Raw genomic sequence first — 144,179 nt, forward strand, 5'->3', positions numbered from 1 at the left:
TTTGTCCACTAAGTGATGGAGGCTGGTGGGGAAAGTGAGACTATATATACTGTGGGGCTCATTGAAAAACTGATGGGTGGCCTGCCAGCTCTCTGGTGTGGCAGAGGGCCTCTCCTCTGGCTCTCAGTGAAGAACCACTGTCAGTAATTACAGATGCCCACCATGACTGCAGAACGTTTCGGCGATAGTGCTGCTCTCTGTATGGCAGGATGATTTCCTCAATTAGCATTGTCCTTCAGCTGACAAGTTGTAGTGGGGACCCTCTGTTTTGGCAGGGCCCCTGAACCAGAAAACCTACCTAACCTTTAGTGCCTATTATTTTCTTTGCATTTTTCGACTGTTGTGATTGTGCCCACCTTTTAGATTTATCGTAGGCGTATTACATTATCACTGTTTGTGTTTTCTTTATTTAGTTGACCTTGTTATACTCATCTTTTTTCCTAGTGAAACAATAAACGTTTAGGTACAAAAAATTATATAAAAGCCCGGGTTAACGATCTCTTTTCAATTATTTTGTTTGTAAAGTGTTCAGAAAAGCCTCCAAATTCAGAACTGTTAGCTTTCTCTTACGAACAATTCTCCACCGAAACCTCTGAATTCTATGCACGCTTTGACATTTTGCAGATAAAAGTACTGCAGCATAGAAGATATTATTTCAAGTGCAAATGTGAAACTGACTAGATGGACGAACCCAACTTTCATTCTCCCTCATTTTCATTTGAGGTGCATTCTGCTGACTTTGGATCGGACGCTGCCTGGCAGAGGGGACCAATTCATAATTGCTTCATATCTGTCTTTTTTAAGCTTGTGACTGTCATGAAGGACACTGTTGTAAGTCTAGATGGCAGCAATATCAGGCCCCTAGCAAGGGCATTTTAAAAGGTTTAAAAATAAGTTATACTCAAAATTGAATTTTAATCCAAACTACATTCCAAGTCCATTTCGTTAGCTGAAATGCGGAGGACACATGTCTGAGACGTTCCACTTTCTGCAGGTAAAAAAGTGCTACATATTTTTTTATTTTACAGAGCCCGAACTTGACCCGAATCGGGTATCAGAGCGCTTTGCATAGCACCAGTTGCATTACATGAGGACACATTCATTTTTGTTAGGCACGGGTAGATTAAGGGGCATATGTATCAACCGAATTTTTAATTGCAAACGCTGCGATTCGCAAAAAACAGCGTTTGCGATTAAAAATTCGCAAAACGGGATGTATGAGGCAAATTCTCATCGCAAATTTAAGGAATCGCTAATTTAGCGATTTCTTAATTTTGCGTAAGCATTTAAGAAATCGCAAATTGCGATTTCTTAAATGATATGTAACACGCACCAAAGCATTGCAAATTATCCTTAAGAAATCGCAAATTACCACCAACTTCTAGTTGGTGGTAATTTGCGATTTCTGTTAAAAATGCACTTTTTGTAATTTTACAAAGTGCCACGTGGCGCACATACATGCCCTTAGGGCATGTATGTGCGCCATATGCACACACATGCTCATTTCAGGGGTGCATCAGGGTGTCATCATGACACCCTTGCACCTTTGAAATTATTCTCAAATTGGGATTAGCAAATTGCGAATCGCAATTTCAGAATTACTTCCCATTCATTCCTATGGGTCTCCTGCCCCATTGAAATGAATGGGAAGGTATTCCTTAATTGCGATTTCGCAATTTGCTAATCGCAATTAAGGAATTTTAAGAAATCGCAAAAGTTTTGCGATTTTTTAAATACATCCCGTTTTCAATTCTCAAATAGCGATTCTTTAAAAATCGCTATTTGAGAATCGCAAATGGAGATGTTGATACATATGCCCCTAAGTGATTTGTTCAGAATTACAGGATGTTCAGCGTCATTGCCGAGACTCGAACCCAGTTCCCCAGATTTGAGGTCGACCGCCAAAGCCGTTACGCCAATTCCTCTCCCGGCATAATTCAGACTACTAGCACTTTTCCAAAAATAATAATAATGTCTTACAAATAATTATGCGTTGGTGCCCTAACAGTGCAAATAGAAGTTTCTACCAATTGTGTTTGAAAAATTCTTCGGGAAACCTCAAGAAATTATTCCTATTTACGGTTCCCATAAAGTAAACTCTTATAAGATGTACTTGTGAAGACTGATGTTTAGGTTGGCACTAGACACTGCTGAACACATAGATGTGTGCAATATTCTCACCCAGTAGTACTTTTTCAGTGTATATTAATTGCGAAAAAAAGTTGAAAAAACATTTCATTAATGTATATGAATGTACACATTAGCCCTCATATTGAGTGACTTCTTAATGCTGATTTAGGTGGAACAGAACTTTCAACCTTAAAAATTATTTAAAGTAATGTTGCAATTTCACAAGAAATGAAGAATTACCACATGTAAGAATATCACAGGAGTGTCCGTGGGTTGAATTTCATAAGTTAGACCTGGAAGGGATGCGTGGTAAAGGCATAAGCGTGGTAAAGGCATGCATGATAAAGGAACTGCTTAATTTGAGCAGGTGGTTCCTGCTACATGGCACAGGCTCTTAATTATCAATCGCGGCCTTTATCCTCATGACTGACTGCCACATGGTGGTTGTGTTTGTCTAGTTCAGAGATAATGCGACAACAGTTGTTTATTAATTCAATGTACATGAGAAATGTAAGCCCCTCTTATATTTTGGGGGGACTGGAATGGTCTGAAATGTCACACGTGTAGGAGTGCGATGGTTAGTAGTTGTGTGGGTACTGTGATTGGCAGTGCTGGCAGGGGTAATTTGTGGCCCAAGCTGCAATGGTCTCCTGATGAGAGCCTTATAAATTAAGCACTGTGTAAAGGCCTATGTGTGGTAAAAGATATGTGGCAAAAACATGCATGGTAAACTCAAGCATTTTTACTCTGCCTTGCAGAGTTCCTCAAGGGCTGTCTCTCAGCCCTATGCTATTTCATATCTATGTGGCCCCTTTTGCCAAAATCATGCACTGTTTTGACTTTGCCACCATTGCGTATGCTGACAACACCCAGAAAGTGGTGTCAATCCCAAGTAATGTTGATGAAGTTGAAGATAGGTTCAATAACTATATGCATGCCATTGTAAATTGGAGGAGAAGTAAGTGTTTAAAATTAAACACTCAAAAAACAGAGATGCTCCTTTTTGCGAGAGATGTCCCTTTTTGGAATAATTCTTGGTGGCCAAAGCAACCTCGATCCCCCTGCTCTGTCAGTTTCTAAAGTAAGAAATCTAGGCATGCTATTTGATGCTGAGCTATCATTTGTGGAACAAGTTAACACATTTACATCTTCATCCTTCTTTATTATAACAACTTTAAGGAAGGTGCTAACCTTTATTACCCATGATCTGCAAAGTAAGTGGTCATCTCCCTAGTTTTATCTAGGCTCGATTACTGAAATGCCCTCTAAAGAGACCTCTGAACAAGCTTCAGATGCTGCAGAATACAGCTTGCCTTCTGCTCAAGACGATCCCCACATTTTAGTCCATGACATCTGCAATGGTGAAGCTTCATAGGCTCCCTGTAAGGAAAAGGATCACTTTTAGGGAGCTATGCCAGGCATTTAAAGTGTTTCACCGAGTCGTACCCCAGTATTTTAAAAGTAGATTGTGATCGTACTCTCCATAAAAGAACACTGCGATCAGCCATCGCTAGATCTGTGACTGTCTCAAGATTTAAGAAAGTGACATGGGGTGGTTGTAGATTCGGGCACTCTACTTTCAATTTCTTTAATGCTCTGCCCTTTTCTCTTAAAAGTCAGGACAATTTTCTTTGCTTATATAAGTGTTGGGTGTTCTGATCGGGTTCCTTGCACGGAACCTGGAATGTAGGTTCCGTGCAGGGAACGCGGAACGGACTGGGATGACAGTTGCTGCCGGGAGGTCTGCGCTACTGGACGTGAATAAAGGAGTCTTACCAGATTGAAGTGTCGTCCTCCTTTTCACTGGCGACGGGCTGGTCCAGTGGTCAGCCTCCCTTCCTGCGTGTTCCGTGGCTTCGCTGATTTCCTGCTTCCAGCGATGTCCTTGACTTCGGTGATTCTTCGCTTCAAGCGCTCCTCTTGGTGATGTGGGCGGAGTGAGCCTCACCGTATTTGACTGTCGAGGGATTTGGAGCTCCTCCTGTTGCCCGTTCTCTCCAGCGATCCTCGTATGGTGAGATTTTTGTTTCCCTTCTGGGATTTAGCTTGTTTTCTTCGGCGCGTGTATCGACGCGCGGCGTCAACGCGAGCGCAGCGTCAGCGCGAGCGTCTCTGCGAGGACATCTCCGTTGCTATTGTTTACCGTTGCCCTAGCAACCTTTGCCTGTTTCAACGCGCATGCCTCAATTGAAGATCACACCAAGACCGTGTTTGAGATGCAACAACAGTGATATTTAGAATGGTTTTTCTGCATTTTTAAGCGCAGCAACAAGATATAATTAAGTGAATTGGGGTATTGTGAAGTGACACCTGTTACAGTGGTCATTTTAAATAGTGGTTATTTTAAAGTGGCAGCAACACACCCACGCAAAGTAACCAATGGATAACGTTGTGGCTCCACCTCCGTTCTTAAAGTCACCTGGTCCTCCTTCCATGCTATGGCTACCATGGAAAGACACTTTTGAAGCATATTTAGAGGCAATTTATGGTGATACTTTTTCTTCTAAAAAGAAAAAAGCTTTATTGATGTACAATATAGGTGCTGAGGCCAGGACGATCTTGAAAACTTTACCTCTGGAATCAGTTTGGATGTGTACCAGTGCAGGTGATGATGGCGATTCTCTAGTCGTTGATGACTATGCCTCATTAATAAAAACTCTTGATAAAAGATTTAATCCCAAGCGCAATGTAGTTCTTGAGCGGCATACATTTTTGCAGCGTGCGCAGATGCCTGGTGAATCCATTGATGACTTTGTTGCTGCTCTCAGAATTTTGGCCGTCAAGTGCAACTATAGGGAATTTCGCGATGAAATAATTCGTGATCAGTTGATTGAATGTACATGTGATAAGAAAATTCAACAGAAATTGCTATCCTCTGATGATCCTGATTTAGAGACTGCTCTCATTTTAGCGAAGAGTGTTGAACATTCTCAACTCTGTATGAAGGAGTTAAACACTTCTACTGTCACTTCCAATACCACATCTCTGTCTGAAGTCAAACTAGTCACTACGAAAGCTTCTACCAAACCAACGAAGGGCATCAACACCAACGATTCCCGCGCGCCATCGGTATCTATTGGCCCGAAAACGAAAGCTGAAGGTCAACATCCTCTATGTTATCGTTGTGGCAGTGCCTCTCATCTGGGAAATTTCAAGTTTTGTTATGCTATAAATCAGACTTGTTTCAAATGTGGAAAGAAGGGACATTTAGCACGCATGTGCAAAGCAACTCTGCCTCACAAGGTACCTCCTCATACTGTAAGGGCCATAGAAGAGGACTGTGAAGATGATGGAAACTATGAATTACTAATGCTATCTTCGTCATCTATAGAAGAGGGGGTGGTGGAAATAGCTTCTATTGGAGAGGGTCAAAGAAGGAAAAACCCTGTGTGCATCATAAGTGTGAATGGGAAGGGCATTGAATTTCTTGCCGATTCTGGTTCCCCTTTTACCCTTATTAATGTCAAGGATTTTAAAAGTTTGGGTGACATCCCTGTAGCTCACTCCTGCATAAAGATTTTTGCATATGGTGGCAAACGCGTGGAAGTGTTGGGCAAATTCAAGGGGAACTTAAATTTCAAGGGGGATGGCATTTTAGGTACAATATTCATTGTGGAAGAAGGTGCCAATTTACTAGGATGGCATGAACAAGGTGAGTTAGGAATCATCCTCGATCCCAATCATGCTGACATGGTTTTATCCAAACGGGAAGCTAAACAATACTATGCCAGTCTCCCTGATTTTGACGTTACTCCTGTGCGCACGATTACGACTGATGTGCATGTTGAGAATGATTGGATCAAAAACTACCCTGAAGTTTTTAATGGGAAGTTAGGCAAACTTAAAGGATTTCAGCACCGTATTATTCTTAAAGAAGGTGCTAAGGCAGTAACGCACAAAGTGCGCAAGGTACCGCTTAGCATGCGTGGTGAGTTGAGACAAGAGTTGGAACGGTTATGTGCTACAGGGGTGATTGAACCCATAGAAGGGTCTGAGTGGTTGTCACCTATTGTTTTAGCACGCAAAGCTGATAAATCCCTTAGGATGTGTGTGGACTTGCGCGATTTGAATGCTTGCATATGGGTGGATCGTCAACCTTTACCGAACATAAATGAGATGTTGTCAACTTTAGAAGGTGCCAAGCATTTTTCTTCTCTAGACATATCTTCTGCATACCATCAAATTGAACTGTGCAAAGACTCGAGACATCTCACGTCTTTCGTAACTCCTGATGGTGCATTTTGCTATTTGCGTATGCTGTTTGGTCTGGCATCAGCTTCCGCAGTGTTCCAACTCCTCATGGGTAATCTGTTCAAGAACACTGCGGGAGTTGTGTTCTTTCAAGATGACATTCTTGTTCACGGAAAGACTATACAGGAGCACAATGCTAAAGTCAAGCACGTTCTAGAAATTATTAGGTCTAGTGGGTTAACATTAAGGAAAGACAAATGCAAGTTTCTTCAAGAAGGGGTAGATTATCTTGGTCACCACATTTCGGTTAGAGGCGTTGAACCTAAGATGAAACTACTAGATGCCATTCAGAAAGCACCCGAACCCAAAAACAGGGATCAACTACGTTCCTTTCTGGGGCTAGTCGAATATTACGCAAAATTTGTTGCTAACTTTTCCGATAGAACTGTATGTCTGCGTAATCTTCTTAAGAAAAACGTGAAGTATGTATGGTCTGACCAATGTGCATCTGACTTCATTGTGTTGAAAGAAGCAATTGTACAAGCACAGCCACTTAAACTTTTCAACATCAACGATCAATGCATTGTCGCCACCGATGCCAGTAATGTGGGACTTGGGGCTGTTTTGATGCAGAAAAGATTAGACAATAGAGAAGAAATTATTGCCTTTGCTTCTAGGACACTCCGTGGTGCCGAAGAGACCTATTCCACCATTGAGAAGGAAGCTTTGGCGCTATGGTGGGGTGTGCAATATTTTCGAAATTTCTTGTGGGGCAATGATTTTGTTCTTAGGTCTGACCACAAACCTTTGGTGGATCTTTTTACCACCAAAGGCGGGGGTAGAGCAACGCCTCGTATTGCTAAATGGCAGTACAGACTCAACGAATTCAATTATCATCTAGAATATGTTGCTGGTGTAAAGAATTGCGTGGCTGATTGTTTGTCCAGATTGCCTCTTTCTGAAAATGTGGTTGAACCTATAAACGATCATTTAGAAATGGTGTGTGCGGTCAGCGCCATAGCTAACACGGGTGCAGCTCTATCTGAGGTCGATTGGAAATTGGCCATGTCTGAGGACGCAGAGCTCTGTATGGTGATAGATTTTGTAACGCTGGGTTGGCCCAACAGTACTGCCATTCCTTCGGAATTAATTCCTTATTTGAGAGTTAGTGATGAGTTGTCTCTGATTGATGGAATTTTGCGCAGGGGTGGGTTACTAGTTGTTCCTCTATCATTACGGAACAAAGTTCTGGACTTAGCTCATGAAGGCCATTTAGGTATTCGGGCAATGAAGCGGAGAGTGAGGGAGGATTTTTGGTGGCCGGGTGTTGACAAGTCCATCGAACATTGTGTTAGAGATTGTGGTGCATGTGTATTGAGTGATAAAACTCAGGTGACCTGTCCGTCTCCTGTCAGTCCTATTCCTGTCAAAGAATCACCTTGGTATAAATTAGCCTTTGATGTGGCTGGTCCATTCGGTGGCTTAGGTAGTTCTCCAAAGTATGTGTTAGTTCTTATTGATTACATGTCCAAATGGCCAGAGATAAGGTTTGTGGACGGTATCAATTCTAGCATTATTATCAAATTTCTTACAGAGATTTTCCTTCGTGAGGGGTTTCCGGAGGAATTGGTAACTGACAACGGTACCCAGTTGGTGTCTGCTGAAATGCAAGATTTTCTGAAAAAACACGGCATTAAACATGTACTCACCTCTCTTTACCACCCACGTAGTAATGGGTTGGTTGAGCGTTTTAATCGGGTTATCAAAGAGCAGTTACAGTTGTCCTTCATAAATGGTCTTGATTGGAAGTTAGTGATTTCGGACATGCTATGGGCAATTAGAACCACCCCACACTACAGTACTGGAATGCCTCCCTTTTCCTTGTTGAGAGGTAGAGTCGCTGGTTCCAAACTTAATAAAGATTGGATGTCAAGGAAGGTGGTGGATCCACAAAGATTAGGGAGGGTGGTTGATGTCAGAGCTGCTACCCAAGCCAGATACGGGTCTGTTTGTCTCAAACGGTCTTCAGTGTGTCAAGGAGACTGGGTAAGAATTAAGAAACCAGTGTTTGTGCGTAAGGGTTTTTCCCGGTTTTCTCCTCCTGTCAAGGTTAGTAAGGTGATGGATCATGTAGTGGTTTTGGAATTTGGTAAGGTGTGGAATAAGTCTGCTGTATCGATTGTGCCTAAGCCAAAGGTAGAGTTTGTGAAAGACAAATTTGGGGTCAACACTGATAGTACAATTCTAGCTCCTAGGATCAATACGTCTAGGGATTGTGCATCTGGGAACAATCTTGCTTCTCAACAAGGTCTCTTGAAGTCTAGATTTCTCCCTGCCAGAGTCAGGTCATCCCCCGTCAAATTACAGGACTATGTCAGATTTTGATTTTCTGTATTTTGTGTTTAATGCAGTTTCATGAGGTTGTGATTGTTTCCGTGTAATGAGGAGATTTGTTTTTTGTGAAGGGAGGGGGGTGTGTTGGGTGTTCTGATCAGGTTCCTTGCACGGAACCTGGAATGTAGGTTCCGTGCAGGGAACGCGGAACGGACTGGGATGACAGTTGCTGCCGGGAGGTCTGCGCTACTGGACGTGAATAAAGGAGTCTTACCAGATTGAAGTGTCGTCCTCCTTTTCAATAAGCAACTAAAAACCTGGCTGTTTTCAACTCCCCTATAGCTATTACTATCCTTGTGGAATAAATAGTCTGGTTTGGGGTGAAGGAGTTAGAACTAAGGTAGTAACAAGACACCAGTGGGCAATCGCATGCTTTAGAAGAAATACATCAATTCAAGTCAAATGCATTGTAAAGTAATACATCTAACCTGGAGGAATTAGTTCCTAGAAAATGTCCCAGATTTTGGAAACAACATGCAGAATTTGGAGGGTAACTATTCAACATTGAATATGGGAGCCATAGGGGATTATTCATAATCCTGTTTTAATTGCACATACCAGAGATAAAGATACTTTTGTGTAGATAATTCAAGGTGTCAAATTAAATTATAGGAATTAGTTATAGGAATTACAGAAGCAGGTGTAATTGAGCCCTTATTTGACAATGTATGTGCAGAAGTATGTGCAAATGATCTATGCTTCATTTGCGTATATGATGATTAGATTATAAATAGGAAAAAAACATTCATTTTTTTCGGGATTTGAAACTGGTATTGGTGCAAATGCCTACAGCAGTTTATGTGGTGTATGGCAAATTGGATCCCCAGATACTCTGATCAGGATTTGCAATATTTCAAACAGTACTGTGGGACATTTCTTTGTTTGGTCTGCCGGGCACCACCATCCTGCCTGAAAACCTTTCTGCGGTCACTCTTGCATCCTGCATCTTCCGATGCCTAGAGTTTTTGGAGTGATTTCCCGGCAAAAGATTTTTTGTTCAAGAGACATCCTTCGACAGAATGCTGTTACTACTGGCAACCAGGAGAGTTATTCTTTGCTTTGGGCAATGACGGGGACCACCACCTGAACGCTGCTAAGGTGTGGTTCTCTTACTTTGCATATGACTTTGCAAGTAGAGTTCATCAATTCGTCCGCCTCTCTCCAAAATCACAACACCTGGTATTCTATCAACTAGGAAGTGATCTGAAGTTCCAGGGTTTACAATCTCAAAGTTTTCTCCAAATATACTGCTGTCATAATGGTCCATGCATACTGATTACTAATTTCAGTTACAAGGTGATATTCAAAGTGGTGTGTGGCTGCTTGGTGAGTATCTTGCCATTTCATAATTAGTGAACAGCTCAGCTGATCTCACCTGCATGACTTGGTACGATATGTTTATGACTATAAAAATTACATGCGAAAGTAAACTGCTGACAAATATAAAAATCCCTTTTGTTATTCTGGATTGTGTCTTTGCCACAATTTGACTGGCCCTTGTGGACATCATTCTTGTGGGCTTTATCTCTTTCCTCCATCTTCTGTGATTCCAGTTTTCGGTCAATCTTCTTGGCCCTGTTGGGCCTGTACCTTGCAGGTTTTCCACTTGCTCTCCTGACCGAGAACTCCTTCTGACTATTTTCCCTTTAGGTCAGTGCCATCTGGAGATTGACTGCTTGGATACGCTGACCACAGGGCTGTCAATATAGTGGTGTGTTTGTGAATGTGTATGCTTGTGTGTGTATGTTTGTGGGCTAGTGTGTGTGTGTTTGTGTGCGTGGTGTGTGTATGTGGGTGTTAGAAATGAGATTTCTGGTTGGCTAAGGCTTGCGCCAAAGCCAGGCAGCAACCCCCACTCTAGTCAGAGCAAGGGAGTTACACGCTGAAGATAACCCCTGCTCACCCCCTTGGTAGCTTGGCACGAGCAGTCAGGCTTATCCCGGAGGCAATGTGTAAAGCGTTTGCGCAACACGCACACAGCCACAACATACCAGGCACACTACAAAAGGAACTCCACACAAGGTTATCTAAAAAATAGCCTTTGTATTCTCATAACACATTAGAATAGTAATCACATAATGTACATTGTGCCACCCGGCACTAGGTAATATCTATAAACGATTATATACAGGACCAGGCCAATCGGGCCATGGTCAGCACCATCTGAATGCAGGTAAGTAAATGCAAAACACAACCAGTAACTACTGGTACAATATTGACCTCAGCATTATTACATTAGCATTAGACACCATCCTAAAACATCATAGCATGACATTAGGCATAAACACATGAGGCCCAAACCTCATATGCATAGATACATTACGCAATTACCTCCTAAGCATAAACACCATTAGAGGCATAAACCAGGGTGCATACATCACATCTGGCACACATTATACTTCTCAGGCAGGAACTCAGCAGAGCTCCGCAGTAACACCACTACCAGGTGCATACATCACCTGAGAGCCTTGCACCCTTTCACCATCCTACCTATGACTCCAGGCCAACTGGCCTTCTTGCAGGGCTCAAATGCCCTATGTCCAGAATGTCCAGGTGCTAAGCTGCCACTTGCAGCTGGAGTAAAAAGTGTGCAATGCATGGGCACCAATGTGCCTCCTGGGCCCCCTCCTAAAACGTGCCCTGGCCTAAACGTAGCTGCTGCCCACTAATTGCTGGGCAGCCGTGATCATCACTAGCACTCACTGTGCCTTCTGGGCCCACACTGGGGCTCTCTCAAACCAAATAGCCAAATGTTTCAGCTGCCTGCACTCTCACAGGGCAGCTGGGCAAATAACATCAGCACTGGCAATTACTGTGCCTCCCTAAATCAACTTTGCCCCCTGTTGCAGTTGGGGTCCCCACTGAGGCCTGCAGAACATACTATGCCCCTTGGTGCAGTTGCCTGCTACGGCGGCACAACTGAGGGACAAACGGGGCCCACGCCCTCTGGGGCCCCGCTCTGGGGCTTTGAAAATGAAGTGGCCCCACCACGTTGGAGCGGCCTGCAATGGCGGGACCGATCAGGCACTAACACTGCGCCCTGAAGTGCACCATCTCACTAGGGCCCTCGGGGCCTATACTAATTAACATTGCCCCGTCGTGGGAGCGGCCTGCTGCCAGGCGGGGCCACTTAGTAGACGCCAATGCTCACCGGGTGCCCTGTGGCACCAACAACAAGACCAGCCTCAGCCCCCCTCACCGGGCTATGCGGGGGAGGCACTCCTCCCGCTGGACTCCTCCGGGCTCTTCTCCTTGCATGCGGGGCTCCCTCAGCTCAAGGGAGCCCCGCCGACGATCCAGGACCGGCTCTCTTCAATGCGGCGGGGGCAGGCACCGACAGTGTGCCTCGTGCCCCCGGCATCGCAATCTCCATACCGTGGGGCTCCCCCTTTGTCATGGGAGCCCCATGCTGCCATCGGCGGCCTCAGCCGCCCCGCCTCCCTTCACCCGGGCCCTCTCCTGGGAACCGGGACTTCAATGGGGAAACCGCTAACCATTGCAGCACTCCTCCGCTTCCCCTTTGTACACGCGGGGCTTCCCTCAGCTTCCGGAAGCCCTGCTTGGAATTGGATGCCTTCCGGCCGGCTCAGCAGGCCCCGCCCACCTACAGGCAAGGCTGCCCGGCTGCCGCGTCACGTCTGCAGCGCTTCTTCTCCCCGGGTCGCGGCAGTGGTTCCTTTCTGGATCTTGGCAATGCGTGGTGGGCTCGCGCCAGGAGCACAATTGCGGGGTGGACACCCGCTTGCTCAAAACCACCCCAAAAAGGCTGCAACAACGCGGAGTGGGCACCCGCTCTTCAACATAAGCACAAATCAGCGGGGTGGGCTGCCGCTCGATCACGAAGCACAGGGGAATCCCTACACTGGGAATTCCCTCTCACTGAAGGGCAGCTCAGGACTGCGGAGCCCCCGTGCTCCTTCTCATTGGGGTAATTTGAAATAAAGCGCTCACAAGGCGCTAGAAGCCCAAGCAAAAAGTTTGATCTAGAGATCAAGGGACAATGCAGGGCCCAGGGAGGCAAGCCCTTATGGCAGCCCCCCCTGGGCCCCCAGCAGCAGCACGCCCCAGCAGGATCAGCACACCAGAACTGAGCTTTTTCATGGGGTTGAGGGATAAAAAAGTAGATTTCCCGTATATAAGGAGTATCGGACCTATATTATGTTAGCATGATGCATCTATACGTATACTCCCTATTTGATATATATGCTTTTGCTTGGAGGAAATTCGTTTATTTCCTCCCTGTATATCTATTGCTAAAAGAGTAGGCCAAGAACCATACAGACACCATCTTCTGAACATATGCTCGAGCACGGGCCGTGATCACGTGTTGATCACGTGCAGTTGTCAGGCCCCAGTTCATCTGAGTTACTGGTAGCAGCTGAAGGTAGGCTGTTTTACTCAAATGTTCTAAGACTCAAGGTCATATCTGGCTTTGGGGGCGAAAAGCGCATTCCTGGAGGCGCCATGTCTACACTCCCAGGCACCAAGACGAAAGGGTGTCAACCCTCCTGACCTCCTCAGTAGTAGATAGTCAAGCCTTTGTACTGGTCTGATGTGTGCCATATATGGTCCTTCCCTGGAGCTCGAGGGCCAACTGGTATTTTTCCTTTTACAGTGATTGTATGTGTTGAACCGAAAAGTATATACCCTCATGATTGAATACAAGCCAACAGTCTTCTCGGCGCACCTGATGCTCAAGGACGAGGCAGTGAGAGAGGTGGTAGAGGGTTCGTCCCGAGGGGGGTGGGAACTGGAAAAGGCAGAAGGCCGGCTGTCGTTTTGGGAATAAACCAGTGTGCTTATTGTAAGGAGGAAGGGCATTGGCGATTTCAGTGTCCGTTGTTGCTGGCCCAGAACGGGGCTATGAGAAGTAGAGGAAGAGGTCGGGGAAGTGTAGATTGCAGTGATATGCGACGAGAAGAGTCGATGGAAGTTGGACAAGAAAATAATTATTTTGATAATCCAAGAGGTAGGCAGTATTATAATGAGGAGCGTGAAATGGACGTGACCGAAGGGTATGCTTATACATAGGATAGCCATGGACAGAGTGAGGGCCAGGTGTCAGTGCCCGTTGATCAGCAAGGACCTTATGTAGAGGCGCGTTTGATGGGGACATCTGAAACGTTTTTAGTTGATGCGGGTGCAATGAATAGTTCTATTTCTCGTTCCCTGGTCCCAGGGGCTGCTCTGTCCAGGCACAATAAAGTTTTGGTAGGATTCTCGGGAATTCCAGTGGTGAGCCCCATCTCCAAACCTATTCCTTTTACAATTGGACTTTTAGTTAGCATGTATCCCTTTGCTCGTTTTGTTCCTGAAGATGAACGTCCTTTTGTACCACGCTATTTTCCTACATATATGCCTGTTTTTTCTAGTTGGACCAATCGTGTCAAAATTGCATTTATAGCTACTATAGCAATGTTGCTAATTATATTATTGGGAGTATTCATATATTTAAAATTTCGCCACCCTATGCATACTGTTTTAGGAACAACTACCCCACCACCGGAACATGTGTTTCATACTTTAGCCCCTCATAAGGAAAGGCATCGTCAGACCTATGTGAAAAATGCATTCATTGAAATACTTCATCAAGCACAACGTGCCACCAATACTACAAATTGCTGGGTTTGTGGTCTTTTACCATCTGTTATGCACAAGCACGACTTATTTATATCCCTACCTTTGTCTCATCTGGGAAGTTGCGAGGATGGGTTCAAATTGCTTTCTATGATGTATATGCGTTACACTGTGGACGCTCAAATGTTTTCAAAGAGGGATTATGAAATGATTTTAGCATACATTGAGGTTCATCAAGGATTCAACCCCGAAGGGAACAATAGAGAGGGAACTTTACATCCGAATGCTTGCATGAATATGTATATAACATATGAAAATACCACTTGGTTGAAAAATGAAATTTTAGACTTTGTTGAATTCAATTTCACTCAATATTATCGACACTTTCAGGACCGTAATGTTACTGAAGATAGGGCTATTCCAGTGCCTGTATTAAATAGTACCTCTACGTTTTGTGTTCAAGGAGTAGGGTACATATCAGTAGGAGAAAGCCGATGTAATTACACTTATCGATTGCGTACCTTTAGCAGCCCTCCGTTGTTAACCCCTCCTAATGTATATTTTGTCTGTGGAGAAAGTGCCTATACTTGGCTTCCGCGAGGTTGGACTGGACGCTGCTACCTGTCCTTCCTGTAGCCTCCAGTCTATATTGCCCCTTCTAATTATCACAAGGATCACCGACTAGATAAACGTAGTGTGTTTAGCAGGAGAAATAAAAGGGAGATAGATACCACCGATATAGATCAGACCGATACTCCACTGCAGCATTTGACCGACATTATGAAAGGAGTGTTACCCTTTTGGGGGCCTATGCTTACTAGCCGAGAAGTGCGACGTTTGTCTAGAGTAGTTGAAGGGGTAATTAACACTACTGCAGGAATACTGACCAATATACCAGTAGAGCTACAGGCTACCAGACTCGTTTTGCTTCAAAACCGTATGGTTTTGGACCTTATCTTGGCAGATCGAGGAGGAGCATGCCATGTGATCGGCAGCTCTTGCTGTGTTTATATTCCTGATTCCGCCCCCTCCGTTCATTTGGCTATACAGAAGCTACATCGTTTAGCTTCCGATATACATGTAGAAACTGGTACGTGGTCTCTTTCTGGTTGGTTCTGGGGTTTGCTGTCTACTTGGGGATGGAAAATTTTGATGGTGCTGGCATGTATAGCCGGTATCATATTCAAGTGTTGTGTTTGTGTACAATGTGGACCTGCATGTTGCTCTTATTGCGCGACAAAACTCACTTCTTCTGTGTCTGGTCCATCCCCAACAGCGGTAAAAGCTCAGCTAGTTCAACAGGAGCTCAAAGACTTAATGCAGATTGATGAGGTAGTATTTAAAGATTGAACGGTTTTTGTTAGCTACATCATGCTAAAAGGGCCATTCTGAGGGATAAAGAAGTAGATTTCCCGTATATAAGGAGTATCGGACCTATATTATGTTAGCATGATGCATCTATACATATACTCCCTGTTTGATATATATGCTTTTGCTTGGAGGAAATTCGTTTATTTCCTCCCTGCATATCTATTGCTAAAAGAGTAGGCCAAGAACCATACAGACGCCATCTTCTGAACATATGCTCGAGCATGGGCCGTGATCACGTGTTGATCACATGCAGTTGTCAGGCCCCAGTTCATCTGAGTTACTGGTAGCAGCTGAAGGTAGGCTGTTTTACTCGACTGTTCTAAGACTCAAGGTCACATCTGGCTTTGGGGGCAATAAGCGCATTCCTGGAGGCGCCGTGTCTGCACTCCCAGGCACCAAGATGAAAGGGAGTCAGCCCTCCCCAGTAGTAGATAGTTAAGCCTTTGTACTGGTCTGATGTGTGCCATATATGGTCCTTCCCTGGAGCTCGAGGGCAAACTGGTATTTTTCCTTTTTCAGTGATTGTATGTGTTGAACCAAAAAGTATATAACCTCATGATTGAATACGAGCCAACAGTCTTCTCGGCGCACCTCATGGGTGAGGTTCGGAGAGGCTCCTCTATTGAGTATTTTGTTAAATAAACGATTGAACCTTCTTCACTGCCAACTGACTGATTATTTGGCAATGGTACTGGGACTATTGGTAGGTATAGTCCTATAGTTTATTTTTATGGTACATCAGGGTCATAGCCCCTGTATTTATATTAACATTTCCTTTGTCTAAAGTGCAGGGCATGGGGGAACCAGATGCAACTGGTTCAGGGGGGATTTGGAGCACTTTGTTTGTCAAGCTCCTCTTACCCTTTGTCAGGTGGGGGCTAGGTGATCAGACACACCACAGGGGGTGGAGCCAGCATTGTGCAGGCTGGGCATAGGCCTATTCAGGGTTAGGGGATTACTCCTCCCACTACTCCCAGTCCAGGTGTCCCATTCAGCCTAGCGCTGACTCACCCTGCCACTCCTGGAGCCACACACACCTCCCAGCCCCTGTCACTCACAAGCCAGACATGCAATTCACATCAGGCAGGCAGACATATCGTACACAGAAATGCCAACTTCTAAAAGTGTCATTTCTCCCATAGTCATAATAAATCTGCGCACACCATTGCGCAGCATTTATTATCACCATTTCATACATACTAAACTTGACCACTCTGCTCCTCCCATACCACGAATTACCACTGACACACACTGATCAGGGAATCCCCAATGCATTCCTATGGGAGGGCAGGCCAATCTCACCACACGTGCACAGAGAGCGCACACACTTTACACTGGACCACAGTGCTAAAGTGCTCAGAGGCCTAAAATCACCAACACCAGGTTACAGAAAAAGGCGGGGAGAATGCAAAAAGCTTTGGGGTGAACCTGCCCAAAGGGCCAAGTCCAACAGTGGGTGTGGGCTTATATGTGTGTGCGCACTTTAGTGTTGTGTGTGTGTGCAGGCAAGTGTATTCATTTGGCTGAGCGTGCAACAGAACAGTGCACAGGAACTATGTTACCTAGAGGCTAAATTGAATTTTTGAAGCAGTTGTTTACCTTTCTTCAATGGTTTGTCACTGAAAAGTCAGAGTTTGGACCAAGCAGAACGTTTTAGGGCCTAGCATAGTCATGATTATCAGGATAATAAATAATAAAATGTTGATCAAGGCATACAGCATCTCTGTCACAGTCAAAGCAATGAGCGGTCAGTGTATGTCTGTGGTACATAAGTGACAGAAACAGTTTAAAAGGCTTGAGAAATCTCCAGAGGTCTCAAACATGTCAGCTATTCAAATGCCCAGATTTAAATGCAAATTGAAATATACTAATCTAATAATCAAGCGTATCGATCATACTTCATGACTGGGCATAAGTTTGTGGCTGGTTAAAGAATCAATTAACTATGAATGTAGCACTTTGACTGAAAGCTGCTTTGTTTAGCAAGGCATTGCTTGAATTGCATATAAATGTGTGCATTGTGGGTATTTAAAAAGCAGTTAGAAAAGTTGTTTTTTGTGATTATAGTTTGTGAATTATGATTCGAAACAGCAAAAAACAATATTAATATGTGAAAGTTTTTGACATGTGTAGTGAGAATATTGGGTCTAAATGAGTAATAGAAAAATTAGAAAAATAAAGAAATTTGAAATTCCAACATTGAAGTTCAAGTGTAAACTGTGCAATTGCAAAGCATTGTGGGTCATCATACTGAGCAATATGGTAGGGGGATATTGGTACATAGTAAATGGCACACAGAACCGCCTGTGACCTTCATTAGCAATAGATCACACAACCAAGAAAGGGATTATCATGAGTGTTTAAAGTTGTGTTTATCAGACTCAAGCAACTAGTTGTTTTTTAAAATTTTAAAACACCGCTAACTGCAAACCATGAAAAGCTCAAACAAAAGACGACTTTGCTAGCCATTCCTGGCACTGCAAACTTCCTGTCACTCTTCATATGTCCTTGGATAGAGACCACACAACCATCACATTGGATACTCGGAGCCTGAGTTCTCCTCTTAAACCATTCCCTCCCACTAGACCCCACCATTTCTCTGATCTCCCCCAAGGTTTCATGTGCCAAGCTCAAAGCCTCCATGCAGTCCACTGGGCTTCTCAAATACCACCCAGAGGCTATGTAACCAATCACAGACTCATCTTTTTCTCCACATTCAGGTGCTTTATCCCCCAGTCGATCTACATAGTCACTCAAAGACCCACTTTCAAGCAACAGTGTTGAGGCTGCTCTCACTAATCCTACATTAGATCTGAGCTTAGAGACAATACTCTGAATAATAACTCATAAACAGTGAGAAAGAGAGAGAGAGAGAAAGGAGAGAGAGTGAGAGATAGAATAAAACGAGCAATACATTCAGAAAATATTTCTGAGTATTACAGCAAAATTCAAGCAAATACACAAAGATACGTTCAAGCATGCATCTCCCACACACACGTAGTATATAATAGCATGGCATCGCCCATGATGAGAAAGAGCATGATGTGCATGCATACATGACCCATAGACAACATATATGTAGGCATACAATCACCTACTCAAACTACTGAAGGCACACATGCACAAGAACGACATACATTCCGACTCATGCTCACCAAGAACATGCATATACGATATGTTTATAGATGTCCATGCACATAGAGACCACTACCCGGGTATGCTTACACGATGGAGGGTAAGCAAGCAGAGCATCAGAGAGAGAAGAGTCAAGGCCAGAAAGGGAGGCTTTATATTAAAGTTTTCTATAACAGGGGCAAATGAGTGGTTGTGGAGGGGCTTTAATACTCCATTCACAGAGAGAGGGGTGATACGTGTAAGAATACATCAATGCCCCCAAAAATGGGCGCCTATCTGGGGCCCCTGGAATAGTTATCGGGGAGAAATCTGTACACCACCTGACTGTTCTGAATCAAATGTCCCCCTTACCCCGTGATGTTCTCCTCTTATGTTGGAATGCAATCTTTATCCTCCGTATGTCGCTATTAGTTCTTTATTCTCCGTGACTTCTGAATTGTTTATTTGAACCAATGTTTGTTTCAATAAAAAGAATTATAAAAACATTTTTTTAAAATAAAAAGAATACATAAATGAGTGGAAATGATATATAGATGAAGGAAAGCATAAAAGGAGGAATACATGTTATGTTATGTTATGTTAGGAACATTTGTAGTGCGCACAGCTGCCCTAGCTAAGGGGCGTCCTGGCGCATGACAAGGTAAAACACAACTAACACTGAGCATGGAAACAGAGAAAAGGGCGCAGCTAGTAAGAGGGAAAAAATTAAAACAGGAAGGTTTTTATGACTTTACGGAACAAAAGAAGGTCTTCCATCGAGCGAATCTCAATCGGAAGAGAGTTCCAAAGCACTGCTGCTTTTACCCGGAAGGACCGGCCACCAGCTCGGCTGAGCTTAAACCTCGGGACCACAGCGAGCGCTTGGCCCAGTGATCTCAAAGAGCGGGTCGGAACATAGCAAGACAAGAGATTCGAGAGGATCTGGGGGGCTGATCCCTTCAAGATCTTAAAAGCCAGACATAAAACTGTAAAATGAATTCTTGTCTTAACCGGCAGCCAATGCAAAGATCGAAGGGTACTAGAGACAGAGCAGGACCTGGGAAAGCCAACTATGGCTCTAGCTGCGGTGTTTTGGACACGTTGAAGGCGGGTGATTTCTGCCTGGTTTGCCCCTACCAGGAGAGAGCTGGCATAATCCAGACGAGATATTACTGTTGCCTGAACCACCAGCTGCCTGGTAGGGGGGTCAAAAAACTTCAGGACAGGTCTTAAGCCCCGAAGGACCCCAAAACAGCAGGCCGCGGTTTTCTTAGTGTGCCCGACGAAGCTAAGAGTGGGATCCAACCACACTCCCAAATTTCTCAACTCCGTTACCGGAATTTGAGACGGCCCAAGCTCCGGAGGCCACCATCTGTCCCCCCAGAGTTCCTTCCCCTTCCCGACAACCATGACGTCGGTCTTCTTGGCGTTGAGCTGGAGACAGTTGGCATTCATCCAGCTCGCCACCGCCCTCAGTCCGCTCTGGAACCTAGGGGCATCCTGCTCAGCATCCCCGCTGATAGTAACCGCTAGCTGAGTGTCGTCAGCATAAGAGACCATAGGCATGCCCCACTGCTTGACGACATCAGCCAGCGGTCTCACGTAAAGGTTGAATAACGTGGGACTCAGCGAGGATCCCTGCGGCACCCCCAGGCCCAGAGGATGGAATTTGGACTGGTACGGTAGGTAATGAAATGCTGTGTAAAAAAGGAGCCCACAAATAAAACATTCTTTCAGTGATTAAATAAATAAATAAATCACTGATTATAGGATTAATGGACTATGGACAGTTAATCTTTTTTGGCAAGGCCTGATCTATGGCTACCAGGGTTAACTAACATCTTAAGCTGTGTCACAATCTCAGTCCCGTTAAAATCCTGGTTGAGTGTAACAATGGTTTCCATTTTCAAAAAAGGATATAGATCAAACCCTAAATGTTATTGCCCTATCTCACTGATTGACTCCACAATTAAGCTAACGGGTAGAATTTTACTTGATCGTTTAGAAACATTTTCAGACATCCAATATGGTTTTAGGAGGGGTTTGGGTACCGTCGAGCAATGCCACAATCTCCATTTGGAGATAAGTAAATATATGCTGGCAAAAAACAGCAAACTTTATCTAGGATTTATGGACCTGTCATTGGCATTTGATTGGGTGTTGAGAGAAAAACGCTGGGAAAAGATGTTGGGAATTGGCATAGATGATGGGTACTCGCAAACATTTCCCCAAGGGCCACAAAGTACTGTCTGTGGCTTCCCGAGGGCCACACTGATTCAGCAGGGAGGGGGCCGGGGTATTGAAAGGTGGGCGTAGGGGGATGCAAAGAAGATGCATGCTAAATGTAAGTTCTCTAGGAAACATTGTTTGCTTGTTTGGCTTTAGTTTAGTTAATGTACGAATAAAGTATGCCCATTTCACATCTTTCGGAATGTTCCTGCTCTGTCAAGTAAACAGCAGCCCAGAGCTGCTGTTCACCAGGGTGCCATAATTAAAGGTCAGAAGGGCCGCTTGCGGTCCTCGGGCCGTACTTTGAGTATCCCTGGCATAGATGCACTGATGGTTAACTTTTTAGCTCGGACACATCAGGAAGTGACAGACAGAATTAGATATGGTTCAAAAGGTGAACTGTCGGCTCCGATTAAAATGAACTGTGGGGTCAGACAAGGGTGTGTGTTAGCCCCATTTTTGTTTTGTCTATATATTAATGACCTGGAGAGTTATGTAATGAGGGGGTGGCTGATGTGCCAAGGGTGGGTCACAGAAATCCTCCTGCACTACTAAATGCAGAATATTGTGTATTGATTTCAAGAACTGGTGTGGGCTTACAAATCCTTCTTGACAGCTTCAATGAATTTATGAGTAACCTTGGTCTAAAGACCAATACAGCTAAGTCATACGTCATGGTGGTGGGGAAAGCACATTTGAAATTAAGATCTTGTCTTATTTATAAGGATAAGCTACTCCAGTTATCAAACTGTTCTTACCTGGGTGTCGCTTTTGACCATAAAGGCTCTTAGCTATATCTTATTGAGGTTAGGAAGAGGAGCTTCGATAAACCTCTTGAGGCTCTATTCAGGTTCGCAAGTAAATTGGGCTCCAAATCCATCGATGCAATAATTAAAATCTATACTAAATGGTGTTGTGCTGTCATCTTGTATGGGTATGGGGTCTGGGGATTCTGCAATGTTTCTACCTTGCAAACAAGGGAAAATATTTTTCTTAGAAGACTAATGTCAGTTCCTTCCAGCATCCCGAGCATCTTATGTCACATGGAACTAGGCCTGACTTCCTTAACACATCATATTCAAACTGCCCCTATTATGTTAGGGCGCTCGATCTGGACAAATGAAGACTCAGCCCTTAATTGTGCAATAATACAGGATTGTTTGAGTTTGGATCATGCTCACAAAATAACCTGGCTCAGTTACATTAAGAGGTAGATGGAACTTATAGAGAGGGAAGATTGCTTTACTAACCCACAACTTATTACTACTGGCATGAAATCTCAGCTAAATCAGGAAATTGTACCTGTTTTAATGGAGAATTGGGAACGTATGGAACTTAGCAAGAAGTGTGTAGCAGATTATCTTCCTCTGGTCAGCACCAAAATAATACAGTCATATCTTTTGTTCCCATGTATTCACTTCAAAAGATATTATCTTATTAGATTTAGATTTAGTATCGCTCACTTTCTGGTTTCTTACCCCAGCAAACTATATCGCAACGCTCATGGACCCCTGCCCATGCGACTCAAAATCAACCCAGAATATGCTGCACTTCCTTTTTTCCTGCCAACTATACTCTAAACCACGAAGAGAATTTATCATCCCACAATTGAGGGTGCTGAATAGTAAGAAATGTAGGCCAGCATTATTCTACGTTCAGCTCCTTCAAACAGAATGCATATGTCAAATGATTTATAAATTAATCTCTGCCGCAGTGCGATTAAGGAGTTTAGTAGGGAAATTATTAATTTTAACACCTAGCACTGCAATTGATGTTAACAAATTGCTCACATAGACTACACTTTTTTAACAGACATCAATTCTTGCACTTTTAGGTGGCACTTTGCACTTTAAATGTCTTTTAATGGATATATATGTCAGTAGATCCGTAAATGACACCCTTGTCACTGTGTAAGTAAAACTATTAATAATTGCAATTTTTTTCAATGACTGAGCATTAGATCTCACAAATCTGGAAATTTGAACACCTATTTTTATTGTATCCAATTGAGGGCTTTTAGTTTTAGATGTTTTGACATGGTTAGTGCATAACTTTTTTTTCCTCTTTTTTTTGAGTTTCATATAGCGCGAATTAGACTCGAGGATATCAGAGCGCTTTACATGAGCACCAGTTTCATTACAGATGGACACATTAATTTTTGATAGGCGAGGGGAGATCAAGTGATTTGCCCAGAATCACAGGATGTTGAGCGTTGCTGCCAAGACTCTAACCCAGTTCCCCAGCTTCAAGGTCGACCGCTCTAACCGTAAGGCTACATCCTCTCCCCAATAACTTGTGTAATGTTTAATGATTGTTGATTATGTAGATGTCTTTTATGTACTTTACATATTTTTTATGTTACTTTTATGGTGGTCAAACCAAATAAAGTTGGTTGACTGACTGGACTATGGGTTACTGGGTCAACAGAGTAATAAACATCTGCTATACATCCTCAATTGTGAATCACCCATTAGCCCATTGCAATAATCCAGGAAACCCCAAGATTTTTCAAGTTGTACAAACTAAGAGACTGATTATGATACTGCATGGCCCAATTACGATATGACCACTTTGATGGGGTCGTAAAAGTGCCCCTTTACATTGCGGCCAAGGAAAAGGGTCACAGCAGAAGCCCCCGTGTTAAGGAGCACTTAGTGCACATCCATGCGCTGTGTGCCATGCACCACGTGCTGCATGGTACATGGTACATGGATGTGAGTGGGAGCACTACATGTGCCCCCAGGATCACTTTACAATAGCCCACGAGGGGCAGGGGCCCTGTCTGTGGCCCCCATATCCCCTTTCCAAATGTCAGAATGGGACATCATAATCCCGACAGCAGTGCCTACCTCGGCACTGCCGCCATTCAAGGAATACGATTTTGACGGCCACCCCAAGAGGATCGCAGATCCTGTCAGAGGCAGCAGTGTTCCACACCGATGCAGCGGGTGGACTGAAGGGATGTCTGTGGGTGGGACCGCCATCAACGGCCTTCCAGTGGTGGTCCCACCAACATCATAATGAGGCCTCAAGGGTTTGTGAGATAAGTGATGGAGGCTGGTGGGGACGATGCAGACTGTGGAGCTCGTTGAAAAACTGATGGGCGGCCTACCAGCTCTGGAGAACATTTTGGCGAGAGTGCTTCTCTCTGTATGACAGGAGGATTTTCCTCAATCGGTTTTGTCCTTCAGCTGACACATCATGGTGAGGAGCCTCGGCTTTGGCAGGGTCACTGTACCACCTAACCTTCAATGCTTATTATTTTCTATGCATTTTTTGACTGTTGTGATTGTGGTCACCTTTTAGATTTATTGTAGGCGTATTTAATTACCTGTGTTTGTATTTTCTTTATTTATATGCACTTTTTATAGTTATCTTTTTTCCTGAAACAATACATTTCTACATACAAAACATTAGATAAAAGCCTGGATTAGCTGTCTCTCTTCACTTATTTCGTTAGTAAAATTCTCAGACATGTCTTTAAGTTCAGAACTGTTAGCTATCTCTTACAAACAATTCTCCACCGAAAACTCTGAATTCTATGCACACTTTGACATTTTGCAGATTAAAGTACTGCAGCATAGAAGATATTATTTCAAGTAGACATGTGCAACTGAATGGATGGATGAACCCCACTTTCTTCTCCCTGGTTTTATTTTGTTTTATTTTTTATATTTTTTATTAGTGCATGATTGACAATCATATATGCCATACTTATATTTTCATTAACAGTTAATAATTAAACGGAAAAGCATTCGAAAATACCAGAAAGAAAAAGGAAGGTAAGAAGATCATGCTCTATGCTATTGTTTATTCCCCCCCAATCCCACCCCAAAAATGAGTCCACCCACCCTCTAATCCCACCCACCAGGAGTTGGACACGCTCAATTATCTTTAGTTTTTAGATAAAAAGTTAGAAATGAGATGGTCAATTGGAGTTTACCCATACTTCTTGAGCCATCTAGTCAACGGTGCCCAGATTTCACGACCTTTAGATTGAGACCGCGATCCTCTTTTTTCATAGATGGCTTTTTCGAAATTATAATTTGCCAATAGACGAGAAATCCATTGATCAAATCCAGAGGGGGTTGGATCCAGCCAAGGCGAAGACAGACATCAACTAAATATTGCCATGCCTATAAACACTAGTTTTTCTCCTGGCTTCCCTTGCAGTTCCTGGTCCACCCCAAGTCCGATCAAGGATGGAGAAAGAAGATATTCAACCCCTAACACCTCCTTAATTTTTGTGTTGAAATCTCTTGTTTTAGACTGCTTAGAGCACCACAGGAGGCAAACATGTGATTTAGATCCGCCTGGTATAATGCGCACCGAGGACATAAAGTTCCTCTTCCTGTCCCCCATTTAGCAATCTTTTTTTGGGGTGTAATAGAGTGAAAAACAAGATTTATAATTCTGAGCCTGAAGCCAAGTGGGAATTAAAAAATGTTGTGCTAACTCAACTGAGTAAAAAAATAAACTTTCCGGAATTCTTATCTCTTCTTTCCATTTTAAGGCTTGTGCCTCCAAATCATCCGGCATTAATGGGTTAAAGAAATTATACACAGCTCCAATAGATAGCTGTCTGTTCTTTCTCAGATTATCTATAATATGGTTATTGATAAAGCCAGATGGGCCACCGACTTTCTTACTAAGAAAATCCCAAATTTCAAGATACTTGTAAAAATCCCTCCGATCTAATTCATACCGCTCCTTGAGATTTTCAAAACAGACTATGTCAATTAAGGAATAAAAATCGCCAAGCTTGGACAGACCCGTATCTTGCCATTTTGTAATAATAGAATCTTTAAAAATGTTTGGGAGGTTAGGATTATTGCATAATGGTTTATAATAATTCAGGCGGCCCAATCCTAACAATTTGCGAACTGATCTCATAATTCTTTGCCCTCCAATTAAAGTTTTAAAATGAACCTTTTTATAGTGACTATAATACAGGAATCTCTAGGCCCATCCTCATGCGTCTTTGCCAAATATAAGTTCTATCGATGTAGGTATTCCTTCTAAAGAATTATCTATTGGCTTATCTCGAATAAAAGTTAGATTAAATAATAAAGTGGTAGCCCAGTAATATAATCTTAAATTTGGTAAAGCCAGTCCATCCCTTTCTCTTGGTAAAGATAAATATTTATATGCTCTTCTGGGCTTTTCATATTCCCAGATAAAACGAGAAAATAAATCTTCGATTCTCTTCAGATAATTGGTGGTGAATTCTAACAGGATTGCCCTTAAAAATACAAAAACTTAGGAAAAAAACGCATTTTAATTATATTACATCTGCCAATTATCAACAGGTGTAAATTATGCAATCTTACTAATTAAATTTTAGTTTTAGCGATCAAAGGATCTATATTACCATCAATAATGTTTTCTATGTTAGCCATAATATCTACTCCAAGATATGTAGCCTTTTCCACCTGTCTAGTGTTATTACCCATACTAGTGTTATTGCAAATAATTTGAGTTTTAGTACTATTGAGGGAATAACCCGACAGCTGCCCAAATCTCGCCGCCTCTGCCTCAATCTCAGCTATAGCTGTTTCAGGATTAGGGGTTTGTAGAGCAATATCGTCAGCATATGCCAACACTTTAGTTTCCCAGCCATAAGATACGATAGTGCTGATATTCATATTAGCGTCCAATTGTCGCAAAAAGGGGTCTATATATAGTGCAAACAAAAGCGGCGACCTCGGGCAACCCTGTCGGGTGCCTCTGGTTATTTTAAATGCAACTGTAAGTACTCCATTTAAATACAATCTTGCAGTAGGCCGGAAATACAGCATCTTAAATGCCTGTATGAATCCCTTGCCTATTCCGGCCCTTGCCAGGGTCTGCCATAAGAAAAACCAGGATACCCTGTCAAAGGCCTTTTCAGCATCCAGCAATATAAGTGCTATTGGATCCCTAGAAATGTTGGCGGCATCAAAGAGTGAGATGACTCTTCTAATATGATCTGTTATGCCGCGTCCTGGTATAAATCCATGTTGTCTAGGTGAGACTACTTTGTGAATTACTAAAGCTAAGTGAGTGGCTAAAATTTTAGAATAGATCATGCTATCGGCGTTTATCAAAGTTATAGAGCAATAGGAGCCTGGTTCCAATGCTGTGTTATGTTTTTTCAGAAAAACTACAATTTTTGCTTGTGTCCAGGATTCAGGTAGTCTCCCCCCCTTAATTACATGCAGAAATAATTCTTGCTTGCCATCTTTCAACTGGGTCGAACATTTTCTATAGATTTCTAGGGTATACTATCTAGGCCAGTAGCTTTCCCACTTGGGAGACTATTAATACATAGTAAAATATCCACCCATTGGGGGAGTTCCTCAAGTTGTTGCTGATCCACTTGAGAAAATTGTTCGATTGGAATCTGATTAAGATATGTCGTAATATCTCCAAAATGGCCAGATATGACCTCATGGTATAGGTATTGATAATATAAATAAAACACCTTACAAATTCCCTCTGGATCTGTGATTTTTCCTCGTATAGGGTCTGTTGGACTTGGCCCTTTTGGCAGGGTTATCCCTGAACTTTTTGCCTTCCTCCTATATTTTTTCTGACCTGTTGTTGGCCGTTTTATGACTCTGGGCACTTTACCACTGCTGATCAGTGCTAAAGTGCATATTTATTTTTATTATTTATTTGAACTTATAACGCGCAACAGCTACCCGCAATGGGTATCCCGGCGCAAGGGATAGACTCAAGAAGAAAAACAAACCTTTAAGACAGCACCATGAATCAACTAAAGCTGCAAGAAGATCATTGGAAAAGTAAAGTTTTCAGTTTTTTCCTAAAAATAAGAAAATGAGTTTCTGTTTTTAAAATAGTGGGTAACGCGTTCCAATGTTTGGGGCCTAGATGGGAAAAGGTCCGTCCCCCCATCCTTACAAGCTTGAATCGAGGTACAACAAAGTCGCAATTGGCAGAGGATCTAAGTGTGCGACTAGGCTTGTAGGGTTGGACCAGGCTTTGCAAGTATTTTGGGGCCGAGCCCTGCTTGATTTTAAAGAGATAGCATATAGCTTTGAAAAGGATGCGGCCGGGAATCCTGAGCCAATGTAGATTGCGCAGAGCCTGTGTGGCCGATGATCTCCTCGGGATATTACAGAGAAGTCGGGCTGCCGAGTTCTGAACAACCTGGAGTTTGTTTACGGTGGCCACATCGGCGCCGAGATAGAGGACATTTCCGTAGTCCAGGCGAGATGTTACTAACGCCTGGACAACGGTTCTCCTGGTGGCAAGAGGCAGATCCAAAGAATTTTCTGGAGCCATCGCAGGATGGCAAAGCATATGGCGGCCACCTGAGTGGCCTGCTGTCTCATGGAGAGTTTGTCGTCTATAAGAAAACCGAGGTTGCGGACTACAGAAGATGGCTGAGGAAGGGGTCCCATCTCATTAGGCCAATGTTGAGGGCCCCATAAATCTTTATGCTTCCCTAAGATAAGAATTTCGGTTTGCCACCGTTTAGTTTGAGGAGATGCCTTTGCATCCACTCAGCTATACGTGACAATCCAATTTTCAGAACCGATATATTGTTGCTCTCGCTGCTGGAAAGGGAGAAAACAATTTGAGTGTCATCGGCGTATGAAAAAATAGTCAGCCCAGCATCCTCCGCTATGGAGGCCAGGGGTCTCACATAGATGTTAAACAACAAAGGGCTGAGTATGGACCCCTGAGGAACACCATAAGCCGATAGACAAGTGGAAGATGTGGCTTTCGCAGAGAAGACTTGGAAAGTGCGCTCACTTAAAAAGGAGGCAATCCAGGCCAAAGCCGGACCGTCCACTCCCAGGGATCGAAGAGAGTTCAAAAGAATGGAATGGGACACGGTATCGAACGCTGCTCTCAAATCCAGAAGGATGAGCGCAGATGTTTCCCCGCGGTCGATACCGTGTCTTAGACTCTCCGTCACCCCGAGAAGGGCGGTCTCTGTGGAATAGTGAGCACGAAAGCCAGACTGGGATGGATGTAAGAATCCCGAAGATTCCACTAGATGGTATAGTTGAGTGTTAACATGCCTTTCCAGCACTTTGGAAAGTACAGGCAGCAAGGATATCGGTCTGAAATTGGCGAGATTAGACACATCGGCTCCAGCTTTTTTTAGGAGAGGAACGACCATTGCGTGCTTCCAATCCTGTAGCACATGGGACTCACGTAATGAGGCATTTAAGAGTCTCATGAGAACCCGTCGAAGTTCAAGATCCAGCAGTTTAAGGATTTTGGCAGGTATAGGATCACGAGGTGAGCCAGATCTTATACTGCTTAAGCAGGAGAAGAACGAGATGTCATCAAACAATTGCCAGTGAGTTACCTTCACCGTAGGAGGAGGCTGTTCGGTCCCTGCAACCTGTCCCGACTGAAGTTCCTTTGCGTTCAAGGGAGTGCTCATAGAGTCGTATATGCGCTCAACCTTGGCAATGAAGAATTTCGCAATGGAGTTACACTGGGCCTCCTCTAAAACTGGAGGTGTCGGGATAGTGTCCGCTCCTGCCAATTTTTTGACGACGGAGAAAAGAGTGCGAGGACAGTTCTGAGCTTGTGTTACTGTATCTACAGTATAGGCAGCTCTCGCGATTTTACATTTTGAGTGGTACTCCTTTAGGGCCTCTTTATAAATAGTCTTCCGTGAGACTGAGTAAGAGTGCCTCCATTTCCGTTCTAGGGCCTTGCATTTGGTCCGCAGGGCCTTCAGGTCGGTGGAAAACCATGGTGCCGGAAGGCGGTGTGACCTGAAATGTTTTGAAGAGAGCGGAAGAAGGGTAGTTACAGCGTTAGTAAGCCAGTGGGAAACAGCGGTGTTCAACTCCACGACTGAAGCCTCGCATTCCTCAGGACGGGTATTCAAGAGGTGCTGGTTCAACTTATTAATATCAAGTTTACCCCAGCGATAAGTTGGTGCACCCTTGTCGAGGCCACTATTCTCCTGGTTCTTGATATAGAGTAAGGAGAAGTGGACTGCGAAATGATCTGACCACTCCAAAGGGCGAGCACTCTGAGAGCAATCAAAAGAGAGAGTAGAGACAATGGGGTCCAATTGGTGTCCAGCAGAGTGAGTGGGGCCGACATTGAGCAGGGAAAGGTTAAGAGCCTCCAGATCAGATATAAAACGTTTGCTGATGGTACACTGTGGGTCTTCAAGATGCAGGTTAAGATCGCCAAAAATGGTAAAATTGCCTGCCCTGAGGAGTAGGGGAGCTATAATATCAGCTAGTGAAGATACCCAAGGAAGAGCATTGCCAGGAGGGCGGTGGATCAGGAGGCCCGATAAAGTGAATTGGGGATTGATGACTAATTTAAAAAGTGCGGTCTCACTTCCAGACATGGGAAGGGCTTCAAGCTTACATGTGTAAGTAGACTTGAAGATTATGGCAATTCCCCCCCTTTTCCGGAGTTTCTGTCCAGTCTCACCATTACATATTTGTTAGGGACAGCAACGGCGATGTCGGGACCAGAGCAATCCTGAAGCCAAATTTCAGTAAGAAACAATGCGTCAGGCTGCTCTTCGACAATGAAGTCGTAAATATGATGTTTGTGTTTCGGGAGGGATCGGCAATTAATACTCCAAAATTGGAGTGTAAAGCTGTTAAAATGTGTATGCAATCTCCTCCGTCTACCACGAATGTGAGAACGACGTATTGCTTTACAATTAGACATTCTGCCAGTGAGAAAACTACAGCCAGCACATTCAAAATTATGAGTCGGGAGAGAGCAAACGGTACAGTTTGTATGAGGAGTGGGACGTAGGGATTCTAAAACATCACCTGAATAGAAGATACTACCACAGGAGCTAGTAGAAAGAGTCATGGCCCCTGGGCCCGGTCTGGCACGGACGAGCACAGACAGGCAAGACTCTGGCACGACTCAGGCGCAGGGAAGGCGCTCCCGCTGCGCGTCACCGCTGCGCGCTGAAAGGGCTGGCTTAAGTAGGGTAGGCAGCGTCTAGAAAGCGCCGCTACGACGCTAAAGATGGCGGCCAATATCATCCCCCACAGCTCCCAATCCAAAATGGCCACCGAGATCACAACGACCCGACCCCAGGAACAGGGCCTGCTCTAACAGCGGTGGAAAACCAATTTATGATGCAGGTAGGAGGGCAGCCCCAGCATTAAAACCAGGGAAGAATAAATTAAACCAAACGAAGATGCAAAACAGGGTATTTTAAAATGAGGCACACGAAGCGCGCTTACAATAGAACTAAATGCGCGAGTCAGCAGTCCCGCTAGTGTCCAGTATAGGTTGTCAAGACTGACCCCCTGTAAGTACCGCCTTAAGTAGGGTAGGCAGCGTCTAGAAAGCGCCGCTACGACGCTAAAGATGGCGTCCAATATCGTCCCCCACAGCTCCCAATCCAAAATGGCCACCGAGATCACAACGACCCGACCCCAGGAACAGGGCCCGCTCTAACAGCGGTGGAAAACCAATTTATGATGCAGGTAAGAGGGCAGCCCCAGCATTAAAACCAGGGAAGAATAAATTAAACCAAACGAAGATGCAAAACAGGGTATTTTAAAATGAGGCACACGAAGCGCGCATACAATAGAACTAAATGCGCGAGTCAGCTGTCCCGCTAGTGTCCAGTATAGGTTGTCATATGCTCTCCTTATTGTAAATTGATGTATGAATTAGTTATTCCATGATTGGCTGGTTTGGTTTACCTGTCAGACCCTAGTACAGTGCACCAGGAGTGCCCAGGGCTTGTAAACCAAATTCTGTTGGTGGGCTTGCAGCAGTGGTTGAGCCACCCACAGAAGCAGCCTGTAAAAGTGTGTCTAAGGTCTGCAATTGCAGAGCCTGCATGCAGTGTGGTACTGTCATGCTGACTGGGCAAGTGCACCCACTTACCAATCCCTAACCCTTCCCTTTTCTTCATATAAGACACCCTATGGTAGGCCCAAGGGCAGGGTGCATTGTAAGCATAAGGTAGGACAAGCCCTGGTGTGTGTGGCATGTTCTAATAGTGAATTACAGCCATTTTCATTTTTCACTATTGCAAGGCTACCTGTTCTCCATAGGCCAGAATGGACAGTTTGATTATTACATATTACCTATAATCCTAACTGACTCAGGGAACATGGTAGAAATTTGAATTTAGTGTGCCTGAACTCAGAATGATAAAATACATCTTTTAGTGAAGTTGGTTTTAACATTCTGTGTTTTGAAAATACCACTTTTAGAAAATAGGTATTTTCTTGTCTAACCATTCAAACCTGCCTCTGCTAGGCTGTGTATTCCTTGTCTGGAGTTTCAGTGACAGGGCTGGGGAATTCCAGGAGACAGGGTGAGGCAGCCCAGTGGTGAATAGAGAGATCTGCATCTAGATGGGAGGGAGGAGTTGCACCTGGGACCTGTATAGGGCTGTGCCTTCCCTCCACAATGCTGGCTCCACCTCCTGTGGTGCGTCTGATGTCTCTGCCCTGCACTCTGAAAGGAAAGAAGAAGTCATGTAAACAAAGTGCTCCAGGACTGACCAGAACTGGTTTGGACTAGGCAAAGGCCCCTCTGCCCTCAGAGGACAAAGGATTTTGGGGTATAAGTATTGGGACCCTGATCTCAACAATTTAGATCACTTTGGGAAACAAGAAGAAATCTCTGCTGAGGAGAGGACCCAAGAAGAAACTGAGGAGAGACTATCCCTGAACCTGTGGGATTGGCCTGCAGGGGTTGCCTACTGCCAAAGAGAGGAGAAAGGAACTTTGTGTGTACTTTTGCTCAACTTGTGAAGGATCTCCAAAGGCTTGGAAAAGGGCTTGCCTCCTACTGAAGTCTCAGGGCCAACAGACTTCAACCCCCAGCTCCCCAGAGTTCTTTGGAAGTGCCTGCTGCTGTTTTGGGATTTCTGAGGGACTGCGTGTCGCAAGGAGCTGGAAGCGCGACTCACGGAGAAGAAGCATCTTGGATGACGCCGCTGTAGCTGTCGCATTGCACCGCATCAAGAAAAGCGCCATCGCATCTCTGAACGAGGGTGTCGCCGCTGTAACTGTTGCATCGAGCGGAAGCGTTTCGAATCGCTGGAGAAGAGTGTCGCCGCCAAAGCCGCTGTCGTCGCATCACTAGACAAGGATGTCGCCACTGCAGCTGACGCATCGAGCAGAGATCTCTCGCAACATCGGAAAAGCGAGCCGCATCAGGTAAATCTTCACGTCTTTATTTCTTTGCACCAAACTTTCATCGCATCAACATCGTTGCAACACTTTCGTTGCCCTGCGTGTCGCATCTAAAGGTACATTGACTTAAAGTGTTGCATTTAAGAACTAAAGAGAACTAAGCTAAAACTACTATTTAAAGTAACAGTATTGTGGATTTTTGTCGTTTATGGTCTTGTGGCAAATCTATATAAAGAATACTTATTTTTGATATAAAACTTGTGTGGTGTCCATCTGTAGTGTTGTCACTTGATTACTGTATGTGTTCACAAATGCTTTACACACTGCCTCTGAGATAAGCCTGTCTGCTCGTGCCTAGCTACCAAGGGGGTGATCAGGGGTTATTTTAGGAGTGTACCCCCTTACTCTGACTAGAGGCGAGGCTCCCTATTTGTCACAAGTGCATACCTGTGACAACTAGAGACCCCCAAGTCTAACAGGGTCATTGATTTCTGCTATTATATTCCGTGTAGCTTTTTGTCTAGCTCTAGTTGCAAGATGATGCCCGACCTGCTTGCTACACTCATACGCTTCCTCCCTCCAAGCTGATAGTCTAGCTGCAGCCCTTTTGGCTATTGTCTCCATAATTGACGACTTGGCTACCATCACTTTTGCAAGTGCATCTGCAGAGTCACCCCCATTCTGGAGTACTGTAATCAGACCTTCGTCACCAGCAGCCAATCTACACTGCATATCATTTATCAGTCAACGTTTTTCCTTATTCAGGGATAGCGAAAAGCTAAGAGTCTCTCCCCGTATTCCTGCTTTCAGCGCGTCCCATACTGCCTCTACCCCTACACTCCCTATATTGAGGGATCCACTTCCTCATGTGTTTACAGTATTCTTTATTAAAAAGTAAAGACCGTTCAAAGCTCCAATTGGTGATTTCCATATTTTTGGACACTACTCCTTTAAGTTCTACTACTAAGGGGTTTTGATCGGCTACTATACGTGGAGCCTTCTCTATTGAGCAGGCGTGAAGAATAGTATGGGGTGCAAATATGAAAACTAATCTGGCAGGCTTATTGTGTGGCAAGGAGTAAAATGTAAAACCAGGATCCAAGGGGTTCTACCAATTCCAAATATCAGTAAGTGCCTGTTCACGACAAAGTGACCTCAAAGCTCTAAACACCTTTGGTTTCCGACCACTATAAATCCAGTGATTATCAAGAGTTATATTTCGATTGGCAGATATATTTCTCCACAGATGATTAAGGTAGTGGCCAAACGGCCAGTTCATTATTCATATGATCAAATACTGCTGGATCGTCTAGGGTGCTTCCATAGATAGTTTTCATTTGAGTGAATTCTGCTGACTAAGTATCGGACAATGGCAGAGGGAACCAATTCATAATTGCTTCCCATCTGTCTTTTTTAAGCATGTGACTGTCACCAAGGACACAGCTGTAAGTCGAGATGGCAGTGATAGCAGGCCGCTAGCAAGGGCATTTTAAATGGTTTAAAAATATGTTATAACCCAAATTGCATTTTTATGCAAACTACATTCCAAGTCCATTTTGTTAGCTGAAATGCAAACGACAAATGTCTGAGACGCACCAGTTTCTGCAGGTAAAAACTGCTCCATAATTCAGAATACTAGCACTTTTTTGAAAAAAATAATAATTTCTTACAAATAATTTATACATTGTTGCCTTAACGGTACAAAGAGTAGTTTCTACCAATTGCATTTTAAAATATTCTTCAGAAAAACCTCAAGAAATGATTCCTATTTACAGTTCTCTTTAAGTATACTCTTACAAGATATCATTGTGATGACTGATGTTTAGGTTGTCACTGGTCACTGCTGAACACATAGATGTGTGCAATATTCTCCCGAGTAGTACGTTTTCAGTGGATATTATTTGTGAAAATAATTGAAAGCATATAATTCATGTATATGAATGCATACACTAGCCCTCACATTGAATGACTTATTAATGCTGATTCAGGTAGATCAGAAGTTTCAGCCCTAATCATTGGTTAAAGTAATTTCGCAATTTTGCATGAAATGAAGTATTACCACAAGTAAAATTTCTACAGGAGTTGCCGTGGGTTAAATTTGTTAAGTTAGACCTGGAAGGGATGCGTGGTAAAGGCATAAGCATGGCAAAAGCAGTGCTTAATTTCATCCTGTGGTTTCTGCTACACAGTACCAGCAATTAATTTTCATCATCAGCCCTTATGACTGACTGCCACATGGTGGTACTGTTTGTCTAATAGAGAGATTACACAACAACAGTGGTTTATTAATTCAATATCCATGAGAAATGCCTAATATATGTAACCCAAACTGCTCTTATAACTTTGGGGGCCTGGAATGGTCTGAACTGTCACACTTGTACAGGCTGCAATGCTCTCCTGAAGAGGTTCCTGGGGCTCATGTTTTTCTGCAAATTAAGCACTGAGTAAAGGCCTCTGTGTTGTAAAGACATGTGTGGTAAAAGATATGTGGCAAATTTATGCGTGGTAATCCTGTCTTAATTGCACATCCCAGAGCAATAGATACCTCGGTGTATATTTTTAGAAATGTGGGTCTTTAGTTGGCAGAGGAATGTACCTTTGTCCAAGGTGGATCCCTTCCGTCCAGTCAGGATAAGGGAGTTACACACTTTAGATAACCCCTGCTCACCCCCTTGGTAGCTTGGCATGAGTAGACAGGATTATCCCAATGGCAATGTGTAAAGTATTTGCACCCAGACACACAGTAACACAGTCAAAACACTACAAATGGACAAACACGACATACACAATTTAAAATATGACTTTTAAAAGGTTTCAAGCAATTCTGTACATGGAAAACTATTGACACAAAACTTTCACACAAAGTACCTCAAATGAATCAAATTCCACAAGGCAAAAAAGCAGCGGTGAAGTGAAGCATTGGAAAAAACAGTGATGCGTCAGTTCCTGAATCCTTGGGGAGCCAATACGCAGAAGTGATGTGTCAAATCCAGACTGTAGGGGGAAGTGATGTGTCGATTTCAAGATGGTTTTGGTCTATGGATGATGGTTTGGAAAACTTAATGCACAGAGGTGATGCGTGGAAATATGGGCACGCTGGCGTTTGATAGGGCGGTGGCAAACAGGCGCGCCATCGATTTCTTCAGCCATGGTCCCATGATTCATCGATTCTTTAGGCCACACAGCAGGGCCTGCGTCGGAGCCACAGCGGGGATCACGGACTTCAGAGATTGGTGCACATGACCCGGCATACAGCGGTTCTTTAGGCCGCTGGCAGGTGCTGCTTCGGTTTGTTTGGCCGCATGACGGCGGTGCACAGAAATTCTTCCTGCTCAGTGGTGTGGTGTAAGAAAAACAGTCGCTAAAAGGGCGTTGTGTCAATTTTCTTGGTTTCTTCTAGCTTGTCCAACTCCCGGCAACAGGGACAACCTTCAGAGGCCCAGAACTGGAACAGGCACATTCTCGCAGATCAGAACTCTCAGCAGTGGAGTTTAGGGAAGCTGGTGGTGAAGTTTTTGTGTGCCTGAGACTTCAGAACAGGAAGCAAGCACACATAAGCCCTTGGAGATTCTTCACAAGCAGGTTCACAGCAAAGTTCCAGTCTTTTTCCTCTCCGTGGCAGAAGCAGCACCTGCAGGTCAACCCAGCAAAGCAACACACAGCAAAGGGGCAGTCTCCTCCTCACAGCTCTTCTTCCTTAGCAGAGGCTCCTCTTGATTCCAGAAGTAATTTAAAGTTCTGGGGTTTTAGGTCCAATAATTATACCCCATTTTCTCTTACAAGAGACTAAGAGCTTAGTAAAAAAACAGTTCTGTCCTCCCTGGTCCAGATTCACTACAGGAGGTGGAGACAACATTGTGCAGAACAGACACAGCCGATTCAGTTGCTAGTGATAACTCCTACCATCATTCTAAATGCAGAAAGGTCTATTTAGCCTGGCTATGAGTCACCCAGGAATAGGCAGGACACACCTCAACCTACCTGGTGACTGTCTAGAGTGAATGCACATCCCGAGCTCCTGTCATTCTAAAACCAGACAGTGAATACACAAACAGGCAGAAGCACACAGGATGCTCATTTTCTAAAAGTAGCATTTTCAAACATACAATTTAAAAACCACCTTTACTAAAAGGTGTGCTATTAGATTCTGAGTTTAGAGAGCCTAAACTTCCAATGTCTATTTTGTCCCAATGGAAAGTTACTCTTGTAAGATGTTATAAGGCAGCTCCCATGTTAACTTATGGAACAGACAGCTTTTCAATTGTGAAAAACAAAATGCACAGTATTTCACTATCAGGAAATGCCAAACACACCAGCACATGTCCTGCCTTTCACATGCATTACACCCTGCCCATGGGGGTACCTTGGGCCTACCTGAGGGGTGCCTCACATGTAAGAAAAGGGAAGGTAAGGCCTGGCAAGGAGGTGCACTTTACTAGAATAGCCAGGAACTACTGATATCCTGGTGTCAGTCCGCACTGCTAAAAAGGAATTTATGGTTCATTTTAATTCACTGTCAAAGCACTTGTTAGATGCATGACATTCATTTAACTATGCATGGTTGTGTGTTTTTTGACCTTGTAAATAAAAACTAATAATGCACAGCTCCTACTCTAATACAGAGACGGAACCTGTTGCTTCTTTTATAACTTCAATTACATAACTTGTTTTTTTCACATAATACACATAACACAACACTGAAAGCTTGTGGTAATTTCCAGTTAAATGGCAATCAGCCTTGCCTAATGCATTTTGGAATGTTTTCCCTTCTTTAGGGGCTTATCAATACAAAAAAAGGAATAATAATGCTGCAAGTTGGATAAATTCGCAACAATACTTCATTCATGTGTATATTCATATGACTTTAATGCATTAATCATGAGTGAAATTTCATTATGCTACTGAAAGTTAGATTTTCGAGAGTGAAATCCTCATGTGTTGATATTGTCTTGTTTAACAGAATGGGGCAGAAAGGCATGAGTCAGAAAAAGAAGCAGAGAAACCAAAAAATACATATGAGAAACAAGATCTAGTAACCATGTGTAATACCCAAATGAAAATTCTAAGTGCGACAATATAAAACCAAAACCTTAGTGCCCTGTTGTCAGATCACCACGTATATTTTAACCCAACAACTTACTATATCATGTGTCAGCTTAGTATTTGTATCATTAATCAGGATAGCATCTGATGAGAAAACTGGAATATGCCATAAATAAACAGATTAGAAAGCAATATTTTAATTAAAACAGTACTCAATGTGCATGGAACACATACTCATGCTCTCTTGTGGAAGAGTAATGTGCATGGAACATGTGCATCGTGGTAGAGTAAATTGTACCTGTAATCTCAATACACCACCAGAGATACTGATTCCAAAAACATGATAAGCCTCACTGCAATGGAAAAACAAACAAACTGGTACTATCTTATCTGAGTGTAAATCTCATCAGCCAGTTTATAAAGCGATTCAGCCTCACTGTCGTATACCTTTGTCTTATTCCTGCATTTTCCACATGAATCCTCAGTTTTTGTTACCATCTACTCTCATATACGACAATCCTTTATGCTGGCCTTGTGGCAACCAGCAACTTTCCTATTGGAAATAGAAATAGGACTGCCTGTGCAGTTCCCAAAATACGAAAGGATACACTTTTCTCTTACTTGCGGAATCGTCATGCACAAACTTTCCCAAAGATCCACTTCACTTATGTCATTTGTATACTTCAAATTAAACTGTACGGAGAAAACAATTAACTCAGCCTTTTCAAAATTGTACGACTTTAATAAAAAAATAACCAAATGATGAAGGCTTGTTTTTGAAGTTATTAAGAAGCAACAGGTTTGGTCTCTGTATTAGAGTAGGAACTGTGCATTATTATTTTTTATTTCCAAGGTCAAAAAAACATAATCATGCATAGTTAAATGAATGTCATGCATCTGACAAGTGTGTTGACAGGGAATTAAATTGAACCAGAAATTTGTTTAGCACTGCTGACTGAGTCCAGGACACCAGTAGTTCTTGGCTACTCTAATAATTTTAAAACAAGTATGACAGGCAGCATACGTTTTAATGAGGACGCAACTGATAAGAAGAATTATTTCTTAATAAAATTGCTAAGATTAGTGTGCATGATACAACCATATATTTTTGAATCACAGGTTTTCTGTCCTCAGTATTGCAGCACCTATTATAAAATTGTAATTTGAGTCAATTTCACGTATTAGTGATAAAAGAGCAAACACAAAAGTCCATACAGCAGAACAAGCTCTGGAAAAATATTCACTTATACAAAAACAAAGCAGTTTAATGCACAATGAGGATCACTGTAACAGCCACTAAAACAACTACAATACTTAACTAGACTTGAACTAAATCAATGACTACATGCATCAAGATTAATACAGTACCACAAGGTAAAAGGGAAACCCCGAGGACTATAACTACTGATAAAACCTATGATACTCAGATTCCAGTACAATAAATAGTTACTGGAGAAATGGCATGCAATTTTAAATAGATGCTCTTTGGATTTAATTATATTGCTTATTGAGGAACTATCACATCTGGTCCCAGACCAAGAAGAAGAGATCTACAGCATCAAGACTGGACAAGAGTGCAGAAGGGAGGATGAAGTGTGAAAAAACTCTTTAGAAGGACTGAACAAAAAATTGGAAAACTACGGAGAAGAGCTACAGGAAAGTAAACAAAGCAAATTTAAGAGTGACACTATAGAGTACAAATTAAATTAAACATACACATGGGCTGAAGTATACACCCAGAGGAGAAATATCAAGAAAACTAACACATCTTCAGAAGAGAGGATTGTCTCTGAAGAAGAAACAAACCTAGCAAGGGCACCAATAGGAGGAACTTCACCAGTACAAAAAAGCATCAACAAGCACAGAAATAACAGAACAAATCAAGTAGTGACCACACAGACTTTTTTGTCCACAGGTCACAACTCAGGGCAACCACCGAATCAAAAAACCACAAAACAATCAACAAAAAAAGGAAAACCCGCAGATGAAAATGATAAATTAAGACAGAAATTGTAGCGCCTAGATGGAGTTTAATACTCAACATCTCATCAGGCATACTCACTGCTTAACAATTGGCAGTGTTATCAAAGGGCCATCATGTGTAACTACATACAATAAAAAATGCTCTGGAATGCAAGGTTTTCTTTTTTAAACTTATTAGAACTTTCAAATTGCAAATTCGTTTTACTAACATATAGCCCTCACAAAGACAACACAGCAGAACCAGAGTGCTTGTAGTTCAAACCCAGAAGTACTTTTCTAGCTCCCACATTGCACAAAATGCTAGACCTGTTTAAAATATTGGTTAAAAAGGATTTGGCAGAGTTACAATTCAGATCAAACAGACGTATGAAATTGTTAGCCGGAAACAAAGGACTTGTACTTGCAGATAAAGGGGGTTCATTGATGATGATGGATGAGGCCTTTTACTCATCCAAAGTAGAAGAACATGACAATGACCAGTCCACATACATGACAATGGAACAAGATCCTACCCTTGTCTTAATGGAGACTTTATCCAGAATATTAGACAAAGCGGAAGAACTCAGATGGATCGGTTTATCTACCAAATCATTTTTAACAACTTCACATCCAAGAAGACTGGAACTTTATATGTTACCAAAAATTCACAAGAACAGCACAGATCCTCCATTTCGTCCAGTAGTTTCAGGATGTAATTTACTATTTGAACCATTGGGCAAGTATTTGGACACATTCATGCAACCTTTTGTACAAGCCTGGAGTATGTATATACAAGACACCACAGAATTTCTTGTACAATTATAAAATCTCTCCAAAGATGACAGAAACAACTGGATACTATGCACAATTGATGTGATATCTCTAAACACAGATACCCCACCAGGAGGGTTTAGAAGCAACAGAGTGGGATTTATTGAGACAACCATAATTAAAGGCACATAAAGTGTTCTTATTAGAACTACTACACTTGTGTTTATGCCACAGCTACTTTCAATGGAAGGAGAAGTTTTTTCCACAATTACAAGGGTCTTCCATGGGTTTCGCAGGGGTGCTTGCATATGCCAACACTTTTACGGCACTATTTGGATTTTGAAAATATTCTGGAAGATAAATCCTTGAATGAAGGTTTTCTGAAGTATTGTTGTTTTATTGACAATATTTTTTGATTTGGAAGGATACTCCAGAGCAATATTCAGAAAATAAATTTGAATGATTCAAGGATTCAATTCACCAGAACCAGCAGTATAAGAAATTGCCATTTCTGGATGTATGTGTTGAATTAACAGACATAGATTGAAACACCAGTGTATACAGAAAACCTACGAATAGGATCAATAAACTATTATTCCAAAGCTTCCATCCCACCAACCTGATTCAAAACGTACCATTCTCTCAATTCTTGAAGATAAGCAGAATATCTTCAAACATGGACAAATGTAATATCCCCAAAGATGAATTTAAAGATAAATATGCAGCTAGAGGTTACACGTTGAAGTAACTTAAAGATACAGAAGAAAATGTTAAGAAATTGGACTGCAAAACCATGTTAGGCACGGAGCCCAAAACCAAAACAGAATGCATGGTGTTTGTTTCAAAGTACTCTACGAACTCCTCAGGGATCAAAAAAATAATCAACCAAAAAAGGGAATTACTTCAAAATGAACCAGAGTTTCAAGATCTTTTCAAAGAGAAACCATTATCTGAACAAAACAGAAACAAGAACCTAAAGGAGATGTTAACAACAAAAAATCCCTTAAAGAAACAAAAGGAGCAGGAACAAGGAACTGCCACAATTGTACACATTGTAATAATGTAGCTACAGGAGACTTTATTACTCATTGGAGAACAGGAGAAGCAATCACACTTAATCCCTCAGCAAACTGTAATGCAAACAACCTTGTATATAGTACCAAATGCCCATCCGAGCTATTATATATTGGTAAAATGAAACGGAAAATCAAAGTGAGAATATTAGAACACAAAAGTATGAATAGAACTAAAGGGCCAGATATATGACCTTTTTTTGCGGTTGCAAACTGTAAATTGGCCCGTTTGCGACCGCATAATATGTCTGCCCCATGTACAAAACCTATTACCGACTTGCAAAATAGGTTGTGCGACTCACTATTAGGAAGGGGTGCCAATGGCATCCCTTCCAAATAGCGAGTCACACTCAAAGTACTATTGCTTTGCGCCCGCAATTGCGGTTGCAAAACACTTGCAGTTCACCACCTACTTCAAGTAGGTGGTAAGCCACTCGCAAATGGGATGGGGTCCCCAGGGATCCCCTTCCCCTTTGTGAATGTATGTGAAAATATTTTTTAAGAGCAGGCAGTGGCCCCACGGACCATTGTCTGCCCTAAAAACATGAAACAGAAACGTTTTATTTTTATTTTTTAACGCGTCCCGTTTTCCTTTAAGGAAAATGAGCTGCCTTTTTTTTAAAAACCTGCTTTATTTAAAAAGCAGTCACAGACATGGTGGTCTCCTGACCCCAGCAGGCCACAATCCCTATGAGTGCTAGCCATTCCCAATGGGGTCGCAAATTGCACCTGCCTCATGAATATTATTGAGGCAGGCAATTTGTGACCCCATTAGGAATTGCAAACAGTGTCTGAGACACTGTTGTACATTACAGTTTGCAAGTCGCAAATTGAGAGACGCAAAACGACGCAATTTGTGAGTCATAAATTGTAAGGGTCGTACATCTGGGCCAAATACTTTAACTCCAATTTGGCTCTCCACTGGATCGAACACAGGCATACTATAGCACAGTTAGGGTTTCACATAGTGGAGACAATAATGAACAAACCAGGTCAAAACAATGCTCAGATCCTCTCCCAAAGAGAAGTATACTTGATAAAATGTCTAGACACCATGTCTCTAAAAGGGTTAAATGAGAAATTAGACATGAGCTGTGTTTTATGAACTCAAGTTCGAATCAGTGACAGGAATACCAGTATTTCATCCTCTAGGGATGCATTCAATATAGTAAAACGTGACCAACAAAATTATGTCACGAACAACATTTCTTTTATTATATATAATGAGTAATCAGAAATTATGACTTATAGGACACATGGTGTACAGGGTGGCGTAGCATCTGTCTTCTGGGCAGAGTTGTGGTATAGTTGAGCTTGATTTATTTTTCCCATATTTTCATCAGTTTACGCATTTTAATTAGGGTCGCTTTAGGAATAGATAGTGATATAGTATTTGTCATTGGAACAGGGTTGTAGCCTGTTGATGAGGTTTCATTCACAACATACATAATAAATTAGGTTATTTTCAGTTGGCGGCTTGGCATTTGTTATTTGAATAGGTCATTCATTGCTTTGGTTATTTAATAGAAAAAATTTAATTTGTGCTGCAACAGATTGAGAAATAGATTCAGGATTTCTTGCTTTTGATTTAATTTGTGTATAATTAATTAGGGACACTTTTAATGAATACCCAGGTTTAGCATTGTCCTCAAAACAAGCCATTCATTGTTTTGGCTATTTTGTATTGATGTTATACCATTTTGAAAAGGTTGAGGTGATTGTCTTCCCCATACAGGTTTATTTGAAGTATACAAACGACATAGGTAAAGTGGATCTCTGAGAAAGTTTGTACGTGGCGGTTCCACAAGTAAGAGAAAAGTGTTTGCTTTCGTATTTTGGGGACTACATAGGCAGTCCTATACCGGTTTCCAATAAGGAAGACGCTGACTTCCACAAGGGTAGCATATAAGATTGTCGAATACGAGACTAGATGGAGGCGCATGGTGATGAAAACTGAGGATTAATGCAGAGGACGCAGGAATAAGGGAAAGGTGTGTGACAGTGAGGCTGAATCGCTTAATTAACTGGCTGATGAGATTTACGCACAGAGAAGATAGCAACGGTTTGTTTGTTTTTCCATTGCAGTGAGCCTTATCATGATTTTGGAATCAGCATCTCTGGTGGCGTATTGAGATTACAGGTACAATTTACTCTACCACGATGCACATGTTCCATGCACATTGAGTACTGCTTTAATTTAAATATTGCTTTCTAAACAGTTTCTTTACAGCGTATTCCAGTTTTTTCATCAGATGCTATCTTGATTAATGATACGAATAGTAAGTTGGCACATGATATATTAAGTTAATGGGTTATGATTCACACAGTGATCTGACAACAAGGCACTAAGGTTTTGGGCTTTATATTGTGGCACTTAAAATTTTCATTTGGGTATTACACATGGTTACTAGATCTTGGTTCACATGTGTTTTGTTTGACTGGGTTAGTTTTTTATTTCTCCGTTTCTTTTTCTGACTGAAGCTGTTCTACACCATTCTTTTAAACAAAACAATATCAATTCATGAAGAATTCACTCTCAAATATCTAGTAGCATGATGAAATTTCACTCATGTTTAAAGCATGAAAAACACATAAATATATACACATGAATGAAGTATTGCTGTAAGTTCATCCAACTTGAAGCATCATCATTCCATATTTCCTTTTTTTGTGTAGATAACCCCTGAAGAAGGGATCACATTCCGAAATGCATTGGGTCATGGGAGATTGCGATTTAACTGGAAATTAACTCAAAATTTCAGTGGTCTGTTATGTGTATGATGTGAAAAAACAAGTTATGTAATAGAAGTTATAAAATAAGCAACAGGATCAGGCTCTGTATCAGAGTAGGAATTGTGCATTATTATTTTTTTATTTACAAGATAAAAAAACACAATCATGCATAATTAAATGAATGTCATGAATCTGATAAATGTGTTGACTGCAAATTAAATTGAATGAAAAATTCTGTTAGCAGTGCTGACTGAGAACAGGACATTGTAGTTCTTGGCTATTCTAATAATTTTGACAAACATATGACAGGGAGCATATGTTTCAGTCAAGCACGCAACTGATAAGAAGTATTCATTTTTGATAAAATTGATCAGATAAGTGTGCACAGTACATTCATATATTATAGAATCACAAGTAGGAGCACTTGCCAGGTCAACATGGCAGTCAAAAACTGAATGTGCAGACACGTAGTGGCAGGTTTGAGACACCTTTGAAAGGCTACTTGTGTGGATGGCACAATCAGTGCTCCAGGACCACTAGTAGCGTTTGATTTACAGGGCATGGGAACACACAGTGAACTTTATTAGGGGCTTACCAGCAAATAAAATATGCCAATCATGGATAACCAATCAGTCTGTCATAAACTTTTAACGGTCTTTTGACCATAAAAGTAGAAGGATAGACAATTCATAAAAACAAAGTTATTAAATACATGCTGAGAACGCAACGATAATTAGATACAATTTGTGTTAAAAGTACAAGTGACATAGAGCAATGAAACACAAAAATGTGACGGGGGCCAATCTCAAGAAAGTAATAAACAACAAGGCCCACCATAGGGCAGTTAATTAGTTCTTTGCTTAGTGGTAAGATGGTAGAAACAGTAAAATCATAACAAACACATTAGAATAGGAAATACATATATGGATTTAAAAACTGGTTAAAAGGTACATTAAAAAGTATTTTAACAATGTCCAAAGTATTAACTTTGTTGTTTCAGGCCAGACCTTCTAATAGACCACAGAGTGCCAAGAAACTTTGCTACAGCGCAAACTACTACTAAGCTAGCGTAAGATTTTAAGATGCACTGCGCCTCTAGATGGCACCGGATACCAAAGCATTTGCAAACGCAAACTAACCATTTGGCTCTCGTCCGTTTGTACTGTGGGTATGCCAAAAATATATGCCCAATTGATTCCACAGCACAAGGACAGCATGGGCAATATTCTACATTAATTCATGTTGAATGCCAGGAACCTGAATGAGCATTCACTGGAAGCAAACCAAATCTGATTTGCATAAACTGCTTCATATCCTGAGGGATCGTGATAGCATCCAAGTAATATTTGTATGAGGCAAGCTGTTTAAACTCCAAAAACTCAGTGGTTAAACAGCCCCAAAACGGATATGAAACAGAGGACTGGGCCACCCAGTGCCAATAGTATTTCTTAAGGAATTCCTTGGTAGGCAGCCCTTCACAATTCCCACAGGCCCTCTAAGTCTATGGCGGTGAGCAAAGATTTCACTTCCTGCAGCCAAGAGAACTTCTTAAATCGATCAAGTGCCTGGACATCATAAAGGGCTGCCACCTAAGAAGGCAGCTCTAGAGTTGATTTTAAGAAGAGCCAGAATAGCAGAGGGTGTAACTTGGCCTTCTCTGCAATGGTGGCTCATACCATGTCCAACCTTAGTGGGTGGAGAGGGGTGCTCTGCGGGAGCGAGTCTTAGGCCCTCAGAAACATATTCTCTGTAGCCAGCAAACCTTCCATCTTCTCAAATCCCTAGAGTTCTGCTCCATAAAAAGCTGAGCTAGTCCTCTTACAGTCATATATGTGGGGGGGAGCTGCTACGGTTTTCTGTAATAGGACCTGTGCTCATTAATCAAGGCCCCCGTTATCTGTCTATCCTGCAAAGTGCGCTTCAATATCTGGGACTTCCAGGACATGTCGTCAGAGAGAGTGATCCCAAGATAATCAATGGCACTCACTCTCTACAGCGAGACTCCGCCCAGTATTAGCTTCCCTTTATATGACTTGTGTGTGTTCAACATTAAGAGCTTTGTCTTAGAGGTGTTAACCTCCAGGCCCTGAGAGTCACAGAAGGCCTTAAAACGCTCTAGAAGCAGTTGTAGGCCTCTGGGAGTCTTAGAGATTAGCATGGTATTGTCCGCAAACAGCAAGGTGACCACTTTGTCGCCTCCTAGGGTTGAGACATTTGCGGGGACCTCAGAAAGGTACTGGACAACCCCATTTATAAATGACGAAAAAAGTGTTGGCTCCAGTACACAGCCTTGCCGGACCCCCTTTTTGACTTTAATTTGTTCAGTGAGTTGCCCTTGATTGCCCCAGCGAATCCTTTCAAGTTAGACTCATGAAGGCGAATGACAAGTGCTAAGATCATGGGAGGAATGCCCATCTCTTTGAGAGTAGTCCAAAGCTTATCTCTAGAGACTAGGTCGAAAGCAGACCTTAGAACAATATAAGCTACATAGAGACTACCTTGCCCAATGGTCACCATTTTCCAGACCAGTAATAAGAAACGATATGCCTCAATAGTACTTGTTTTTTGTCTGAACACAGCTTGATATACAGACAAAATATTGTGGTTGGTAATCCAGACCTGTATTTTTAGGAGGAGTGAGCATGCAAAGACCTTCTGGAGACAATCAATGAAGCTAATAGGCCTATATTTAGAGGGTACGGATCTATCTGCCTTCTTGTAGACAGGAATTACATCCGCTCCCTTCCATGAAGATGGAGCTAGGGCCAAGATGTAAAATACCCAATTCTCCAGGTCGTTAACAAAAACGTCTCCAGGGATACCATCTGGGCCAGGGGCTTTGGCCCTGATGATATAGTTCCCACTGGTGGCAGCAGGATGGACTCTATTGTTGTTAGTATCATCACTGTCAGAGACGAAAGAGCCAGAGTAGAGTGACGAGAAATGGTGAACCCATGCTGATGTTGGGATGTTGTTAGTCGGCGGGAGGGGTTTACTGACACCCCCTCTGGTTACAAGGAGCCAAAAGTGCTTAGAGTCTTTTTTGATGCATGCCTCCCTAATTTGCTCCCTTCTATTCTGGTCCCATTCTCTCTTCGCTCTAGACTGAGCAAGCTTGTAAGCTTTCCTCGCTTCCTGTGCCTGGATCACATTTTTAGTTCTAATGGCATTGGCTGATTGTTTGCAGTGGTTCATGCACTGTTTGTTGAACCAGGCAAACTGCGACCTTGGCTTCTTACCTTTTTGCTGGAGATGTCTTGGTTCTATAAAGCAAGCAGCCAATTTATTAAATAGAAGGTCATGGCAAGCCAGGATCCTTTTCAAACCTCCCTGGTGGGTAAGCAATCTGTTTAGGTCTGCAGTACTTTCCAAAAGATTAGACTTGATTATTTTTAATTTGTCTTCATCCATAACAACCTGCGACCATTTTAGCCGCCTATTGTCATTCATTGGGTGAACCTCCCTGGACATGAGGGTGAAATTTAAATAATTTTGAGGGCTATCCCATGGGGAAACTAGGAGTAATTCCAGGGGTTTGTGGTCGCTGTCGATAGTATGGCCTACAGTCATATCGACCACTCTTGGACATATTCTCAGGTTCAAAAGAAAATAGTGTATACAAGTCAAATTGGTAGTTCGATTGAATGTGTTAGCCCCTTTTTTATCAGATATTGTACGACCATTAACTGCCCTGAAGCCAAACCCAAGAGTAAGTGCGTGAAGCTGGAGTGCTACTTGCGACCATTTTTTGATAGGTGGTAAATCAAGATGAGGGACAAGCCATGCCTCTTCTTTCTCTCTACCACCACATATATCCTCCTTCTCAAGAGGTTCAAATGTGGCATTAAACTAGGCAGCTACAACCAATTGAGGCTGGGGGGCCCTATTGTGCAGTAGTTCCTCCAGCACTTGGAGGGTGAATGATCTTCTGCCTGCTCTAGTTCCTCAAGCATAAACATTAAATAAAATCAATAGCAGTGCTATTCGATCCCCTGACTTGAAAAGCTAAAATATCAGAACTGTTAGTCGTAAGCTCCCGTGCTATGCATTGGAGCGCATTTTTTACCCAGACCAGCAGCCCCCCCGATGGGCGACCTAAATTATTGTGGCGTGCAGGGCAGTGGAATGTAAGGTAACCAGGGATGTATTCTGGGGTGGTGGTCCAAGTTTCTTGCAAAATACAAATGTCAACATCTCAATGAAATGAATCCGATGCATAAGGGACATTTTTGGCCTCACCCCTGCCACATTCCATGAAACCCAATTTTGACTATTAGAATTTACTGGCTCATTTATAGTGGTAAGATTGATGCTAGTTTTTGCCACCCCTAGTGTAGCCTCAGTCCGAGTTGGTGGAACAAAAGGAATCACTTCCCCAGACCTCTCCTTGGCAGACAAAAACTCATTATCATTTACAAAAGCGTTAGTTTGGGGGACTTTCAAGGAGCTATCTATGTGATGGCTATCATGGGTTAATGCTATAACAGTGCAACTAGGACTTGCCATGTGTGACTGAGTGTCCACAGGAATATCTTGCAGGTTGAGTTAATCATGTATTGCTAAGATGGAATCAGACCTGGACGGATATGTGTCTAATGTGTAGTGAGTGGCGGTGGAGGTTGAAGGGGTCAGTACTTGAACTGAATGCCGGTAGGGTTCGGGGAGCTCACTCTGGCTTCCAAGGCTATCAGATTGTGGACCACATTTCCATCTGCCAAGCGTAGTTCTATGCAATCTGATTGAATATTAGGGTGGATTAGCCTTTTAGCTCACAATATATCATCCAGAATAACTGAGCAGCAACCCCTAACATTGCGGGTCCAGTGTATGGATTTGTTGAATAATGAGTCTTCTCCTTCATTTGTAACATGAGAAGGAATTTTTGCATGCAGGTCAAATAGATGCATTTAGGGGGCAACTGAGTCTGTTTGCACCTGCTTATAGAGTTTGTTGAGGAGTTTGTTATGACTTGGTTGGTTCTAGAAGGTGGGAAAGGGCGATCAGTGGTTGATACAAAACCATGATGAGGTAATCTGCTATTGGTAACTTGTGTCCATGACTTATGCATCTCCTTTCGGACTGCATGGGTATCTAGTGTTTCTGGGAAACATTTGGCGGTAGCACTTAAAGGATATTAGCACAATTGTAGATGGGGGGCTATGCCAAGAGAATGTGGATTATAGGTGTGCGAGGTTGGCTGAGAGTGCGAGGTCACGGTCTGCTTCAGGGAGCGGGCTTCTTGATCACCTTTAGTAATAAGAGAAGTGAACTGTTCAGTAAGAACCTGGATTGCAGATCTCAATAAAATTAACTTCTGCCATTAGGTCCGCTATAATTCCAGGTGCAGCACCATCGATGCTAGCTAGATGTTCTGAAGGGACCACATCACCCAACCCAGCACTATCGCCAGCCCTTAGCTCCTTGTCTCTCTCAATTCCCAAAGGAACTATTCCCTTCTCCAGCACCGTTTCTCCTAATTGAATGGACTCTAGATTCATTTATGGGGAAAATCGTTAATGCAAGATCAATAACTAGAGAACCTGGGACAGGAATAGTGGATGATGTTTAGAGCGATCCTAAATCAATTGTATCTGCACTGGGGGATGCTGTTGTAAAACCAGCAGACGTCTTGTTAGTACTGTGAGTGGTGGGTTTGTTGACCATTTGGGGAATTCTTTTTTGCAGACTCAATTTTGGGTTAGTTGGGTGAGCAGCTAATTCAACCGAGTCCAGTGTAGTGGAGGGGGTAAGTATACCTTGGCATTCAACTAAAAGGTCATCAACCCGGTCCAGGATGCAATTGCTTCCTGCCGACTTGCGAACCTGTTTAGCTTTGGTGATTTTGGGCTGAGCCTCCCTGCTCCCACAGTCTCTCGACTTTCTTATGCCCATGATTACAAAAAAGGTGAAATTAAAAAAGCAAGGTATTAGAATATCAAATGGAAAATGACAGAGTCACCGCACTCGCATGTGACCACACTGCCACCGTGCAGATCCACCAACAGCTAAAGCTTTGGAGACCGAACGGGCCTCAGACCCCCCACCACCAAAAGCCAAAACACTGACAGTTGAATTGATAGCAAAGTCTAAGTGCAAGAAATTAAAACAGTGTTAAATGATAGCAGCAACCAAATAAGAAGGCACAGGGCTTAGCGTCCTCAAAAGCCACTGGCTGAGCGGGCACAAACAGTCTAAACAGTCGAAATAGGCAACACCACCACATAAAGTACAAGAAAACTCGCAGCAACTCACAGACTGTTGACTTAAGGACAGTTAGTTCCAACTTTGGCAGTGTGTTGTGCAGCCCCTCCTCCTAGTCAACAGTGAGGGCTCCTGAGGCTTGAAGTCCCCATTGCTCCTACCGCGATGGTTGAAGTGTCCCGCGCCACGGGAGTGCGTTGGCGCTTTTGAGCGCGTTGTGCAGTCCCTTCTCCTAGTCAACAGTGAGGTCTTCTGATGCTTGAAGTCCCCATTGCTCCTGCCGCGATGGTTGAAGTGTCCCGCGCCACGGGAGTGCGTTGGCGCTTTTGAGCGCGTTGTGCAGTCCCTTCTCCTAGTCAACAGTGAGGGCTCCTGAGGCTTGAAGTCCCCATTGCTCCTGCCGCGATGGTTGAAGTGTCCCGCGCCACGGGAGTGCGTTGGCGCTTTTGAGCGCGTTGTGCAGTCCCTTCTCCTATTCAACAGTGAGGGCTCCTGAGGCTTGAAGTCCCCATTGCTCCTGCCGCGATGGTTGAAGTGTCCCGCGCCACGGGAGTGCGTTGGCGCTTTTGAGCGCGTTGTGCAGCCCCTCCTCCTAGTCAACAGTGAGGGCTTCTGGGGCTCCTGCCGCGATGGTCGAAGTGAATTTATGTGTGTTTTAACATTACAAAGCCGCACCTGGTTCAGTGTTTGTATGCTTATGGACCTTCACAAAATGCAATACAAAGACAGGGCAATACTCATTGGCTTGTTCCAATTGTTTGTTGCAGTTGCGACCGTTTCCAATGGACTTGTCAGTTCCTATTTATTTTCACAAAATCAATTTTCACCAAATCAAATACAAGGTGCAATTCAGATTCCTAACCACGTACCTTAAGGGTTACTCAGGTCCGGATTCTCATGCCAAGAGGGGAGGCCCGGCCCCAAACAGCCGTGGCCGGGCGCAGATGGGCCTGCCTTTGGTCCTGTGCCGCTGGAGGTGGATGGGTGCTTTCAGGGCTTTAAGTGGGCCGGGTCTGTCCGGGTCTGAGCACCGGCAGTTTTTTAAAGGGGGCCTCGAAACGGGTCTCTATCGGGCTCTGTTTTGTGCCCTGGCACAGGCGGTCCTTTTTTTCTAGACTGCACTGCAGTGCGGAAAAAAGTGTCAGGGCACAAAACAGAGCCCGATAGAGACCCGTTTCGAGACAGCAGGCACATCGATGTGCGCCTGCTCACACTGCTCGCTTCTCACCAATGGAGAAGTTACCGCATGACGTCATGCCAGGTGGGCCTTGTAGGAGAAGGGAAATCTCATTGAGAGTCATTTTCTCTCTGGATTTCCCTTCTCTTTTGGAAACTTAGGAGCAGCAACATCGTTGTGATGTCACCAGGGCTGTAAGTGGAAGCTTTTTCAATAGTATATACAAGCCATAGCTGCTGCTTATTTCTCTTATGCAACTAACAACCATTGACAAAGCCAATAGTTTTGGCTTGCTGTAGGTATGATGTTACTTGTATCATATTTCGGGTGCAATAACAGAAACAGCAAAATACAAGTCGGGCGGCACACTATGCTATACACAGAATTTTAGCGTTCATGTTTTTAAGCCACGCCCTTAATTACATTGACCACGCCCCTTTAAGAAACCCTCCAATTGTTTTTTATCCCACTTAAAGCCCTGGGAGCTTTCAAGTGCACAGCCTAGGGGAAACAGGGCCAGCTAATCCTCCTTGGCCTCACTTAGGATGATCACTTAGGATGAGGGGACATGGCAAAATAGTCCACCGCAGCCCTCCCTGTATGTCCTGGATAACCAATCAAAATCACAATTTACCCAGTGAACACTTGCACTTTGACACTACTCAACTGTGGCAAAGTGCCCAGGGTACCTAAACCAGCAAAAAAAAAAACAGGAACACAGTCCAAAAAATACGAGAGGTAGAGGCAAAAAAGACTGGGCAAATCACGCCAAGGAACCCAGGTCCAACATAGATAATGCCAAGTTTCAAATTCAAATATAGGAATTACAGAAGCAGTTGTAATAGAGCCCATATTTGACAATGTATGTGGGTAATTACAAAATATGTCCAAATGATCTGTGCTACATTTGAGAATATGAGGATTACATTATAAATGGGTACAAGATATTCATTTTAGGGGGGATCTGAAACTGGTATTGGTGCAAATGCCTGCTGCACATGCTGTGGTATATGAAAAATTGGATGCCCAGACACCCTGATCAGGAATTGTAATATTTAAACAGTACTGTAGTACATTTCTTTGTTTAGTGTGTCTGGCACCACCCTCCTGCCTGCCAAACCCTTCCCTGATCACATTTGCATCCTGCATCTTCCCCTGCCTAGAGTTTTTTTGTTTGTTTTCCTGCCAAAACATGTTTTGCTTAAGAGACATCCTGCAACAGAATACTGTTATGATTGGTGACCAGGCGAGTTAATCTTTGCTTCACGGAATTGCGAGGCGAGTTAATCTTTGCTTCACGGAAAGCCCCCCTGCACTTTGCTTAGGTGTGGTTCTCTAACATTGCACACAAATTTGCAAGCAAAGTTCATTAATTTGCCCACCTCTCTCCAAAATCACAAAACTTGGCATTATATCAGCTGAGAAGTGATCTGAAACTCCAGGGTTTACATTATGAATGTGTTCTCCAGATATACTGCTGTCACAATGGCACATGCATATTGGTTATTGAGTTCAGTTAGAAGGTGATATTCAAAGTGGTATGTAGCTGCTTGGTGAGTATCTTGCCATTTCGTAATTAATGAGCAGCTCAGCTGATCTCACCTGTATGACTTAGTGGACTATGTTTTTGACTTAAAAATGACATGGCGTAATAAACTGCTGACAAATATAAAAATCGCTATTGTTCTGGATTGTGTCTTTGCCACACTTTGACTGGCCCGCGTGAGCCTCGTTCATGTGGGTTTTATCTCCTTCCTCTGTCTTCTGTGACTCTACTTCTGGGCCAACCGTTTTGGCCCTAACGGGCCTGCTCCTTGCGTGTTGTCCCCTTGCTCACCGGGCCGAGACCCCCTTATGACTCTTTTCCCTCCACGTCAGTGCCATCTCTAGATTGACTACTTGGGTACACTGACCACGAGGCCGTCAATATATTGGTGTATGTATGTGTGTATGAATGTGTGTGTATGTTTGTGGGCTTGTGGGTTTATTTGTGTGAATGGTGTGTGTGTATATGTTTGCGTGGGCTTGTGTGTGTGTGCACACGTGTGTGTGCTTCTGTGTGCACAGGTGAGCGTATCAAGGCTTCATTTGGCTGAGCGTGCAACAGATAGGGCAGAGGAACTATGTTGTCTAGACGCTATTCTGACTTTTTGAAGCAATAGTTTATCTTTCTTCCATGATTTGTCACTGAAAAGTCAGTGTTTGGACCCAGCAGAGCTGAAAAAGGCTGAGAGAATGCAAAAAGCTTCGGGGTGAACCTGCCAAAAGGGCCAAGTCCAACAGTGGGCGTGGGCTTATATGTGTGTGCGCACTTTGGGGTGTGTGTGTGTGTGTGTGTGTGCAGGAGAGGGTATTCATTTGGCTGAGCGTGTAACAGAACAGTGCACAGGAACTATGTTACCTAGAAGCTACATTGAATTTGTGAAGCAGTTGTTTATCTTTCTTCAATGGTTTGTCACTGAAAAGTCAGAGTTTGGACCAAGCAGAATGTTTTAGGGCCTAGCATAGTCATGATTATCAGGATAATAAATAATACAATGTTGATCAACTCATATAGCATCTCTGTAACAGTTAAAGCAATGAACAGTCAGTGTATGCCTGTGGTACATAAGTGAGAGAAACAGTTTAAAAGGCTTGAGAAATCTCCAGAGGTCTCAAACACGTCAGCAATTCAAACGGCCAAATTTAACTGCAAATTAAAATTCACCAAAGTGGTAATCAAGTGTATCGATCATACTACATGGCTGAACGTAAGTGTGTGGCTGGTTAAAGATTCAATTAACTCTGAATTTAGGACTTTGACTGAAAGCAGCTTTGTTAAGCAAAACATTGCATAAAATGCACGTACGTGAGCGCATTGTAAAAGCAGTTAGAAAACGTGTTAGACTATTGATTGTGAATTACTAGTCAGTAAAACATATATATATATATATATATATATATATATATATATATATTAATTTGTGAAGATTATTGACATTTGAAGCGGAAATATTGGGTCAAAATGATTAATGGAAAAATTAGGAAAATAAAGAAATATTAAATTCCAACACTGAATTTCAAGTGTAAACTGTGAAATTTGGTAAGCACTGTGGGTCACCATACTGAGCAATGTGGTAGGGAAATATTGTTACATAGTAAATGGCACACCGAACTGCCTGTGATCTTCATTTGCAATGGACCACACACCGAAGGACCAAGTAATTGTTTTTTAAACTTTAAAACACCGTTAACTGCAAACCATGTAAAGCTAAAAACAAAAGACCACTTTGCTAGCCATTCCTGACACTGAGAATCTTCCTGTCACTCTACATCTGTCCTTGGTCAGAGACCCTACGACCATCACATTAGATTTGCAGAGCCATAGTCCTCCACTTGAACCATACCCTTGTCCTAGACCCCACCCTTTCTGTGATCTCCCTCCAGTGCTTAATCTGAGCTGGTGCTTTCCGATGCTCGGCACCTGCACCTAATTTTCAACACCATACTTAGAACAGTCTACCACATGGTGGCGCTGCTCATCTACTTTAGAGATGAGCAGAACAACAATTGTTTAGGAATACAGTATAGATACAAATGCTAATACCTGCCTCCCCAGCCATTCCTTTAGCTTTGGGGACCTGGAATAATCTGAACTGTCGCATTCACATGCGAGAGAGCTTGTAAGTAGTTGATTTCACAGTAATGACAAGGGCGATCAGTGGTGCAAGCTGCAGTGGCCTCCTGGTCAGATCCCTGAAACTTAATATTTTACAAACTAAGCACTGTCTACCCCAAGGTTGCATGCACCGAGCTTGAGGCCTCCATGCACCCTAGCCTCCTATGCCCTTTGCAAAGTCACAATTTTGCCAAACCTCTACCCACCATTTCCAACTGCAGGTTATACCGCACTGAGTAGGAAACTCGAAGTACCTCAAACTGATTCTTAAGCTTCCGGGAAAGAAGGTCCTCTCTCCACCAGCCTCCAAAAGTTTACCATCCCACTTTATCATGACTTTGCAGTAGCTCTGCTACAGAATTTCTGTAGCAAGTGTTCCAACCGACATGGTAGGAGCATGGTGTCCTGCTCTGTATTATTTTTGTTTTTCAGAAACAAAACCCCCGCAGTGGGTGTTTGTTTCTAAAAAACAAAAAAAAAGTCCTCAAACCTGACAAACTAAAAGTCCGTTTGCAGGGTGCGGGAAAATCCTGAGATTTTCATGTCCATGAGTGCTATGCTTTGCATGATGGATGCGAACAAGAAAAACCTTTGTTGATAGGCCTGTGGTAAACAGGATGGGCCTTCTAAAACACAATACAATTCAATGGACAAACACAATCATGAATGCACAAGGAATCCAGTTCAGAGATCTCAGTGTAGAACACTTTTTATGCCTTGGGACCACTTATTTAAATTAAGACTCCTCTCAGAAGTGAGGAGGAAATGGCAGCTGTTCACAGTAGCAGTGTAAATGAGAACAATTGTGAATCCACAGAAAGGTGAGGATGTAGTGGATAAAATCAATGAGATATCAACATACTAAAACTGTGATATCACATAGTACAGGACATTCTGCAGCACACCTATACAGAGGAATGAATGCCTCTAAGGAACCCTTTCTCCAGAAAAACAATCCTACCCGCAACAAAACAACCATTGCACCCTGGTGCTTGGATTGGCACGAGTCATATATTAGTTGATATGGTGCATTGCTCCTCTCTAGATTTCACACATCTTTCCTTGCTGCACAATGTTGCATGAAATCTTAGTAACTGTGACCATCAGTGTTAAGGAAATGGTCTCCAGACCCTATGTGAAGGCTTTTTCTGTATCATCGTTTTGCACCCTTGCAGGACACGCTACTGCGTGATGATTGAAATTACACCACAGTAATGTGTCAAGTGTGCTAGAAGCTTCTGCATGTTTTTGCATTATTTTTTAAACATGTTAAGAACCAATCAGGCTGAAAGAGCATAATTGTTCTTTTTATTCAAGAGCTAGGAAATGATTACCTCATTCTCAGAAGGATTAAGACACTTTTTGGAGTTGGATGAATGCAGGACAGACCACCAAATAGTGGTCGATGTCTCATCCCCTTATTAAGAGTGCATTGATGTCGATATACAGGATGAAGCATCTGTCACTTCTTGGATTTTTTCCCATTGTGCCAAACTCTAAGTGAGGCCCTAATTTACTAATGTACCGCATATCATGGAAAATATACCCACGAGTGATGCTGGCTGTCTTGCAAAATGGGCGTGCCCTCCTGTTTCTTTATTCAGTCTCAGAGAGTACTTGCACTTTCATTAATATTTTCCTATACGTTCCTGCTTCAAAATATCCAGAGGCATATTTTCAAAGGGTTCATGCAAGAAAAAGTGAAGTTGTTGCTTTGTGTGAAAGGGAGAGAGCAGAAGTGCACCATGTCTTCAAAGAAATGGAGCAGTTCTGCTCTCTCCATGAGCTGACCCACTTGTGGCTTTCTTGAGCCATGCAGGCACACTTACCCCATAGTGAAGGGAGTCTGCATTAATGTCAGAATAGTGTAGTGCAGGGAGGGCAGACTCTTGCTGGGATCAATATCAAGGCTGCTTACACTAATGATGGCTTGTTTCAAAGGCTTCAGTATCCCACACACAAGCAGAATGAGCTCCCACTGCATTGCTTTTTAAAGCTGTACCATCCAGAGCTCGTGAGGGTTGTGCTGCCATTGAATAATCCATTAGAGCAAACCACTGCTCCAGGAGTTGCTATAGCATAGAGAGCATTAGATTCCAGTGGGTGGGCACCTCAGACCACAGTTGGTATTCTAGGAGAATGTCATTGCTAGAATTATTTGAGAACTTTGTGCACCATGGTCAAATAATTGAAGTGTGAGTCTATCTTGTGAGCACCAACAAGCATCTCTGTGAGTGGAGCATCTTTCAGAAAGAGGCTGAGAACGAGATTTAACACAAAAGCAACACACAGCATTGGAAAATGTGTAATTAAAAATTGGTTTTGTGAATATTCATGGTCCGACACCTGCATTCCAAAATGTTAAGGTGTCATTTGGACGACATAACATTTTATGAAAATATTTGCATAATTCAATAAAAAAAATGGAGACTAGAGAAAATGAGCTAGATGCTGAAAAGCTCCTTTGCATGCAGTCGCAAACCCTGTGATTTACAAAAATGCATAGTTTGCAACCACAAAAAGGCTTTTCATACTGTACAAAAGTCCTATTGTGAGTCAGAAAATGCTTTCCGACTTATTAAAGGGCCTTTGCGATCATTTCTGAATATTCATTAAGCGGGTTATTGTATGACCTGCTATAAATGAAAATTGACTATGTGATCTTTTAGTTCATAGGTCACATCGCAAACTGCATTCCCATTTTCATGCCAGTTGGTGAGCAGATTGCACATCTCAAGCTTGCAAATGGTAATGATTCACCTGGCCGAAAATTATTCTGTTGCATGCCTCGAAGAAGTATCTCTGTTTGTTTAGTATAGACCCATCTTACACAGGGGTGATTTGGTAAATCTGTATGATGGATAGTTATAAAAGCAGTTAGTTGACTCCAACAGCTTTTGTGGAAATTATTGTGAATTGTAGTAAAAATATCAAAATATTATAATGTGTTGTAGATGGGCACAACTTTACTGAGCAATATCAGTGGAAACTTGTAGCTTGTCTCTGACACAGAATATGGTGAAAGCAGAAACTCTGAATTAATCTGGGGAATACATACTGAAAAAGCAGGGATGCTGTTGGGACTTCATAATATGGATGACAAAGTCAGTCTCATGTCTCTTCTTGAGCCATAGTTCAAATACTTTATAAAAACTAGTACTAAGTATAAGAGCCTAAGGAAACAGGGAAGCAATGCTAGGGAAAGCAGAAACAATGGAGTTGCCCAGTGGACTTCAGAAATCTCCAACAATCCCTCTGAAGGTAGCCCACCAACTACAGTGAGGCACGCCACAATAATGTGCAGAAAACGGATACGAATAACAGTAGACACAGTATATTAATATGCAGAATATGGCTTGGAATAACAGCAATAATATATTTGGATGTGTATAAAGTATGCGGTGCTCACCAGAATAGGTTAAGGGTGAGGAGTCACCGACAGTGTGAGCAAGAATTTCAGTATTGGACCGAATTTCAGTACTGGACCGAATTTCAGTACTGGACCGAATTTTAGTAGTGGACTCAGAAGAGATGAAACTTCAATAGTGGGAGGTCCTAAGGAGCTGACTTCATGGAAAAAATGAAGACCACAAGTGATGGATGGAATGCTTAAATTCATCTCAGCCAATAGTACATAGGCAGGTCGCATCCCAGTCCCTTAGTTGTTTGCTCACCATACTACCTCAGATTAGACCCAGCCATATGCAAATTAGCCTTGCTCCTTCTCCACACGTCTAGATCCTCTTTGAACCAGAGCACAGGTAATCGAATACTGCTTTTGATCTCTTTGAGCCGCTTCAATGGGACGCAGTTTGTTTCCAGTGTATATTGTTCAAAAGGAAGAAATGTAGTCTGCATTAAAATTTCCCCTTTGCATTTCTTTTTTATGACAGTGGTGTAGAATATTTTTGCTTGTCACATATGTTTTTTACAACCATGACTTTGCAATGTATATGGAGAGTGGCTCATTTTCTGTATGACTGACAGAAGTGTTAGTTATCAATGTATTGCACAGCCATATGGCAAAAAAATACTTTTGTTCTGAATTGGCTATTATTCATCCTTGACTTACAAATGACGTCATGTTTGCCAGGCCTACCTATATCCACTTGCACTAATTTCTACCATTTTCATGTTCATCCCTATTTCACCTACAAATCTTTTCTCAACCATCCACAGACCCTACATTCACTTTAAAACATTCAGCCCACTGGGCTTCCCAAATCCCAACTAGAGTATTATAGCCAAATCCAAGCACAAACACACAGGCAAGCATGCGTGTCCCACACACACATAATATATAATAGCATGGTGTCTCCCATGAGGAGAGAGAGAGCATGATGTGTATGCACTCATGACCCACAGATAACGTTTATGGAGACATACAAGCACCCACTAAAACTACTGAAGGCACACATGTACACGAAGCACATACATTAAGACTGATGCTCACCAAGAAGATGCATATACGATATGTGTATAGATATCCATGCGCACAGAGACAACCCCTCAGGTATGCTTACACCGTGGTGGATGAGCGCGCAGAGCATGAGAGAGCGGGGAGTCACTGCGAGATTGGGAGGACTTATATAAAAAAAAAATGTAAGAGGGGTAAATGAGTGGGTTGGTAGGGGCTTTACTACTCCATTCACAGAGAGAGGGGTGATACATGTAAGAATACATAAATGAGTGGAAGTGATGTATCAATGAAGGAATACATAAAAGGAAGAATAGATATGTAATGAAATGCTGTGTAAAAAAATGAGCCCACAAATAAATCGTTGTCTCAGTTGAGTAAATGAATAAATCACTAAATATAGGATTAATGGACTGTGGATTACTGGAGTAACAGATTAATTAACATCTTCAGCACACCCTCAAATGTGAATCACCCATTAGCCCATTGCAATAATCCAGTAGTCCCAGGATTTTTCATGTTGTTCAAACAAAGGGCCTGATTATGGCATTGTAAGGCCCAATTATGATATGACCACTTTGGTGGGGTCGTAAAGTGCTACTTTACACTGCAGCCAAGGAAAAGGGGTGCAGCAGAAGCCCCTGTGTTAAAGGAGCACTTAGTGCACATCCACACACCGTGTGTCATGCACCATGTGCTACATGGCACATGGTGCATGGATGTGAGTGGGGGCACTACATGTGCCCCCAGGGCCTCTTTACAATGGCCCACGAGAGGCAGAGGCTGGCCCCAAAAAGTCCCTTTCTGGATATTAGATTGAGACATCATAATCCAGATGACAATGACTGCCTTAGCACTGCCGCCATTCAAGGGATACTATTCCAACTGCCACCCCAACGGGATCGTAGATGCTGTCTGAGGCGGCAGTCTTCCCCCTCCAATAGATTTGGTCCGACCACCTGCATCATAATGCGAAGGTTGGACAGAAGAGATGTCTGTTGGTGGGACCGCCACCGACGGACTGTTGGTGGGACCGCCACCGTCGCCTTGTCAATGGCAGTCCCGCCAACATCATTATGAGGCCCCAAGTGTTTGTCCAATAAGTGATGGAGGCTGGTGGAGATGATACAGGCTGTGGCGCTGCTTGAAACACTGATGGGTGGCCTGCCAGCTCTCTGGTGCGGCAGAGGCCCTCTCCTCTGGCTCTCAGTGAAGAACCACTGTCCATAAATAGAGATGTCCACCATGACTGCACATTTCAGCGAGATGCCTCCTCTGTATGGCAGGAGAATTTTCCTCAATTAGCATTGTCCTTCAGCCGACACACCGTGGTGGGGACCTTCGGCTTTGGCACGGCCCCAGCACCACCAAACCTTACCTAACCTTCAGTGCTTATTATTTTCTGTGCATTTTTCGACTGTCGTGATTTTGGCGGGCCTTTTAGATTTATTGTAGGATTATTACATTATCACTGTTTGTATTTTCTTTATTCATATGCCCTTGTTATAGTTATCTTTTTTCCTAATGAAACAATAAACTCTTACTGACAAAACATGAGATAAAAGCCTGGATTAGCTGTCCCGCTTCACTTATTTTGATAGTAAAGTTTTCAGACATGCCCTCTAAATTCAGAACTATTAGCTATCTCCTACAAACAATTCTCTACCAACAACTCTGAATTCTATGCACGCTTTGACATTTTGGAGATAAAAGTACTGCAGCAGAGAAGATATTATTTCAAGTACAACTGTGAAACTGACTAGATGGACGAACCCCACGTTCTTCTCCCTCGTTTTCATTTGAGGAGCATCCTGCTGACTTAGAATCAGACACTGCCTGGCAGAGGGAACTAATTCCTAATTGCTTCATATCTGCTTTTTTTAAGCAAGCTGTTGTAAGTCGAGATGGCAGCGATAGCAGGCCGCTAGCAAAGCCATTTTAAAAGGTTAAAAAATATCTTTATACCCAAAATTGCATTTTTATGCAAACTACATTCCAAATCAATTTCGTTAACTGAAATGGGAAAGACAAATATCTGAGACATTCCAGTATCTGCAGATAAAAAGCTGCCACATAATTCGGAATACTAGCACTTTTCCGAAAATAATATTAGTTTCTTACAAATAATTATCCGTTCGTGCCCTAATGGTGCAAAGAGTAGTTTCTACCCATTGTGTTTTAAAATATTCTTCAGGAAAATCTCAAGAAATTATTCCTATTTGCAGTTCCCATTAAGTAAACTCTTACAAGATATTGTGAAGACTGATGTTTAGGTTGGCACTAGTCACTGCTGAACATAAAGATGTGTGTGATATTCTCCTCTAGTAGTAATTTTTCAGTGGATATTATTTGTGAAAAAATTAAAACATATAATTGATGTACATGACTGTATACATTAGCCATCATATTTGTTGACTTCTTAATATTGGTTTAGGTGGAACAGAAGGTTCAACCCATATCATTATTTCAAGTAATATCGCAATTTCACATGAAATTAAGAATTAACGCATGTAAAATTACCACAATAGGAGTATTAGTGTGATAAATTCGGTAAGTTAGACCTGGAAGGGATATGTGGTAAAGGCATAAGCTTAGTAAAGGCATGGGTAGTAAAGTCAGTGCTTAATTTCAGCCGGTGGTTTCTCCTGCACAGCACTGGCACTTTATTGTCAACACAGGCCCTTGTCAACACAGGCCCTTATAACTGACTACCACATGGTGGTGTTCTGTGTCTAATTTAGAGATAACACAACAACAGTTGTTTATTATTCCAATATACATGATAAATTACTAATACAAGCAACCCAAACTCCTCTTAAAGCTTTAGGCGCCTGGAATGGTCCAACTGCCACACTTGTAGGAGTGTGATGGTTAGTAGTTATGTCTGTACTGTCATTGGCAATGCTGGCAGGGGCAATGTGTGGTACAAGGTGCAATGGTCTCCTGAAGAGGGCCCTGAGACCTATGTTTTTTACAAATTAAGCATTGAGTAAAGGTCTATGTGTGGTAAAGGCATGTGTGGTAAAAGATATGTGGCAAAGGCATGCATGGTAAACTCATGCATTGTAAAGTAATACACCCAACCTGGAGGAATTAGCTCCTGTAAAATGTTCCAGAATTTAGAAACAACATTCAGAATTTGGTGCAGACCATTTCAACATTGCATATGGGATCCATAGGGGAATATTCATAATCCTGTCTTAATAGCAAATCCCAGAGCTATAGATACCTCCATGTAGAGAATACCAGGTGTCAAATTAAGATATAAGAATTACAGAAACAGTTGTAATTGAGCCCATATTTGACAAAATATGTGCGTAATTATAAAGTAAGTGCAAATGATCTGTGCTACATTTGCGAATATGATGATTAGATAATAAAAAGGTAAACAATATTTGTTTTTTTCGGGATTTGAAATTGGTGTTGGTACAAATACCTGCCGCAGATGCTGTGGTGTATGATAAATTAGATGCCCAGATACTCTGATCAGGATTTGCAATATTTCACACAGTATTATGGCACATTGCTTTGTTTTGTGTGCCTGGCACCACAATCCTGCCTGCAGACCCCTTCCCTGGTCACTCTTGCATCCTGCATCTCCCCAAGCCTAGAGTTTTGGAGTGAATTCCTGGCAAAATATTTTTCGCTCAAGAGACATCCTGCAACAGAACACTGTTACTACTGGCAACCAGGAGAGTTATTCTTTGCTTTGCGCAATGGCGGGAAACTCCACCTGCCCTTTGCTAAGGTGTGGTTCTCTAACTTTGCGTATGACTGTAAGCAGAGTTCATTAATATGTCCACCTCTCTCCAAAATCACAACACCTGGTATTCTATCAACTAGAAAGTAATCAGAAGTTCCAGGGTTTACATTATAAATGTTTTCTCCAAATATACTGCTGTCACAATGATACATGCATACTGGTTACAAAGTTTAGTTACAAGTTGATATTCAAAGTGATGTGTGGCTGCTTGGTGAGTATCTTGCCATTGTTGTGTAGTTCCTATAAAAGCTATATAGGATCTGCGCATTTAGACAACATACACAGCAGGATCGGTGTCAGATTGATTCTAGACACCTCCACCGGGTATGTTGGCCTGTGCACCAGCTAGCTCACAGTGACACTAGAAACTCCTCTTACCAAGGAGAGAATAGTTCTTCACAACTATCGAACATGACAACCCTGATCCATCAGGACCGTGGAAGCAGTGTACTACTTTTCGCTGAGTCACTCATGCTCACTAAGGGCCATATGTAGGTAGCCCAATACCGGTCGGTAACGGCCGATTTTCGGTAAATATACCGTTACCGACCGGTATTTAGGCTTTTGCTATGTAGGGGGATCATTTCTGTATTCGGTAATTTACCGAATCGGTAAAATTACCGAATCGGTAATTTTACCGATTCGGTAAATACCGAATACAGAAATGAGATGTAGGGGGAGTGTGTGGTGGGTGTGGGGATTCGTTATTTACCACCAACTGAAAGTTGGTGGTAAATGACGAATGTCTCAGTTAATGCATTATTTGGCCCGTAGATGTGTGCAATGTGGCAGACACACATGCCCTTAGGGCATGTATGTGTGCCACATGTGCACACATGCAGGAATCAGGGGTGCAACAGGGTGTCAATATGACACCCTGCCACCCTTGAGTGAGCTCCCCCCATTACCGATTCGGTATTTACCGATTCGGTAATGGTAACTGGCTTCCCATTGATTCCTATGGGCCTCCTGGCCCATAGGAATCAATGAGATACAGGTTACCATTACCGAATCGGTAAATACCGATTCTAAAATACCGACACTTACCGAATCGGTATTTTCTTACCTACATTACATTTACCGATTCATAAATACCGAATCGGTAAAATTCGGTATTTAAGAATCGGTAAATGTAATTTACCTACATATGGCCCTTAGTCTCAGAGAGTTACACAGAATGAACAGTAGGGACGTCTTTCAATAAGTATTTATTGAACAGTCGTTATTCTAGTGTAAAATAGGTGTGCTAAAACAATCATTAGAAAGTAAAATATATAAATGATTAGAAGCACTAAGTAAGTAAAACGATGGTAGATTTCTACTATTTTGCTATAACCATCAATACAGGCAAGTATGTAGAATACATGACAATCAAAATGCGTAATCCTACGATGCTACCCTAACTAGATGTACCTAAATGTACCTCGCATGTATGTAGGTGTTAAGGCAAGAACCACTCTAGGATAAAGTCAACCCCATTTCCTGAAGTTAGAGACTGTGGGACCCCGTCTTGGTCTCAAGTTGGACACCCCACAAGGGATGTTAGACCACTGCGAGCTGGAGTACCTGCATGCAGGAGCCTCAGCGTCTCGCGTCAGTGTGTGTCGGCAGAGAAATCCTGATCTCCTCTCCCTGTCTCAACAAGATGTGATGTTTATATACTGAAAGGTCCCCCCGGGGGTTCAACCTCGCTGTGCCACTTGTCGGACTTAGGATGACATCGGCAATGAACTTTATACATAGATATTATACCGGAAATGGTAGTCCTGCTGAGTTTCCAAGAATCCTCATGCATAATGTATGAGGCCTTTACCAGGGAAAATCCTGTGTTCTGTGCGCAGCGTCGTATCTAGGTAAAAGGTCAGTCCCTAAAAACCATTATGTATGTAATGTAGGGAAGAATATAGGTGAAGGGTTATGATGTTACCTGAGCCTATATTGGAATAGCTATATGGAATATAACACCATTTCATAATTAGTGATATGAGATATGTTTTTGACTTAAAAATTACATGGCGTAGTAAACTGCTGACAAATATAAAAAGCTCTATTGTTCTTCTGGATTGTGTCTTTGCCCATTTTCACTGGCCCGCGGGGCTTGATTCATGTGTTTTTTTTTATCTTGTTCCTCTGTCTTCTGTGACTCCAGTTTTGGGCCAATCTTCTTGGCCCTGATAGGCCTGCTATTTGCAGGTTTTCCCCTTGCTTACCTGGCTGAGACCCCCTTCTGACACTTTTCCCTCTAGGTCAGTGCCACCTGGAGACTGACTGCTTGTTTACACTGACCATGAGGCTGTCAGTATATTGGCGGGTGTCTGTGAATGTGTGTGCTTGTGTGTGTGTGTGTGTGTGTATATGTTTGTGGGCTTGTGTGTGTGTATTTGTATGAGTGGTGTGTGTATGTGTGTGTGGGCTTGTATGTGTGTGCGTGCTTGTGTGTCTGTCAAGGTGCGCGCATCAAGGCTCAATTTGGCTGAGCATGCAATAGAACAGTACACAGAAACTATGTCATCTAATCGCTATTTTGAATTTCTGAAGAAATTGTTTATCTTTCTTCCATGATTTGTCACTGAAAAGTCAGTGTTTGGACCCAGCAGAACTTTTTAGGGCCTAGCATAGTCAGGATTATCAGGACAATAAATATAAAAATGTTGATCAAGGCATTGAGCATCTCCATCACAGCCAAAGCAATTAATGCTCAGTGTATGTCTGTGGTACATAAGTGACAGAAACAGTTTAAAAGGCTTGAGAAATCTCCAGTGGTCTCAAACATGTCAGCTATTCCAATGGCCAAATTTAAATGCAAATTAAAATTCACTAAAGTAATAATCAAGTGTATCGACCATACTACATGACTGAATGTAAGCGTGTGGCTGGTTAAAGATTCGATTTACCATGAATTTAGCATTTTGACTGAAAGCAGCTTTGTTTAGAAAGGCATTGCTTAAAATGCATGTAAATGTGTGCATTGTGGGTATTTAAAAAGCAGTTAGAAAAATTGTTAGATTATAGATCGTGAATTATGATTCAAGAGAGCAAAAAGCAAATATTAATATGTAAGGGTTGTTGACGTGTGTAGGGAGAATATTGGGTTCAAATGAGTAATGGAAAAATTAGAAAAATAAGGAAATTTGGAATTCCAACACTGAAGTTCAAGTGTAAACTGTGCAATTGCAAAGCATTGTGGGTCATCATAATGAGCAATATGGTAGGGGAATATTTTTACATAGTAACTGGCACCTAGAACCGCCTGTGAAATTCATTAGCAATGGACCACACACCCAAGAAGGGGATTATTGCAAATAATGAGTTTAAAGTTGTGGTCAGCAGACTCACAGTGTCGAGCCATTTTTTTTATTTTAAAACAATGCAAACCATGAAAAGCTGAAAAAAGACCTCTTTGATAGCCATTCCTGGCACTGGGAAACTTCCTGTCACTCTTCAACTGTCCTTGGATATAGACACCACAACCGTCACATCAGATACTCAAAGCCTGAGTCCTCCTCTTAAACTATTCCCTGTCCCTAGACCCCACCATTTCTGTGATCTCTCCCAAGGTGTGATGTGCAGAGCTCGAGGCCTCCATGCACCTTATCCTATTATTTCCTTAGCAAAATTACCATTTCTGCCAAACCTCTAACCACCATTTACAACTGAAAGATATACCGGATAAATCTTGAAATAACTTATACTTACTCTTAAGACCCAGGGAAGAAGATCCTCTCTCCACGAGCCTCTGAAAGTTTACCCACCCACTTTATCATGACTTTGAAATAGCTCTGCTAGAGAATGTTTCTAGCATGTGTTGAGAATAGTGCCATGTTCTGAATTATTTTTGTTTTTCAGAAAAAAAAACTCCAGAGTGGGGGTTTGTTTTTGATAAAAAAACATAATGTCCTTGAAATAACTGAACATAGGTACACCTCAACACTAGAGTATATAAGTACGGAGGAATCAGCATGATGCCGAATCTGTGCATCCAGCTTATACAGTGCAGTATAAGCAACACAATGTATTCAAGAAGTAGAATTTCACTGCATTGAGGGTTGGTGAATAAAAAGCAAAACTCTATCCCTATTCTAACACTAAGGTGACATCCCTAAATAAGCATTTTTAGAGGGAAGGTTAAAAGGTGTCCGCATGTGGAGTCTTCCTAACAAGTTCCCCATGATCAATGGGTCAAGTAGCATAAAGCTACCAAAGACAGAGCTTGTTCTAGGATGCTCTCTCTCTGAAGGCAAGAAAGAAATGGCGCACTATCCCTAATTCCAATATACAATTATTCTCAAGTGGCACTCCCATGGTGCACTTCGGATCATGTCATCCACCCTGGGTATAGTCATGAAGGAAAGTTTCAAAGATGTTGATGGTGTACCTTCTTCGATACAATGTGTCATTGGTTCCCAGGCCTTCTCCTGTGTGAAACACAATGATATTCCTTTATCCACTCAAGCCACAAGATTGCAACGTCTTCTGTCATGGCCTAGCTAGTAAAACAAAGACATTATTCTACCTAAGAGCTCTTCTTTCATCTGAAACACAAAATGTAAGAGAGAACAAATTCCACAGCACACATAAAATTCAAACGGTTATTCCTAAAGCGAGAGTTGCAGGGTTTAGCAATTCAGGCCTCCGAATTATAGCTAACATAGGAAAACAAAATATAAGCATTATGGATTTACATAACATTAAGGTAATTTCAACTAATGCACTAATGCATTTACCTATATATGGAATGGCATATTAGTATGCACATTAATTACATGTATAATTTTCAGTTACACAACACAAGTTCTTCACGTGAATGTTTGCATCTCGTATTCATGTTAATACATTTAAAAATTCGAACACTTCATGTGGATACACAAAATGATTATAAGTGGGTGCGCTCTACATCTGATTAAGATGCACCCCTACAATTAAAATGAAACCTCCGCTTCATCAACAGGTTGGGCAATAACACTATGCACAAGTAATCCAGTTCAACATGGCTCAGAGTAAGAATATTTTTATGCCCAGGGACCCATTTTTTTAAAGTAAGACTCCTCTCAGAAGTGAGGAGTAAAAGGAAGTTGTACACAGCAGCAATGCAAATGAGAACAATTTTGAATCCACAGAAAGGTGAGGATGTAGCGGATAAAATAAATGAGATATCAACATACCAAAACTGTTATATTACATGGTAGAGGGCATTCTGCAGCACCCATAGACAGAAGAATAAGTATGCATCTAAGCATATCTTTGTGCACAAAAACAATCTTGTCCACAACACAAGCACCATTGCACCATGGTGCTTGAATTGGCAGGAGGAGGCACACAGTGCCCCAGCACTAAGAGAGAGCAGAAGTATGGCGTATATTAATAGATATGGTGCATTGCTACTCTCTAGCATTCACACATCTTTCCTGGCTGCACTATGTTGCATGAAATCTTAGTAACTGTGACCATCAGTGTTAAGGAAATGGCTTCCAGGCCCTATGTGAAGGCCTTTTCTGTATCATCATCTTGCACCCTTGCAGGACACGTTACTCTGTGTTGATTGAAATGACACCACAGTAATGTGTCAAGTATGCTTGAAGCTTGTGCATTTTTCGGCATTATTTTTGAAACATGCGAAGAACCCATCAGGCTGAAAGAGTATAATTGTTATTTTTATGCAAAAGCTAGCAAATGATTACCTCATCCTCAGAAGGATTAAGACACTTTTTGGAGTTGGATGAATGCAGGACAGACCACCAAATGGTGGTCGATGTCTCATCCCCTTATTAAGTGTGAATTGATGTCAACATACACTCTAAATATACAGGATGGAGCATATGTCATTTCTTGGATGTTTTCCCATTGTGCCAATCTCTAAATGAGGCCCGTATTTACTAATGTACCGCATATCATGGAAAATATACCCAAGAGTGATGCTGGCTGTCTTGCAAAATTGGTGTGCACTCATGTTTCTTTATTCAGTCTCAGAGAGTACTTCCACTTTTATTAATATTTTCCTATATTTTCCCGATTCAAAATATCCAGAGGCATATTTTCAAATGGTTCATGCAACAAAAGTGAAGTTGTTGGTTTGTGTGAAAGGGAGAGAGCAGAAGTGCACCATATCTTCAAAGAAATGGAGCAGTTCTGCTCTCTCCATGAGCTGACCCACTTGTGGCTTTCTTGAGCCATGCAGGCACACTTACCCCATAGTGAAGGGAGTCTGCATTAATGTCAGAATAGTGTAGTGCAGGGAGGGCAGACTCTTGCTGGGATCAATATCAAGGCTGCTTACCCTAATGATGGCTTGTTTCAAAGGCTTCAGTATCCCACACACAAGCAGAATGAGCTCCCACTGCATTTTTTTTTAAGGCTGTACCATCCAGAGCTCGTGAGGGTTGTGCTGCCATTGAATAATACATTAGAGCAAACCACTGCTCCAGGAGTTGCTATAGTGTAGAGCATTGAACTCCAACTGGTGGCAGGCGGGCAACTAGAGCCGAATTTCGGGGTGGCTGAAAAAGATTTCGGGGGGGGGGGGGCTAATTCTTACAGCCGTAGGCAGAGTGGCTCTAAGAAGGGGTGAAAATACAACAAAAGCCTCATTAACAAATAAATGGTCTTTTAAAGACCTGTGAAGTACTCCGGTGCGGCTGCAATTAGAGGGTCGGCAGCCCGCGAAGCTGTCTCAGCCGGGCTGACACACACGACGGGGAGGGGTAGAAGGGGGGGCTGAAGCCCGGTGAGCCCAATGGGTGTTGCGCGCCTGACGGATGGGCACCTCAGACAGCATTTGGTATTCTTGGAGATTGCGTACCATGGTCATATGATTGAACTGTAAGCCTATCTTGTGTGGCATCTTTCAGAAAGAGGCTGAGAACGACATTCAACACAAGTGCAACACAGGACTGGAACATTATGTCATGAATAATACTGAGAATTGCTTTTGTTTCTGTGAATATTCATGGTCATGCTGTGGAAATATGGATTTTTCTGATCAGTTATGTCCCCTATCTTGGACCCCAACGGTTCCATGTATGAACCACAAATACATGTATGTTCCCTCCAGTTCCAGTTATGAAGACGCAAACACATGTGCGTCCACCGTCAACATGTCCTCTGTCAGATCCGCCATGAATAGGCCGGATATTCCATTCCTAAGTATGAAAGGCCACCGGCTTTATATGGTTCACTTATGCCATTTTACAGTTCAGGCAAGTAGGCCCTGATTCTGTCGTCAAACTCTTCTTGCCTTCTGCCTCTGAAAGCTCCAGTCTGAGCCTGCATCTGTGACCATGAACTTTGTCCCATTCTCTGCGCGGCTCACGAAGCCTGACATCAGCCTGCTGCTTGCCAAAAACTGTATTTCACCTTCGAAATTATCTGCTCCGTTCCCTGCCCGATGCATTCCTGTCTAGTAGTTTAAGTAAACATTCTTCCAGCTACCGAGCAAAGGCCCGGCTTCTCTGTCTTTATGCAAGTAATTCATAGCCCTATTACTATGGAAGATTTCCGCCCTCGCATCTAGTGTAGACACTTAGACGCTTGTACACGCACTAACAGTCAGTATAGTCAGTATAGAATAAGATTCTACTCGAAGAGACCTCTCTTTTGGATAACATAGTTCTTTAAACATGGGATGTTAGATATGATTTGGGATTAGGTTGACTTGACCCTCCAGACTTCTGTCGCCACATGTAGAGCTAAATGTCAAGTCCCCTTCACCCCCTAGTTGCACGTCAATTACACGTCATGCTGCTGCGCGCGCATTTCTGCCAAGTATTTCTGCTGACATTGCGAAATTCTTTCATAGAACCACCCTCTTATGACATCACATCTGATGACGTTCTTTAAATCACTCCCAGTTACGCCTATTTTTGCTACGCACGAATACATTATTAACACTATCAATTGTTACGCCTCTTGTATTTGCTTCACTGTAATGCCTATTGTATAAAAATAATTGATTGTCAATAAAGTATGTACTTCACTTCCTGAACCTTCGTGGAGATGGAACTTGGAGCAACCGATTATAATCGACCATTGGAATAAAGCCCATTCCGAACCTCTAATACCACGGATTCTGTCTCTTATTTACTGAGCTATTTTATTATGTTTCTGTATCAAATTAAGTCCCGGTAATTAAATTATTTACCACATGAATGGCGCCCGAATAGGGACACTTTCTCATCTCACGCGCCGGCGGTGCGTTGCAGGCCCGGTCTCCTGCCACAGCTGGACGGACATTAACGCGTACCAGCAGGATTTCCTGTATCTCCCTCCGGTCAAGCGGGGGCGACTGAGGCTGCGATCAACACCCAGACGAGGCGGTGAGAAGTGCGAAGTATCCCGACCAGAGCCTAGCTGAGAGAGCAAGATCCGAGGTATACAGAGGCCCACCAGTTTCCGAAGTCCCGAGTCGAGTCCAGTTTCCGCAGTGTTCGAGTCGAGTCCAGTCCGGTTCAAGATCAGTTCAGTTTCCGAGGCCTTCCGTTTCCGAGCTACCCGGTGAGTACCATTACTGGGGAGGCGTTCTGACGTGCACATAGGTTGTGCCGGTCAAGACGGGTTTGGGTACACAAATCCGGTCTGCACTGTTTCAGCAGTGTATCTGTACTGTTTAGCAGTATATCTAGTATATCAAGTATATAAATTCAGAATCATTCAGTTAATGTCGAGTATTATGTTTAGTGATTAAGTTTTCCTTAGATCGTCATCATTATTGTTGCTCGGTTAAATGTTAAATGTTAAATGTTTTTAGTACGTTCTGCATAGTGTGGTGTGAATGACTGTTCATTATCGTGTTTACTGTATTAAGTTTGTTCAAAATCAAGTATCAGATCAGTTCTTAATATGCCGCTCTTTTCGAAATTAAGACAGATCACAACAAGAAAAGGGCTACTCGAAGAAGCCGTTCCTATTCCTCCTAGGGACACTCCAGGGTACTTCATGTATCATAAACATGGCTTAGACGCTATATTATTTCTTGATTTATGGGTAGACTACACCAAGGAATTACCAGAAAGTCAGAGGTGGCCCACAGCGGGAACCTGGGATGCAGAGTGCATCATGAAAGTAGAGGAAGAGTTATGGAAAAGGAAAGTCAGACAGTCACAAAAAGACGCCGTTGAATTATGGCGTAAAGAATCTCATAGACGTACAGAAAAGGCACTCCGACAGGAAGAGAAAAATAGAGAGAATTCAAATAAAGTCCGAGAAAGTCTATTAATTGAAGAAGGTACACGAGTGAAATCAGAACAAGTAGACAGACAAAGAAATGCCCTTATGAATGGTATGTATCCCCTTCTGGCCGAAGGATTACCTAAGGCTACTCCAGAGCTACCAAAAGACTTGCCACCCCCATTATTTCCAATAAAGGTACATCCTAAGGGGCATCCTAGAACCGCAGAAGACGTTTTTCTTTCCTCATATTTAGATGACGCAGCTCCCGAGTATGCTAATCCCGCCCCACATAGACCGCTTGCCAGGGAGGTTCAACGCCAAGATCCAGTACCCGTATCTCTACAGCAACAAGTCCTGACACAAGTTCCGGCAAGCACATCTGTCTCTACATCTGTTCCTACAGCTACTTCTATAGCTGTGTCCACACCTATAGTTGCTGTATCACGTTCAACGAATCCTTTCACACCCGATACCCCAGATGGGGCTACGGGAGGTGCTACCAACATTTTTTCTACGCCACCCAGAATAAATAAACTTACCTTTCAAGAGTCAGCACATTCACGTACCCCCAAACTCATAAATGCCCGTACGCTTAAGGAACTTCTTGTAGATTGTAGATATGACCCTGTGCCCGGCAAAGAGGACGAAATGATCATGGCATCATTACGTATCAGACGAGCCGCGGTGTATTTGGGGAAATTACCAGGAATGACTGCGCATCTAGATAATATATATCATTTTGTTCAAACAGGGCGAGATTCTGAATGTATTAACAGAGCTATGGAATACCAGAAAGTGGAGATACAGGGGGAACTGTTACGTTTCCTCATAAATTGTGTGATCAGAAATCAAGACCGACCGGGGGTAGACCCGGAAGCAATGCAAATTCTTACTAGATGGAGCCAGAATATATCAGAAGGGAGACATGATAAGCAAAATTGTATAATAGCCATGTGCCGAAAGATCCGTAAAGAAATAGAACGCCTACACGAAGAAAGATTAGCGGTAGACCAGTTCGAACAAAGCGAGGAGGAAGGATCAGGACTACCCACAGGACAGTCAGACACCATAGCCTATGTAGGTAGAGGAAGATCTTGTAATAATAATAGATGTCTTATTGACCCGATACGTCCGATATGTCCAGATAATAACAGGAATTTCCAAACACCTATAATTAATATAAGGTCTAACGAGCATTCGTTCCAAGCAGCTGACAAATTACTCCGAGAACGAAGGGGTTATCATTTTCTCGATTCTATGGATGAACAAGAATTAGCCAGGTCAGCCGTCCATTGGGTTGCCAGTCCCGGAAAGTATGGTGATGATACAGTAGCACGCACATTTTTGAATCTCACCCCAGATGAACAGCGTTTAGCTGGGATTTATATGATTCAACAACTCCTTATACTATATCAGAGTCAGCATTCGGATCCTGGTCCCTTACCTGATATATTGACTGAATTACTCATGAATAGATGGAGAGGTTCAGGTACTAAATTAATTAAAGAAATACTAGAATCAAGAAAACAGTACATTCTTTTTGTATGCCCAGAACATGTCTCATTGCCCATTAAGGAAAGAACCACGTATTACATGGACAGACAGAATCCCTTACGAGAAGTACACCCTATAAAAGGCGAGGACAATGAGTTTAAACGCGTATTTGTATATACGCCCATATCGAAAATAGAATTGTTAGAAATGAAGAAAGTGGTACCCAGTCATGACAAAGACCCAGCAGGTTTTCACCGAGAAATTAAAGACATGTTACTCATGGGAGAGTATACCTATCCCGACATTATGACAATATTAAAGGTATTGATGCCTGCTGGCATTTATGAAAAACTCAGGGAAAAAGAGTGGGAGGTAGGAGACCAAAAGATAGAATGGTCAGCATTAGAAGCAGAAGAAAAGGCCCGAACTGCAGGAGCAGGACTTGGGGATAAAACTAAAGCACTACCAGGTTTACTAGTACAGGTATTGCCACGTTTATTAACTACGAAAAAGGAAGATTGGGGTACAATTTCAGCCTGTAAACAGAAGCAAGATGAAGACACTAGTGATTTCTATGCCAGATTTGAAAAATGTTTTGGTATAAATAGTGGCATAAAAGCAAGTAGCGAATCATACCCACATCTGTTTGTGACAAAATTAGTAGAAAATGCCTTGCCTCAAGTGAAGAACAGAGTATTAAAATTCGAGAGTACCTGGCAAGGTAACACCCCATCACAAATGTTACAAATGTTACAGTATCATCACAATAGAATTAGAGAGGAACAAGAACATGAACAAAGACGCATGAAAGACACGAAAATGAAAATGCTAGTCTCCCAGACAGTTCCAGCTGAAGGACATAAAAAGGGTACGACACATTCCGGTGATTCATCAGGACCTGTAAAAGGGACATGCAATTATTGTAAAAAGCCAGGTCATTACGTACACGATTGTCCAGTTTTGAAACATAATATCGCCATAGGTAATACAAAAGAAAGACCACGGCCACCTAGACAGGATCAGAATGAACAAGGAGCCCCGCAGCATGCACAGTCCATGCCAGCTCCACCACAGTCTATACAGTTTGTGCCAGCTGCACCAGCGCTGCCTGTTGCTGCCACCCAAACCACGACACGACAACTGTACCAGACCGCACAGTACGACTATCCTGATTATCAACGATACGCATGAACCAGCCTAGAGAGGGAAGTTGACTTACCCCTTATCGAGATCCCTGTAGATCAAGAAGGACCTTATATACATAGTGAATTATTAGGCCAAGACAGAAAATTTTTACTCGATACAGGGGCAAGTCGAACAACTATAAAACGTAGTGAAGTTCCAGGGGCACCCCTCTCAGGCTCACAGAATATTTCCCTTGGTTTTTCAGGAAAACCTATTGTTAATGAAGTATCACAACCTCTTCCACTTACGATAGGACCTTTGACCCGAACTACAGATTTATTGCTTACTAAGTCATGTCCAGAAAACTTGTTAGGTATAAAAACACTGAAAGCTCTAGGAGCTATAATATGTTGTTCTCCGGAAGGAGTAAGATTGTTTTTACGTGATTTTAAGGGTCACTATGTGTCTAGAGACATGGATCCCCGACTGCAGACTTTACCTACACATCTATGGGCACAAGGCCCTACTGACGTTGGTTGCATGAATATTACACCATATCGAGTCACACTAAAGGCAGGAGTGGTACTACCACGAATGCGACAATACAAGTTACCACAAGATGCTGTAGTGGCTTTACTGCAAATCATTGATGAACTCATTGCCCAAGGAGTGGTTGTGGAAACAGACTCCAATGTATGTAATTCCCCGATAATTCCGATTCTTAAACGAACAGATCCGAAGGCCCCGCCAGTATATCGATTGGTTATTGATCTGCGCGAATTAAACAAATGCATAGTGCCACAATTCCCTGTGGTCCCAGATATCTCGTCATTACTGACAGCTATTGATTCCAAAGCCACGTTCTTTACTGTAATTGATCTCAAGAATGCCTTTTTCAGCGTCCCAATAGATCCGGAAAGCCAATATTTGTTCGGATTTAGTTTAAATGGACGTAGCTTTAAATTCTCACGCGCACCTCAAGGATTTACGGAAAGCCCCAGCATCTATAGTCAAGCACTGAAAAGAGAACTCGACAGTATCCATATGCCAGTTAACACTGCCCTGCTTCAATATGTCGATGATCTGCTGATCACCGCGAGAAGCGAACCCGAATGTGAGAAAGCATCACTGACAGTTTTACAATTTCTAGCCGAAAAGGGGCACAAGGTGTCCCCTTCTAAGCTGCAATTCTGTGTCCAGCGAGTTGTTTATCTTGGACACTCGCTGTCCAAGGAGGGAAGGCAGCTTACACCCGACCGCATTCAGTTAATAGCTAACATGCCAATACCCAAGACACAAAAGGAGGTGCGGGCTTTCATAGGCCTCACTTCATATTGTAGGCAGTGGATCCCTCAGTATGCATTTCTAGCTAAACCACTCATTCAGTTGACAACACAGGAGGCAGCCACATCGACTGTTCTCCCTTGGACTCAGGAACATACACAAGCTTTTGAAAGCTTAAAGAAAGCTTTATGTCAAGCACCTGTCTTAGCAACACCATGTTACAGGAAACAGTTTACACTTTTTGTTACAGAACGCGAAGGTACTGCCTTGTCAGTACTCACACAGGAACAAGCAGGAGCACACAAACCATGTGCTTATTTTTCTAGTACATTAGATCCCGTAGCTCAGGCTTTGCCTGCGTGCCTGAAATCAGTGGCAGCAACAGCTTTAGCAATCAGACAAAGCGATGCCATAGTGTTAGGACATCAGTTGACAGTTCAAGTACCACATGCAGTAGAGGTTCTTGTGAATAGAACGCAAACACAACACTTGACTATAGCGCGACTCACTGGGTACGAATTAACATTGTTTCAGCCACATATAGAAATCAGACGTTGTAACACATTGAATCCTGCCACACTTTTACCTGTGATCGGAACAGACCCACTAGCCCATGACTGTATTGAAGTCATTACAATCACGACGAAACCCAGACAAGACTTAACCGATGTCCCATTGTCAGACTCAGACCTGACGTTGTATGTAGATGGTTCATGTATGAGAACAAGTACAGGAGAGTTAGTGGCTGCTTACGCAGTCACAACAGATACTGAAGTCATTGAAACAAATCGCATAAATACCTTGTCAGCTCAAGCCGCAGAGCTCATCGCTCTGACACAAGCCTGTATTCAAGCCACAAATAAAAAAGTCAACATATACACTGATTCACGTTATGCATTCGGATTTGTACATGACTTCGGCGTGCTGTGGCGAGAGAGAGGTTATTTAACTTCCCACGGTGCCCACATTCAGCACGGACCCCTCATTCAAGCCTTATTAGATGCGATACATCTACCCACTGCAATATCAATTATGAAATGTAAAGCTCATACGAAAGTTACTGATATCATTTCTCAAGGCAATGATCTAGCTGACAGAACAGCTAAACAGACTGCTCAAACACAAACATCCGACATGACAAAGACAATAGTCCCGACGCCAACACATTGTATGACGGTTAAAGATCCTACTCTTGACGTAATTGACATACAGACACATGCTACCCCAGACGAAATAAAGAAATGGACTGAATTAGGAGGGATCCAAACGGATCAAGGATGGATGATGAAGGAAAAGTCTGTGTGGTTCCTTCCTGATTCAATGGTCCAGGTTATAATTAACACTATACATAGTCCCGCACATCTAGGAGAAAAAGCTATGCTAGATAGCATTCAACACATTTGGTTCAATAAACATTTACGAGCAGCAGCCAAACAAAAAGTTCGTACCTGTATGATCTGTTGCCAGTTCAACCCAGGAAAAAGCGTTCCCGTAGAACAGGGTGGATTTCAGCCTCCTGATCACCCTTTTGAAGTCCTCCTGATGGATTATATCCAGATGGAACGATGTAGAGGATTCAAATATGTTCTCGTAGTTGTTTGTGCTCTTTCCCGTTGGACGGAGGCGTACCCGGTTTCAGATTACACTGCCCCGACTACTGCCAAACAGTTGGTTCGAGAATTCTTCCCACGATACGGTTTACCACGTGTTGTTCACTCAGATAACGGCCAGCCGTTCTCATCCGAATTAATGAAACACGTTTCACTTTTGTTAGGCTATCAGTGGAAGTTCCACTGTGTTCGGCACCCCGAGGCAGCAGGTCTCGTAGAAAGACATAATCAAATACTGAAAATCAGATTGTCCAAAATATGCAGAGAGAAAGGTGTCGACTGGGTAGTAGCATTACCAGTTGCACTCTTTTACATGAGAATGGTAGCACACTCTCGAACAGGGCTATCCCCGTATGAAGTGATCTTCGGCAGACCACCAAATATGTGGGGGACGCCTATACCACGCAAAATAACTGATATTGACTGTAATATGCTGACAGATTACTTGTCTTCCTTGATGTCTGCACTACAATCTTGTCGTTCACAGGTAGCTGCAGCTTTTCCTGACAACACTGAGGTGAAACCCCATGACGTAGTTCCGGGAGACTTGGTCCTCGTGAGGAACTTTGATCGAAAGACTCAGCTGGAACCTAGGTGGAAGTCGCCTCAGCTGGTGTTGCTCACCACAAGGACAGCCGTGAAGATCGAGGGCAGAAAAGGCTGGATTCATTCAAGTCATATCAAGAAATTTCATGGACTACAATCAGATGTGAATACCACACCTTGTGTGTCTTCACCCATTGACTCAAAACTTCCTTTTGTTGAAAAGAGTAATTCCGAACATTATAAACTAAAGCTTAGGTCCAATCAGTCAAGCAATTTGATTGTTTAAGTCCTCTCCAAGGTGAAGCGGTTGAATTGTCTCTGACATGTATCCCTTGGACCTGAATAGAAACCACACCCGAAAAATGTTGAAACGACAGGCGTACTGTAAATCACTGCGTAGTCATTGCATAGTGACGTTATTAATTTTGTTTTTCTTAAGTCTTTTAATAATTACTGCAAGTATATTGTTGCACATATATTATCCTATTTCTAGACATGTTTATAATATTACTGCTGTACATTCTTTTAGTGAATTACCTCCGCTTGAGTTGTCTTATAGATTTGCGCTGCGCAATAACACGTTTATCAGTATGTTACATCATTCCCATCAGGTTAGCAATGCTACAAATTGTTGGATATGTGGCCGACTCCCTCCCTATCAGAATTATAAAGGAATTCTACCTCTCTTTCCATACCCGTTCACACACAACGGCTCCTGTGGAGCATGGTTTAGTTTAATTAATTCTCTAGATTCGAATTCTGCAGTTTATCAAGATAACTGGGTATGGGGAAATTTGAACTTAGTTTTGCTTAAAGTCTGCTATCCTAACAAGGAGGGACTTCCCCAGAGAACAGGAACTGATCTAGAAAATGAAGTGTATGGATTAGGTAATTTTACGCTTAATCTTATGATCCTAAATGTCGAATCCGAAGCTACTCCAATTTTGCCCGCTATGTCAATATTTCCAGTAAAAGGTGAACTATGTGTAAGAAAAAATGGTTCCATACATATGGGCCATAGTAGATGCACCACTGTAGTAGAATTTAGTGATCAAGGCAAGTCTACATTTAGAGCTTCCCGCCATTCCTATTTCATATGTGGTCAGACGGCATATGTACGTTTGCCTCTAGATTGGGATGGTACTTGCTATATTGGATTCCTTTTGCCACCTGTTTTCCTAGCTCCTCCTGATTATCACAGAAATACTCATTTAGTATATAATAGAGTAAGGAGAGATCTCCCAATAGTCGATTACACTGAAACAGCATGGGAAAAATACACAGATTTCAATAAAGGTCTCTTTCCCTATATAGGTACCGTTACTAATAGTAAGCTGATACGTAGATTAACTAGAACCCTTGAAGCAGTAGTGAACGAAACTATTTCCGCCTTAGGCAATTTAACAGAAGAGCAGTCTGCTATGCGGATTGTTGTGCTTCAAAATCGTCTTGTCCTTGACGTCATCCTGGCCGATAGGGGCGGAGCTTGTAGGGTCATCGGATCAAGCTGTTGCATTTTCATACCAGAAAATTCGCCATCTGTATATAAAGCCATAACTCGCCTTCATAAGATTGTAAGCCAGATACACCAGAACCCAGGCACCTGGACTTGGTCCGGTTGGTTTTGGAGTGTATTATCTACCTTTGGATGGAAGGTCCTATCTTTCCTAGGTATTGGCCTTCTCATACTATTCAGTTGCTGTCTATGCCTACAATGTGGACCAGCGATCTGTGGTCTGTGTGCCACATCGTGTATTCCACCACCAGGATTTCATTCATCACGGAAGAAGAAAGACGAACAAATGATGCTATATGAACAGATCAATGGATTGATGAAGATTGATATCTCTTAACGGGCAAGTAGGGGACAAGGAGGGAATGTGGAAATATGGATTTTTCTGATCAGTTATGTCCCCTATCTTGGACCCCAACGGTTCCATGTATGAACCACAAATACATGTATGTTCCCTCCAGTTCCAGTTATGAAGACGCAAACACATGTGCGTCCACCGTCAACATGTCCTCTGTCAGATCCGCCATGAATAGGCCGGATATTCCATTCCTAAGTTTGAAAGGCCACCGGCTTTATATGGTTCACTTATGCCATTTTACAGTTCAGGCAAGTAGGCCCTGATTCTGTCGTCAAACTCTTCTTGCCTTCTGCCTCTGAAAGCTCCAGTCTGAGCCTGCATCTGTGACCATGAACTTTGTCCCATTCTCTGCGCGGCTCACGAAGCCTGACATCAGCCTGCTGCTTGCCAAAAACTGTATTTCACCTTCGAAATTATCTGCTCCGTTCCCTGCCCGATGCATTCCTGTCTAGTAGTTTAAGTAAACATTCTTCCAGCTACCGAGCAAAGGCCCGGCTTCTCTGTCTTTATGCAAGTAATTCATAGCCCTATTACTATGGAAGATTTCCGCCCTCGCATCTAGTGTAGACACTTAGACGCTTGTACACGCACTAACAGTCAGTATAGTCAGTATAGAATAAGATTCTACTCGAAGAGACCTCTCTTTTGGATAACATAGTTCTTTAAACATGGGATGTTAGATATGATTTGGGATTAGGTTGACTTGACCCTCCAGACTTCTGTCGCCACATGTAGAGCTAAATGTCAAGTCCCCTTCACCCCCTAGTTGCACGTCAATTACACGTCATGCTGCTGCGCGCGCATTTCTGCCAAGTATTTCTGCTGACATTGCGAAATTCTTTCATAGAACCACCCTCTTATGACATCACATCTGATGACGTTCTTTAAATCACTCCCAGTTACGCCTATTTTTGCTACGCACGAATACATTATTAACACTATCAATTGTTACGCCTCTTGTATTTGCTTCACTGTAATGCCTATTGTATAAAAGTAATTGATTGTCAATAACGTATGTACTTCACTTCCTGAACCTTCGTGGAGATGGAACTTGGAGCAACCGATTATAATCGACCATTGGAATAAAGCCCATTCCGAACCTCTAATACCACGGATTCTGCCTCCTATTTACTGAGCTATTTTATTATGTTTCTGTATCAAATTAAGTCCCGGTAATTAAATTATTTACCACAATGCCACTGCATTTCAAAATGTGATGGTGTAATTTGGACAACAATAAATTGTATGAGGATATTTGCATAGTTCAGTAAAAAAGGGAGACTTGAAAAAAATTAGCTAGATGCTCAAAAGCCCCTTTGCAGTTGCAAACCCTGTGATTTACAAAAATGCATAGTTTGCCACCACAAAAAGGCTTTTCATAATGTACAAAAGTTCTTTTGTGAGCATGCTTTCCACTTATTAAAGGGCCTTTGCAATCCTTTCTGGATATTCATTTTGCAGGTCATTTTGTGACCCTCTGTGAATAAAAAAATGGCTATATGATCTTTTAGTTGATAGGTTACATCACAAACTGCATTCCCATTTTCATGCAAGTTCGTGAGCAGATTGCACATCTCATTAATGTAAATGGTAACGATTCATCTGGCCGAATATTGTTTTCTGTTGCATCCCTCGAAGAAGTATCTCTGTTTGTTTAGTATAGACCCATCTTACACAGGGGTGATTTAGTAAATCTGTATTATGGATGGTTATAAGATCAGTTAGTTGACTGCAACAGCTTTTGTGTAAATTCTTGTGAGTTGTATTAAAAATATAAAAATAATATAATGTGTTGTACACGAGCCACAAATTTACTGGGTAATATCACTGGAGATGTGTAGCTTGTTTCTGACACAGAATATGATGAAGGCAGAAACTCTAAATTACTCTAGGGAATACATACTGAAAACAGCAGGAATGATTTGGGGATTTTATAAGATGGATGACAAAGCCAGTCTCATGTCTCTTCTTAAGCCAAAGTACAAATACTTAGTATAAACTAGTACTATGTATAAGAGCCTAAGAAAACAGGGAAAGGAGAAACAATGGCGTGGCCCAGTGGACTTCAGGAATCTCCACCAATCCCTCTGAAGTTAGTCCGCCACTTACAGTGAGACACACCACAATAATATGCACAAAATGTATAAGAATAACAGTAGAGACAGTATATTAACCCCTTCGCTGCTAGGCCTTTTCCCCTCCTGTGCTAAGCCCTTTTTGGGCTATTTGAGGTAGTGCGCGCTTAGGCCCCTGTAACTTTTTGACCACATTAGGTATCCACGCCAAATTTGCGTCCTTTTCTTCCAACATCTTGGGGATTCTAAAGGTACCCAGGGTTTGTGGATTCTCCTAGAGGGTTCCCAGAAATTAGTCAAAATACAGCAATTTTTTTTTTTTTTGTGAAAAATGTGAAAAACGGGCTGCAAATGAAAGCTTCTGGGTTTTTCTCTGCAAATGGTATCAAAAAAGGGTTTGTGGGGCTGAAATCACAATTTCTCCAGCTTTTAGGGAATGACAGACTTTTGTTAGAAAACCAACATTTTTTACACAGTTTTGGCATTTTTCTGGGACATACCCTATTTTTGCTATTTTTTGTGCTTTCAACCTCCTTCCAGTTAACGGTAGAAAAGGGTAACAAAACAATAATGGATCCTGGAAAGCTATACATTTTTGAAAAGTAGACAAAATTCTGAATTCAGCAAGGGGTCATTTGCGTAGATCCATCAAGGTTTCTTTATAGAAATTTACAGGCAAATATAGGAAAAATTAAAAATTTGTTGAAAAAAGCAGCCTCTTGAGTCAACGTTTTTACCTGTAACTTCTTCGAATTATGACATCTCTTTGAAAGCAATGTACCGTTACATCCGGTATACCTTCCTGGTTGTGGGGACATATAGGACTTGTAGGTTCACCAAGAGCCCAACGAACCCAGAGTAGAAAAATGAGCAGCATTTTGTAATGTTTTTTTTTTTTGGTCCGGGTATATAGCAATTATTGTGGGAAAATGTATACTTGGAAAAATCGGTATGAAAGTCACCTATGTATTTCTGAAATGGGAACAAATTACAGAGTTCAGAAACAGTGCATATTTGCACATTTTCGAAATTGGGAATACTCATATTTGCATGACAATTATTGGTCATTTTTCAAAATGACTTTTTTTTTACACAATGTCTTTCATTTGGAAGGGAGAAATGCATCAAAAATCAATAGGTAATAACAGTTGCTTTACAAATTTGAACTACCCTAAGTCTCCCGAGAAAAATGGTACCTCACTTGTGTGGGTAGGCATAGTGCCCACGACAGGAAGTGGCTCAAAACCTAAGGTGAACACACCACATTTTCACACTGAAAATTTACACTTTTTTTGCAAAGAGTCTAGCTGTAGTTTTTGAACCCTAGCCCTGCCGGCACCTAGGGAAACCTAGCAAACCTATACATTTTTGAAAACTAGACACCCAGGGGAATCCAGGATGGGGTGACTTGACTGCCTCCCACCATGGTCTGTTACCCAGAATCCCTTGCAAACGTAAACAATTGACAAAAAAAACACATTTTCCCCACATTTCTGTGATGGAAAGTTCTGGAATCTGCGTGGATCCACAAATTTCCACCCACCCCGCGTTCCCCAAAGTCCTACGAGAAAAATGGTACCTCACTTGTGCAGGTCGGCCTAGTGCCCGCGGCAGGAAACGGCGCAAAACGCAACGTGGTTTTGCAGTGAAAAATGACCCTTTTTTTGGCAAAGTGACTAGCTGTAGATTTTGTACCCTAGCCCTGCCGGCACCTAGGGAAACCTAGCAAACCTATACATTTCTGAAAACTAGACACCCAGGGGAATCCAGGATGGGGTGACTTGACTGCCTCCCACCATGGTCTGTTACCCAGAATCCCTTGCAAACGTAAAAAATTGACAAAAAAAACACATTTTCCCCACATTTCTGTGATGGAAAGTTCTGGAATCTGCGTGGATCCACAAATTTCCACCCACCCCGCGTTCCCCAAAGTCCTACGAGAAAAATGGTACCTCACTTGTGCGGGTCGGCCTAGTGCCCGCGACAGGAAACGGCGCAAAACGCAACGTGGTTTTGGAGTGAAAAATGACCCTTTTTTTGGCAAAGTGACTAGCTGTAGATTTTGTACCCTAGCCCTGCCGGCACCTAGGGAAACCTAGCAAACCTATACATTTCTGAAAACTAGACACCCAGGGGAATCCAGGATGGGGTGACTTGACTGCCTCCCACCATGGTCTGTTACCCAGAATCCCTTGCAAACGTAAAAAATTGACAAAAAAAACACATTTTCCCCACATTTCTGTGATGGAAAGTTCTGGAATCTGCGTGGATCCACAAATTTCCACCCACCCCGCGTTCCCCAAAGTCCTACGAGAAAAATGGTACCTCACTTGTGCGGGTCGGCCTAGTGCCCGCGACAGGAAACGGCGCAAAACGCAACGTGGTTTTTGAGTGAAAAATGACCCTTTTTTTGGCAAAGTGACTAGCTGTAGATTTTGTACCCTAGCCCTGCCGGCACCTAGGGAAACCTACCAAACCTATACATTTTTGAAAACTAGACACCCAGGGGAATCCAGGATGGGGTGACTTGACTGCCTCCCACCATGGTCTGTTACCCAGAATCCCTTGCAAACGTAAAAAATTGACAAAAAAAACACATTTTCCCCACATTTCTGTGATGGAAAGTTCTGGAACCTGCGTGGATCCACAAATTTCCACCCACCCCGCGATCCCCAAAGTCCTACGAGAAAAATGGTACCTCACTTGTGCGGGTCGGCCTAGTGCCCGCGACAGGAAACAGCGCAAAACGCAACGTGGTTTTGGAGTGAAAAATGACCCTTTTTTTGGCAAAGTGACTAGCTGTAGATTTTGTACCCTAGCCCTGCCGGCACCTAGGGAAACCTAGCAAACCTATACATTTTTGAAAACTAGACACCCAGGGGAATCCAGGATGGGGTGACTTGACTGCCTCCCACCATGGTCTGTTACCCAGAATCCCTTGCAAACATAAAAAATTGACAAAAAAAAACACATTTTCCCCACATTTCTGTGATGGAAAGTTCTGGAACCTGCGTGGATCCACAAATTTCCACCCACCCCGCGTTCCCCAAAGTCCTACGAGAAAAATGGTACCTCACTTGTGCGGGTCGGCCTAGTGCCCGCGACAGGAAACGGCGCAAAAAGCAACGTGGTTTTGGAGTGAAAAATGACCCTTTTTTTGGCAAAGTGACTAGCTGTAGATTTTGTACCCTAGCCCTGCCGGCACCTAGGGAAACCTAGCAAACCTATACATTTCTGAAAACTAGACACCCAGGGGAATCCAGGATGGGGTGACTTGACTGCCTCCCACCAGGGTCTGTTACCCAGAATCCCTTGCAAACGTAAAAAATTGACAAAAAAAACACATTTTCCCCACATTTCTGTGATGGAAAGTTCTGGAATCTGCGTGGATCCACAAATTTCCACCCACCCCGCGTTCCCCAAAGTCCTACGAGAAAAATGGTACCTCACTTGTGCGGGTCGGCCTAGTGCCTGCGACAGGAAATGGCGCAAAACGCAACGTGGTTTTGGAGTGAAAAATGACCCTTTTTTTGGCAAAGTGACTAGCTGTAGATTTTGTACCCTAGCCCTGCCGGCAACTAGGGAAACCTAGCAAACCTATACATTTTTGAAAACTAGACACCCAGGGGAATCCAGGATGGGGTGACTTGACTGCCTCCCACCATGGTCTGTTACCCAGAATCCCTTGCAAACGTAAAAAATTGACAAAAAAAACACATTTTCCCCACATTTCTGTGATGGAAAGTTCTGGAATCTGCGTGGATCCACAAATTTCCACCCACCCTGCGTTCCCCAAAGTCCTACGAGAAAAATGGTACCTCACTTGTGCGGGTCGGCCTAGTGCCCGCGACAGGAAACGGCGCAAAACGCAACGTGGTTTTGGAGTGAAAAATGACCCTTTTTTTGGCAAAGTGACTAGCTGTAGATTTTGTACCCTAGCCCTGCCGGCACCTAGGGAAACCTAGCAAACCTATACATTTCTGAAAACTAGACACCCAGGGGAATCCAGGATGGGGTGACTTGACTGCCTCCCACCATGGTCTGTTACCCAGAATCCCTTGCAAACGTAAAAAATTGACAAAAAAAACACATTTTCCCCACATTTCTGTGATGGAAAGTTCTGGAATCTGCGTGGATCCACAAATTTCCACCCACCCCGCGTTCCCCAAAGTCCCACGAGAAAAATGGTACCTCACTTGTGCGGGTCGGCCTAGTGCCCGCGACAGGAAACGGCGCAAAACGCAACGTGGTTTTGGAGTGAAAATGACCCTTTTTTTGGCAAAGTGACTAGCTGTAGATTTTGTACCCTAGCCCTGCCGGCACCTAGGGAAACCTAGCAAACCTATACATTTTTGAAAACTAGACACCCAGGGGAATCCAGGATGGGGTGACTTGACTGCCTCCCACCATGGTCTGTTACCCAGAATCCCTTGCAAACGTAAAAAATTTACAAAAAAAACACATTTTCCCCACATTTCTGTGATGGAAAGTTCTGGAATCTGCGTGGATCCACAAATTTCCACCCACCCCGCGTTCCCCAAAGTCCTACGAGAAAAATGGTACCTCACTTGTGCGGGTCGGCCTAGTGCCCGCGACAGGAAACGGCGCAAAACGCAACGTGGTTTTGGAGTGAAAAATGACCCTTTTTTTGGCAAAGTGACTAGCTGTAGATTTTGTACCCTAGCCCTGCCGGCACCTAGGGAAACCTAGCAAACCTATACATTTTTGAAAACTAGACACCCAGGGGAATCCAGGATGGGGTGACTTGACTGCCTCCCACCATGGTCTGTTACCCAGAATCCCTTGCAAACGTAAAAAATTGACAAAAAAAACACATTTTCCCCACATTTCTGTGATGGAAAGTTCTGGAATCTGCGTGGATCCACAAATTTCCACCCACCCCGCGTTCCCCAAAGTCCTACGAGAAAAATGGTACCTCACTTGTGCGGGTCGGCCTGGTGCCCGCGACAAGAAACGGCGCAAAACGCAACGTGGTTTTGGAGTGAAAAATGACCCTTTTTTTGGCAAAGTGACTAGCTGTAGATTTTGTACCCTAGCCCTGCCGGCACCTAGGGAAACCTAGCAAACCTATACATTTTTGAAAACTAGACACCCAGGGGAATCCAGGATGGGGTGACTTGACTGCCTCCCACCATGGTCTGTTACCCAGAATCCCTTGCAAACGTAAAAAATTGACAAAAAAAACACATTTTCCCCACATTTCTGTGATGGAAAGTTCTGGAATCTGCGTGGATCCACAAATTTCCACCCACCCCGCGTTCCCCAAAGTCCTACGAGAAAAATGGTACCTCACTTGTGCGGGTCGGCCTAGTGCCCGCGACAGGAAACGGCGCAAAACGCAACGTGGTTTTGGAGTGAAAAATGACCCTTTTTTTGGCAAAGTGACTAGCTGTAGATTTTGTACCCTAGCCCTGCCGGCACCTAGGGAAACCTAGCAAACCTATACATTTCTGAAAACTAGACACCCAGGGGAATCCAGGATGGGGTGACTTGACTGCCTCCCACCATGGTCTGTTACCCAGAATCCCTTGCAAACGTAAAAAATTGACAAAAAAAACACATTTTCCCCACATTTCTGTGATGGAAAGTTCTGGAATCTGCGTGGATCCACAAATTTCCACCCACCCCGCGTTCCCCAAAGTCCCACGAGAAAAATGGTACCTCACTTGTGCGGGTCGGCCTAGTGCCCGCGACAGGAAACGGCGCAAAACGCAACGTGGTTTTGGAGTGAAAATGACCCTTTTTTTGGCAAAGTGACTAGCTGTAGATTTTGTACCCTAGCCCTGCCGGCACCTAGGGAAACCTAGCAAACCTATACATTTTTGAAAACTAGACACCCAGGGGAATCCAGGATGGGGTGACTTGACTGCCTCCCACCATGGTCTGTTACCCAGAATCCCTTGCAAACGTAAAAAATTTACAAAAAAAACACATTTTCCCCACATTTCTGTGATGGAAAGTTCTGGAATCTGCGTGGATCCACAAATTTCCACCCACCCCGCGTTCCCCAAAGTCCTACGAGAAAAATGGTACCTCACTTGTGCGGGTCGGCCTAGTGCCCGCGACAGGAAACGGCGCAAAACGCAACGTGGTTTTGGAGTGAAAAATGACCCTTTTTTTGGCAAAGTGACTAGCTGTAGATTTTGTACCCTAGCCCTGCCGGCACCTAGGGAAACCTAGCAAACCTATACATTTTTGAAAACTAGACACCCAGGGGAATCCAGGATGGGGTGACTTGACTGCCTCCCACCATGGTCTGTTACCCAGAATCCCTTGCAAACGTAAAAAATTGACAAAAAAAACACATTTTCCCCACATTTCTGTGATGGAAAGTTCTGGAATCTGCGTGGATCCACAAATTTCCACCCACCCCGCGTTCCCCAAAGTCCTACGAGAAAAATGGTACCTCACTTGTGCGGGTCGGCCTGGTGCCCGCGACAAGAAACGGCGCAAAACGCAACGTGGTTTTGGAGTGAAAAATGACCCTTTTTTTGGCAAAGTGACTAGCTGTAGATTTTGTACCCTAGCCCTGCCGGCACCTAGGGAAACCTAGCAAACCTATACATTTTTGAAAACTAGACACCCAGGGGAATCCAGGATGGGGTGACTTGACTGCCTCCCACCATGGTCTGTTACCCAGAATCCCTTGCAAACGTAAAAAATTGACAAAAAAAACACATTTTCCCCACATTTCTGTGATGGAAAGTTCTGGAATCTGCGTGGATCCACAAATTTCCACCCACCCCGCGTTCCCCAAAGTCCTACGAGAAAAATGGTACCTCACTTGTGCGGGTCGGCCTAGTGCCCGCGACAGGAAACGGCGCAAAACGCAACGTGGTTTTGGAGTGAAAAATGACCCTTTTTTTGGCAAAGTGACTAGCTGTAGATTTTGTACCCTAGCCCTGCCGGCACCTAGGGAAACCTAGCAAACCTATACATTTTTGAAAACTAGACACCCAGGGGAATCCAGGATGGGGTGACTTGACTGCCTCCCACCATGGTCTGTTACCCAGAATCCCTTGCAAACGTAAAAAATTGACAAAAAAAACACATTTTCCCCACATTTCTGTGATGGAAAGTTCTGGAATCTGCGTGGATCCACAAATTTCCACCCACCCCGCGTTCCCCAAAGTCCTACGAGAAAAATGGTACCTCACTTGTGCGGGTCGGCCTGGTGCCCGCGACAGGAAACGGCGCAAAACGCAACGTGGTTTTGGAGTGAAAAATGACCCTTTTTTTGGCAAAGTGACTAGCTGTAGATTTTGTACCCTAGCCCTGCCGGCACCTAGGGAAACCTAGCAAACCTATACATTTTTGAAAACTAGACACCCAGGGGAATCCAGGATGGGGTGACTTGACTGCCTCCCACCATGGTCTGTTACCCAGAATCCCTTGCAAACGTAAAAAATTGACAAAAAAAAACACATTTTCCCCACATTTCTGTGATGGAAAGTTCTGGAACCTGCGTGGATCCACAAATTTCCACCCACTCCGCGTTCCCCAAAGTCCTACGAGAAAAATGGTACCTCATTTGTGCGGGTCGGCCTGGTGCCCGCAACAGGAAACGGCGCAAAACGCAACGTGGTTTTGGAGTGAAAAATGACCCTTTTTTTGGCAAAGTGACTAGCTGTAGATTTTGTACCCTAGCCCTGCCGGCACCTAGGGAAACCTAGCAAACCTATACATTTCTGAAAACTAGACACCCAGGGGAATCCAGGATGGGGTGACTTGACTGCCTCCCACCAGGGTCTGTTACCCAGAATCCCTTGCAAACATAAAAAATTGACAAAAAAAACACATTTTCCCCACATTTCTGTGATGGAAAGTTCTGGAATCTGCGTGGATCCACAAATTTCCACCCACCCCGCGTTCCCCAAAGTCCTACGAGAAAAATGGTACCTCACTTGTGCGGGTCGGCCTAGTGCCTGCGACAGGAAACGGCGCAAAACGCAACGTGGTTTTGGAGTGAAAAATGACCCTTTTTTTGGCAAAGTGACTAGCTGTAGATTTTGTACCCTAGCCCTGCCGGCAACTAGGGAAACCTAGCAAACCTATACATTTTTGAAAACTAGACACCCAGGGGAATCCAGGATGGGGTGACTTGACTGCCTCCCACCATGGTCTGTTACCCAGAATCCCTTGCAAACGTAAAAAATTGACAAAAAAAACACATTTTCCCCACATTTCTGTGATGGAAAGTTCTGGAACCTGCGTGGATCCACAAATTTCCACCCACCCCGCGTTCCCCAAAGTCCTACGAGAAAAATGGTACCTCACTTGTGCGGGTCGGCCTAGTGCCCGCAACAGGAAATGGCGCAAAACGCAAAGTGGTTTTGGAGTGAAAAATGACCCTTTTTTTGGCAAAGTGACTAGCTGTAGATTTTGTACCCTAGCCCTGCCGGCACCTAGGGAAACCTAGCAAACCTATACATTTCTGAAAACTAGACACCCGGCGGCTTCCAGGGAGGTATGGCTTGCGTGGATCCCCCAACGTTTCCTTACCCAGAATCCCCTGCAAACCTCAATTTTTGCCCAAAAAATCACTTTTTTCACACATTTTGGGGTGGGAAAGTAGTGGCATCACCGGGCTCACACAAATTTACCACCACCCAGCGTTCCCCCAGGTCTCCCGGTAAAAATGGTGCCTCACTTGTGTGGGAGGCCCAAGTACCTGCGGCAGGCAAGGGCCCCAAACGTAGTGAGGCGACATCAAGATGGCCTATCGCCAAACCACCTGGTTTTGCAAGGGGGGTCACTTTGGTTTTTGGCCCGGTGCGCGGCGGCCATCTAGGGAAACCTACCAAACCCAGGCATTTTTGAAAACTAGACACCCGGCGGCTTCCAGGGAGGTATGGCTTGCGTGGATCCCCCAACGTTTCCTTACCCAGAATCCCCTGCAAACCTCAAATTTTGCTCAAAAAATCACTTTTTTCACACATTTTGGGGTGGGAAAGTAGTGGCATCACCGGGCTCACACAAATTTACCACCACCCAGCGTTCCCCCAGGTCTCCCGGTAAAAATGGTGCCTCACTTGTGTGGGAGGCCCAAGTACCCGCGGCAGGCAAGGGCCCCAAACGTAGTGAGGCGACATCAAGATGGCCTATCGCCAAACCACCAGGTTTTGCAAGGGGGGTCACTTTGTTTTTTGGCCCGGTGCGCGGCGGCCATCTAGGGAAACCTACCAAACCCAGGCATTTTTGAAAACTAGACACCCGGCGGCTTCCAGGGAGGTATGGCTTGCGTGGATCCCCCAACGTTTCTTTACCCAGAATCCCCTGCAAACCTCAAATTTTGCTCAAAAAATCACTTTTTTCACACATTTTGGGGTGGGAAAGTAGTGGCATCACCGGACTCACACAAATTTACCACCACCCAGCGTTCCCCCAGGTCTCCCGGTAAAAATGGTGCCTCACTTGTGTGGGAGGCCCAAGTACCCGCGGCAGGCAAGGGCCCCAAACGTAGTGAGGCGACATCAAGATGGCCTGTCGCCAAACCACCTGGTTTTGCAAGGGGGGTCACTTTGGTTTTTGGCCCGGTGCGCGGCGGCCATCTAGGGAAATCTACCAAACCCAGGCATTTTTGAAAACTAGACACCCGGCGGCTTCCAGGGAGGTATGGCTTGCGTGGATCCCCCAACGTTTCCTTACCCAGAATCCCCTGCAAACCTAATTTTTTGCTCAAAAAATCACTTTTTTCACACATTTTGGGGTGGGAAAGTAGTGGCATCACCGGGCTCACACAAATTTACCACCACCCAGCGTTCCCCCAGGTCTCCCGGTAAAAATGGTGCCTCACTTGTGTGGGAGGCCCAAGTACCCGCGGCAGGCAAGGGCCCCAAACGTAGTGAGGCGACATCAAGATGGCCTATCGCCAAACCACCAGGTTTTGCAAGGGGGGTCACTTTGGTTTTTGGCCCGGTGCGCGGCGGCCATCTAGGGAAACCTACCAAACCCAGGCATTTTTGAAAACTAGACACCCGGCGGCTTCCAGGGAGGTATGGCTTGCGTGGATCCCCCAACGTTTCCTTACCCAGAATCCCCTGCAAACCTCAAGTTTTTGCTCAAAAAATCACTTTTTTCACACATTTTGGGGTGGGAAAGTAGTGGCATCACCGGGCTCACACAAATTTACCACCACCCAGCGTTCCCCCAGGTCTCCCGGTAAAAATGGTGCCTCACTTGTGTGGGAGGCCCAAGTACCCGCGGCAGGCAAGGGCCCCAAACGTAGTGAGGCGACATCAAGATGGCCTATCGCCAAACCACCTGGTTTTGCAAGGGGGGTCACTTTGGTTTTTGGCCCGGTGCGCGGCGGCCATCTAGGGAAACCTACCAAACCCAGGCATTTTTGAAAACTAGACACCCGGCGGCTTCCAGGGAGGTATGGCTTGCGTGGATCCCCCAACGTTTCCTTACCCAGAATCCCCTGCAAACCTCAATTTTTGCTCAAAAAATCACTTTTTTCACACATTTTGGGGTGGGAAAGTAGTGGCATCACCGGGCTCACACAAATTTACCACCACCCAGCGTTCCCCCAGGTCTCCCGGTAAAAATGGTGCCTCACTTGTGTGGGAGGCCCAATTCCCCTTGGCAGGCAAGGGCCCCAAACGTAGTGAGGCGACATTTGGGATAGGCAATGTTGATGTTGCCTCACTACGTTTGTTGTCCTTGCCTGCCGCGGGTACTTGGGCCTCCCACAATGCACTGTCAATAATTAAATTCACAAAAAACCAAACCAATGACTTGCAGCTCGTGAGCTGTAAAGCCACGTCAAGGCACCAACCGCTTTACAGGCCATTCACACACCTTTCATACGTGATACAAACAAGACCATTCGCACCACCAGGTACAAAAGCAACACAGTACAAAAATCACCAAAAAGGGACAAGGTACACCCTGCTTCAGAAAGACAAATATTACTGCACAGTCATCTAACCCGCAAGCACACACACATACTGGTTGGATTTGGCACGAGGGTGAGTGATGGTTCAGTAGATAAAATTGTATTACCAAGTGATTTCACAAAACATGAAATGCACTGGTAATAATTGAAAGGGCAAGAAACTGAACCATTGACTCACAGCTCGTGAGCTGTAAAGCCACGACAAGGCACCAACCTCTTTACAGGCCATTCATACACCTTTCATACGTGTGAGACATACAAAACCATTCACACCGCCAGCCGCGGGCCCATCACATAACAAAACTCACACCAGCACACAGCGCCATTCAAGGGCCCATCACTTTCACACGCCCACAATCCAGACACAGCAACTACACAGGCTGAAGGATTGCGTGGAGTGGCACTCAGCTAGCAGTGTGTGTAGTGACCAGCAGAAAGTCACTACTCACACACAGCCAGCCAAGCACCAGTCGACACACACCGCTAGCCAAACGCCAGTCCACGCACACCGCTAGCCAAGCGCCAGTCCAGGCACACCGCCATCCAATCGCCAGTCCAGGCACACCGGCAGCCAATCGCCAATCCACCTACACCGCCAGCCAAGCTCCAGTCCACGGACACCACCAGACAAGCACCATTCCACGCACACCGCCAGCCAAGCTCCAGTCCACACACACCACCAGACAAGCTCCAGTCCACGGACACCACCAGCCAAGCTCCAGTCCACGGACACCACCAGCCAAACACCAGTCCGCACACACCACCAGTCCACACACACCGCCAGCCAAGTACCAGTCCACGCACACCGCCAGCCAAGCACCATTCCACGCACACCACCAGCCAAGCACCATTCCACGCACACCGCCAGCCAAGCACCATTCCACGCACACCACCAGCCACGCACCAGTCCACGCACACCGCCAGCCAAGCACCATTCCACGCACACCACCAGCCACGCACCAGTCCACGCACACCGCCAGTCCATGCACACCGCCAGTCCACGCACACCGTCAGCCAAGCACCATTCCACGCACACCACCAACCAAGTGCCAGTCCACACACACCAACAGCCAAGCGCAAGCCTACACACACCGCCATCACATTTTGGATTTTTTTAGAAAAAAATAAAAACACAAACAAATTGCAAATAGATACAAATCTTCTAACAGAAAATCAGCAACTAAATACATTGCACTAACACCAACCTTGAAACAGAATCATATTTTCCAAAGAATACAGACCAGGCAGTTCACTTTACTACTCATGAATCTTCCCAGAAGTTTTTACGCGTGTGGTACGCTCGGAAACAAGCAGAGAGACACAGTGCAGGATGAGAGGGACAATCGGGGCAGTACATACGACTCTCCTTCCGCAAACCTCTTCGCCAACAGACTCTACATCTCCTACTGGGAAAATCTTTTGCGGGTGTGGGAGGAATGTGATCTGGAAAGTGGCGTTCTTTCAATCTAGCAACATCCTCCACCAGTCCAACTCTAGGAACACTTGCCTGTTCCACTACAACAAGGCTGCCTATTACAGACTCCTGAAACTTAGCAAAAGTCATCTTTGACTCAGGGCAAGAATCCTGGAACACAACAAAAGCATTAAACATTGCCAAGTGGAAAAGATGGATAGCCAACTTCTTGTACCAAATGTAAGCCTTACGAAGAGCAGTGTAAGGTTCCAACCTCTGATCTACTCTGTCAACACCACCCATGTACCTATTATAGTCTAAAACACATACAGGTTTGCGCGCTTCAGCGACCTGACCCCAAACAGTCACAGGTGCAGTGCTTTCATCATGGATGGAAGTCAGCATGTAGACATCTCTCCTGTCTGTAAACTTCACAGCAAGAAGCTCCTGGCAACGCAACGCACTGCACTGTCCCCGCACAAGCTTTTGACAAACAAGTTCTTTCGGAAAACCTTTACGGTTACAGCGGACTGTGCCACAAGCAAAAGTGTCCACTTTGGCCAATTCCCTGAACAACCGTACACCAGTGTAGAAGTTATCTACATATAAATGGTGGCCTTTGTTAAAAAATCCTCTACCAAGTTCCCAAACAATTTTCTCAGTCACTCCAAAAGTGGACGGACAACCAGGGAGGTTAAACCTAGATTCCTTACCGTTGTACACCCTGAAATTAGAGACATATCCAGTCCTACTGTCACACAGCATATACAGCTTTATTCCATAGCGTGCCCTCTTACTAGGAATGTATTGCCTAAAAACCAAGCGACCCTTGAACAACACCAAAGACTCATCCACTGCAATTTCTCTACCAGGGGCATAAATCTCAGAAAATCGATCAACAAAGTGATCAAGGACAGGCCTAATCTTAAAAAGACGGTCACAATCAGGGTGATCTCGTGGCAACGCTAAACCATTATCTACAAAGTGCATCATCCGAAGCAGAAGCAAATACCTGTCACGACTCATGACTGCCGGAAAAATAGACGTTGCCATCAAGGGACTGCTAGACCAATATGAAGCCAAAGATGGCTTCCTTAGCAAGCCCATCAAAAAAGTTAAACCCAAGAACTTCTTCATCTCTTCAACATTTGTGGGAGTCCACCGGGTAGCTCTAGAGTGTGGCTTAAGACTGGCACTGTTGTCCCTCAAAAACTGTTCGGCATACAAATTAGTCTGCTCAACAATCTCTGCCAAAAACACATCGTCCATAAACAACTGAAAAAAATTTACAGGCAAAAAGTTCTCGGTATTCACTCTAGACCCTGGAACACCAGTAAACTCAGGAAATTCCGACTGCACCATGCCAGGGGCAACCCAGAGGTCATCACTTTCAACGGGAAGACTTGCAGCCCCAGCCTGCAGCCCAGATGTCTCTTGCCGCACTACACCAACGGAAAGGCTTGCAGCCCCAGCCTGCAGCCCAGATGCCTCTTGCCGCACTACACCAACGGGAAGCCTTGCAGTCCCAGCCTGCAGCCCAGATGTCTCTTGCCGCACTACACCAACGGGAAGCCTTGCAGCCGCAGGCTGCAGCCCAGATGCCTCTTGCCGCACTATCGGCACATCAGTCTCCTCCTCTAACACAGGCACTTCATCCGCACTAAGAGTATCTTCATCATCCGATGACCCCATACGGAGAGAAAACTCACTGCCAGAATCGTCCCCTGCCCCCTCTCCCTCAGAAGCAGAGTCAGTCTCTGACCCAATATCAGAGGAAGACTCAAACAGCAAACCAACAACCTGCTGAGCAGTCATCCTGCGGCTAGCCATTATACCTACTAAGATGGAAGACTGCACAAACAAGTCAACAACAACCAACAATGTGCAAACCAAGTAAGTAAAGAAATGTGTACCTTATATCAATAAGATCAATGTACTCAAAAACTATACAATCCAAAATCAAAAGAGACAGCTGCACTCACCAGAAACAAACTCTGCAGTGACACAGCAAAGACCAACGATATCAAACTAGAAAGAAGAAAAAAAAAAAAATTACTCACAAGACAACAAAATACACATCGTGCACCAATGCAAAAAGTTTTTGAAACTCAAAAACCAAACATACTGCTATTATTACACCATTTGCAAAAAAAAACAGGCAGAGAAATCAAACACATTTGCATTGTACAAAAAAACAGTCTCTTACCAAACTACACAAACAGCAAAACCACCAGAACCAAAACGTCACCGTGAACAGAAGAAAAGCCTTCACCTAGAACAAAAAAGTAAACAAAAAAAACATTACAATTGGAAATCACAAAAAATATAACAATAAACATTATAACATGCCATGTCACTACCCAAATGGTCAATCGGTTTGTGTGCCAGGTCAGGCAGAAAACAGCAGGAAAAAAAAGGCTATTCAGTCCCGGGGCAGGTGAGCCAAATACATATAACAAATTGCACCCTGGAAGCGAGGGGTCACTTCTATTTCTAATTGAACTAATTCCCTGGTGTCTAGTGGGCTTTTCTGCCCCCAATGGGAGCAGAAACGGCAAAAAAATAAAACCGATCTGCCCACAGAGGGGGCAGAAAAGTTTTCAAAACATTTAGGGGCCCAAGGAAGCGACCCTTGCCCAAGGGGTCGCTTCCTACAATAATATTTATATCCCTGGTGTCTAGTGGGCTTTTCTGCCCCCCCCCAAGGAGCAGAAACGGACAGAAAGACGACCAATCTGCCCCCAGGGGGGGCAGAAAAGTATTCTAAATAATTAGGCCGCAAAGGAAGCGACCCTTGCCCAAGGGGTCGCTTCCTACATAAAGAAAAAGACATCCCTGGTGTCTAGTGGGCTTTTCTGCCCCCCCTGGGGGCAGAAACGGGCAGAAAGACGACCGATCTGCCCCCAGGGGGGGCAGAAAAGTCTTCTATTCACTTTACCATCCTAGGAAGCGACCCTTGCCCAAGGGGTCGCTTCCTACATAACGAAATAGACATCCCTGGTGTCTAGTGGGCTTTCTGCCCCCCCTAGGGGCAGAAACGGGCAGAAAGAAGACCGATCTGCCCCCAGGGGGGGCAGAAAAGTCTTCAAATTATTGGGCCCCCCAAGGAAGCGACCCTTGCCTAAGGGGTCGCTTCCTACATAGCATAAACGACATCCCTGGTGTCTAGTGGGCTTTTCTGCCCCCCCCTGGGGGCAGAAACGCGCAGAAAGCGGACCGATCTGCCCCCAGGGGGGGCAGAAAAGACTTCAAAAAATTTTGCCCCCAAGGAAGCGACCCTTGCCTAAGGGGTCGCTTCCTACATAGTAAAAACGACATCCCTGGTGTCTAGTGGGCTTTTCTGCCCCCCCTGGGGGCAGAAACGCGCAGAAAGCGGGCCGATCTGCCCCCAGGGGGGGCAGAAAAGACTTCGCCAAATTTTCATCCCCAAGGAAGCGACCCTTGCCTAAGGGGTCGCTTCCCAAATTCGAAATACTAAATCCCTGGTGTCTAGTGGGGCATCCCTACTCCACGATCGCGACGCTGTGCGCGATCGTGGAGCAGGAATGCCCTGTATTGAGACATCGGGGGAGAGGAAATACTCTTTCCTCTCCCCCGATGCCTCAATACTACAGATTTCACCGCCGCGGCCCCCACCGGACGACAAACACCTACCTCTGCTCCCCTTGGACGCGCTGGAAGAAATGGATTCCAGCGCGTCCAACGCTTCCTGATGACGCCGGCGCGCGCTGTGCGCGCTGACGTCATCAGAAAGCGTGGGGGGGCTCGGGGGGGGTCGGGGGTGGCAGCGGAAGCTCTTCCGCTGCCACCCCCGTAAAGGGGGGCAAGATCGAGGCACAAGGGGGGGAGCGCCAGCGCTTCCCCCGGGGGCTGTCCTCATGACGGAACGGTTCCGTCATGAGCACAGCCCAACCGATGCTCATGACGGAACCGTTCCGTCATGAGCATCGAAGGGGTTAATATGTGGCATATCACTTAGAATAACAGAAATAATATATTTGAATGCGTATAAAGTATGCAGTGCTCCCCACACAGGTTAAGGGTGAGGAGTCAACAACAGCGTGAGCAAGAACTCCAGTAATCGACCCAGTAGAGATGAAACTTCAATGATGGGAGGTCCTAAGGAGCTGACTTCATGGAAAAAAATGAAGACCACATGTGATGGACGGAATGCTTAAAATCATTTCAGCCACTATTATTTATGTTGGCCGCATCCCAGTCCCTCATTTTTTTTGCCTACCATACTACCTTAGATTAGACCCAGCTATATACACATTTCCCTTCTCCTTCTCCACACGTCAAGGTCCTCTTTGAACCAGAGTACAGGCAACCCAATAATGCTTTTGATCTCTTTGAGCCGCTTCAATGGGGTGCAGTTTGTTTCCAATCTATTTTGTTCAAAAGGGAGAAATATAGTCCTCATAAACATTTTCAGTTTTCCCTTTGGGGTTTTTTAATATTTCTTAAAAATTACAGTGGTGTGAGATATGGGAGAGTGGCTAATTTTAGGTGTGGCTGTCAAAAAAGTGTTAGTTATCAATGTCAATGTATAGCACAGCCACGTGGCAAGAAAGAATTGCTGTTGTGATTTGGTTATTATTCATTCTTGACTTACAAATGTCATCATCTTTTCAATGGGCCTACCTACATCCACTTGCACTCATTTTTATCATTCCCATGTTCATCCTTATTTCACCCACAAATCTTTCCTCGCCCATCCACAGACCTTATATCACTTTCCGAACAATCTTCCCACAGTCCACTGGGCTTTCCAAATCCCACCCAGAGGCTTTGCAACAAATCACAGACATCTTTTTCTCCACAGCCAGGTGCTTTATCCCCCTGTCCATTTGCTCTAACATAGCCACCCAAAGACCCATTTTCAAGCAACATTGTTCAGTCTGCTCTAACTAATCCTACCCCCTGAGCTTAGAGATAATACTCGGAATAATAACACATAAACAGAGAGAGAGATAGAATACAACCAGCAATACATGCAGAAAATGGTTCTGAGTATTAGAGCAAAATTCAAGCACATACGCAAAGACACTAGCAAGCTTGCTTCTTCCACATACACAGTATATAATGGAATGCTGTCTTCCATGTTGAGAGAGAGCCTGATATGTATGCATACATGACCCATAGACAACATATATTTAGACATAAAAGCACCCATTCAAGCTACTGAAGTCACATATGCACACAAAGCACATACATTGAAACTCATGCTCACCAAGAACATGCATAGACAATATGTGTAAAGACATCCATGTGCACAAAGACAACCCCTCAGGTATGCTTACATGGTTGTGGGTGAGCACGCAGAGCATCAGAGAGTGGGTAGTCACTGTGGAAGGGGGAGGCTTTATATCGAAATGTTCTGTAACAGGGGCAAATGTGTAGTTTGGGAGGGGCTTTACCACTCAGTTGAAAGAGAGAGGGGTGATACATGTAAGAATACATAAATGAGTGGATGTGATGTATGGCTGAAGGAATACATAAAAGGAAGAATCAATATGCAATGAAATGCTGTTTAAAAAAAGGAGTCAGTGAATAAATTGTTGTCTCAGTGATTAAATGAATACATCACTGAATATAGGATTAATGGACTATGGATTCTGCATTAAGAGATTAATAAACATCTGTAGCACAACCTCAAATGTGAATCACCCATTAGCCCATTGCAATACTCCAGGAATCCCCAGGAATTTTCAAGCTGTACAAACCAAGGGCCTGATTATGACACTGAATGTCCCATTTACAATATGACTGCTGTGGTGGGATTGGAATGTGCTCCTTCACACTGCATTCAAGTAAAAGAGCTGTAGTAGAAACAAGTAGAGTGCACATCCACGCACTGTGTGCCATTCACCATGTGCTACATGGTACACAGTGCATGGATCTGAGTGGGGCACTACATGTACCCCCAGGGACACTTTACAATGGCAAATGAGGGGCAGTGATAAAATCCACATTTAAGTCTCCTGATTTTGGCTTTTTTCCAATTTGCTGTTGGTTAATCTGTTCTGTTTTGCTTTGTGCAGCGTTTTGAGGGGTTCTTTCTCTTGTCTTCTTCTCATTATCGTTTTCTGTTTAATTTATGTTATTATTTGAGGCAATGTTTTGGGTATTTTTTCCTCCAATTGTACAGTTTTTGCCGTTTGGTACATTATTTTCGAGCAGGCAATTCGCACGTTTGCATTCGTTTAAGATGCTTGTTAGTATAATTGGTAAGTCCCTTAATTTTTCCAATACGGGACAACAAGGGCAGTTGAAGCCTTGTGCCCGCATTTCATTTCCGTCCTGAGTATTTACTAATAAGTTCGTCATGTTGTCAAGTTTATTATTTATACCTGAAATGTATTCGGCAATTATATTCATTAAGTCTATTTGTATATCGAGTTTATCTGACTGCATATTCAGGGTTTTTATTGACGTTTTCAATGTTTACACTAGAGCAGCATGTAGATCTGTGAGGGATTCCAGATTGTGATCAGAATCCTGATTTCCCTCTATTGGATGTTGAGTGACTTTGTTATCTACCGGATGGCTCCACTCGATGTTATAATTTTCCGGGTTAGCAGTACTTTTTTTATTTTCCACGGTATTATCCATGTCCGTGAGTGCCCTCTGTTCCGGATTTAATTTCTTTTTATTGTGTGTTTTGACGGATGATTCATTGTGTTCTTGCTCTGTCTGTTCCGAAGAACTTGATATCTCAATTATTGGCTGCTGTTTGTCTTTTAGTACAGTTGTCAGTTTTTTCCTTTGATAGCATTCTGTTGGGTTTTTATCCAATGAACCATTTCGTGGTACAAAGATGTTATGAGTAGCTTTGATTTGCTCTGATTTTATTTCTCCTTTCAGTTTTGTTGCTTCATTACTAAATGGGTTGTTTATTTGTTTAACATAGCTGTTTACTTGGTTTCTTCCACTTGATGTTACCTGTGCTGAGGTGCCTGATAAGACTTCTGTTGTTTTCTGTGTTCCTGATTGATGCATTGATGTTGATATATTCATTCTTTGTTTAATAGGTTTAGATGTTGTACTAATTGCATGTAATATCTCTTCATTATTCAATATTGATTGTGACTCCATCCATGAGTCGCAAAAATCATCTGTGTTACAGAATTCTTTATTTTTATTGAATTGCTTTATATGTTGTCTTGGTGTGGAATGATTTTTGGGTTTTTCTTTACAAGTTTCGTTTGTGTCACTATAGGCTTGTGTACCTATCTCACGCATTAAGTCTTGATTATCAAAAGAATGGTGATTTGCTACCCCTGATTGATCCATTGGTTGAGTCATGTTCGTTTCACAAATTGATGTTGATGTAGATGTTAATATTATTATAGCTTGGCTTTTATTTGTGATTGTATTCTCCATAATGTTATCCCGAATGCTGACCGAAATACTGTCTGGACTCTTACAATGTGCACAATCTTCCTCAGGACCGTTATCTCCCAATTTTGTGTGTACTTGTGCTTGTATTTGAATTATTTGCTTACTATTGCCCCGACTAAGCGACTTTTCCACCTCTTGTGCTGATAACTTGCTCATAGTTGGCGCTTCTTTTTCTTTAATAGCATATGGTATAACATTTGCCGGTTGTGCCATTGTTATGGGCGACATATTCGCTATTTTGTCTTCCTTCTGAATGGGGTTTAATTTGTGCGGCGTCAATGGTTTTAGGAGTCCATTTACCTTTTCCGGCATTGAATAGATGGCTGCAACTGGATCTTTTAAAAATTTGAATTTGCCAGTTGTATTCGTTGAGCCGAAAATTGAATAAATAGGTGGTATTAATGTATCTCCTTGATTTCGTGAACGTTTGGTTATGCTACTCTGGGGGGAGGCTATCCCTTTGATGGCTGTTTTGGCCTTGATTTTCAGTTTTGTAGGTTGTGGCGGATTTTTTCTTGTCCTACCTGACCTCATTATACTGCTGAATGTTATCCTTATCTAAATTATTGCTAGCGGGATGCTTGCAGTGCCGAGGGGAAAGAGGGCCTGGTCCCCAAGGTCTCTGGTGTCTATACAGTCTATACGGTCTCCAGAGCCCCCTTAGGCTCCCAAAGTCTATAGCACAGTTGTGGTAGCTATGGTAGCTCACTGCTCGCACCCTGCCCACCACTCGCTATTCTTGGCAACACACGCAACTCACCGGGGTTCACTGGGGCTCTCCAGAGCTCTCTTTTGCTCCCAGGTTCCTTCTGTATTCCTAAGGGCTGCAGACCTGGAGATCCTGAATCCCAGAGACCCTCACAGCCTCACAGCTCCGTCGCTAAGAGGCCTCTCGGCTGCGGGGGACTGAGAGCCGTGAGCTGCGGACCGGTAGCAGCAGCCCTACAACAATGACAGGGGGCTGGTAATCCGCACTGCACAGGCACCGGCAGTCACCACTGACTCGCTGGCTCAGCAACAGCGTCTGCTCTGGTTGGATTCCGGTTAAGCCTGGGCGAAGCACTACGCTACGCTCGCGTAGTTTGCGAATTTCGCGCTACTTCGCACTATGCGAACTGCACGTAGCACAGTGCGAACACGCGTAGCGTAGTGTTGCGTAGTGCTGCGGTCATTTTTTGCTTGCTCGCGGTCCTCAACGTCAAGTTGGCGACCGCGAGCAAGCAAAATGACATCCCGGCGAGACTTTTTCCTTGTTCGCGATCAGCAACATCAAGTTGGCGATCGCGAGCATGGAAAATAAACCTCCCGGCGAGATTCCCAACGCGAGGAGGTCAGGTTTCTCATTGCGAGGGGTCGCGTATGCTCGCGACCGCTCGCGATGAGAAACTACCAGTTCGCGTTGAGAAAGCTGCCGCTCGAGTAAAAATCTACTCGAGCAGCAGAAAACTACAGCTCGCACTGTGCAAGATGCCATTTTCAATGATTGCACAGTGCCGGTTGCTTGTCCGCACTGTGCAATCATTGAAAACAACATCTTGCACAGTGCGAACATGTTACTATGCAGTTTGCGAAGTGCTACGCGTAGCTCGCGTAGTGCGAACTTCACTTTGCGTAGCTTCGCAAAGTGCTACTTCGCGAACTACGCCCACCCTTAATTTCGGTGCAGCCGTGTGCTCTGGCAGAGCAGAATGGGGAATGATAGGGCAAGGTGAGGCGCAGCGTTTTGGTCGTGGTTGCGATGTCAGCTCACCTCACCCCTGGACACACTCTGTCCGTCTCTCCATCTCCGCTGCCTCAGCTGGACTCTGAACCACTCCTCCGTGCCGCTCCTCCCTGCCCGCCACACCGCTGACCACCGAACTGCAAGCTGCCCACTGGCCGCCTGCCACTTGCTACGGGTCCCGTCCACGAGCAGAACTGCAGCAGAACGGTCCAGCTGCAGGCTCTGGCAAACTGCAGGGCACGAGAACCGGGACCACGGTAGAGGCTGGAATCAAAGCGCAGCCACAACGATGCGATGCAGGAATGGGCGGGAGCACTACACACGCGGCGACTGTCTCCCTGCGGCGGCGTTCTCGGCGTTCTCGGCAATTGGAAAGTGCAACAGTGAACGTCGATCAACTGTCAGCAACCAGGTAGGACCAGTACCAGCAAGTCTGTAGAAGCACCGTGCACATAGGAATAATTGGCGTATATAAGCAAAGGGGAAGTTGCCGAAGAGGCAAACTCACTGAGCGAGGCGTGCAGAGAAACAAGGAAGGCCACACCAGGGGTCGGTCTCCAGACGCAAAGGTCTGTGAAGAGGGAAGCAGAGCGAGTGAAGCTTCAAGGACACTGATCGATTTGGTCTGACCGCCTGCATTGTATTGCAGCAGTTTTACTTAAGGGCTGTCTGTCAATGGGACCGCCACCGATGGGCAGTCAGTGGTGGTCACACCAACTTCATAATGAGGCCCCAAGTGTTTGTCCGATAGTTGATGGAGGCTGGGGAAGACGATACAGACTGTGGGGCTTTTTGAAAAACTGATGGGTAGCCTGCCAGCTCACTGGTGTGGCAGAGGGCCTCTCCTCTGGCTCTCAGTGAAAAACCACTGTCCATAATTGGAGATGTCCACCATGACTGCAGAATATTTCAGCGAGAGTGCTCCCCTCTGTAAGGAGGAGAATTTTCTTCAATTAGTATTGTCCTTCAGCTGACTAGTCATGGTGGTGACCCTCGGCTTCGACAGGGTCCATGAACCACCAAACCTTTAGTGCTGAATATTTTTTGTGCATTTTTCCACTGCACAAGATTGTGTCCACCTTTTAGATTTATTTACATACAAAACATGAGATAAAAGCCTGGATTAGCTGTCTCTCTTCACTTATTTCGATAGTAACATTTTCAGACATACCTTTAAGTTCAGAACTGTTAGCTATCACTCACAAACAACTCTCGACCAAAACTCTGGATTCTATGCACACTTTGACATTTTGCAGATACAAGTACTACAGCATAGAAGATATTATCTTAAGTACAAATATGAAACCGAATAGATGGACAAACCCCACTTTCATTCTCCCTCTTTTTCATTTGAGGTGAATTCTGCTGACTTTGGATCGGACGCTGCCTGGCAGAGGGGACCAATTCATAATTGCTTCATATCTGCCTTTTTTAAGCAAGTGACTGTCATGAAGGACACTGTTGTAAGTCGAGATGGAAGAGATAGCAGGCCGCTAGCAAGGTCATTTTAAAAGGTTTATAATGATTGTTATACCCCAAATTGTCTTTTAATGCAAAGTACATTCCAATTTCTATTTCGTTATCTAAAAGGCGAAAGACAAATGTCTGAGACGATCCAGTTTCTGCAGGTAAAAAAACGCTACATAATTCAGAATACTAGCACTTTTTTGAAAATAATAATTTCTTACAAATAATTCATACATTGGGACCCTAACAGTGCGAAGTGTGGTCTTTACCAATTGCATTTTAAAATATTCTTCAGAAAAACCTTAAGAAAATATTCCTATTTACAGTTCCCTTTTAGTAAATTCTTACAATGTATCATTATGATGACTGATGTTTAGGTTGACACTGGTCACTGCTGAACACACAGATTTGTGCAATATCCTCCCCCAGGAATACTTTTCAGTGGATATTATTTGAAAAAAACTATTGAAAACATATTATTAATGTCTATGAATGTATATGTGTACATTAACCCTCATATTGAGTGACTTCTTAATGCTGATTTAGGTGGAAGAGAAGTTTCAGCCCTAATCATTATTTAAAGTAATGTCACAAATTTGCATGACATTAAGAATTCCTGCAAGCCAAATTACCACAGGAGTTATCATGGGATGAATTTGGTAATTTAGACCTGGAAGGAATGCGTGGTAAAGGCATAAGCATGGTAAAGGCATGCGCGGTAAAGGCAGTGCTTAATTTCAGCCGTTGGTTTCTGCTGCACGGCACCAGCCCGTAATACTGACTGCCAGATGGTGGTGCTGTTTGTCTAATTTAGAGATAACACAGAAACAGTTGTTTATTAATTCAATATGCATGAGAAATTACTAATGCATGCTACCCAAGCCCGAATGGTCCGAACTTTCACACTTGTAGGAGTGCAATGGTTAGTAGTTATGTCTGTACTGTCATTGGCAATGCTGACAGGGGCAATGTGTGGTACAGGCTGCAGTGCTCTCCTGAAGAGGGTCCTTATGTTTATTTTTACAAATTAAGCAGTGAGTAAAGGCCTATGTGTTGTAAAGGCATGTATGGTAAGAGATATGAGGTAAAGGCATGCATGCTAAACTCATGCATTTTAAAGTAGTACATCCAACCTGGAGGAATTAGTTCCTGTAAAACGTCCCAGACTTCAGAAACAACATCCAGGATTTGGAGGGGAGCTATTCAACATCGCAAATGGAACCCTTCCTTCTAGTCAGGATGACGGAGTCACACACTTTAGATAACCCCTGCTCACCCTCTTTGTAGATGGCATGAGCAGACAGGCTTATCCAAAAGGCAATGTGTAAAGTATTTGCTCCCAGACACACAGTAACACAGAGAAAACAATATAAATTGACAACACACAACTAAAATCAAATATACACAATTCAAAATTTGACTTTTAAAAGGTTTCAGGCAATGCTGGCGATTGAAAACTACGGACGCAAAGCTTTTACACAAAGTACCTCAAATGCGTCAAAATCCACAAGGCAAAACAGCCGCAGAGAAGTTAAGCATCAGAAAACACAGTGATGTGTCAATCTCTGAGTCTTTGGGGCAGCGATGCAACAGTTTTGCTGCAAGCACGATAACTGATTTATCGAATCCAGACTGTAGGGGGAAGTTATGCGTCGATTCAAAATAGTTCTGGTCTATGAGTGATAGTTTGGAAGACTTGCCGCATGTGGCGATGCATGGAAATCTGGGCACGCTGGAGGTCGATGCGGCAGCGACAAACAGGCACTGCATCGATTTCTTCAGCCTTTGTCCCACGGTTCATTGATTCTTTAAGCTGCACGGCAGGGCCTGCGTCGGAGCCTCAGTGGTGATCTCAGACTTCAGAGATTGGTGCACGGGACCTGGCATGAGGCAGCTCTTCAGGCCGATGGCAGGCGCTGCGTCAATTTCTTTGACCGCACTGCAGCGGTGCATGGAAATTCTTCCCGCTCGGCGGTAAAGCTTTGGAAAAACAGGTGTTAGAAGGGCGATGTGTCGATTTTCTTGGTTGTTTCATGCTTTTTCAGCTCTTGGCAACAGGAACAACACCAGAGGCCCAGAAATGGAACAGGCACCTCCTAGCAGGGCAGAACTCCCAGCAGTGGAGTTCAAGGAAGCTGGTGGTGACGTCCTTGTGTTCCTGAGAGTTCAGAACAGGAGGCAAGCACACATAAGCCCTTGGAGATTCTTCACAAGCAGGTTTGCAGCAAAGTTCTAATCTTTGTCCTCTCCTTGACAGATGCAGCAACTTTAGGCCAACCGAGCAAAGCAACACACATCAAAGGGGCAGTCTCCTCCTCACAGCTCTTCAGCCTTTCTTCCTTAGTAGAGGTTGCTCTATATTCCAGAAATAATTTAAATTTCTGGGGTTTCAAGTCTAATGTTTATACCCAAATTTCTCTTTGTTACAAAAGCCTCTGAGCTCGGTAAAAACCAGTCCTGTCCTCCTTGATCCAGCTTCACTACAGGAGGTGGAGACAGCATTGTGCACAGTGGACACAGCCTATTCCGGTGCTAGTGAAAACTCTTACCACCATTCTAAATACAGAAAGGTCTATTCAGCCTGGCTATGAGTCACCCAGTAATAGGGAGGATGCATCTCAACCCCCCTTGTGACTGTCTTGAGTGAATGTACATCCCCAGCTCCTGTCACTGCAAAACAGTGAATCCACAAAAAGGCAGTCACACAGGATGGTTATTCAAGAAAATTCCCACTTTCTAAAACTGGCATTTTCAAACACACAATTTAAAAACCACCTTTACTAAAAGGTGTGTTTTTTAAATTCTGAGTTCAGAGACCCTAAGCTTCAAATTTCCATCATGTCCCAATGGAAAGTTACTCTTGTAAGATGTTACAAGGCAGCTTCCATGTTCACCCATGGGATAGACAGCCTTTCAATAGTGAAAAAAGAAAAGCGCAGTATTTCACTGTCAGGACATGCAAAACACACCAGCACTTGTCCTACCTTTCACATACACTGCACCCTGACCATTGGGATACCTTGGGCCTACCTAAGGGGTGACTTACATGTAAGAAAAGGGAAGGTTAGGGCCTGACAAGTAAACTCACTTTACTAGAATAGCCAATATCTATTGGTGGTCTGGTCTTAGTCAACACTGCCAAAGGAATTTATCATTCAGTTTAATTCACTGTCAACACATTTGTCAGATTCATGACATTCATTTAATTTTTTATGATTGTGGTTTTTTTACCTTGTAAATAAAAAACAATAATGCACAGTTCCTACAGAGACTGAACCTGTTCCTTCTTTTATAACTTCAATTGCACAACTTCAAATGCATACCCTGTTTGTTCACATAATACACATAACACAACACTGACATTTTGTGTTAATTTCCAGTTAAAAGGAAATCTGCCTTGCCCAATGCATTCCAGGATTTGATCTCTTCTTCGAGGGCTTATCTATACAAAAAAGGAAATATGTAATAATGATGCTTCAAGTTGGATAAATTCACACAATACTTCATTCATGTGTATTCATATGAATTGCATGTTTTAAACATAAATTAAATGTTATCATGCTACTGAAAGTTAGGTATTCAAGAGGGAAATCCTCATGTATTGATATTGTCTTGTTTAAAAAAATGGTGCAGAACAGATTTAGTCAGAAAAAGAAACAAAGAAAAAAAGGATTAACCTAATCAAAAAATACAGACATGAACCAAGATCTAGTAACCACGTGTCACACCCAAATAAAAATTGTAAGTGCAACAATATGAAACTAAAACCTTAGTGCTCTGTTGTCAGATCACCACGTGAATCATAACCCAATAACTTAATATGTCATGTGTCAAATTACTATTTGTATCATTAATCAAGATAGCATCTGATGAGAAAACTGGAATACGCTGTAAAGAAACTGTTTAGAAAGCAATATTTAAATTAAAACAGTACTCAATGTGCATGGAACACATACTCATCAGCTCTTAGATCTCTACATTGGCCTCCTATTCAGGAAAGGGTCTACTTTAAGGCCCTGTGTATTACACATAAGATACTTAGAGGTAATGGCCCTGACATTATATCCTCTTTTGTTCTACCCTACAAAGCGCAATGACAGTTACGCTCCAGTGATCTTCATCTGGCATCTATTCCCAGAATTAAGAGGTCCAGAAGCGGTGGCCGCCTTTTTTCTTATTATGCCTTTTTCCACACTGATTGAGTAAGTCTACTGCGGTTCCACCCTAGCGCTGGGATGCCTCCGGGTAGCCATGCGCTTTATAAATGCTACTTCATTCATTCATTCTTGCCCTTTAGTGGTAGAGTGAATCGTACCTGTAATCTTAATACGCCACCACAGATGCTGATTCCAAAATCATGATAAGACTCACTGCAAAAGAAAAACAAACAAATCAGTGCTATCTTATCTGTGCGTAAATCTCAACAGCCAGTTAATAAAGTAATTCAGCCTCACTGTTTCATAACTTCCTCTCATTCCTGCATTCTCCACATATGCCACCATCTAGTCTTGTATCTGACAATCTTATATGCTGCCCTTGTGGCAACCAGCGTCTTCCTTTTTTCCTGCCTTCCTTGCCATTTACAAACTTTCTCAGAGATCCACTTTACCTATGTCGTTTGCATAATCAAATTAGACTGTATTGAGAAAACAATCACCTCAGCCTTTTCAAAATGGTATGACGTCAATAAAAAATGGACAAAACGAAGAATGGCTTGTTTTAGAAGTTATAAAAGAAGCAACAGGTTCGGTCTCTGTATTAGAGAAGAAACTGTACATCATTATTTTTTATTTACAAGGTCGAAAAAACACAACCATGAATAATAAAATAGATGTCATGAATCTGACAAATATGTTGACAGTGAATTAAATTGAACCATAAATTCCTTTAGCAGTGCTGACTGAGGCCAGGACACCAGTAGTTCTTGGCTATTCTAGTAATTTTTCACATTTATGACAGGCAGCATACGTTTCAGTCGAGCACACTAGAAGTAGTTCTTGATAAAATTGATGAGAAAAGTGTGCACGATACATCCATATATTATTGAATCACAAGTTTTCTGTTCTCAGTATTGTAGCAACTATTATAAAAATTCCATTTGAGTCAATTTCAAGTATTACTGATAACAGAGCAAACAAAAAAATCTATACACCAGAACAAGCTCTTGAAAAATATTCAATTATACAAGAGACTAGGGGGTATACTATCAAGAGCAGACGATAACATTATCGCCGCTTTAACGTTCGTTTTCGTGCGAAAAGCGGCGATAATGTTATCGCTTTATCAACAAGGACACGCTAGCGCGTGTTTCCTTGCCTTAGCACCCGGTTTCCTATCGCTTCGCCTTGCATCGCTAATGATATTCTAGGTAGGCGTGCCCCTTACAACTACATTATAAAATATCTCTAACGGTGCTTCACTGTATTTACAACTAAGCCCCGTCCAGTTTAGCGCTGATTTGTTTCGCGCTAACTGGGCTGTAACGCCAGACTAAGGCATACCTAACAAGGGAGGTGGATTGTGTGGCTAAGACCACAGGCCCTATCATCAAGGATATCGCCGTTTTCCATGTAACATTGCTGGAATATGTATCGCCATGGCGCTGAGCGTTGTTAATACAGCGCTAACATGGTGATAAGTTCCAGCGATAGCCGGCGTTAGGAAAATGCCGCTTGCTAATATGCCCCTAAGCAGTTTAATGCACAAGGAGGATCAATATCACAATTACTTAAACAACTACAATACTCAACTAGATGTGAACTAAATCAACAAATAAATGCATCAACATTAATACAGTGTCAAAAAGTGAAAAGGATCCCCAGGGGACTACGACTACCAATAAAACATATGCTATTCAGATCTCAGTGCAATAACAATGTCATGGAGAAATGGCATGCAATTTTAAATAAATGCTCTTTGGATTTAATTCTATTGCTGATTGAGGAACTATCACGTATTATCACAGACCAAGAAGTAGAGATCTACAACATCAAGAGTGAACAAGAATGCAGAATAGAGGACGATATGTGGATAAACACTTTAGAAGGACTGAACAAAAAATTTGAACCCTATGGAAAAGAGCTACAGAAAGTAAATTATGCAAAAACCAGCTGGGGTATAAGCCAAGAGGAGAAATATCAAGAAAACTAACACATATTCAGAAGAGAGCATTTTCAGTGAAAAGAAGTTGACCAAGCAAGGCCACCAATAGGAGGAACTTCATCAATACAATAAAAAGCATCAGCAACCACAGAAATAACAGAAACAATTCAAACAGTGACCACACAGTCTATTTTGTCCACAAGTCACACCTCAGGGCAACCACCAAATCAAACAACCACAAAATAATCAACAAAAAAAAGAAAACCCACAGATGACCCTCACTAAGAACACGGCACCAGAGCCCGAATCAGGTACGGCCCATCTACACTCAGCATGGCCACATGATCAGCATGACAGCGATTCACCACAAAGGCACGACTCACGACATGCTCCACAACAAACTCCTGCACGCTAGGTCAACCCGGTGCTGGTTCATCGCCAGTGAAAGGACACAACAAGCAAGTGTCAGGTAAGATTTATTGTCCTTCCACACATGCTTCCTGTAGCCGCAAACGTCCTCACTCAAATGCCCACATTCCCCAATGCCGGTGACAAAAGCATCGGAACCTTGCCATGCAGACCCAACAGCGTGCAATTGAACAGGGCAGAGGAACTATGTTGTCTAGACACTAATTTGAATTTTTGAAGCAGTTGTTTAACGTTCTTCAATGATTTGTCACTAAAAAGTCAGTGTTTGGACCTAGTAGAATATTTCTGGGCCTAGCATAGTCAGGATGATCAGTATAATAAATAATAAAATGTTGATCAAGGCCTAGAGCATCTCTGGCACAGTTGAAGCAATGAACAGTCAGTGTATGCCTGTGGTACATAAGTGACAGAAACACTTTAAAAGACTTGAGAAATCTCCAGAGGTCTCAAACACGTCAGCTATTCAAATGGCCAGATTTAAATGCAAATTAAAATTCACTAAACTGATAATCAAGTGCATCGATCATACTACATGACTGAAGGTAAGTGTGTGGCTAGTTAAAGATTCAATTACCTATGAATGTATTACTTTGACCGAAAACAGCTTTGTTCAGCAAGGCATTGCATAAAATGCATGTAAATGTGTGCATTGCATGTAATTAAAAAACAGTTAGAAAAAGTGGTTAGACTATAGATCGTGAATTACAAGACAGCAAAAAATATATCTATTAATTTATGAAGATTTCTTACATGTGTAGCGAGAATATTGGGTCAATATGATTAATGGAAAAATTTGAAAAATAAAGAAATATGAAATTCCAACAGGAGAGTTCAAGTGTAAACAGTGCAATTGCAAAGCACTGTGGGTCACCATACTGAGCAATGTAGTAGGGGAATATTGTTACATTGTAAATGGCACACGGACCCACCTGTGATCTTCATTAGCAATGGACCACACACCGAAGGAGTGGAATATTGCAACTATGAGTGTTTAAAGTTGTGGTCAGCAGACTCACTGCATCAAGTAATTATTTTTTTAACTTTAAAACATCGTTAGCTGCAAACCATGAAAAGCTAAAAAACAAAACACTACTGTGCTAGCTATTCCTGACACTGAGAATCTTCCTGTCACTCTACATCTGTCGTTGGTCCGAGACCCCACATCCATCACATCGGATACTCAAAGCCAGTGTCCTCCACTTGAACCATTCCCTAGCCCTAGACCCAACCCTTTCTGTGATATCCCCTAAGAATTCATGCGCCGAGCTTGAGGCCTCCATGCACCCTAGCCTTCTATACCCTTAGCAAAGTCACCATTCCTGCCAAGCCTCTAACCGCCATTTCCAACTGCAAGATATACCGCACTGAGAATGAAACTCAAAGTAACTCATTCTGACTCTTAAGCTGCCATGGAAGAAGGTCCTCTCTCCACCAGCTTCCAAAAATGTATCATGACTTTGCAGTAGCTCTGCTAGAGAATTTCTGTAGCAAGTTTTCCAACACACAAGGCAGGAGCATGGTGTCCTGCTCTACATTATTTTTGCTTCTCATAAACACAACCCCTAGAGTGGGGGTTTGTTTCTAAAAAACAAAAAAAATGTCCTAAAACTTGACAGACTGAGAGTCTGCTCCTAACATGTGAGGGGCATTCTGAGTGTTTCATGTTCATGAGTGCTATGTCTTGCATGGTCGATGCAAACATGAAAAACCTGCATTGATAGGCCAGTGGTAAACAGGATGGGCCTTCCAAAAACACAATGCCAATCTATGGACAAACACAGTCATGATAGACAGGTTAGGCAGCCAAAACAATGCACAAGGAATCCAGTTCAGAGTGTCTCTCAGTAGGATTATGTTTACGCCCTGGGACCACTTTTTTGAATAAAGACTCCTCTCAGAAGTGAGGAGGAAAGGGCAGCTGTTCACAGTAGCAGTGCAAATGTAAACAATGTTGAATCCACAGAAAGGTGAGGATGTAGTGGATAAAATCAATGAGATATCAACATACCATAACTGTAATATTACATTGTACAGGGCATTCTGTAGCACACATGGACAGTGGCATGAATATGTCTCTAAAGATCCCTTTCTGCACAAAAACAATCCTGTCCGTAACACAAGCACCCTTGCACCTAGGTGCTAGTATTGGCATGAGGAGGCACACAGTGCACCAGCACTATGATAGAGCAGAAGTGTGGCATATATTAGTGGATATGGTGCATTGCTACTTTCTCGCTTTCACTCATCTTTCCTTGCTGCACTGTGTTGCATGAATTCTTAGTAACTATGACCTCAACTGTTAAGGAAATGGCCTCCAGCCCCTATGTGAAGACCTTTTCAGTATCATTATTTTGCACCCTTGCAGGACACGTTACTGACTGAAGTGGCACAGCACTAATGTGTCAAGTATGCTAGAAGCCTGAGCATTGTTTTCATTATGTTTGAATATTCATGGTCCCACCATAGCATTTCAACATGTGAAGGTGTCATTTGGACAACATTCAATTTTATAACAATATTTGCATGATTCAATTAAAATATGGAGACTAGAGAAAATGAGCTAGATACTAAAAAGCCCCTTTGCAGTTGCAAACCCTTTGATTTACAAAAATGCATAGTTTGCAACCACAAAAATACTTTTCCTTATGTATAAAAGTCCTTTTGTGAGTCCGAAAATGCTTTCCAACTTATTAAAGGGCATTTGCGATCATTTCTGGAGATTCGTTAAACAAGTAATTTTTTGACCCTCTGTGAATGGAAAATTGTTATGTGATCGTTTTGTTCATAAGTCACATCGCAAACTGCATTCCCATTTTCATGCCAGTTGGTGAGCAAATTGCACATCTCAAAATTGCGAATGGTAATGATACAACTGGCCCAATATTATTATGTTGCATCCCTCGAAGAAGTATCGTAGGGTGTTTAGTATAGATCCATCTTCCACAGGGGTGATTTAGTAAATGTTTATGATGGATAGTTATAGGAGCAGATAATTGAATGCAACAGCTTTTGTGTTAATTCTTGTGAATTGTGTTACAAATATCAAAATAATATAATGTGCTGTAAATGGGAAACATTTACTGAGCAATATCAGTATAGAATTGTAGCTTGTCGCTGACAAGGAATATGATGAAAGCAAATACTGTAAATTAATCTGAGGAATACATACTGAAAAAAACAGGAATGATGTTGGAACTTTATAAGATGGCTGACAAATCCAGTCTCATATCTCTTCTTGAGCCAAATACTTTGTACAAACTAGTACTATATATAAGAACCTAAGGAAACAGGGAATAAATGCTAGGGAAAGGAGAAACAATGGAGTAGCCCCACGGACTTCAGAAAACTCCACCAATCCCTTTGAAGTTAGCCCACCACCTACAGTGAGGCATGTCACAATAATATGCAGAAAATGGATAAGGATAACAGTGGACACATTATATTAATATGCAGAGTACGGCTTAGAATAAGAGCAATAATATATATAAATATGCATAAAGGTTAGGGGTGAGGACTCCCCAACAGAGTGAGCAAGAATTCCAGTAATGGACCCAGAGGAGATTAAATTTCAATAGTGGGAGGTTCTAGGGAGCTGACTTCCCGGAAAAAATGAAGACCACAAGTGATGGATGGAATGCTTAAATTCATCTCTGTACCAGTATTTTTGCAGGCCGCAACAAACTCCATAATTTTTTTGCCCACCATACTACCTAAGATTAGACCCAGCCATATGCAAATTAGCCTTGATCCTTCTCCAAACATCAAGCTCCTTTTTGAACCAGAACACAGGGAACCCTAGACTGCTTTTGGCCTCTTTGAGCTGCTTCAGTTGGGTACAGTTTGTTTCTGGTGAATTCTGTTCACAAGGAAGAAATATTGCCTTCATTAAAGTTTGCAGTTTCCCTTTTAGAAGTATTTTAAATTTCTGAAAAATAATACTGGCGTGGAACATTTTTGTTCGAAATAACATAAAAGTACATTTGGTGTAAAAATCAGGACCAGGCGGAGTCCTGAACAAGGACAGTAGGGGAAAAAAAAGTGTGTCTTTTTTAGTACAGGAACCCTCGTTCACATGAAGGTGACATGCTTCATCATTGGGTCCCCTCCTCACAGTAGGACCAAATCATTCTTGCTGAGGGCTACGACTCTCCAGCCGGGAGGACCTGAGGTCTTTTTTTGGATGAGAAATATAAGCGTTCTGAGTAAGGGGGATTCTGCAGGGGATGACTTAAAACTTTCTCCCTGGTAGTCTTAAATTATACTTTATTCTGAGACCACCTGTGGTTACGGTTAAAAACAGAGGAAATTACCATGCTCCATAGGTACAGTTCACTTATAACAAGGTCAACATGTTTCTGCCCATTTATGTCTCTGAATTTCATGGGCATCCATTCAGTCCTATGTCCAATGATGAAGCATGTCACCTCCGGGTGAGTGAGGGTTATAGTCCTAAAAACCACACACTTTTATCCCCTACTTTCCTTGTTCATGGCACCATCTGGTCCCGATTTTTACACAGTAGCGGCTCCTGGAGGGAGTGCTGCAGGGCGGTGGGGTGGGTGGGGGAGGAGCAGGGTGGGGGGTAGTAAACTACGGCATACGGCCAAACACAGGTAAGTAAACAAATACATAAATAAAACTAATTTCATTGCACGTGCCGCATCACCAAATGTGATGCAGCTCGCTCAACTAAATTTGTTTTATTTATTTATTTGTTTACTTACCTCAGTTCGGCCGTATGCCGTTGTTTACTACCCCCTGCCCTGTCCCGCAGCACTCCCTCCAGGAGCCGCTACTGCTTTTACACCAGATGTACTTTGTGTGTGATTTTATTTCGATAGGGAGCCTTACGTCAATTGTTAGGTGCTCGCTCTCCTTTTGACCCCCTTGTGTGATTTGAATATTTTGTTTGTCCCATATTTTTCACATGCACAACTTTGCAATGAATATGGAGAGTGACCCATTTTAGGTGTGGCTTGCAAAAAAAGTGTTAATTACCAATGTCAATGTATTGCACAGCCATGTGGCAGGAACATACTGCTATTCTGCATTGGTTATTATTCATTCTTGACTTACAAATGTTGTAATGTTTGGCAGGCCTACCTATCTCTAATGGCACTAAATTGTACCATTCCCATGTTCTTCCTTAGTTCACCCACAAGTCTTTCCTTGCCCATCCACAGACCTTACATTCACTTTCAAAACATTCTTCCCAAAGCCCAATGGGCATCCCAAAAATCACCCAGAGGTTATGCAGCCAATCACAGACTCATCTTTTTCTGCAAATTCAGGTGCTTTATACCCCAGTTCATTTGCCCTAACATAGTCACCAAAAGACCCACTTTCATGCAACAGTGTTCAATCTGCTCTCACTAGCCCTACACAGTAGATCTGAGCGTAGAGAGAATACTCTGAATAATAACACATAAACAGAGAAAGAGAGAGAGAGAGAGAGAGAGAGAGAGGAGGGAATGAGAGAGAGATACAATACAACCAACAATACGTGCACAAAATGGTTCTGAGTCTATCAGCAGAATGCAAAGACCTGCACAAATTCACAGACAAGCATTCATCTCACACACACACACACATAGTATAAAATAGCATAATGTCTCCCATGAGAAGAGAGAGCATGATATGCATGTATAGATGACCCATAGACAACAATATATGTAGACATACAAGCACCCACTCAAACTACTAAAGGCACACATGCACATGAAGCATGCTCACCAAGAACATGCATATACGATCTGTGTATAGATATCTCTGTGCACAGAGACAACCCCTCAGGTATACTTACATAGTGGTGGGTGAGCGTGCAGAGCATCACAGAGCAGGAGTCACTGCGAGATGGAGTGGCTTTATATTTAGATTTTCTGTATCAGGAGCAGATGAGTGGTTTGGAAGGAGCTTTAGTACTCTATTCACAGAGAGAGGGGTGATACATGTATGAATGCATGAATGAGTGAAAGAGATGTATGGATGAAGGAATGCATAAAATGAAATATAGATACATAATGAAATGATATGTAAACAATGGAATCCGCAAATACATTGTTGTCTCAGTGATTAAATGTATGAATCACTAAATATAGGATGAATGGACTATGGATTGATGGATTAATAGATTAATACGCATCTGCAGAATTCCTCAAATGTGACACACCCATTAGCCCATTGCAATACTCTGGGGATCCCCAGGATTTTTGAGGTTGTACAAACCAAGGGCCCAATTTTGATATTGGGCGGTCGGTTCGCCAATCGCTGTTGCAGCAGCCAGGAGACCGTCCCACAAGCAGTCGTAGGTTCAACCACTCAATTATAATATGACTGCTGTGGTAGTGGTCTGAAAGTGCCCCTTTATGCTGTGGCTTGTACTGCAGTCCAGGAAAAGGGCTGCAGCACAATCCGCCATTTTAAGGAGCACTTAGTGCACATCGATGCACTGTGTGCCATGCACCATGTGGTACATGGCACCATTGGTGCATGGCACACAGTTCATGGATGTGAGTGGGGGCACTACATGTACCAAAAGTGCAACTTTGCAGTTCCACAAGGGACGGGGCCCCTGTTTGGGGTGCCCCAAAGTCCCTTTCTGACATCCTTTTCATTGGGTTTGGAATACCATGAATAGGCTGTTAGAAAGGGACATCATAATCCCGATGGTGGTGGCTGCCTCTGCATTCTACCCGCTGTCCATCATGATACGGCATTTGGACCGAAGGGCTGTCTGTCGGTGGGGCCACCACTGACAGCCTGTCGGTGGTGGTTCCATAACATAAAATGTGTATTTGTAAAGCGCACGTTCAACCACACAGGTATCTTGGTGCTGAATAACAGGTGTTTATTGTTACCCAACTTAATGGTACTTATTTTATCGACCTCAGAAGAATGAAAGGCCTAGTGAACCCGCCGGGATTTGAACCTGTTGCGTTGAGGTCAAACACAGACCCCTACAGTGGACGTATTAGTCCACTGAGCCACAAGACCCGGCTCGTTATGAGGCCCCAAGTGTTTTTCTGATATGTGGTGGAGGCTGTTGGGGAAAGAGTAACTGTACAGACTGTGGGGCTCGTTGAAACACTGATGGGTGGCCTGCCAGCTCTCCGGTGCGGCAGAGGCCCTCTCCTCTGGCTCTCATTAAAGAACCACTGTCCATAAATAGAGATGCCCACTATGACTGCAGAACGTTTCCTCTCTTTATGGTAGGATGATATTTCTCAATTAGTATTGTCCTCCAGCTGACACGTCATGGTGGGGGGCGCTCAGCTTTGGCAGGGCCCCTGCACTACCAAACATTACCTTACCTTTAGTGCTTAATATTTTTTGTGCATTTTTCCACTGTCCTGATTGTGCTCAGCCTTTTAGATTTATTGTTGCCGTATTGTAATATCACTGTTTGTATTTTCTTTATCTATTTGCCCTTTTTATAGTAATCTTTTATTCCTAGTGAAACAATACACTTTTACTTGCAAAACATGAGATAAAAGCCTGGATTAGCTGTCTCTCTACACTTATTTCGATAGTAAAGTTTTCCGACATGCCTCTAAGTTCAGAACTGTTAGCTATCTCTTACAAACAATTCTCCACCGAACACTCTGGATTCTGTGCACGCTTTGACATTTGCAGATAAAAGTACTGCAGCATGGAAGACATTATTTCAAGTGCAAATGTGCAACTGAATAGATGGACAAACCCCACTTTCTTCTCCCTCTTTTTCATTTGAGGTGCATTCTGCTGACTTTGGATAGGACGCTGGCAGAGGGGACCATTTCATAATTGCTTCATAGCTGCCTCTTTTAAGCGTGTGACTGTCATCAAGGACACTGTTGTGTGTTGAGATGGCAGCATAGCAGGCCAATAGCAAGGGCATTTTAAAAGGTTTAAAATATGTTATACCCCAAATTGCATTTTTATGCAAACTACATTCCAAATCCATTTCGTTAACTAAAATGCGAGGACAAATTACTGAGATGTTCTAGTTTCGGCAGGTAAAAAACTGCCACATAATTCAGAATACTAGCACTTTTCTGAAAATAAAAATAATTTCTTACAAATAATTATCCATTGGTGCCGTAACGGTGCAAAGTGTAGTTTCTGCCAATTGTGTTTTAAAATATTCTTCAGGAAAACCTAAAGAAACTATTCCTATTTACAGTTCCCTTTAAGTAAACTCTTATAAGATATTGTGATGACTGATGTTTAGGTTGGCACTAGTCACTGCTGAACACATAGATATGTGCAATATTCTCCCCCAGTAGTACTTTTTCAGTGGATATTATTTGCGAAAAAAGTTGAAAAAATAATTGATGTGTAAAAATGTACACATTAGTCCTCATGTTGTGTGACTTCTTGTTGCTGAATTAGGTGGAACAGAAGTGTCAGCCCTAATCATTGTTTAAAGTATTTCACAATTTTGCATGAAATGAAGAATTACTGCATGTAAAATTGCCACAGGAGTTTCCGTGGGATGAATTCGGTAGGTTAGACCTGGAAGGGATATGTGGTAAAGGCATAAGCATAGAAAAGGCAGGCTTGCAAAGGAAGTGCTTAATTTCAGGAAGTGGTTTCTCCTGCGCGGCACTAGCACCTAATTGTCAACACAGGGCCTTATGACTGACTGCCACATGGTGGTGCTGTTTGTCTAATGTAAAATAATACAACAGTCATTTATTATTTCAATATACATGAGAAATTACTAATACATGCCACCCAGGCCCCTCTTATAGCTTTGGGTGCCTGGAAGGTTCCAACTGTCACACTTTTAGAAGTGTGATGGTTAGTAGTTATGTCTGTACTGCAATGCTGGCAGGGGCAATGTGTGGTACAAGGTGCAATGGTCTACTGAAAACGGGCCCTGGGACTTATGCTTTTTACAAATAAGCACTGAGTAAAGGCCGATGTGTGGTAAAGGCATGTGTGGTAAAAGATATTTGGCAAAGGCATGCGTGGTAAACTCATGCATTGTAAAGAAACACATACAACCTGGAGGAATCAGTTCCTGTAAAATGTCCCAGAATTCATAAACAGCATGCAGAATTTGGTGTAGAACATTTCAAGATCGCATATGGGATCCATAGGGAACTATTCACAATCCTGTCTTATAAGCAACTCCCAGAGCTACAGATACCTTAGTGTAGATGCTTCCAGGTGTCAAATTAACACATGAGAATTAAAAAAGCAGGGGGCGTGGCTAGTGCCCAAGGAGAATGGCGGCGTTTCTGTGACTCGCCCGGTGACAGTGGTACGGACAAGGGATTTCATGACATTCAGTCAGCGAGGGGAACCGCGAAAATGAATATGCGGTTGTCGGAACCACGGAGGTAGATGGTGGCGAAAAGTCTCTGAAGCATGAGAGACGCGTTTTCCTGCCAGTTTTCTCTCTCTCTCCTCTCTCAGAGCAATGCGATGTGCGATCGCCATTTTGAATCAGCCTGCAAATCGCGAGGAGCTTCTCTTCATTTATGGATATCCCTTTTCAAGCCTTTATTCCTCACATGTTATTTTCCTGTCACAGTGAGTAGCCTGAAGCATTGCTACTAGGAATGGACACTATCAAGGTACTCGCTAATTTTTTCTCTCTTGAGTTTAACCAGAGATTCCTTTTCTTTGAGATTAGTGCCAGGGGCCATTTTGGTGCATCCCAAGTTTTATAATTGATTTTTTTTCACAACGCCATAAGACGCCTTGCCAATTTTGAAGAATACTTGCCTGCGCAGGCTAAATTGCTTAATCTACACATATCTAGTGACATCACTGGCTCTAAGCAGGTTTCAGTTAATGCAGCACTATATGCCTCTCTAATCCTTTTCTGCGGAACTTATGGTATGTAGGTTACCTACTATATGCCCCACTGTTTTTCTTTAGCTGTCTAGTGCTTCTGATGCACAACAGCTGGAGGCTTTCATGTCTGGGCCAACAATTTTTCGTGTTTAGTCACTGATGTCATCTCTATCACATGTATGGAATTTTTCGTGATTTTTTTTAAAGGTTGTGATTTTGCAACACACTACTTCTAACTGAAGTTTATTTGCTGGAATTTGTGACACTTGCTTATACTAGTGCTGTCGGTCCAAACGGCTCACCTGCTATTTTGAAGAGATATTAGCTCTGATCACCCCATCTATGGGCAGACTGAGATCAGTAAAGTCGTTGGTGGTGCCCACAAATCGCTCTTTTGTTGCTTGTTCACATCGCTACACCCACCTTGCCACAATGGATGATTCCTTAAATGCCCCTCCTAAAAGTGCTTCTACTTCTTCTGCTGTAGTCACCAAGGTGTCAACCAAACGGTTGAAAAAAGACCCTCCCTCTCCACCAAAGCAACCCTTGTCTATCTCAATGGATCTTCTTTTGGAAGAGATTCATGCATTACGCCCGTTCGTAGAAGATACAAACTCCAAAATACAAGTTTTAACAGACGGATGGGCAAAGATGGAGGAAAGAATTACTGTGGGTGAGCAAAAAGTGGAATCCCTGGGCTCAATCTGAGCTCAGGTCGCAATCCTTCAATCTCAGGTCACTTCTTGCCAGAAGCAAATTGAAAACCTTGAAAATAGGAACAGGTGGAATAACCTCCGTATATATGGTCTGCCGGTAGGTTCAGAAGGCTCTGACCCTATAGCCTACTTCAAAACATTCTTGCCGATGGTGCTAAACCTACCAGAAAATACTACTCTGAACATTCAACGTGCCCATAGATTGGGGCCTCTTCATTCGTCATCCTCCACCATAAGACAACCAAGAAGAGTCATACTCTATTTTCTTTAATACACTGATCTTCTCAAAGTATTATCTGCAGTTAGGTCTCTGAAGTGAATCTCGTCATCAGGCAATCAGCTTTTTTTCTCTCATGACTATGCAAAGAGTACGGCAGACAGACTAAAATAATTTTTGGCCATGAGACCTGCTTTACGCTCTATTGGTGCAAGATTTGGATTATTTCACCCATGCTTGTTCAAAGTGACCTTCAGTAACAATACCATCACTTATGAAGATCTGATTAAGCTTAAAAGTTTCCTCAATTCACAGTGCCCGGAAAAAATTGACTTTTCTAATTCATGCCTCAGATGATTCCTCTCTTGGAGCGGTTCTGAGTTGTAGCTCTATATATTGAATTTGATGTATCTTCAGCACAGTTCATAGATCATTTATCAGTTTAGTTACTGATTTGTTTCTCTTACTAGAATGTAAGTGTTCCATGATGTAATTTTGTAACCTTAATTTCTAGACAGTTAAGCTAAAATGCTTCTAACTTAACGTTGCTTCAATTGATTTAACCAACCTTTTCTCCTTACAGGTTCCTTCTCCATACTCTCTGACTTATTGTCTTGTCGTCGTTTATCCTGAAGTCTCCCCGCCTCACCTCGTGGAGTCTGGACGTGTCATCGTTCTATGTGGCCTCCTCCCTCCCCATCCTCCATATGTTTTTGACTCCTTCTATGTACAATTTTCTTTCCTCTACTATTTTTAATAGCAATTTCTTTCTCCTCTACCTCTCTTTTGTTTTTTATCTCTACCTTATTTCTTTCTACTAATTTGCTAAACCTACTTTTCTTCCTTTCTCCTGCCTCACTTTTCAACCTACATTTCTCCTATCTATTCTTACCTTATTATTCTCTTTTCAGTCTTACGCACAATGCTTTTTCATTCCTTATTCTTCAGTTGTCACATGTAAACTTATATCTATATCTTTATTTATTTCCCTGTCCAACTGGCTTGATCTATTTTGCAGATAGTTGGTCTGTTTTTGGGATATTTCTTGTTGTTTGTTGTTTTACACAGATTGGTATCTTATATTCATTTTCTCATGTATCTTACGTCTTTAAATCTTGTCTCTTGGAATGTCAGAGGTTTGCATTCACCTACTAAAAGTCAGAGCGTGCTGACTCATCTAGCTAAATTGGAGGTAGACATAGCCTGTTAACAGGAATCCCATTTAACAGCAGAGGAATCAACAAAATTTAAGAGAGGGTGGGTTGGAGAGGTTTTCTACTCAGCAGGGGATGGTAAGCATAATGGGGTCCTAACCTTATGTCGTAAATTACTTTCTGTTAAATTACTTTCACAATGTTCTCATGAAGATGGCAGATGGTTGTTTGCTAAAGTTTTGATTGGTAATGCTCCGGTTTCTTCACTAAATATTTACACCCCTACCATTGGTGACCCCTCTTTTTGGATATCCTTAGCTCAACAACTCGCAAATTGTATTGATGACAATTTCATTCTTACAGGTGATTGTAATCAAGTTTTTGACCCCTTTCTAGTTTGTAATTCAATGGTTTCTTTTGCCCCTCATAAAGCTCATAGGCTCTTCATACAAACTATCAAACAAAATAAGCTTATAGATGCCTGGAGACTTTGCAAACCCACTACCAAGGAATACACTTATTATTCTCCAGTTCATCATACTCAATCATGATTGGATTATTTTTTCATCTCATATAATATTTCCCAATCATTAATGACAGCGGATATTGGATCAATTCTAATATCTGATCACGCTCCTATCACCATTCGGTTAGATATTTTACAGAAAGCACATACTCCCCATAAATGGCGCGTTAACAGTGCTCTTCTTTTGGATCCAGCATTCACTTCCTCATTTGTCTCCTTTTTTAATGATTATTTCTTGATTAATCAAATTGATGGTTTACCTTTTCATGGGGTGTGGGACGCTTTTAAAGCAACAGCTAGGGATTTTGTTATTGGTTATGTCTGCAAGAAACATAAAATATCCCAAGAATTCACCACGTCCCTCTTAGCCAAGATAAAGAAACTGGAGCATTCTTATTATTCCTCAAAATCAAAAGATTGCTTAAAAGAACTTATAAATGTCAAATTTCAGTTCAATAAGGAATCGACAAATAACAGTTAAACATATTTATTAAAGTCTAGCGCAAAATGTTACGGGGGACAAAACAAAGCCGGTAAAGTATTAGCGATCTATTTGAAAGTCAAGCACAACAAATTTAATATAGAATCTATTATTGATGAGCAACAGACATTGAAATTTAAGGATGAGGAAATCTTTAATGAATTTCTTCAATTTTACAAAACACTATACACATCAGGAGTCCCTCCTTCAGAACACCACATTTCTCAGTTTCTAATAGATATTCAGCGGTCACATACTACCCAACCAGATTTTACTATTTTAGAATCTGACCTCTCACAAAAGAAACTTTCTATCGCACTACAGCCACTTAAAAAAGATTAAGCCCCTGGCCCAGATGGTTTTACGGTTGAGTTTTTACACATTTTGCCTATTTATTACTTCCCAAACTACATACTCGATTAGACTCTTTTTTAAACTCAGATAAATCCTCCAGCCCTTTTTCAGAGGCTCTTATTTGTCTTTTTACCAAGGCAGGGAAAGACTTAAGATATTGTAAAAAAGGTTGACCCTAACTTTAGTTAACGGCGATTATAAAACTTTTTCAAAAACTCTGGCCATGCGCTTGGAATCTTACCTACCTGACTTATTGGGAATGAAACAATCTGGCTTTGTTAAAGGTCACCTTATCACGGACAAATGAAAAACAAAACTTCCTACACTGTATCACTTAAATTGGAGGCAATATGTCCATACAATGAAATAATACCCACAGTCCACGGTATATAAAACTATATTATTTCATTTATTATTTGCTTTTATCATTTTTTTTATATCATTTTTTTTAAACAATTTTCATACTGTGTTGTAATACATATAATGTAATTCACATCAAACTATAGAAGCACAGTTAATAATTAATTGTACAACCATTACACAAATAGCAAAACATATATACCACATATAGACACACAATAAAAGACAATAAATCTGCAACAATATTTAGACAATTAAAATCATGGGTTGTAAATTTTAACCATAGGACCAACGCCTACGCGCGTTTCGGAGCTCAAAGGGTGATCTTTACAGGCTCCTTCTTCAGGGCGTGTAACTGTGGTCTTTCAGAAGAGAAAAAAGGCTTCAAGATCTAGTTTGATGTCCAGCACTCCTATATTACAGTTAAACATTAAATTTTTACAGCCGTTGGTCTGTGGGTATAAAGAAATCACAATGAGTGATTAAGAATATTGTTTAACTTTCTTTACATTTATTAAGACTAATATGGAGCAGGAGCTATAGAAAGAGAAAAAGAATAAAGACCACTATTTATATCCGTGTTAATACAAACACCCAAAGACAGAGGTTGATGTGTATAGATTTAATTATAGTCCCAAATCACCTAGACTCAGAAAGATTGAACTAATGGATAGATGAAAAAATTGAAAGGTGAGTAGTAGATAATAGTATCAACATACTTGCCAATGGCAGATTCTTATATACAGGTGAACCAATTACAGGATTTCCTAAATCTTTAGTTTTAGTATTTTATACACTACAATGAGAAGGAAACAATAACTGTAGTTAATAATGAAGGCATGACAGACTCCCAAATACTACTAAGCAGAACTCACGAGGCTAGTGTGATGCGTAGAGCAACTAAAATTGAGGTTTTCATTCTATGCTGAGGGCTGTTTTAAAGTAGATTCTATACATCATATGAGAAATAATCTTATATGTAGTAGCCTCCCGAGAAAGTCGGAGGTTTATGCTTCCTATCTAATGCCAATATCATCTCTCGCGATGGGACGGTTTAGTCTATTTCGTCACTTATCCAGCTAGCGATCAATACGATTTAGGGGAGAACTGAGAATTATCTGATAGCTTCCTATAACGTCTCTAGGATATTTAAGTAGATGTTATTTCCTAATTGTAGATGCGAGCTTACAGTTAAATTCAAAATCATTCAGCCATAGAGAACACATGACAATCCATCATCTAAATGGTACAATAGTTAATGGTTAGATGTATGTAAAGAAGACTCAAGTTGTCTTTCATAGTGTCCCATCGTCAACCTGGATGTAACAAATAGAACAAAATATATATAGATGGTATATTACAGGTAGTCAGGGAATTCCTTCAAGTGCCCTGTATGCATCTAAAAAAACAAACAAAGTGGTCTCGTTGAGTGGTAGAATACTGATATTGAATTATGGACTTAAAAATACGCAAAATTCGATTTTTGTCAGGGTAATAGGAGAACGAGACCTAGATAAATATATACATGGATAAACAACTTAAGTTATAAAAAGGAAGGCAAACTAGTTACCTGTTCTCCTTCTTAGTTAAGTCTTTGCGAAAGACTGAATACTCTCAAGCATAAATCCGGTATATCGCGTAAATATTTATACTCGAAAACGGCAATCTATAATGGAATTTACAAGGAGATAGAATATAATACCGGAATGATGACAACGTTGACATTTCTTTAAAGACAAACAAGGTTGATACTAATTTATTATGCTTCTTACCGAGCAATTGGGCAGAAGCTTGTGAAGGATTCCCAGGTGCTCGTTTAGGATCAGGGGTGAGTAGAACCTGATATTAAGTCTTATTTGATCAGCCAGAAGATGACGAGAGCGCGCTGAGCGTACACAGACTTTGGTATATATATATGCTCAAACAGTTCTTCTGTAAGGGAATTGCATAAAGTTTAAAGATAAATACTAGGCTAAACATGTAAACGGTCGTAAGGGCATTCTACAAGGGTTTAACAAAAATGTGGGGATGATACTACAAGGGCCACATGTTGCTCTTACCGATCAGTTCAGCCGAAGTTCGAGAAGGATACCATGGTTTGCGCTCTTCGCGGTAAATGTGGAGAGCCTGGCGTTTCCCTTATAAGGAGGGCCAGGAAGTGATGATCTGATCATGGGCACTGAGAAGGGACTACATATGGGACGGGACAGCAGCCCGACAATACATTCTCCATTCTAAATGCAGACCATAAGGTAGTCAGTATCGGCGGACATCTTGGAAGTGTACTGAGGATCTTTACGTATATTTGTCAGAACACAAAACGAATTTACCTCCTAGGTTAATTTATGTCAGAGACGAATTTAAAGTTAAAGGACGAAAGTTACTTGGTCCAGGGACCAATATTAGGATGGGCACTAAAATAAAATAAAATAAAAGGTTGGGGATCGCGTAACTAAAAATAAAAATAATAATAATAATAATAATAACAATGCCGATGAGGCAGGAGCGTAGCCTTCGAATTTATTTTCCCATTCAGGGAACAAGAGAACATATCCATGAACAATTCCTAATATTTACTTTAGTGGGCACAAGAGATATTTAAGCCACATGGTTAAATATTAACCCGTAGTGTATTTATGTAATAGGGGCACGTAGTGAGTAACAAAGGTATAGATAAGGTTTTTAGGAGTGTAGTAAGGTCTCTCATTACCGAGGTGTGTATTTAGCGAACCTCTCTAAGTGAAGTTAAAAAAACTGTCATTCCTTATGATAACTTTACCCCAACTGAATTCAGAGGAATAAGTATTATCCCCTCTGTTTACAATTAGTGGGACCGAACATAATCTTATATAATTGTGTTTATCCCTGGGAGAAGTTCGTTAATATCTAGGAGGCATATATCCAGACAGCTTACCTTTTATGTCTAATCGCATCCACCTCAAGGCTAAAAGGGAGGAATTTGATCCATTAGTCAATTAGGTGGTTCATTTAGTGTGCTAGTTAGGACCAGAAAATAAAGCAGAATTTGATATACTTCCATCTGTTCTCAATTAGTGGTACCAAAAAGTAGAATTATATAATCGCATTTTCCCAAGGGAGATGTTCGTTAAGGCCTTTTTCTTGTGTCTTGAGGACATATATCCAAAATACTTCCCTTTTGCGTCTGATGGCATCCACATTAAGATTATTAGGGGGATGTATGTGTTCCAAAATAAGCCACCTCAGTTCTGAGATACTGTGTTTTTTCTCAGTCCAATGGGCCACCAGAGGTGCTCCTTCACGCTTGTTGAGTATTGCTGACTTGTGTTCACTAAAGCGTACACGAAACTCTCTACTGGTTTCTCCAACATATCCTTTGTCACAAGGACAAAGGATAAGATAAACAACGTGTCGGGTGCGACAATTAGTCATTTCTTTAAACCTGTATTTCTGTTTGTCCCAGATCAATTCATCAGTCACCATGGCAAACTGGCATGCGTGGCAACTCCCACATTTGTGAGTACCACTGATTGGCTTATTTCCAGTGATGGATTTTTGTACAAATAAGTTAGTAGTGGGTACTTTGGATTTAACCAAAGAGTTCCTTAAGTTTTTATTGCGTCTGAATGCAAAAATCGGCATCGGGAAGCTCTTTTTGGTATAGTCCGTGTTGAGAATATGCCATTCTTTGTTGATAATTTGTCTGATTTTATGATCAATATTGGAATGAGTAGTGACGCAAACCAATTTCTCATCGGTTTTAGGTTCTTTAGGTTGCAGCAATACGGTTCTATCGTGATATTTAGCTCTTTTGTAAGCATCTTTGATGAGTCTAGGGGGATACCCTCTGCTTGCAAATTTTTGTTTGAGTTCCTCAGCATGTATATCATAATCAGATATAGTAGTGCAGTTCCTGCGTAGCCTTAAAAATTGGCTAAAAGGGATGTTGTCCTTTTGGCTGCGGGGATGAAAGCTAGAATACTGGAGTAGAGTGTTTTTAGCAGTAGGCTTAGTGTACAGACTAACTTCAATTTTAGCATCAATAATTCGTATCCAAATGTCTAGGAATTCTATTTTGGATTTGCTTATATTGGGGCTAAATTTGAGGTGGACATCGCACAGGTTGATCCATGCCAAGAATTCGTGCAGTTGTTCTTCCGGACCTCTCCAGATAAAAAAAATATCATCAATAAAGCGATACCAGTTTTTTATGTTTTCGCTGAATGGGGCTATTTCATTGAAAATAAACCTATTTTCAAATTCACCCATATATATGTTCGCTACATTGGGTGCGCAGGCCGCGCCCATGCTTACTCCAAGTATCTGTTTAAAGATTTGTCTGTTAAATTCAAAATAGTTTTCTTTTAGTACAACTGCTAGACATTCCAGTAGGAATAATCGATCAACCGTGATGTTGCTTTTCTCCAGAGTGTGTTTAACCGCTTCTAAGGCCCCTAGCTGTGGAATATTGGTGTATAAGGCTTCGATGTCCATAGACACTAGAAAGTCTGTATGGATGTTAAACTGTATGCCTTCAATTTCCCTAATGAGGTGTCCCGTGTCTTTTATGTACCCTTTGAGGTTAGATACCAGCGGTTGTAAAATTTTGTCCACATATTTAGACAGGGGTTCAGTCAGAGACCCAATCGTGGACACGATGGGTCTAAACGGAGGGCTGGAAGAATTTTTATGGATTTTAGGTACTCCGTATAAAATGGGTATTCGGTGATATTCTACGTTAAGGTAGTTGAATTCTTGCATGCATAGAGACCCCCTGTCAAGGGCTCTTTGGGTGATCTCTAAGATGTCTCTTTTAATCCTTAGTTCAGGATATGATCTAGATTTGGTATAATGTTCAGGAATAGCAAGCATAGCCTCCATTTGTTGTATATATGCTGGGCTATCCATAACTACAATGCCTCCACCCTTGTCTGCGGGTTTGATGGTTAGCTCAGTGTTATTGGCCAGTTGTTTGAACGCTTGGTATTCCGGATAATTCAGATTGTAGTCCGGTTTAGGGACAAAGGAAAGAAGTTTCTGGACTTTAGCAGTGACCACCTTTTCAAAAACTCCCACTTCTGGGCCAACTTGGTCCAAGGTGGGTGTGAAAATGGATTTAGGTCTGAATCCTGTAGAGTTGTCATTAGTCTGAAGAGGATTATCCTCAAAAAATCTTTTAAGACGGATTTTACGAAAGAATGATTGGATGTCTATCATCAACTTAAACCGATCAAGGTAAGTAGTGGGGATAAACGTGAGTCCTCGGGATAACAGTTCGATGGCGGATGTGTCTAGATTGGTCTTTGAGAGGTTAAATATCGGTATGGTTTTGCTATCTCCGGTGATGTTGTTTTCAGGGGTATTTTTTATCCCTATGGAGGAACAATCTTTAGAGGTACTAGGTAAAAGAACTGAGTTGTAGTGAGACGATGTTTCTGTGATACTATAGCTATCAAAGTTGGTGTCTATTCTCTCCAATATTGGTTCCTTCTGGTTTGAAGGAATTGGGGGGTGTTCTCTGATTGTTGGTAAGATCCCCTTTCGGAATTTCGATACCGGGTTCTCATTTGGCCTCGTCTGTTGCCTAAAAAATGGGCATTCCTTCTCGGGCCTTGATAGTTGGCCCTCCTTTGTCCATAGTTGTCAAAGGAATTGGGTCCACTATCCGTATCTGATCCAGAAGTATCTGAGAATCTAGTTACTTTTTTGTTGGACCAATATTGTCGATCATTAGAGAAAGGTTGATCTATTTGATTTCTGTAGTATTCAGGTGCTAAATACGGATAAACTCTTTGTTCACTGAAATATCTAATGTCCTTCTTGAGTTTCTCCGTCTTTTTCTTTATTAAATATTCACAGAAGGAATTCATCTCGCCATTGATTTCCTCTAGTTTGTTTTTAGCTTCTTCCAATGAGTTATTTTTCTTTAAGTTTTCTTCCATCTCATCTATTTCTTTTAGTAAATCTTCCACTACCTCTCTTGCCGTTTCTATAATGAGTATCATTAGGTCTCTTGAGCATCTGTTGGCTATAAGAGACCGGTATATTCCTTATGCGAAGTCCATTTGGAATCACTCCTGCTCTCAAGTACTCCAACATGAACTCCGCATGAGATTCAGTCCTTCTAGTTTTCTTTTTAAGGTTGAGTAATTTCAGCCAGTCATCATTAAAGTTATTCCCTGTTGTGAATTGTTTGTCTGTGGTGGAGCTGCCACCCAGAAGTTTTGAAAAGTCCTCATCAGTAAACCCGAAAGTTTTGATCTTATCCATATCGTATCTAGGATTGTTCGTTAAATGTTCGAAAATGCCTTAGTTAGTTTAATTCTCCACTCCTCATATCAGAGAGTTAAGATATATCCGAAGAAGAGGTTCAACCAATTAGACCAAAGATACAAATACATGTAAAATTAAAAAGAGAAAGAAAAATGAAAATGTAGAATGCAGAGAAGCTCCAGGCTCCAAAGAAGGTGCAGAACCCTCACAGCAACGTGCTGGGGAAATCAATAGATTACAGCAGAGGGACCCTGAGTATATTAATAAGTGAGGAAGAGCTCAGAGAAAAGGACAAATGAAAAACAAAACTTCCTACACTGTATCACTTAAATTGGAGGCAATATGTCCATACAATGAAATAATACCCACAGTCCACGGTATATAAAACTATATTATTTCATTTATTATTTGCTTTTATCATTTTTTTTATATCATTTTTTTTAAACAATTTTCATACTGTGTTGTAATACATATAATGTAATTCACATCAAACTATAGAAGCACAGTTAATAATTAATTGTACAACCATTACACAAATAGCAAAACATATATACCACATATAGACACACAATAAAAGACAATAAATCTGCAACAATATTTAGACAATTAAAATCATGGGTTGTAAATTTTAACCATAGGACCAACGCCTACGCGCGTTTCGGAGCTCAAAGGGTGATCTTTACAGGCTCCTTCTTCAGGGCGTGTAACTGTGGTCTTTCAGAAGAGAAAAAAGGCTTCAAGATCTAGTTTGATGTCCAGCACTCCTATATTACAGTTAAACATTAAATTTTTACAGCCGTTGGTCTGTGGGTATAAAGAAATCACAATGAGTGATTAAGAATATTGTTTAACTTTCTTTACATTTATTAAGACTAATATGGAGCAGGAGCTATAGAAAGAGAAAAAGAATAAAGACCACTATTTATATCCGTGTTAATACAAACACCCAAAGACAGAGGTTGATGTGTATAGATTTAATTATAGTCCCAAATCACCTAGACTCAGAAAGATTGAACTAATGGATAGATGAAAAAATTGAAAGGTGAGTAGTAGATAATAGTATCAACATACTTGCCAATGGCAGATTCTTATATACAGGTGAACCAATTACGGGATTTCCTAAATCTTTAGTTTTAGTATTTTATACACTACAATGAGAAGGAAACAATAACTGTAGTTAATAATGAAGGCATGATAGACTCCCAAATACTACTAAGCAGAACTCACGAGGCTAGTGTGATGCGTAGAGCAACTAAAATTGAGGTTTTCATTCTATGCTGAGGGCTGTTTTAAAGTAGATTCTATACATCATATGAGAAATAATCTTATATGTAGTAGCCTCCCGAGAAAGTCGGAGGTTTATCCTTCCTATCTAATGCCAATATCATCTCTCGCGATGGGACGGTTTAGTCTATTTCGTCACTTATCCAGCTAGCGATCAATACGATTTAGGGGAGAACTGAGAATTATCTGATAGCTTCCTATAACATCTCTAGGATATTTAAGTAGATGTTATTTCCTAATTGTAGATGCGAGCTTACAGTTAAATTCAAAATCATTCAGCCATAGAGAACACATGACAATCCATCATCTAAATGGTACAATAGTTAATGGTTAGATGTATGTAAAGAAGACTCAAGTTGTCTTTCATAGTGTCCCATCGTCAACCTGGATGTAACAAATAGAACAAAATATATATAGATGGTATATTACAGGTAGTCAGGGAATTCCTTCAAGTGCCCTGTATGCATCTAAAAAAACAAACAAAGTGGTCTCGTTGAGTGGTAGAATACTGATATTGAATTATGGACTTAAAAATACGCAAAATTCGATTTTTGTCAGGGTAATAGGAGAACGAGACCTAGATAAATATATACATGGATAAAGAACTTAAGTTATAAAAAGGAAGGCAAACTAGTTACCTGTTCTCCTTCTTAGTTAAGTCTTTGCGAAAGACTGAATACTCTCAAGCATAAATCCAGTATATCGCGTAAATATTTATACTCGAAAACGGCAATCTATAATGGAATTTACAAGGAGATAGAATATAATACCGGAATGATAACAACGTTGACATTTCTTTAAAGACAAACAAGGTTGATACTAATTTATTATGCTTCTTACCGAGCAATTGGGCAGAAGCTTGTGAAGGATTCCCAGGTGCTCGTTTAGGATCAGGGGTGAGTAGAACCTGATATTAAGTCTTATTTGATCAGCCAGAAGATGACGAGAGCGCGCTGAGCGTACACAGACTTTGGTATATATATATGCTCAAACAGTTCTTCTGTAAGGGAATTGCATAAAGTTTAAAGATAAATACTAGGCTAAACATATAAACGGTCGTAAGGGCATTCTACAAGGGTTTAACAAAAATGTGGGGATGATACTACAAGGGCCACATGTTGCTCTTACCGATCAGTTCAGCCGAAGTTCAAGAAGGATACCATGGTTTGCGCTCTTCGCGGTAAATGTGGAGAGCCTGGCGTTTCCCTTATAAGGAGGGCCAGGACAACACTCATTTATTTTTTGATATTCTATCTAAATCCTCCCATGTCTCGCATTCACTGGCAGCAATAGCACTGGACGCAGAAAAAGCATTTGATAGAGTGGAATGGCTGTACCTCTTTCAAACTCTTAAATGGTTCGGCTTCGGTCCTAAAATAATTTAATTCTATATTCAAACCCAAGAGCGGCTGTGTGTGCTAATGGTGCCAAATCTCCTTATTTTGGCTTGGTTAGAGGTGTTTGTCAGGGTTGCCCATTATCCCAGTTTCTTTTTAACTTAGCCTTAGAACCCTTTCTGTCACAAATTCATCAAAACAAGGACATTCATGGATTTCAGTTTAATGATACTCAAATTAAATTGGCAGCATACGCTGATGATATATTACTATTTATTTCACAACCCCAGTGTTCTCTCTCTGCATTCCTGCATGAAGTAGATTCCTTTGCAGCCGTTTCCGGATATAAATTAAATAAAGATAAATGTGAAATATTACCTTTAACAAAATATACTTTTAAAGATGATTTTGCACTCTCAAAGTTCGCACGGAGCCCTCAGTATATTAAATATTTAGGTTTACATTTTACCCCTTCTATCTCAAATACAATCTCACGCTGTATGGACAATGGTACACAGACAGTAACCTCTTTAACTACTAAGTGGCACCCTCTATACTTATCCTGGTGGGGTCGTCTTGATACCATAAAGATGATGCTATCTCCTTTAGTTCTTTATACAATATCCAATATCCCCGTATCCATTCCTTTAACATTTTTCAAGAAAATAAACTCTTTATTATCTTCTTTTTTATGGAGTAACAAAAGCCGAGCAGGTCCTTATCAAAATTGATTCGTCCCAAGTCAGAAGGGGGTGTTAACTTCCCAAATTTTCCTATATATCAAAAATCTGTTTTGCTTCGTCAAGCATCAAAATGGCTCCCCAGACCTTCCGAAGAATATCCTCTGTGGGCTACACTTGAACTATCGTTCCTCTCTCCTTTTTCATTTCAAGAATATCTCTCTTTTACTTGCAAACCACAACACCTTTCCACCCCCATAATTAAACACACATCCAAAATATTGAAACCTAAACCTCCATTGGATCCTATAAATTGTATTTCCTTCTCCAGTTCCATGATATGGCATAACACTATGATATTGATATGTGGCAAACCTTTTTACTGGAAATACTGGAGGCAGAGAGGATTGATTTGGATATATTAACTATACATACCAGATCAGATTATGTCTTTTGCGCAGGTTAAAAGACTCGTTGACTTACCAATGTCTTTCCAATCTAAATATATACTCTTGAACCAAGCTATTTTGGCTACTCATACCCGACACGTATCTCCGAACCCTCCCACTGATCCTACACCCTCCTCCACTGACAAATTACTTTCTCTTCTGCAAACTAACCCCAAGGCATCAGTTATTTATGATCATTTACAGATCCCATACATTACACGAGAAAAAACTAAGGTGGAACTTTCTTGGGAACAGGATTTGGGAGTAGGCTGGTCCATAGATACATGGAATACAATATGGAATACAATTAGGAAGTCTTCGAGAGCAGCCAACACTACACAGACACTCTTTTAGTTTATATATAATAGGCTCTTGCTAACTCTGGTCACTTTAAATAAAAGACATATAGATCTCCCAGATGTTTGCTGGACATGTTCCTTTCCATTTGCTCCATCTACTATTTACATGCCCACTTCTCCATGGTTTCTGGGATAAGTTGGGGACTCAAATTCACTTACTTTTTCATTCCAAATGCCCCTTTTCTATCTCTCACATGTTTTTAGGAAGCTTGTCTTCGATTTGGCAGATTATAACTCTAATACAAAGATAGTAGACGTATTTTTGGCATTTGCTTTTCAACAGATAACCAAAATTTGGAAAAACTTTACCAAATTATCTTATCAAGCTTGGTGGTATGCTGTGTGTTACAACCACAGACTAGATACAACTCTTGTATATCCTTTTCCCATGGCAACAAAACGTCTCTATTTATGGTTACCTGTCACAATGTTCTTTGATGCTGATGCTCAACGTTCCTCTGCCCTAACGCCTGCACAACAAGAAGTTTCTAAACATCCATGACTTTCCTTTCATTGTACTCATATATATAAAATCATTTCAGACTTTGTATCCTATTTTTTTTTTTTTTTTGCTATATATGATTTGGAATTCCACTTTGTTTACAATATTTGGTCTATGTATTTTTTATTAATTCTCTTTCTTCTAGGTAGGCCAATTTCATTTACACATCCAACTATTTTGTTTCTAAGTTTAACATTTGATCCATGTGACTATGCAATATTATATTGTATTTTGTATTGTGACATATTTTCCTTAATAAACTTCCTTCTGAACTTAAAAAAAAAAGAATAACAAAAGCAGTTGTAACTGAGCTCATATTTGACAATGTATGTGAGTAATTACAAAGTACATGCAAATGATCTGTGCTACATTTGCGAATAATATGATTAGATTATAAATTGGTAAAAGACATTCGCTTTTTTCGGGATTTGAAACTGGCCTGCCTCAAATACTGTAGTGCATGACAAATTAGATCCCTAGATACTCTGATCAGGTATTGCAGCATTTCACACATCATTGTGGCACAGTGTGCCTGCCTGCCAACCCCTACCCCGGTCACTTTTGCATCCTGCATCTTCCCATGCCTAGAGTTTTTGGGTGTGTTTTTCTGCCAAAAGAGTTCATCTTTGCTTCAGGCAATGGCGGGAAACGCCACCTGCACGTTGCTAAGGTGTGGTTCTCTTACTTTGCATATGACTTCGCTAGCAGAGTTCACTAATTTGCCCAGCTCTCTCCAAAATCACAACACCTGGTATTCTATCAACTTCGAAGGGATCTGAAGTTCTAGGGTTTACAATATAAATGTTTTCTCCAGATATACTGCTGTCACAATGATACATGCATATTGGTTACTAAGTTCTGTTACAAGTTGATATTCAAAGTGACGTGTGGCTGCTTAGTGAGTATCTTGCCATTTCATAATTAGTGAGCAGCTCAGCTGATCTCACCTGCATGCCTTAGTGGGATATACTTTTGACTTGAAAATGACATGGCGTAGTAAACTGCTGACAAATATTTAAAAAAAGCCCTATTGTTCTTCTGGATTGTGTCTTTGCCACTCTTGGACTGGCCCGCGTGGACCTCATTCTTGTGGGCTTCATCTCTTTCCTCTGGCTTCTGTGACTCCATTTTCCAGACACTCTTCTTGGCTCTGATGGGCCTGCTACTTGCAGGTTTTCTCCTTGCTCACTTGGCCGAGAGCCCCTTCCGACTTCCCTGCAGATCAGTGCCAACTGGAAACTGACTGCTTGGGTACACTGACCACGAGGCTGTCAATATATTAATGTTTGTGTATGTTAGTGTGTGTGCATATGGTTGTGGGCTTGTATGTGTGTTTGTGTGAGTGTGTGTGTGTGTGTCTGTGCACTTCTGTGTGTGTGTGTGTCTGTGTGCATGGGCTTGTGTGTGTGTGCACACTTGTGTTTGTGCAGGCACGCTAAAAAGATTCCATTTGGCTGAGGGTACAGCAGAACAGGGCACAGGAACTCTGCTGCCTAGGATCTATGTTGAATTTTTGAAGCAATTGTTTAACTTTCTTCAATGATTTATCACTGAAAAGTCCCAACAGAACGTGTTAGTGCCTAGCTTTGTCAAGATTATTAGGATAATACCTAATAAAATGCTGATCAAGTCCTACAGCATCTCTACCACAGTCGAAGCAATGAGTAGTCAGTGTATGTCTGTGGTACAAATATAGGGCCTAGCATAGTCAGGATTATCAGGACAATAAATATAAAAATGTTGATCAAGGCATTGAGCATCTCCATCACAGCCAAAGCAATTAACGGTCAGTGTATGTCTGTGGTACATAAGTGACAGAGACAGTTTAAAAGGCTCGAGAAATCTCCAGAGGTCCCAAACACGTCAGCTAATCAAATGGCCAGATTTAAATGCAAATTCAAATTCACTAAAGTAATAATCAAGTGTATCGATCATGCTAAATGACTGCGCGTGAGTGTGAGGCTGGTTAAAGTTTCAATTAACTATAAATTTAGTACTTTGACCAGAAAGCAGCTTTGTTCAGCAAGACATTACTTTAAAATGCACGTAAATGTGTGCATTGTGGGTATTTAAAAAGCAGTTAGAAAAGTTGTTAGATTATAGATCGTGAATTATGATGAAAGACAGCAAAAAATATCAATATGTGAAGATTTTTTACATGTGTAGCGAGTATATTGGGTCACCATGAGTAATGGAAACATTTGAAAAATAAAGGAATATAAAAAGCCAACCTGGGATTTCAAATGTAAACTGTGCAATTGCAAAGCATTGTGGGTCATCATACTGAGCAATGTGGTAGGGGAATATTGTTACATGGTAAATGACACACAGAACCGCCTGTGACCTTCAGTAGCAATGAACCAGACGCCCAAGGAGGGGATTATGGCAATTATGAGTGTTTAAAGCTGTGGGCAGCAGACTCACAGCATCGAGTGATTCATTTTTAAACCTTAAAACACTGCTAGCTGAAAACCATGAAAAGCTCAAACAAAATCACTTTGCTAGCCATTCCTGGCACTGCGAAACTTCCTGTCACTCTATATCTGTCCTTGGTCAGAGACCCCACAATCGTCAAATCGGATACTTAAAGCCTGAGGCCTCCTCTGAGCCATTCTCTGCCCCTAAACCAGGGCAGGACTGGCCTCCCCCCCCCCCCCGGGTTGGGGGTGCCGCCGAGCGCTATGCTGCAAAAACGGCCCTGTAACAAAAACGGCCCCCAGGGGCCCAAAACCGGTCTCCACCCATGCGGCGCACCGGGGGATTGCCCGGTGCCCGCTACGGCCAGTCCGGCTCTGCCCTAAACCCCACACTTTCTGTGATCTTCCTCAAGGTTTCATGCGCCAAGCTCGAGGCCTTCACACACTCTAGCCTACTGTGCCCGTAGCAAAGTCACCATTCCTGCCAAACCTCTAACCGCCATTTCCAACTGCAAGATATACCGCACTGAGTTGGAAACTCAAAGTAACTCGTACTGACTCTTAGGCCGGTGGGGAAGAAGGTCCTCTCTCCATCAGCCCACCTTATCATGACTTTGCAGTAGCTCTGCTAGAGAATTTTTGTAGCAAGTGTTCCAACCGACAATGGCAGGAGCATGGTGCCCTTGTCTGCATTATGCATTATTTTTGTTTTTCAGAAATAAAACCCCTGGAGTTGCGGTTTGGTTCTGAAAAACAAAAAGTAAATGTCCTCGCCTTCACACATTCAAGGGTATGTTTACAGGGAAATGGCTCACAGCAGAGTTGCAAGCAATTTAGCTGCGCCTCGCTGTGTAATTTAAAAAACGCAGTGATGCACCATATTTACAAGAATGCAGTGCACCACTGTGCTTTTCCTTGAGCTGGCGCTAAAAAGCTGCCTAGTACCAACACACACATCCTTGTGGTGCAAGAAATCATCCCTGCAATGCAGACATCCTTACACCATGGTGCAAGGGTGCCTGTGTTGCAGGGATGATTGTTGTTTTTGTTGCTTCTATGTGTGCTGCTGCATACTGCAGCACATATAGAAAGAGCAAAAACAACGAGAAATAAAAATATTTCTCCTTGTTGCGCCAATCTAACTCCTGTTATTCAGTGGTGTTAGTTTTTGGCATTGCCTCAGATTTACACATCCTTGTAATTTGGCGCAGTGTCACATAGCAATGGGTGTTGCGGTGGAACTCTCACAGCAACAGCCATGCATGCCCTTTTCAGACAGATACCTGCGTGAAAGGGTACAGTATTTACCAAGCAGCATCAAGCCACACAAATTTGCCTAACACCGCTTTGTAAATATGAAGCAGGGCATTGCGGCATCAGAGTCCTAAAATGTGACGCTCCATGGCGCAATGTCCTTATAAATATGTTGCTTAGAGTCTGCTCTCAGGGTGTGAGGGTCATTCTGAGTTTTTCATGTCCATGAGAGCTATGCCTTGCATGGTGGAAGCGAACATGAATAACCTTCATTGATTAGTCCGCTGTAAACAGGATGGGCCTTTCAAAAGTGCAATACAAATCTATGGACAAACGCAGTCACGAAGGACAGGTTGGGCAGCCAAAACAATGCACGTGGAATCCAGTTCAGAGTGTCACAGGGTGGAATTGTATTTGTGCCCTTGGACCACTTATTAGAATTAAGACTCCAGGGGGCGTGGCTTCGACGTCGCAGCGACATGGCGGCTTTTCAGTGAGCTCCGTGTGAACGCGGAGCTTTCGTGTCAATTCTTCACCCTCGGACACCACCTCTTCCTGCTCGGAAGACTTCTCCAGGCGCATGATGGGTCGGTGAGTCGGCTGACTACAAACGGCATCTCCTAATCTATTCTTCGCCCCAGGAGCCGCGGCGGTGAATTTTCCTACACATAACGCGAGCGTCCGCCATTTTGAATCGCGGCGCTCGCGTTCCGATTTTTCCAGCGTTTTTCCCTTCAATTGTTTGCTGCCCGGTGCCTGGTGTCTTTGAACTCCATATGTATACATTTCTATGATGGGGTCGGTGCAGTGAGCTGTTTTTGCCACCATTCCATTTGTTCTTCAAAGTTGATGCTGTCATTTACCTCTGGGCTATGAGTGACCGCCATTTTGTCTGCCTCTTTTGCGGTGCTAGTTTTCTTTTTTCTTTTTTCATCTTCTAACTATGCCCTCACCCAAAAATTGAATATGGAAGTGTGACTCTTTGCTTACAATGTTCCCACAAGAGGTTTGAAGCTCCTCAAAGCTGCGGTATCCTTACCTAATTTCTTGCTGATTATGTGAGGCATTTTTCTTTTTGACATCGCTGTCCCAGTTCCAGTCATGGTGAGATCTTGCTGATCTGTGCTCCAGTATCCATTCGGTCTGGCTGCTCCAGGATTATTATTTATTGCATAACAGTCCTTTAGGGCATATTCCGGCTTCTGCTGAACTCCCTACTTCCTGCGTTTCAGTGGCGCTAGCTTTTGTTGCTCGTGGATTACTGTATCACGGTCTCCTTACTGCTCCAGGATGTCAAACGAGCCCAATGTCCCTAGAGCTTCGAGCTCAGGTACCAAACCGAAGAGGCACAAAAATGACCCTCCTTCACCAATTTTATCTTCGCAGAATCCTGTCCTCGACTCCATCTTAGATGAGGTTCGTGGCCTCCAGCCATTCATGTCCGCTACCAATGACAGACTTAAACAAATTGAGGAAAGATGGATCGTTATGGAGAGTAAGGTACTGGATATCGAGCAGAGGGTTAGTGACTTGCAGGATATATCTACAAAGATCCCTTTTCTTGAACAGGAAGTCCTTAAACTAAAGCTCCACACGGAGGATCTTGAAAATCGTAACCGCAGAAACAACCTTCGCCTTTTTGGCTTGCCGGAAAATGTTGAAGGGGCTGACCTAGTATCATTCCTAAAGAAATTCCTTCCAGAGCTTCTTGATCTTCCATCCCCATCAAATCCTCTCAACATACAAAGAGCACACCGTTTGGGTCGACTTATACCTTCTGCTAATAGACCGTGTGGAATCATAATGCTCTTCCTGGAGTTCACCGATCTTATGCAAGTCTTGAAAGCTGTCAGGCTCAAGCGCCGCCTCACCTGGTCAGGCCATAATATTTTTATATCTCAAGACATTTCCAATGCTACTAATGCCAGACGTAAAGAATTTCTTGCTCTTCGACCTCAGTTGCGTCAGCTCAAAATTCAATACGGAATTCTTCATCCCTGCCTGTGCAAGATTACACATGAAGGTCGCACACGCTCCTTCGAGGATCCAGGAAAACTCAAACTTTTTCTTCAAAATTTTTCTGCACATGGCATGGACACTGACTCTTGATTTCCTTCTTCCCTATTGTCGGAATGTTTTTCTTCATTGTTATATTGATACGCTTATCTGTTTTGCTTCTTTGTTATATTGATATGCATGTCTTCCTTTCTTGCTTTTTTGTTCTTTTTCTACTTGTGAGGTTCGGCTTCATTTCATTGTCTTTTTCAACTGTTTTCCTGGTGGTCCGTGTCCTCCGGTGTCACTTTGCTCCCCGTTCTTAGATCTTCTCTCTTTTTACAGATCTGGATGTTTTTCCTTGATCTGTCTACTTTCCTCCACCTACTTCTCCCATTGTATTCTTTTCTCTCTCTAATCTATTTCTACTCTCCTCTTCCTCTTCGTTTCCCCTCATTTCTAGTCTTAGTACCTAGGTCTGGCTTATTTCATATGACTTGTATTCATGTTTTACTGAATGTCACATGTCTTTCCTTTCTTCTTCTTGTCAATCCTGCAGTTTTATGGTCCTATGTTTGTACGTTCCCTTGGTCCTGGAAATATGGTTAACGTCGTGTCGTGGAATGTTCGTGGTCTGGGTCATCCCGTCAAGCGTCAAAAGGTATTGTCTCATCTTGCTAAACTTAACGCCCAGATTGCTTTTTTACAGGAAACCCACTGCAATGATAAAGAATCACTTAAACTTAAACGTCAATGGGTCAACCAGATTGTTTTCTCTCCGGCTAATGACAGACATGGAGGTGTTGCTATTTTATTTCATAAATCCATTAATGCTCAAATCCTGTCATCTGAGTGTGATCCGAATGGTCGCTGGATATTGGCTGAGGTTATCATTAATAAAAGACAACTGTTTTTTTTCAATATTTATGGACCTGTTAAACCAGATATTGACTTTTGGAATTCTGTCAAATTGAAATTATTATCAATTCCTAATGATAGTATTGTGATTGGTGGTGATTTTAATAATTGGTTGGACCCGTTCACTGACAGGCAATCCAAATGCAAATTCAAACCTGACAAGTCCCACAAATCCTTTCAAACAGCCATTTCTTCTCGCCCGCTATTTGATTCTTGGAAAACTTGTAACCCTGATACCTCAGAATTTACTTTTTTTTCTCCTGTACATCATACTAGATCTCGTATTGATTATATTCTTGTTTCCAAATCACTGCTACCTTGTCTCCAGTCATCTGAGATTGGATCTATTTTTATTTCTGACCACGCTCCTGTCTCCACCCATATTGATTTATCTCTCACCACTTGCAAACAAGGTAGATGGCGTTTCAATAACTTTCTTTTATCAGATCGTACTTTTATTGCAGAAGCGACCTCTTTTATTAAGGAATTTTTTCTTTTAATAATTCTTTAGATACCTCCCTTCACAACAATTGGGATGCTTTTAAAGCATCTTTCAGAGCTTTTACTATTGCCTATTCCTCGAAAAAG

The sequence above is a fragment of the Triturus cristatus genome, chromosome 10 (assembly GCF_964204655.1).
Source record: "Triturus cristatus chromosome 10, aTriCri1.1, whole genome shotgun sequence".
NCBI classification, from domain to species: domain Eukaryota; kingdom Metazoa; phylum Chordata; class Amphibia; order Caudata; family Salamandridae; genus Triturus; species Triturus cristatus.